We start from the raw sequence: 115,748 nt of genomic DNA, 5'->3' as shown, positions 1-115,748 counted from the left end.
AGATTGGCACTACCGTCTAGGTCACCCAGCTTTCAATGTTTTACAAAATATTTCTTCTCTGTTTTCTCTTGGTTTTTCTTGTCATAATTCTCAGACTTTACACTGCAATTCGTGTTCCATTAATAAGAGTCATAAGTTGCCTTTTCATGATACCTCTATCTCTTCATCTCAACCTCTCTAAATTGTTTTCTCAGATGTCTGGTCATCACCAGTACATTCCTTTGATAGATACAAATATTACTTACTTCTTGTTGATCACTTTACTCAGTATATGTGGTTCTTTTCACTAAAACTTAAGTCGCAGGGCGCATCCACGTTTGTCAAGTTCAAACAAGTTGTGGAAAATCAGTTCAACACCAAAATCAAAACATTGTATTTAGACAATGGAAGAGAATTCATTGCACTTCACTCTTTTCTTGCGGATCAAGGAATCTCGCATATAACAACTCCACCACACATACATCGGAGCACAATGGCTTGGCACAACGGAGACATCATCATATTGTGGAGACTGGTCTGTCACTACTCACACGCCTTAGGTCCAACTCAATACTGGACATACGGATTTGTTGGAGCAGACTATTTGATCAATCCCATGCCGATAAATATTCTCTCCATGGACTCATTGTACTTGCTTCTATTTGGAGCCTCACCAAACTACTCCAAGCTTCGTGTCTTCGGCTGTCTATGTTACATGTGGTTGCGACTCTATACGACTAATAAGCTTCAACCGAGATCAACTCCTTGTGTTTTCTTTGGTTATTCCCTCACACAAAGTGCTTTTCTCTGTTTTGATCCATCTTCTTCTTGTATATTTGTTTCACGTCATGTTAACTTTGTCAAAACACAGCTTCCTTTTGCGTCTTTAACATCTATTTATCTTCATCATACGGATAGTCAAGAGGTACCGTGAATGCAGTCAGTAGAACATATTCTTCCTGCTAGCGGTTCACAGTCATATTCAACGACCACCGTACCAGCGTCTCCACCTGTTGATCCTTCACCAGTAGAGGAATCGATTTTACCTCCACCTGTGCAGTCTCCTTCAACACAGGAACAACCAGCAACTGAGAATCGCATGGTGACCAGATCACTGACTCAGATATTGTGGGAACCGAAATTCGCACTGTCGATTTCCATTTAAATAAGGAAACTAGGAAAACCCTAATTTCCCAGAGGTCCCGGATCTCTGCGAGAGCCAACAACAAGTGACCAAATATATGTGGAAATCGTGAAAAGATAACAAACGAGTTTAGAGAAAACAGTAGATCTTATTTCGAATCTGCGTAAGAGCGTTGCGATCATTACAAGAGATCATAAAAGCTTTGGCCGCAAAGGCTATCAGCGAGTTACCTAGTTCTCGCAGCCTAAAAGCTCAAACCTAGTTGAGTCGCAGCTCGATAACAAAAGACGAAAAAGATATATAAAAGGTTTTTGATTGATTTCGGACTGAACCTTGTTAAAGGCTGCCTACGTACCCCTTTCGAGGATCAAGCCGAACGTAGTTCAATTGATAGAGCTGGACAAGAGATCGAACTGCCTGGGCGAGTTCGTCTAGTAATTGAGTGCCAGTCATAGAAACCGAACTTGTCGAGAATAAAGCCTAAAGTTTCTAAGTGCAGAGAATTCCGAGTCTAAAAAGCTCTCCCTCTCTTGCTCCTCGCCTAGGACTCCTGTCCTTAAGCCGTCATAGCATAAAAATGGAGATATTCCATTTTCCCGATCTTCACAATTATCTTCAAAACTTCCGTATTTATCCGCGGAAACTTGACATTTATCCTTCCTTGTGGACCAAGCGTAAACCAGGCTGTGGTTTACGGGCTTTTGGTTAGGAAAATCATAGGATGGGCCTCGAGTCGTGTTTTAGGTCCCTTTGGGCCGTCTTCCGACTCGACACTTTTACTACGAGTTTTCCGCGGTTTCTAATCCGCGAAGTTTGATCGATGAATTAGAATGGCGGGAAACATGGACTGAGCTTGCTACGGTCTTCGGGAGATAGCATTCGAAGGTTTTGACGAGAATGCAAGAACTGGTGTCGTATTGACGTTCGGAAAGGCTCAATCGCTACACAGCGACCGAACTTTGGCTCGAGCCCGGTCGCTTCGTAGCGACCGAGCGGGACGAGCCCTCGGTCGCTACGTAGCGACCGAGCGGGACGATCGCTCGGTCGCTATGTAGCGACCGAGCTTTGGCTCGAGCTCGGTCGCTACATAGCGACCGAGCGGGACGATCGCTCGGTCGCTACGTAGCGACCAAGCGGGACGATCGCTCGGTCGCTACGTAGCGACCGAGCTTGGCTGAGCTCGGTCGCTATGTAGCGACCGAGCGGGACGATCGCTCGGTCGCTATGTAGCGACCGAGCTTTGGCTCGAGCTCGGTCGGTACGTCGCGACCGAGCTTTGGCTCGAGCTCGGTCGCTACGTAGCGACCGAGCTGTGTGCATGCTTGGTCGCCGCGTATCGATCGAGCTTGGCTTGTCCGCGGTCTGATTTCCATACTCGAACTTGTCCGCGGCCGATTTGGATACATGTCCGTTGCCTTCGGACAATCGGTATTTAGTCGTTCGATTGAGATTTGGACGATATTTTACTGCGAGGCTGTTCGTAAAGATATCTTTACGAAGATTACTTTTCGTAAAAATGGTTATGCTGACTTTTACGGACTTTCAGGCATTGATTCCGTCGTGACCGATTTTGACCCCAACAGATATTTAAACCCAATCCACGTTATTGTCTCAGCGCAAAACTAGCACCTAACATCGAGCCACACACAATTCAGCAAGCTTTGGCTGATGAAAAATGGCGCAAATCAGCGAGTGCAGAGTTTGATGCTGCGTTGAGGAATCATATTTGGGACTTAGTTCCAGCAGAAGAAGCAACTAATGTCAATTGAAATATGTGGCTCTTCAAAACTAAGTTCAATCCTAATGACATAGTTGATAAGCAAAAATCACGTCTAGTTGCAAAAGGCAATCACCAACAACCAGACATTGACTATCATGAGACATTCAGCCAAGTGATTAAGTCTCCTACAATCCGACTTCTTCTTGGTCAAGCATCTAAATGCAATTGGCCAGTGAAGTAACTAGACGTCAATAATTCTTTTCTACAGGGAACTCTCACAGAAACCGTGTATATGAAGCAACTTAGTGGTTTGTAGATCGTGACAAACCTAATCATGTCTGCAAACTCAAAAAGGCGTTATACAGGTTAAAATAGACTCCACGTGCTTGGTACACAAAATTGAACACTTATCTGCTTGGTATTGGCTTTCGAAACTCAGTAGTTGATGCCTCTTTGTTCTTTTTCTTCAACAATGGTCAATATTTATTTGTGTTGATCTACGTTGATGATATTATTATTACTGGCAACTCTGAATCGGCTATTGCAGACCTCATTGCGAATCTGTCCAGAAGGTTCTCACTCAAAGACGTCGGTGATTTATCATATTTTCTTGGCAGTGAGGTTCTTCGTACGTAGCAAGGATTTCAATTGTCTCAGCGGAAATATATTGGTGATCTCTTGTACCGTACAAACATGACCAACGCAAAGCCAGTTCCTACGCCAATGTGTGTGTCTACATCTCTCCCTGTTTGTGATGGTGAAGAACTTTATGATCCATCGGAGTATCGTAATGTTGTGGGCAGTCTTCAATATTTACTTCTGACGTGTTCAGATGTAGCCTTTGCAGTTAATAAACTTTCACAGTTTATGCACAAACCATCGACTATATGTTGGCTTGAAGCAAAGAGAGTCTTAAGGTATCTTGCGGGAACATACATGTCTGGCATCTTCTTATCTCGTCACATCAATTTTCTCTTCATGCCTATTGTGATGCGGATTGGGCTGGAAATAAAGATGACTACAACTCTACAGGGGCTTATGTTGTGTTTCTTGGACAACATCCTATTTCATGGTCGGCCAAAAAGCAGACATGAGTCACTCTCCTCGACGGAGGCAGAACATTGGGCGGTTTCAGCTGCAGCTTCTGAAGTTTTTTGGCTCTACTCTTTACTCTGTGAGGTTGGTGTCAAGCTCGATAATATTCACACTATATACTATGACAATATTGGTGCTACATATCTAAGTGCCAATCCGGTATTTCATTCGAGAATGAAACATTTAGCTCTTGACTACCACTTCATACGAAAACAAGTTCAGAATCGTACATTGCGTGTTTCACATGTCTCTTCCAAGGATCAGTTGGCTGATGGACTTACCAAACCGCTTACAAGAAACCGGTTTGGAATGCTCTTTACCAGGATCGGTATTACTACTCGTGCACCGTCTTGAGGGAGATATTAGGATAAGTACAATATTAAAGATAATCCTTATCTTAGTAGATTAATTTTGTATATAATTCGTTGTTATCTATTGCAAAGATTTCACGTACCTTGTATCTCTATATAAAGAGAACTCTTCTCAATAATAAAGATAAGCAATCAAGCATTCTATCTTATAAGGTTCATGGGGCAGAATTCGAATGGGAAAACATGCAAGTGTCTAACTCCTACGTAAGTGCAGTGTCTACTCGATCATATTTAAAATAACTGACTTGAGAGTTAATTTGTCATATTATCATCTCTTTTGTTTTGCCAGATCTGTGTTAGAAGGCGAGTGCAGGTTTTTGTCAGCTAACTTATAAGCCAAGAGTGTGTTTGAGGAAGACGCGTTGGTGTGAGTTTGGAGAAACAAACAAATGAAAAACTAAGTGGTTACATAAGGATCCGAAGCAAGAGGAAAGGGATTGCTCTTAGTCTTGGAGACAGAATCACTCTTAAACAAAAAGGAAAAAGTAGTTGAAACTGAAGTTACTCATTTCACTACTCTCTCGTAAGTCTAGGTACTCTTTATATTTATCGCCTAATAATCGTGAATAGTGAAACTGGTTATGTTAGTAATTTTTGTTGCAATAATTGCGAACTCGAGTCATTTTGTTTTTCTTTGATCTGCTAGTAATTTTATGACAGGAAATTTCGGTTTATTTATAATATAATATTGAAGAATAATATAAGAGGTATGGACAAGAAACTTAGACTTAAAATGTGATTTTTTTTTTTTCCTTTACAGAGATACTACTAATTAGTTAAACATCGACAGGTGTTATATTGATGGAGCATGGAAGGAAAATGATCTTTACACGGGACAAGGGTGGGTTTATAGGAAAAATGAATCCACTGATATTATGATGGGTGCAATGTCTATTCGCAGGAGTCTATCACCTTTACATGCTGAATGTGAAGCTTTGATATGGGCGATGGAGTGCATGAAGACCCTACAAGTTACAGAGGTGGTGTTTGCAACTGACTGCTCTCAATTGGTGAAGATGGTGTCTACACCAACAGAATGGCCGGCGTTCACTACACATATGGAGGGGTTTCTGCGATGTAAGGATTTCTTCCTCAACTTCTCTATCCAACATATTCCAAGGGCACAAAATACTCTGGCGGATAAGTTAGCACGAGGTGCTACGACTTCGCCATCTGCTATGGTTTATGTTGATTCAGTCCCCCGAGTTGGTTCTCGAATCAGAGATCCTCTTAGTTTCTTAGCCTTTTGTTGTAAAAAAGAAAAAAAAAAGTTAAACAAACCTATGCATCAATTGAACTATAACGAGTAACGACCAGTTAACGAGTGAACGGCTCCGCAAGTAAATTTTCTTACGTTTGAAAACGCCCTATTATATAACATGCTCTTGCATGATCATATCAAATTAAAAAAGTATGAACATTGATCATACAATAAGACTTATGAAACCCATTTTGAAGGAAAGAAAGAAGTAAATTGAGCGACATTATAATAATAAGTTGCATAGAGAGACAAGATCTGTCACTGAGAAGATGTTTGTCTCCTACTCAATGCACAAATTAAAACTTCAAAAACATTGTAAATACTGAACTCTAGGTTGTTCTATGAATACTGTTATTATTCTCATACGCATTTTAATATGTTACGCGTAAGAATTAAAAGATGTATTGTCTAAGTCAGGACACATATTTGGTAAGAAAAGAATTGGTTACTGAATTTCCATGTCTTGTTGTTCGTTCAGTGTAACGTTCTAAATTCTAATTAGAGAGAGAGCCAGTCCCAACATTTGTCGCTTCGTTTTGAATAATATACTCACTCCCACGTGATCGTTTTCACGTTATACAAGTCAACGCCACCAGAGAAGCAAACAATAGCATTTCTTCTTTTCTAACATTTATAAATCTTTCAAACTATCAAACAGAATTAGTAAAACAAACACGTTGATGAATGAGCTAAATCGTTAGCTTAAACTAGACATACTGCTCCGACATGGCTATGAGCAGGTTCACTCAATCCGCCTCGAACATGAAATAGGTTTGGCATCTGTCTTCGTATACAACCGACTACAACCGAATATTCCGTTATGCGAATACAGTATACAGACAAAAATAAGATAAAAGAAATGAAATAAAAAAGGATGAATTTGGAAGGATTAGTGCATTTGATCCACAATAAAACAATACAAATTTTATAGATATTTCCAAACGGACAAGATCTCATCTAACACACACACATTTGTGCGATCTAAGAATATGACATGAACCATTATCACGATTAATAGCATGCTTCACGACCGCCTATAAACAAATAATAAATATATTTAGTGAACGCACACTCCCAATTTTTTTATAAATGTATATGCTATTTTTTTTTGGAACACAATAAATGTATATGCTATTATTTTTTGGAACAAATAATTATGTATTTTTTTGGAGTATAAATTATGCAAAACTAACTAAAATCTCTACTATCATATTCATATGCTATAAATTAATTTAATGAGACACTGAATGGTCCATCTACCTAAGAGCCACCTGGAGGGATTAATATTTTTCCATAGTATATATTTTAGTTACCTTCGGTGGTATCGACCGTCTTTCATTGCCACTGCGTTTCAGTATTGCTTAAATGCCCAAAAGAACGTAGTAGAGTACTGTTACAGGCAAAGAAACCAGCATTCCGAATATAACCCTGCAAAACAATTTACATATGTTAACATTTAGAATACAAAAATTTTGCTTCGATATATAATTTTCAAGGAAATAGGATATCTTATAATTTGACTACAAAAAAAGCAATTTAGAGTTTTGAAATGACTTTTAAGATTTTTTGGATATGAGATATTTCAGACGAATAAAGGAAACGTAAAATAAAAACTGACTGATCGAATTATTTTCTACAGAAACTGTATTAGTATCATCAAATGTGATATAGTAATGTCGAAAGTTAACTCACGCAGTGCTTAGGATATCAGGATGGACGTTATATTCCTTGGCGAAAACAAAAGGGACGATTCCTTGAGGAAGAGCAGCCTACAAAATATTAATTTTCTTATCAATAATTGTGTTTATATATGCATATTATACTTAAGAAACGATTTTTTTGTCAAACTATTTAAGAAAAGTTTTTTTTTTAACTATTTAAGAAAAGTTGAATATCACTAAATCATAATTGTAAGTTAAACTGAATGATACATAAATACAAGATTAACCTGAACGATGGCGATATGGAGGAGATTGCCTCGAAGACCAATTGCAGTCGAGGTGGCTGCGATTACGGCTGGTCCGGACAAGAACCTCACGGCCATCGCGAAGACTGCTACTGATTTTCCGCATGAAATTATCTTTGGTTGCAATGCCATAAATAAACCTATTTATTAACAATCAATAAACACGATAGTTAATAAAACTCAACAACACAAGAAGTAATTATTTATGTAGCCTTAACTAGCCCATGCAAGTATGCAACGTAGGAAGAGGAACGAACAATACCAAGACTGAACATAGCCATGCCAAGACCCGCATCAGATAATATCGAAATCGATCCACTCATTATTGTTGGCATCTTTATATTCCACCTGTCCATGAAATCATAATAGATATCAACAAGAAGCACACAAAATCATATAAATATATGCAAAATGGCTAAAATATGTATCTATTTTACCCTCTTTGTATTCTTTTTGGTACATGTATGTATGTTAAAGATGTTATTATTTTATACAATTTTGATGTATGTATAGTAAAATTAGTAAGAAAACAAAAATAAAATAGTAACATTAGTAAGTACTTACTTGAAGGAGACAAGGGACCACGCAAGGCCAAAGAGACTAGAATAAGTGTTAGGGTTTCGAATGAGTTTTCTCCAAACCATTATCAGTATTAGTCTCGTCATCACGCTGGCCGGCGGCATTTGCTGTTTCGTCGGACCGCCGACACCACCGTCTTCTACGTCATTGCCTTTCTTACCCTCTTGGTCCATCTCCACATGCCTTTTTCTTCCGGGTGTCTTGTTCTGTATCAGACTCTTCATTGCTGTCATCATCAGATTTTTAGGAATTAATGTTATTATTCTTTGTTTATGATCATTATTCGAAGGTTTTAGTATATTGACTATTTTTTATTATTGGATGACATGTACTTATAATAGAAGACAAAAAAATAGTAATATGATAAATTAATAATTAGTGGTTGCATGGAATACTAATTAACCTTTGGAAGCGAGGTTGTCGTTAGGAGGAAGAGAAGCTCTGAGGTCGATGAATGAATCGGTGGAGGCACCTCTGGTAATAGCGTTCCTAGCGATGGCTTCCGAAACAGGAGAAGCACTCGAACTCCATACACACATGTCCATCTCCTTGTTCTGTCCTCCTCCGCCACCAATTTCATTTTTCTTGACTCCACTTGCTCCGCTCATTGACCCCGTGAACATCGGGTTCGGTGGTGGGTAGGGAACTGATATATACAAATTATATTTTAAAATTTCAGTATAACATGATTATCACAGAAAACATGAACTTTTATTTTTTTCTGTAAATTTGCTGCTGAATATTTAAAATACTAAATTTTAGGTTTATAAGATGATACTAAATCTTTATAAAAACAAAAAGCAAAAACAAAAGACATACCACTCATACTTCTCCCTCCTTTCTTCGTCTTAAAAACTTCCTCATTAAAGCTCGAAGCTCTCGGTGCCACTCCTATAGACGACTGAAGCGAGTAAACATCTCCGCCGCGACCTGATCCTGCGCCACCGTAACTCTTGCTGTAGCCGTGACGACGGCTAGGAGATTTGCTTGCATTAAACATATTGTAAAAATCTGTCTGGTTAAAGCTAACGGAATAAATCTCGACGTCACTGAGATTTGAGGCTCGCGGCGTGTTCATGGATGAGTTAATTCCTCCGCCGGGAGACTTATTGAATGAGATCATTGATGAGGCGGCGTTTGATCTCCTGACCACTACATGGAGCTTTCCGTCGACACCTATCTCCTCATCGGTCTGATTTATATAAAAAAACATGTAATTTGAGTCAACGTGAAATTAACTGGATATAATCAAAGTAACAGAACTCAACCAAACCCTCTATAAAGTATGTGACAAAAAGGTACTAGATATAATAATATGACATATATACCTAAAAAGAAACCCAAAACAACATAGATTAAGTAGTATATATTATTACCACGTTGTAATTACTCGATTTCTAGTTTACTTGAGTTCATCCGGCGGTTAACTTGAACCAACATTTAAAGGACCACTATTTTAAATAACTTTACCTCGAGGGAATCATGGCTAGTGAGAGAGATAACATCAGAATCAACTCGGAAAGAAGTGATGGAACCGGCGGTTTTTGGGAACTGCTCGGAGATAAGAAGCTTAGCGCCACGATACTCGAACAAGAAGAGCATTAATGTATACCATATGATACTTTGAAGCACAACTATTTGCACCATTAAATTGCTTGAATAGTCTCCATACATCGCCCGGAGCAATGGGATTCCCATAACCAACGTGTTCGGTAGTGTCGATAGCGAAAATAGCGTTATCGTCCAATCTAGACTTCCTCTGCGACTAAGCGCCTGAGAATAATACACATCAACATAATTAGAAAAAAATACACACCAACATATATTCTTAGGTACCAAAACAAAAACATATCAACCAAATGAGTTTGTGTACATATTACCAAGCTTCATGTCTTTGATGAGTTTATAACAAAACATTATATAGATGAAAAAAGTATGTATATATATATATATTCATTGTGTTTTCAAAATCTTGAGATACGCATACAATAAAACATTGCAAAGGTATCTCAAAATTTAATATATATACTTCCTATTTAATGTTTTGTCGAGAGCTTCCTCATACAAGGGATAGAGATGCTCTTAGATAGAACGTTTTATCAGTTAATCATTCGGGTTGAAACACTAGATATTTTCATAGTATATACCATCTATCCTGGTGGTGAATTTATAAAGACTATAGACTAAAAACAAGAACATAATAATATATATGGTGAGGTCACTATAAGAGACGGGCCTGCCAAAGAAAGAGTGCAGCGAGGATGACGACTTTCTGAAGAGAATCGGCGGCGAGGAATTGGTAATCCATAGCATAAGGATCATTGGAGGATATGAAATGGAAAGAGAGAAGAGGAACCGCGAAAACCGCAACGAACCGGTTAATACCGGAACATTGGTCCGGTGTAAATATTCCCCACCACCGTACCGAACCGTAGGCTAATATCATAGCTACGTATAGCGGCACCATCGCCGCTAGTACGTCGTATATATCTTTGCCGGTGATCATTTTGATTTAATTATTTTCCGGTGAGAAGAGAGAAGATATTAAAGATGGTGATAGAAAGAGAAGTTTGTGGGGTGGTATAAGTATTTTATTATGAGGAAGTGAAGTTCCTCGAGACGATATTAATTAATGTTGTTTCTGTTAATTATATAGTTTTATAGTATAATAATGGGATTCGCGATCAGACAAAGTGTTATATATAGCAACAACAAATCATTTTACATTTGAATATGATTAAGCAAAACATACGTGTTTTCCGTTTTTTATTTATATATTTGTCAAGTTGTTAAAAGTTGTAAAATGATCATATTAAATCACAAATTCAAGTGCTACATGCAATATGCTCTTTTGATGTTCTAATAAATACTCCACCTGTTTCTAAATAATGCATGTTTCAGATTTCTTACAAATATTAAAAAAAAAAAATATTTAACTGTCAATGCATTAATTTTTAAAATTATAACAATTTCCTATAAATTTAAACCAATAGCAATTTAATAAATCAAAAATTGTCAATTAACATTTTTGAAGTTTACAAATCATTATTAAAAATACATACAAAATTTAAAATATTGATTTTTTAGAAATATGTAAAAAGTGTTAGAACATGCATTATTTAAAAATGGAGATAGTAAAAATTTATACCTAGAAAAATAATCCAAATATATCCAATTAGATCACACAATATCATTAACACTGATATGCATGTTACTTTAAAAAAGACAGTAATTAGTAGTTTTAATATAATTTTATTTTAATTACCAGTTTGTTTTATACCTAGTTTACCCATATTTCATTTGTTAACAAAAACAATAATCACGAAAATGCTATTATTAATTTTTTTGAATATTATGATTTTACCAACGACATGTTTATTTTGTTCACGTGTTATGTAGGCACTATTTTTCTTTGACGACTAACTTATTTTTAAAATTTTTAGAATCAATAAAAATAATTACAGATTTCTTATAACAAATTTGTCACGTTTGACCATAGGTTTATTAAATTTTTATAGATTTAATTAGGAATTGGTAGATTTATTTTTTAGCCAAAATTTTACTTAATTTAGATTTATATAAGATTTAATAGATTTGTTATTGTTTTGGCCACAGATTTACTTGTTTTTTAAACATATTTAATTAAGTTTTGACTGATTTATTATTCTTTAATTATAAATTTACTTAATTTGAACAGATTTAGTTAGGATTTGATCGATATGTTAAGTTTTTTACCACAGATTTAGTTACAATTTGACAGATTTGTTTAAACATTAGTCACAAATTTAATTATGAACATATTTGTTGCTGTAAAAAACATATTTGTTTATTCTTTGGCCACAAATATTTTAAATTCCACTTAACCAGAATGGTTATTGCAAACTGGATTAAATAATTTAATTTTGAAATTATTTTGTATACCAGTGATTTAAATTGATTTAAACCAAAACCTTTAAAACTAACAAATAATTTGAATAAAAATCATGCAAACCAAATTTAATTAATTAATCCAAATCCGAATTTAATTTAAACAAAAACAAAACTTTTACAAAACCATCCATCAAGCGATCATCTTGTTCTACATTACGTTCTCTCCTTAACATAAACTCTGCTTCTTTTTCACTCATGGTGCAAATAAAAATTGTTGGCGATCAAGGATATTTGAGAAAAGAAAAACAAATGGTTATTTGGTGTTCATAATGGATATCCCTTTAACATAAATTAATTTCCTCTTGCATTATGTTCGTCTTTTACTCCTAACTTGGCTTATTGAGAATTCAGTAATCGATACTTTCTTCTGAACCAAAATTATATAGAAAAGCTGATTCGATGTTTAATGGTTTCCAATAAACGAAAAGAGCATTGTACCATATGTATTTATGAATGTGTGATAGTGACACTGTTATGCTCAAAGGAATAAGCATGGAAACACGAACATGACACTGGGGAAGAGGATTTAATCCCCGGCGAAATCGAATCCGACAGCTTTTCGATGGAACCCTAGCTTTTGATTTTGTTGAAGTGTTCTTTGTATTTTTAACAACTATTTATTTATATAAAATGTGACATTGCAAATAGGATAATAAATATGCAACCAAGTGAAAATTTGAAAGAAACAAAAATACAATACAATACATAAAATATAATAAAATTCAAAGAAGTTTTCTTCTGAACTATCTTCATCGAGAATAGAGAACTTCAATGCGGTTACATTCATCAATCATACATTCGATGAAATTCTTGAAACCTTAAATTCTAAATAAAATCCAATTCCTATAATATTATATACCCTAAAACATAAAAATTAAAGTTCATAGTTTAATCCAATAATATTCGAATTCCAAGCTTTTCTTTGCAACTTCTTTTGTTATATAACATTGGCCAAACTCCAATTTAGATAAATAGTTATCCATCGATTAACAATCCAATATAATGATTCTCTTAAAATAAATAAAGATTGGACCTGGCAGTTTTAATGATTCGAAAAACATCACCAAACAACAACAAAATTATTCCTCAAATCTTGTTTACTGCACATTCTATGCATGACGGTTTCAATTACAATTGTTTCCAAAGCAAAGTGGTCAGAATAAGTTCTTTACCATTTGAATCTGGTTTCACCATAGATATATTGATTGTTTTGTTGTAGATCATGGCCACAAATTCCATGCCGGAAATAACAACAATGAATTGGGAGATGAAGTGGTCAATATCCAAAATAATGTGAGTGATTCTAAAACACTGTGAGTGATTCTGTACTTTTCTCAGCTGGAGAGAAAATAAAAACACAAAGAAAGAGTTTCAAAAGAAAATCTAGAGATGCCATTATGAAACCAAACTCGTCTTTAGAAGACAAAGTCAACACTCTTTGATAAAAATTACAGAAAAAGAAATAGATGAAAGACTGAAAGTTATATTTATCTTTTTACAGTGTTCTTTGTTTTCATCGATATATCACGAAAGAAATATACTGTTTTTTTTGTTTTTAAAGGTTTTTTATTTTATTAATAAATTGAAACTATTCTATAATTATTTGGTCTTTATCTACCTAAACTAAGATGCAATGATTGCATATAATTAAACTACTAATTATCCAAAAAATATGAGTTAATCTGAGTAATTTTCTCTTAACATAACTATCTAGACAATACAGTGACATCTATAGAAGGGACGGTTTACCAAGAACATTTTCCTTCTTATTAGAAATATGAGAGAAAAACTTCAGAAATATCAAATTTAGTAACAACAATAACTATATCCAACTGAATATTATGAAATTTTGTATTTGGAGTTCCGGCTAAGCTTGAAAAGAGCATGATTGAATTGTTATTCTTTGAATCTAACTTTGAATGTTTTAAGAAAAAACAGTTTGGATGACAAAAACTTCAATTGATAATGTCCACTGAGCAAAGAAGATCGTTCAAAAAAATTGAGAGTTTTGATTACTCTTTTGAATTTAATTGTGAATGCTTTATGAAAAGCATATTGGATGGCAAAAACTTCAGCTGATAGTGTCGATTAAACAAAGAAGATAATCCAAGAAGGTTGGTAGGTCTGATTACTCTTTTGTATCCAATCGTGAATGATTTAAGAAAGCTAGATTAAATGACAAAAATTTCAACTAACAATATCAATTGAAAAAAGGGTATCGTCGAAGAGAACTGAGATTTCCAGTTATCAAAGATATTGTGACAAAGATTCTATGTAATGAAATCCAAAACATTTGTACATCAAGTGTCACTGTTTTTTAGTCTTTACTCTAGTCTTGTTCCAAACCAAGTGATAAGTCCATCTTCAAGATACTTATGCCCCCTTGCCCCTTTACCAACAAAAGTTCGAGTCCAATTGTTTTGTCCACAAACTTGACTATACAACTCACCGGCTGTGGTTGTTCACCATGTCTACGAGCGTTCCTCTCTCTCCAAATAGTATGGATATTGGCTGATATCTTTACAAAGCCTATTCTTCAACATCCATAGTTTACTACAATCTGTGCTTTAAACTCAATGAGCTTTCGTTCGACACGAGTTTAAAAAATGTATCAATGATATATATATATATATATATATATATATATATATATATATATGCAGTTAGTAGCTTCCCTTGGACTTCACTCTAGGATAATATTTCTTTTATACTCTCTTTTATTAGAAATCTTAGTGATTTTTAAAAAAATTGTGTCAAGCACATTGGCTATTGGATCGGGTGAATATCAATTTTCAATATTTTGTATCGTACCTTTTTATCATCGACGTAGTCAACACTTTATTACTTGGGCCCTAATGGACCTTTCAAACAATAACTTTATATGGATAAGATTTAAATAGGTTTGTATTGTGTAGAGCCCAAATTAAGACTTCAATGTACTACTTTTATTATGGATTTCTACAAGAACTGTTTAGGGAAGCTCATTTGTCCAACTGTGTCGTTCCATGATGATTTTAAGGTAAATTGCGCGAGTCCGAACTAGAATTCCCCAACTCAAAACTTGATAAATAGTGAAAAATGTTGGTTCTTGAAAAATAACTTAAAACAATACTCAAAAAAGCATTTTCAATGTAAACGGGGCAAATGTCACAAGAGGCAGGCCCAAAAATATTAAGGGCCCACAACTATATTTCCAAATCACTGGGACATACATTACATACATCATCATAACAACTACCAACATTTCTAACACCACCAAGTTTTCTCTAACTTTGTATCGGAAACTCCAAACCGACATTTAAAATCAAACACACCAAAACAAAAGGCCCACCATCGGTTAAACTCAAAAAACCACCCGGTTCTAGGCTATATACTTTACCGGTAAATACCAACATTACCCGAGTGATGATTGTCTCTACCATATGAACCAATCTCCGACCATATCTCTTTAACCATTTACTTTGCTTGAAGATGTTTTGTTGTATGATCGTGTACTTGTGCGTTGCTTGCAGGGCAGGCAAACTCTGAAGAAGAGAAAACTACGTCGTTTCATTATGGTCCTTACACACAGCCCATGTTCCTTTTCCCCTTGACAGAGTTCATCTTATCAAGCCTCCACTCATCTCTTAGCCTGGCGATGAAGTTGTCGGCTTTCGTGTTAACGTCCGGGCTTGGACAGAACCCCGTCCCGGCGGCACCACCACTATTTACGGCGGCGTTGTTTCCCTCTCCGCCCTCAGATTGTGTGAGTTCTAGACCCCAGCCAACATCAATCACTTCTCGTTCAGGGGAGCTACATCTTGAGCTCTGATTGCTCCGTATCTTCGCGAAGTCACCACTCACCACAAATTTTAGCGGCGGAACGCGGAACGGAGGCGGCGGAGGTGGAGGTGGGGTGGTTTGGATTAACGGAGATCCTTGGTAGCTCTCTTCGTTGAAACTCGTCGGTTTCGTCGGACGTGGAGGTCTACCGGATTTCACTCTCCGCGGTGGTGTCTGAGGAGCCAACTTTGTCATCCTCGGCGGCGGAGGTGGCGGCGGCGCCGGGATGGAGTGAATCTTTTTGCTCTTAGCTCCCTTCTTGAACAATCCGTAAAACACTGACTGTGACGATCGTGGCGGAGGAGGAGGAGGTGGTGGAGGTGGCGGCGGAGACGGTGGTGGAATTGACGATCGGTATTGCGGTGGTTCCGTCTCCACCACCGCCGGAGATTCAGTTCCTTCTTTTCTCTTATGTTTCTGAAGCTTCTTCTTCCTCTTTCCTTGGTTATACAGTGAAGCAAACACCATTTTAATCTCTTTCGCCGCATTGCTTTTTCTCCGCTGAAGAGTCCTCGGTGGCGTGGCGGTTACAAGCGGAGGCGGGGGAGGAGGTGGAGGCGGAGGTGGTGACGGCGGAGGCCGTAACGTTCGTTTAAATCTTGAATCAGAAGTAGTGTCACTGCGTCTTGGCTTTTCGTGCGTATCTCTGTTTCTAACGGAACGATGAGTCCTTCTCGGTTTCTGTACAACTTCAACCGGAGGTGGAGGATTAGGTGGTGGTTCCGGTAGTTGTTGCGGCGGAGAAGACGGTCTTACCACGAACTTATCAACATGAATCTCCTTAGGTTCAGATTCTTCGATTTCAGTTTTTAAGCGACTCTGAGGTTGTTTTTCAATCACCACCGTTGATTGCGATCGGTACTTGTCGATTTCGAAATCATCGTAGAACCGGAACGGTCGGTCATCACTTCTTCTGAGAACTCCGTTTCTCAGGTCAGGATACGACGTGCTGCTACGCCTCAACGGTACGGTTCCGGTAACCGGTAAACTATGCGAGAAACTCCGGGTACTAAAGCTCTCGTAGATCTTTAGCCTATCAGCGTCATACACGTCATCAAACCACTCGTGCGAAACCGCCGGCGAGGAAGAGATTGTAGTCTCTTCACCGGCGATCACTTCGCCGCTCGTGACGGTTTCTACTTCTTCTTGGCCGAGTGAAGACGGAGAAGATCCGTCGTCGTTTCGTCTGGCGAGCACGCCGCAGAGAATCGCGAAAACTACTAAAACCACGTTGATCGAGTCCCATCCTCTCTTCACCGTAGCTGGCTGAAGAATCTGAGATGTGACCGAGAGGAACGGAGGGACGACAAAGGTCGTAAACAGAAGAAACATAGCTGCTGAAATCACTCCGATCATCGCTGGAACTATAATCGTCGGAATTTGAGATCGTCGGCGAGTGTATCCAGTAGATTCGAACTGTGGCCAGATCAGCGGCGGTTGATCGCCGTTCATCTCCATAGTTTGAATATTGAGGAAGAGAGAGAGAAGAGAGAGGCTTGTCGATTCTATTACAGAACATTAATGAGTAAGCAGCGTATATATATATTGTCTTAATATGTGGCGGAGAGATTAACAACAATAGTAACAGTATTAATTAAGTACGTTATTAAACTCAATTATAGGGGAAAATACAACTATGATTAAAGATTATAATCATACGGACACGGAAAGGAATTGTTGTCATTGTATTGAACAATGTCGCGCCAAAGAACCTGTTAAAAAAATTATTAGGCTCAGTTTAAATCATTGAGTTGGAAGTTTCCTCGAATTACTTCACTTAAATTCATAATCAATCACTTTTTCAACTATACAAAAAAGCCCCGAAAAACTTTTAAAACTATTATATAAAAATTAGAATTCTCTTGTGATAAATTTAAGAGAAATTTAGACCTAAAAAATAAAGATAGATATGTTATTTTCTTGTAGCCTATTACATTTTCAACAGTTTTTTGTATGTTAACCGGAGTTGTATTATGGTTTAATAATAGTTAGTCAAATGATTTATTTTTAATGATTGATAAATTATCTCCATTTAAAAACTGTTGAGGATGTTGCCATTAAGGCCCGTCTTGGATAACCCTTGATTACAAGCAACGTTGAGTCGTCGAAAAAAAAACATTATTGCTTACCAAACGGTACATCAATCATGCAAGTAATGCATAATCGAACATATGTTTTTGGGTAAAAGATCGAACATATGTTGACATAACATATTAAATATTGTTAAGCAAGATAGCATTTCAACACACGATTTCTACCATATGCCACGAGATTTACTTTAGCTACTAAAAAGTTCCAGATTAACACGGCCTAACATTCTTAAATGAGGCCTTTTCTCAAAAACAAATTACATTCTTAAATGATACCTTTCGAGATACTAAGAACATCTTCATTTACGCTTTATAATTTACTCTATTTTTGAGATAAATTGCAGAGTGATAATGAATATGTTCTAAAACCATATACATTGGAGGTATTGAATTTGTTTTTCAACTGTTGAATGCTTTCAATGAAACTCTACATTAAGTGGATTGTTTGTAGTTGAATTTTTCCAACTAGTCGAAACACAAAAAAATGAGACCCATAGAGATATATGTTGTTTGATGATTGGTTATTAAATTATTGAAGATTTTATTTCACCCAATTATTTTTATATCATTTATGTTATAGTAAATTTATTTATTTTTCAAATTAATTTATATCAAAATTTACAATTTGTTGTGTTCTACAAATAGAGACTTATTTTATTTGATTTGGACAAAAATCAATATTTTTATAATTTTCAACTGTTTTAATAAAGTTTTGCTTATAATTTCGGTACTATTTTGTAAAATAACTATTAAAATATTTAACACTTAATTTTAGATTTTAAATTTAATCAATAATTATTTTATTTTATCTTTTAATATTCTTTTAACCATTAATTGGTAATTACAAAACTAAAACACAAAACATGAAATTAAAATAAATGAATTGAGTGTTAAATTTTTTAACAAATGATAAAAAAAATGTGTTTTAAATAATTATGTGGAAGAGAGAAGATGATGTGGAGAGTCTCCACATAATTATTTAAAACACATTTTTTTTATCATTTGTTAAAAAAATTTAACACTCAATTCATTTATTTTAATTTCATGTTTTGTGTTTTAGTTTTGTAATTACCAATTAATGGTTAAAAGAATATTAAAAGATAAAATAAAATAATTATTGATTAAATTTAAAATCTAAAAAATTAAGTGTTAAATATTTTAATAGTTATTTTACAAAATAGTATCGAAATTAACTGGAGAGGTTAAAGGGTAAAAGTAAGAGGTTTATGTTTCGGAATCGGATCTCTTGGATTTGTATTTAATGTGATGAAAAAAATATCCAAATCTCGGGTTTCTATTTACAAAATTACAAAGCTGATTTGTTCTAAGTCGTGTTTTTGTTATTTTTTAACCATTGACCAATATTTTATTTTTATCCTAAAAATGTCACGGCACAGATCTTATACGACAGTGGTCGGTTCATGAAGACATAAAAAAAGACATAATGTCAAACTTCACATTCAAATCTGGAAGATAGAGGTATTAACTAGGACACAAAAGTTTGTCTAAAGTTATTGGGTCCTCTTTTGGACGTAAATAATGATGTGAAACTGTATAAACCATGATTGCAAATGCACTAGCTACAGTACTAATGTATATGCAAAACATATTTTCATCGCTAGCTTACTAGGAAAATATTAGTCATCCTACGCAGCTTGAAAATTTTATCGCTTCAATTGGTAACATACCATCAAGGCAAAATATATTATCTTTCGACATTACTTATGATTTTTTTGTTTACAATACTGAGCATTTGCTATAGAGATCCTGTGTATTTAATTTTGAAAGTACAATATTTGCTTGTTCTAGAATAGGCCACGAATAGTTATAAACTTTGTACATATAAATTTGGAAAATAACTTTAGAGGATGCTCTGTTGATGGAAATAATTGGAGCGTGGTTATCATCATTGTAAAGTGTTTACTTACCCTTTTCTCGCTACACCCCAACCCAAACCTCCGCAACTTTTGTCAAGCTGTCTCCGTTTAAACATATATTTTTTCGGTTATTTGTTAGTAAAAAGAAGCAAAAATTTACAATTTACACACAAGTTTTCCCTTATTTACACCATGATTAAGCTTTTGCTACATGAGCCACTTACTTCTTAAGAAGTCAAAGAAAAAAATGATGAAAGTTTATTCGTAAGAATTGTTTTAGACTTTCAGCTTTACAAGATCAGGACCTCAATGTGGTTGTTGTACATATTATTTTTCTTCCTTGTCGTCGGTGCGTGATCGCATATGTTATTAATGGTTAATCTTGAACTTAATAAAAACTATGGATACAAAACAACAACTTTATTCACAACAAACAGAAAATCCAAATAAATACGTTGTATATAGCTCTAAGCAAAGTTGTTGATCTGAAAATTCAAGAATTCGATAAAAAAAAATAGCGAGTTTCAACTTTAAACTACATTATTTATATATACTTTCTTTTATATATTTTCATAGATAAATGGTTGTTATACTCATAGCTTTATACTAGTGATAGATCAAGCGATATTGAAAGCAGATGTCCATTGGTAGCGCATTACAGATCTTATATACACCATAGTTTCTTCATTTATTTGCTACAATATTTCCACATTCGATAAGTGGAAGTAGCAATAAAGTTGAAGAAAAACTATAACCAAATAAAAAGTTGAACAAAAAGAAAAGGGGACCAGCATCCAATCCCAGCCCTTTAAACTCATCTTTAATTTGTTATAAACCCTTTTAATGCTTTTGTAGTTTAGTATATGGGCAATTGTCAGTAATAGCACCTTTTGAAGTTTATGTCTCAAAAATAGCACTAGAAGGAGAAAGTCACAAAAATGCTATGTTACATGGAAACGGAAGCGGGTACGTGGAAGCGGAAGCGTAAGGAAGCGCAGAAGCGAGATTTTTTAAAATATTAGGAAGCGGGTACGTATTGGAAGCGTATATCCATATATAAATATATATATATATATGTAAATTTTTTTAATAATTAGGACTAAAATTATATGATTTAAATTTGAAATAAAACATTTATTCATTTATAATAATTTTGAAATGATTTTATATTAAAACTGTAAAAATACACATAAATTATGTTTACAAAAAATATTATATTAATTATTTTTAATACTTCATAAATAATTGACACAATATGTTTCAATATGTGCTATATCTTTAATAAAAAATCTCAATGCATAAAGATAATTTATAGTATTATTTTTGATATTTATATATATTTATAATTCAATATTCATTACTATTAATATTTTTAATTTTATATAGATTAAAACTATGGTTTTATATTTTATTGATATACATTGTATTTTTAGAAAAAATGGAAGCGTGATTCCAAAACGGAATCATAAGCTTCCAACAGGTTTTTAAAGAGAATATTTTAGAAACGTTTTGGAAGCGAGATTCCGCAAGCTTCCACAAGGTTCCGATTCCGATTCCGGTTCCGAAGCGGGAAGCGGACGTCCGATGAAGCTTCCGTGCAACGTAGCAAAAATGACATTCATTAAAGGGTAAAATATCCCTAATACCCTTGGTTTGAAATTAAATAAACAAACAAAAATAAATAAAAATAAATAAAATAAAAATAAAAAAAAAATTTATAGTTTCAGATTATGTGTTTTCAGATTCGAAATTTTTATAATTTTTTTTTGAAATTTTTTTTTTGAATTTTTTTTTTACTTTTTTTCATATTTTCTTTTTATAATTTAAAAATACTTTTTGAAACTGTTTTTTTAAATTTTATTTTTATTTTAGTATTTATTTTTTATAAAATTTTAAACCCTAATTCCAAAACCTCACCCCTTAACTCTAAACCCTAAGATTTGGATTAATTAATCCAAGGGGTATAAGTGTATATTTACCTCTTTAATGAAACCTATTTTTGTGACTTTGAACCTTAAATACTACTTTGGGAACAAAAACTTGGTTTAGTGCTATCTTAGTCTTTTTCTCTTAGTATATTATGAGTACTTCAAAGTAAAAGTGTGTTATAAACAACCTTTTCAGCCTAATATAACACATAAGCGAATTAATAAACTAAACCCTGACTTCGGGTTGTGTAACGTTCCACCTTATCGATAATGTGTTGTACACTCGACCACCACCATTTCCAGGTCTATTTTATAATATTGTTTTGGAACATATAAACGCTTTAAGAAAGCAATCACGTTTTGATACAAAAAAAAACAGAGAGTAATCAAATGTGTGTTCCAAAAACAAAATCAAATGTAATGACTTATACGTAATTTTTTTTTTTTGTAAATTATATACGTAACATTTTGACGTTATCCCAAAACAAAAGTATAACATAAAATGATTATAAGTTAAAAAAAACACATGCACGGAATTTTTAATTTTGGCCATCCTAGAATTATGGACATCGCCACCAGCTTTTGGTCTGTGAAAAAAGAAATGATTTCGATATTTTGAAATTTGGCTCTCATCTTTCTTATTCAGTGTCCCACTAGTAAGCCTAAAGACCAAAGAAAGAAAAGTAAGCATCAACTAAGTACATATAAAACCATTTACCAAAGAAAAGGACGCTATATAGCGATTTACGTAGGAAAAAAAAATACATTACAATATAAGAGAATCGGCTTCGGGAGAATCATATAAGGTTTCTCTAATATCTCATAAATTAATCAACGTGGGTAAAAAAGTTAGTAAAAGAAAAAGTGAATATCAAAAAGTTTGTCGTCCGACCCAAAGATGGTTGAGCCATCATGAATCATGTAACATAAACTACTATCAACATGATTGTCTCAAGAAGAGTTTATCATGTTTCTTTGTATGTTGCTGCGATCCACTTCATTTTGTTATCGCTCGATTAATCACAACGTTTAGTTGTAAAAAGTATTTATATCATTATTTGTCATAACAATTTTTTATTTTTTTATTTTTTATGATTGGCGAAACTAAAATATTATAATAAAAAATATATAGCATATGAACATCGGATTTATAGGTCCGACATTGCAAACTATAGCAGTGTCATTGTTCGTTTGTGGATTCAGTCAACACATGAAATTAAAGGAACCACCTACTATTGCTAATAATCCGAATTCAAAACACAATTTCCGCTTAAAAAGGGTAACATAGACCGAAGAGTTGGAATTTTATGCTTGTGTATTGTGGTTGTTGCTAAATATACGGTAATACATAATTGTTTTTTTCTTGTAATAGAAAACAAAGTGTGAGTAATTAAATAATTGGACACAGATGGACATGAATCTGGAGTTTAGGTACAGAGATATCTGTATTCTGGTCTGGAAACGAGCCACACGAAATTAAATAAAAATATAATTAAAAAGAAAAAAAGGAAAGAAGAGAAAGAGACAGGCTGTGAAAAGGAGTCGCTAGGTGAGTCGGAAGTATCGTTTAAGTTTCTTCAAACAGCTATCTTCCAGGATCAGATACACAGCCTGTCTCTCCACACGTGCGATTTACCACACATCTAATCGTATTACATTACTTAATAGTATACTACTAATTTAACCAAAGCTCTGAATGATTCGTGTTTCAATTATTTACTATTAATAAAATAGAAGAGAGATCCACACGTTTGTCGTGGCATTAACCTGTTGGGAGCTTTTAGCGATGAGAATAATCGAATCAATCAACCTTTGTCGATAAGTACAAAGATAGATCTACCCCGTACCTATCGTTGGAAACATCTCTCCGTTTAACACTCTAATAAAAGCACTTCATGCCGTCTTCTGAGGTTTTGAGTGTGCATGTGAGAAGTGAGAACAGCTTCGAGTTTAGTCCACTAACCACTAGCTTACTACAGGAAAACGTTTCTTTTCGTTAACCGATATTAAAACATTGACGTAGAACTTATTAAATTTTTAAAATTAATAGTATAACTAAACATAGATTCCCAAATTGTTTAAAAAAATTCTATCAAATTCTTGCTAAATTATCTAAAGTTTCTAAAATCTCTTATCCAGCCCGGACTGAGAATCATCACAAAAACAGAATTTTATATAATTTGTTCCTTTGTGTTTCAAAAAAAAAAAATTTTTGTTCCTTTTTTCTTTTCTCTTCTTTGTATACAAACTCTATAAGCTGTGAACAAGAAATGATAGACAACTTAAGAAAACAAAGATTGGGGTAAACTGATGGGTTTGTGTGAATGTACATCAAGTTCCGCCACTATTCCTTTGATGAGCATGGAACTTATAAGAATGTGCACTTACATAGTTATCTCAAAGATAGTAAAACCAACGGAGAGCAAAAATCACGAGTAACACAAAAGAGAATCCCATTGCCTGTATCAATAAAACATCAAATATTCAGTCTTCTTCAGACTATAGATTATCTCTAACCAAAATTAACACACACGAGTACTTACAGTGATTGCGGAAGCAGCAAGACCAGCTCTTTCTCTAGGATCTCTGCGGTAATAGTTCCCGAAGTAAAGAAAGGTAGCATAGTACCACAAAGGTGGGAACACAAAACCTAGTAGAAAGCTGTCAATTATCAAAGAGAAGAAATCAGCATTGGTCTTAAGACCGATAATATACAAGAGGACGGATACTCACGAGAACCATCCGATTCCACAACCAAAGCAAGGAAGAGGTTTGTCATATACTCCTGTTTCCATGCCGTCTGCAACTTTTACTGCCGTATATCTTCTTTTCCCACAACCTATAGCATCTATCGAAACAGAGATATATAGTATCTCTTAGTTCATATCAATAACGGTGAACATAATAAACTAGCAGGACCTCTACAACATGACAAGACCAGGTACCAAGACCGCAATAATACTTGTAAAGTGGTTGTGGTAGTAACCTTTAAGTGTATAGTAATAACGAGCAGCTGGTTTCATGAGCTTGGCATGGCTATCAGCAATGAATTTTACCAGCTCGGTTCTACCATTTCCTGATACAGATTTAGTATCTGCAACAATGAAGACGCAATATTTACTTGCACATCTATGGGTGAACTCGTAATAAATCGAAAAAAAAATTAAAACACTAAAGCAATCTGTATAAATCTCCTCCAACCAATATATGAGAAATGAGAATTCATTCAGACAACATCATAGACAGGGCAAAAACAACGTTGTCTCATGATCTCATTTCAGTCATCTCAATCTCTACTTATTTCACATACCAATTCACAGCTCAAAATGCACCAAAATTATCAAAGCAAATCTACTCTGTTCCTAACCACACATGGTGGTCTAGTGGTGGTAGGCGAATTCAGGTGAAATAAGCGACTCGGGTTGGTCAGGAGAAAAATTACTTTCGTCCATGATTTATAGCTATCTTGTTTGAGACCAGATCTTCGATTTTCACCGGCGTTGACAAAGAAACCGCCTGAAATTCACAAGCAGCTAGATATCAGTTTCTAGATATAGACTTCACAAGACCAAGTATGCAACAAATATCTCGCGCTATAACTTTGAAATCAATCACCCCTCGCAAACAAACAAACTTGTCGATACACAGTTCATCAGATACCGGAAAAATTGCTCCGGGAATGAAAAAATGAAACAGTAGATCAAAATATAACTCACCAAGGAGAATCTCGTGAGAAATTTTTCGAGATGAATATTGTAATTAAACCAATCTGAAACCGATTAGTCAGAGGAGAATCGTGTCTCTTCCGCTTCTACTCCTGTCTTGTTCAACTTTGTCGGCGCTTTAAATGCGTACAAAGTTAGCTGAAAGAAGAAGAGACTGAAAAATACTTTCAAAGTAAATACTCTTTAACCAATCAATCAGCTTTTTCTTTTTAAACACACAACATAAAATGATGTTTTTTTATCTTAGATTAAAGTTTTTTTTTTTTTTTTTTTTTTTTTTTTTTTTAGAAAAAGGACATTACCAAGTCGTCGAGAGAAGAGAGAAGAGAGAAGAGAGAGAGGGTTCCCGGCCGACGGCGTGGCTCCTTAAGCCACCGTCGGTCCGGTCATGTTTTTCAAGTTTCTTTTAAACGGGGGTTTAGGTGTTTAGGTTTTTAGTTTGTGGATCTGGTTGGGTTTAGTCTCGGCGGCGCACCTTTCTACGGTGGCCGTCCGATTTTGTCCCGGGAAGTGATGGCTTTCTCAGCATCTTCTTCGCCGGTTTCTGTTTACGGGAGTCGGTGGCTTCTTCAGCACCGAGATCGTCGGCTTTGGTTCCGGGAGGCGGTGGCTCTCTTAGCACCGCTAGCGCCGGCTAGTTTCTCGAGTTACCTCACCGCGATCTACGAATCCGACCCTCTCTTCTTCATCTGCCTCTCGTTTCTGAATCTGGTTCCGCATGTATGTATGTCGGAGATGATGAGCGATTGTAGGCGGGTTTATTCTCTATTAAATTCGTAGATCCGGTTAGTTATGAGTCTCGGTGTGCGTTGGTTGTATTCGAGTTGTGGTGGAATGGTGGGTTTGAATGGTTTCGGCTCAATTCCGATGACGGCGTAGTGTTTAGGCGTCGTATCGCGGAATCCGGAGCCGAAGGAAGAAGATAGGGAGGCGCGCGCTTCGCGCGGATCGAGCGGCGTTGCCCTAGCTAGGGTTTTCGGAATTTGGGTCTGTTGCCCCATAATGGTTGTTGTGCTTTTGTTTAATGTATTTGGGCTTTTCTAGTTGTTCCTTGTAAGGTTTGGATTCTGCCCTTTTGGGTTGTTTAACCCCTTTAATTAATAAATTCAGATGGAAAAAAAAAAGTTATTTTTTTTTCTCAACAGATTAAAGTTGTTTTAAGAGATGATTTTTAGAAAGTTAAGACTAAATATCAAATTTATGGTTATTATTATTATGATGCAAGATTTTGCTTACTTTTTTGTTTTTGTTTGCAGTGAAGCATTTTCACTTTTTTCAGTTTAATTGTTAATGCAATGAAAAATGACAAAATTGGTTTAAAAGCTGCCTTACACAACACTCTACAATCAAACGTCTTGTGTAAGTAACCAAGTAAATTACTAGATGGTCTGCATCCCCTACAATGTCTCTAATGAATTGTGCAACATTTTCTTCTCACACATTGAAAGATTTTCCTCAAACTGCGTGGGATTCAAAAACATATACATAAATCTTAAACAAGACCATGTTTGGAATACACCATTGCATATACCCTACTCCAAAGATAATTAACCCCGATAAATAAAACTAGCTCTTAACATATGAGTGTAGTCATATACTCATATTACAATTAACCCCGATAACAAGGGATTTTTGTTTGGAAGCTACATGATCTCATATATACACATTCATGTCAGTTAAAAAAAATTAAATAATGGTGGGAAGATAGCAAAGTAAATAAATAAAACTAACCAGAAAATTAATATTACAAACAATTAATAATATTGTTATTACCTGTTTTTGTTTTATTTTTAAGGAAATTTTACCCACCATCAAAACTTTTTTTCTTTTATTACTTCCAAACCTTCTTACTCAATTCAAGGCTTTGCTCTTGAATTTTCTTATTCCCTTCAAATCAACCACTATTACACTTATGTTGTCTTTGCTTCCTCTTTGCAGAGCCATCTTCGACAAATACTCTGCCGCCGACATTGCCGCCGGATCTTTTCCTTCTCCTCTTTTCTCCGCCGGCAGCAAAGCATCCCCCGCCATGGCATTCTTCTTGTGCCATAACAAAATCCGTTTCCGAGCCATATCACACACTTCTTCGTTGGTCATCACGTCCCAAAGACCGTCACTTGCTAAGATGAGACAGTCGTCTTCTTTGACTCGCCGGATTGAAGTCACGTCCGGATCAGGGATCACCGATGGTTTTAGGTATTTATCGCCTGTTATGCAAACGGTTTATAACGTAAGTAAACTATCAAAATAAAAACCATTTTAATGTTTCCCAGCCTTACCAATAGATCTTGACATGGCGAGCACACCGAAAACACGAGCCCCGTTCCACTGGATTACTTTTCCACCAGCTGCTTCTATCCTAGCCGCTTCATCTTCTCTATCCGGCTACACATAAAAATGTAGAGCCAAACGCTAATAAGAACATTGAACCAAATCTATAGGCATGTAACATCTGTTTGGTAACACAACATAACAAAAGAACATAATTTATCTAAGTGAAGTTTTGTTATTAGCTTCAGAACCGAGTAATGACATATGACCCAATTGATTATTGTCACAAAATATTGAATACGCCATAGTGTATTTACTTACTTTGTGATCGACGGATAACGCGAGAGGCGTTTTGCCGCGGCACAGAACCGCTCTGGAGTCGCCGCAGTTAGAGACGAAGATATGCGTCGGAAAGACAACGGCGACCACCGAAGTGGACCCCACAGTTTCGGGGACAAAGTCAAGCTCAAAGTCAACTCTCATAAAAGAGTTGAACAAAGCTCTCTTCCACTTCTCTTGCCACGTGTCACCGTCGCAGAACTCCGGCTTCTCCTTCAATATCTCCTCCGTCAACGCCAAATGCATCCTCTCACGGCAATAATCCGCCACCTGTACACAAAAGAACCGATCAGAACCAAAGAATAAACCAAGATCTAATTGCAATCCGGTTTACCTGAGAACCGCCGTGTCCGTCGTAAACACCGAAGAAGTGAGCACTCGAGTGAGGATTAAGCCCGTTGGCGACTCGACCACAATCGAGCAGCGACACTTGAAGGAATCTAGGAATCGCCGAGACGGAATCTTCCATCTCCGGCCGTCTTCCGCAGATCGAAGTCACTCCGTACAAAGGCACGCTCTTGAACTCGAACAAGCTCCTACTCTCTGTTCTGCTCAATACTCTCTTCTCGCTCTGAGCCGTCGATCTCGGAGCAAACTCATCCGAGCCGTTGATTTCTTCTCCGGCGGAGATATCCACGGTAACGTCAGCTAAACGAGATGATGATGAAGTAGAGCCCTGCCTCATGTTGTTGATCTTAATAAAGGACGAATCTTTCGTTGATTCCTCACCGGAGGAGCACGTACTTTCCGGCAGCGAAGGGCTGCAGTAGCCTCTGATTCCGGCGAATTCTAGCTGAGGATCAGGGAACGGTCTGAATGGTACAGCAGCTACTGCAGGAGAAGCTTTGTCCATTGACGGAGGGAACACACCGTGATAGCTTTGCACCGTCAAGTTATGGTTTTGAGTTATAAGAAGGGTAACTGAAAATTGAAGAGACAAGGAGCTTTATTAAGAGAAAGATGAAGACAAGAAACTCATGACTCATAAGAGGAAAGTGAGACAACCTTAGCTAGCACATGAAATAGATTGAGATTTTCCAAAAATAAAGCACAATTAAAAATTTTAAATTTTACTTTTTTTTCCACCGAGAAATTACTACCCAAGTTTTTTTTTTTCATTCAGGGTTTCCTGGATTCTGGGCAATTTGTTTCAACCATTTACAGATTCTGTTATCTCTCTTTCTCTCTCCTCAATTAATTTACAATTTACCGATATTTGTGTGCTCTCTTCAGTACAAAAAGATGAAAACAAAAAAAAAGTTTATACAGAGAGATCGGTTCTAAATCTGCCACATATTACGTTTTAGAGATAGGGAGAGGTCTTTGTTTATTACACAGTACAGAAGAGAGATGCTTCAGTCAAGAACAACTAATTTAGAAAGACATTTTTACTTTGAACTTTGCCTATATGCAAATTGCAAACAAAATAACATATTTGCTCTCGTGTCACCCCTCCATTATTGCTTATCTTTACCGTGATGTTTGAAATATAATGTTTCTATCAGTTCTCTATAAAAAATATCCCACATCCTAAGCAAAAAAAGTTTTGGAAATTAAATTTGGATATATCTAAAACTACACATGCCTTATTTTTATATACATAAACAACTTCACTACATTTTTGTAATACAGACATGATGACACATGTCGACAAAAACTTAGAAAGTTGATTTTCTTTAAAAAAAAATTAGAAAGTTGATCACCAGAAAACTAATTTAGTTATATTTAAGTAATTATTGAATTTATTTCATTATTTTGAAGATTTTTTGGTTTTGGATTATACTCTATCCGTTTTATAAAGATAAATTTTTTTAATGTTTTAATACATACTAAAAACACATTAAATCACTAAATAAATATATCGTTTTTGTAATTTTCAATTTTTAATAATTTTTAATTAATAAATTTAATTATTTTTTAAAATCATAATTTTTCTATAGAAAATATTAAAAGTCTATCTTAGTGAAATAATTTTTTTTTAAACATTTAACTTAACAAAACAGAGGAAGTAAAAGAGTTTTGAAATACTCTGTAGCTAATAAATTATTCTTCGTAACACATAAAGAGAAAGGCGTACAACAACAAAATATCTAATTTATGATAAAATATTAGTAATATTTAAGTAATTGTTGAATGATTAGCATCGTAAGTTTCGGTTAATTATCAGATATTCGTTTATAGCATGACATGATCTCACGCAAAGCAGTATCTCGTATCAATCAAATATGGCAAACTCCCAAAATAAATCAAACGCGAAAGCAACCAGCTCACCTTGCACCAAATAATAATAACACGCATCACATATCGCACACGTTTTAAGAGAACCGAAAACTTAAAACATCATTACGCATATTTAATCAAAGCCGTAATTCATCTATTTAATCATTACGCTATGTAGAATTAACAGTCTATTATACCATGTTTATGCATAATTACAAATATACCAACTTAATCAGAATATGTATATCTGCCAATCCATTATGTAATCTGCTAAACAAATTTGATTATGCGATTCCAAATAAAAAATGGAAATTACATTCATGGATAGAGTTCAAAACATAATGGCGTTAGTGTGGAACTAAAAACAGAAGAGAATCAACAAAAGAAGTGTGTTGTGTTGTCAACAGATGATGATTCTTTATCCAATAATAGTAATTAAAATTCTTTTGAAAATTATATGAATAACAATCAAGTGGGTACCACTTTTTGTCGGGAAACAGATGGATTGTTGCCACGTGGGTAAACAAAAAGTCGTAGATTTGGTGAACCAAAAGAGGATGACGTGGACGGTGAGAGATCTGTTGGTTGGGGTGGCGGGAAAGATGAGGAAGAGGTTCATTGCACTGACAAAGACAGTCTCTTTTTTTTTTTTTTTTGATCAAAACAAAGACAGCCTCTTTAACTTCCGTAAATATCTTGTGTTTCTTTTCATTTTTGGTGCTGTGTTTTGTGGTTTTTATTTCACATGTTACGTCATCACTGGACCATGTAATGATATATGAATCGAAGTATCTTTTGGATGGGCAGCAAACAAATATCCAGTTTAAATCGAATTTAGTGAACCAGTCATAAATATAATGTTTTGTATGCTGTGACGAAACATTGTAATGGACATGTCTTGGGAGGAGGAGGGGTATCTACGTATATAGGCATGCAACTTTAAAATAGTTCATTCATAATATTATATGGTAGTTCGCAGCTGGCACATAAAATACAATATCATATTGTATAATTAATAGGGTGAAAATAGAACAAAATCAATTCATATTGTATATGTGTCACAAATCTATAGATAACCAATTGACACACGGATCTGCAAAAAGATGCTGTGTAAAGTAGTGGTCACATAACAGTTTAAAGTATGTAAAAACGTTTTGTTGAAAAAAACTTACAAGACTAATAATAAGGAAAATTATTTGAACACAAAATTCAATTATTTTTCTTGAAAAGTAAAGTACTGGCAAATTTGAATTCTATGTTTATCACAGAGTCTTAATATCATGTTTTCAGTAAAAAAGGGTAAATTTTAGCGAAGACTATATTGTCACTTGAGAAAGCTAGTAAAATAGCAAGATGAATGACCAAATTTCTTTACTATATGGACTGGGCTTGGCCCATCGACATATCTGATAACCTTTCAACCTTTTTCATTTTATTAAAACATGACTATATGACACTACATCACATGTTCTACTTTATTGATTTCACAAAAAGTATAGATATTTTTCTGTGGTCGCTGAAATAAATAAATTTCAAAACACCATACGAAATAGATTTTATTTTCCCATGTGATGTGATGATGGACAGACTTTTGTGTAAACAGGTACGAAATCATTTCACATACAGACTTAAGATCAACGAAATAAAAATCGAGAATCTTATTCCTTTCTTTTAAGTTTTAGTAGGGGTTATTGATCGTTGAATTTTATTGGATTTGAAAATCTTAACTAAATTTAGTGTTATTGATTCTGTGATTTTCAAATCTGTATTAAAATCATGTGTTATTAGTTTAATGATTTATAAATTATATATTAAATTAAGTGTTATTCAATCGTACGGATTTACTAATATATTTGATTTTATAATGGATTTGTTTGATTTTTTAGTTAAAAATACAAAGACTCAAATCCAAGGAAAAACCTCCATATTTGCATATTTTATTTAGATTTATAAATATTATATGAATTTCTAAATCAATCAAAATATATAAACTAATAACACCTAATTTAAAAAAAAACAGAACAAACAAATAAACACAGATGTCAAAACTCTTCTCACTTAACTTTACCTTTAATCTGTGGTTCAGGTTTTTTTGTTGGGCTCTCTTTAGTAATCTTGACCCGATAATAATAAACCAAATCAAGAAGATGATTCTTACTCATGTGTTGATGAGAGCGTAAAAGAAACAGACATCGAAGCTTCTCTTACAACGATGGCGTCTATTTTCAGACCTTCAGTTTCACTTGATCTACGACCAAAGGTAACAGTTACGTTTCTTCAGTCACTTAATAGATTATTACGTTACCAGATTTCCAGAAATAAATAGCTCTTTCATGGTTATTCTTACCTCTCTCGAGTTGGTCGTCGACGCTAGTTCTGTAAACTTTAAGGGTCTTCCTTTAATTTAAAGATACTGAGTTTGAGAAGTTAAGATTGTGTGTTATCATTTAAAATCGATTGTATGTGTTGGACTAATGATGAAGAGTTTTGGTAATTGGCAAAGGTGTCTTGCACGAATCATCTCCCTGCGATAGAACGATTCGAGTTTCAGAAGAACAAGAATCTGAGAAAAGATAGGCTCAATGGTATCTTGAAGGCTAATCAAGCACACGGGTCAGCTGAAGGGATCAGTGTGGTACAAGAGAAAGAGATTAACAATCAAACCGGTAACTAAACCGATTTCGCCTTTACGATTAAAGTTATAGTTGAGATAATAAGACTTGTTGATGCTATAGATTATGGAGTTGTTGGGGTTCACCACGTTGGTTTGCTCTGCGAGAACTTAGAACGGTCACTGGAGTTTTACCAGAACATTTTAGGACTTGAGATCAACGAGGCGAGACCACATGATAAGCTTCCGTATAGAGGAGCATGGTTATGGGTAGGCTCGGAGATGATTCATTTAATGGAGCTTCCAAATCCTGATCCGTTAACAGGCAGACCCGAGCACGGAGGCCGGGATCGACACGCTTGTATCGCAATCCGTGATGTTTCATATCTTAAAGAGATTTTGGACAAAGCTGGTAATATATATAAACATTTTGCTTCATTTCCTTCCTTCTTGTTTTTGCTTTAAGGATGTGTTTGTTTGTTTGTGTTGTAGGGATTGAGTATACTATGAGTAGGTCGGGGAGGCCAGCGATATTCACTCGTGATCCAGACGCAAACGCTCTTGAGTTTACTCAAGTTTGATTCTCGAGTCTCTCGTTCTTTAATGTAATATAAGTTGTACATACTTGATACTGTTCAAGTCTCACCTTCAAATTTGTGTGTGTTTGATCACTTCCATTAAGCATCCTACCTTTGTGTTACACCCATTCAACATCGGATTAAAAAAAAGAAGCAAATCATATATTTACTAGCGTTAAAATGTAAAAGCCTATGCTCATCGAACCAATTTGTTAAGTTCACAACCACTTAAACCCACATACACTCAAACACAAACAAATAGAACAATCCACAACCTAAATGAAATTCCACTCCCATAACGGAAACAGAAGATCCATAACAAAAATGATGCTTAAAGAATCATGATCTACTCTTGATTCAAACAAGTTCAGGGTATTGAGTATACACACATTTTATCAAATGTTTGTGATCAAAAGGAGCCAAAAGTAGTGGGGAGGTCTAAAAGCCTGAACGAGATCGCCACTCTTGTATAGCCGATTTGAGAGTATGGTTAGGTGTGAGATCGCAATGTCTGAGCCGGTTTTTAGTCACAGGAGACACATTTTGATTGTTTTGTATCCAAGCTTTTATAGCTTTTCCTTCGTACGTGAATCCATCAGCTGCTATTTGTGGATCTTCCATTATTTCCTGCAATAAAAAAAAACATTGTGTTAAAACCAGAACCATTAAGTAATGTGTTTCTTGTGTGAGAGAGAGAGAGAGAAAGTCTACTATTTGTTTTACCTTAAGAATTGGACAGTAATAGTGACTTGGTGGTCGTGCTTTAGCTTGTTCAGTCTTGAGTCTACTATTAGCAGATTCAAGAATCCGTTTGAGAGCAGGCAAGACTTGTGTATCAAGATCCGGTCTGTCTCTACATTTAAGCTGCGAACACTGTATTGCGATACGAGCTAGTTCTTCAGCTTCAGCCATGGGCCATTCTCTCACTGATCCATCTAACATTTCACCAAAACAGCCTCTCTTCACTGCGTCCTCCACGCAGAAAAGAAGACCGTTGGGATGCCTAGCGGTTAAAAGCTGAAAAATTATGATTCCAAAAGCGTAAAGATCTGACTTCGGTCTGAATGTGCCGGTTCTTTGGTACTCAGGGTCCAAGTAGTATAGTGTACCGGCGATTGTCGAGTTTCTGTAAACCGTGACACTCTCTGGTGCCTCCTCTGATATGAGTTTGGCGAGTCCAACGTCGCCTATTTTGCTAACGAAGTTTTTGTCTAAGAGAATGTTGCCTGGTTTGAGATCACGGTGGACTATGGGCTCTGGTTTTGAGTTGTGGAGGAATGCTAACCCACAAGCAGTTTCGTAGATGATTTTGAATCTGATGAACCATGGGAGAGATGGTTTGCCTTTCTTGCGAGAGATGTGAGCATCTAAGCTACCGTTGTCCATGTACTCATAGACAAGGCAACCGTTATCAGGACAAGCACCGAGGAGAAGAACCACATGAGGATGTCTAAGCTGGCTTAAGACAGAGATCTGCAAAGTATATAACTGGAGAGTTAGAAAAACTCATGTTGTTATTACAACATTTGTTAAATTATAATTTATCATGGGGTTCCAACTAAAAATCAATGTGGAATAAGTGGATTGACCATAACCGTTATACACATTAGTTAATTAGTTATCCAACTACTGACTTGGGACTTTTATTTATTAACAACATTAATTAGTAGATTTTACCTCTCTTAAGAATTCCTGTTTCTTCTCGATTGTGTCAGGTCTGCGAACCTTAAGTGCTACTGGAGTGTGATCAAGGCTGCATTTGTATACTTTCCCGTATCCTCCTTCGCCTATTATTTTACTCAAAGAGAAGTTATCTGTAGCTGCAACTATCTCTTCTTTCGTGTACTTTCTATATCGACTGTCACTCAATAAGAGCTGGTCCATGACTTGCTGTTTCTTTAAGGCCTGCTGGAGTGCATTTAGTTCGGCTAGTTTCCTATCGCAGAACTCTTTTGCTAGCATTGATTTCGCATCTTCGATCTCTTTCACGGCTTTTAGATGCTTTTGTTTCTCTTCTTCTGCCTCTTTTCTCAGCATTTCTTCCTTTTCCAGAGCTGATATGACCCTTTTGGTGTCTTTGATACATTCATAGGAAAGAGACTGCACCTGAGATCACCAATGTGGTTTTGGTTTAGTCTTAATAATCCAAATAAAGACAAAACACAAGTTTTATTTACAGTAACACTAGTGAACCTGTGTTTGTTTATGAACTAGCTCTTCACAAGCTTGCTTGTACATGCAAAGAGTGGTTTGTACTTGTTTCCTTAGCTGCTCTATCTCATACATAACATTTGACTGCCACTACAGGTATTTGAGATCAAAATCATAACATTTTTACATAAAATAAACCAACGGAAAAAAGTTGGTGGAATTAGCTAAAGATCAAATGCTTTAGTACTTTACCTTGGGTGTATTCATGTTTGCTCCAGGATTCAACTGCATGTTACTAGTGGAAACAATATTATGTCCAAGTATAGAGCGGACTTGTTCGTCATGGCCCAAACGGATACCAGTTGAAGCCTGTGCAGGAGAAAACACTCGAGATGCTTGATGACTAGGCGGCAAAGAAACGGGCCTTCGAATCTGATTCCTGGCTGGTGATGGTGACATGTATCATGTATGAAGCAGCTAAGCTTGTCTTATCCGAGCATGTACGGTTGAATGGATCTGTATGAGCTTCTGCTCTTTTGGGTGTACGGAATCTATATGATGAATCTGATGAGAGTTTCACTGCAGAAACAAGATTTATCATATTTTAAATTCACATTATATATCACTAAAAGTGAAATTATTATATATACCTGGAGATAACTGATTGGTTGATTTGGTCAGTACTCGATCTTTGGCAATAACATATACTTCACAAGTCTCTGGAGCTTCTCCTTGTACCATTAATGGCATTTCTTGTCCTTTTTTCCTGCCAAAACGTCTTGTCTTTATTACAGGAGATTATTCTCATTATGAACAAGGAGGAGTTGATCTATACCCAAAACTGTCTGGATCATATAATAATAGTTTAATACTCCATTTGTCTTTTAAAAATGTCATTTTACAAATTTTTTTGTTACGTATCGTTTCACAATTTCAATGCAATTTATATTTAGTTTCAGCTGATATTAATTGTAAAATGCATTGATTTAATAAATAAATTTATTTATCTCAAATATTATTAGTTAAACTGATGTAATTAATAAATACATAAATGCATTTCAATCATTTTTTAATATGTACAAAAATTGACAAAATGACAATCTTTATGAAACACATGGAGTAGTAGGTCATATAGGTTTAGAAAATGGTCTCCATTATGGCATTATGGAAACAATACCTTGTGAGGAAACTTGGAGAGCATGAGCCAATCACTAAGCACTCAACCTCACTATCTGATATGTACTTCAAAAGCGCCTTTGCAGGATCATCATGTTCCAGCAACAGAGTCTCAACCTAACCAGTAAAAATAAAAATTCATGAGACTCAAAATGCTAAAAGAACTCGAATGAATATTCTGGAGAAACTCACTTTGATTGATCCGCAGATCTTATTAAACGGCACAAAGACCTCTTCGAATTCTTTTCTCAAATCTTGTTTGTACATGGACACAACACTCTCTTCCAAGTCCTCCACTGGAATCTTTGATCCAGCTTCCAACCAAACAAAAAAAAAACAAAAAAAGAATTACGTCGAATGTTACGGTGAAAGTAAAGTCAACGAGATGAACTTACAAGGAGATGGAATAGTGGTGACGGTAGGCATGACGTGAACTAGAACTAACCGATCGATATGGGGAAGGAGATTGTCGACGGCCCAACGAACAGCGCGACGGCTAGCAGCTCCTCCAACGGTGTCGCCGGTGGATCCTTTAACGGCGACAGATATGGACGAATAATCCGGAGGAGCTCCATCGAACACGTTCGACATCATCACCAAGAAACTTCTTTCTCGATCAAGAAGACCATTTGGTTTGGTCTTGTATTTATTGACTCGTGATAGTTGAAACAAATAATCCTTAAAACTATACAACAATACTCAGTTGACAACTGTTATTGTGTCTTTTGCCCCTCCTTTCTCTTAATTTTAAATTATAATTTGTATATACATTTTAATATCAATACTATTAAAAGAGAAGGAGTTTTAATAAATCTACTTAAAAATGTTGTTTTGACTATTTCATTAGACTTAACTTTTATTTTGGTCTTACCTTATATGTATGTAACAATATGTTACTCAATAACATTCATACCATATATTTACCCAATTTTTACTCCTTTTGTTAGTTAACGACTATAACAATCGCATATGTTTTCATTTTTAATTTAAAAGTGCGAATGCAATCAAATATATTACAACGTAATATACCTATTCTCTCAGAGATATTCCTTTCCTTTTCTACTCATATTAAATTCTTCTTAATTCTTTGATAACAAAATCTATCAACAATGTATTGTTTTTAACTTCCCGTAACATCCTCGCTAATATTTTCCAGCATTGCAAGGTATTTTAATGAGTATGTCCCACGTAGTCCTTTTTAAAATATGTTACATGCGATTTAGAAATTAAAATCCTTTTGGTTTTGGTGTTTTGGTTCTACATTTTAGGAACTATTCAGGTATTTACAAAGTTTGATTTCGTTTCAGTTGAGTTATTTTGGTTTTTGGTTCGGTTCAGTAGTGAAGTTGGAAACCAGTTAATATGCAAAACAAATTGGGTCTAATTCAGTTTCGTTTGATTTTGGTTTTCGGATAATTACCGATTTATAGATAAAAATATCAGATATTTTGAGTTCTCAGTTTAAAAATCGAGTAACTCGAGTTGTTTGAATAAAAATTTCTGATACTTCGGATAATTTTTAATATTTTAATACAAAATATTTGGATAATTCGGTTTATAAATAGTATGTTTAGGATATTTGGTTATTTAGAAATTAAATATAATTAATAGTTTAATCATATAATTTGTATTTTAAAAATTCAGATATCCATTTGGTTTTCAGTTCGGTTTTATTTTTTTTTTGTTTCAAAGATATATGATATGTTCGGTTATTTATGCAATTCAGTTTAGTTTTGATTTTGTATTTTCCATTTTGGTATGGTTTGATTCAGCGTTCTGGATAAATATACTCAAATCTATATTGTATCTTATATGAAAATTTATTTAATTTTGAAACAAATCCGCGCTTTTTAAGCGCGGGTCAAAATCTAGTATGATTTTTAAAATTATAACTTTCTTAGAAATTATTTTAGTTGCTCAAGGAAGCAAAAATTATAGTAACAAATAAACCGATGGGCGGTCTATCATACACGAATCACGCCGTCACGCCCGCCCTTTCACGATTCTTCTAATCAAAAGAGACGGTGAGGGATTGAAATCCAAGGAAATGTTTTATAAAGAGTTGAGTATATTGCTTGTTATTAAGATTATGTTATGTGATGCTACCGAATATATTCTTGCTCTCAGAGTCTCAGTTCGTGACTTGTTGCAAATTGTGTATAAATAAATGATTTAAGACGGCACACACACACACACCACTTGCAATATTTCACTATGCAATAGTCCCGGTGTTTCCGATTATACTTTTGCACAAAAGTTGAAGTGAAAGTGTATAGATTAACGAGTATTTGCACTAATGTAACAACGAGAATGGATTGTACTTAAATAAAATGGCAAAGACTATCCTTCTCTCAATCTTTTTAGGCACATACCTTGTGAATAATAGATTCTATACACGTTTGTTACAAATTTTCCTAGTAACCCACATGCCATTCGTCGATGGATTATTCATTTATATACAAACCCAAGAGTGGAGGAGAGAATCATACTCTGAGATAGGTTTTAATCATGGTTGCTCCGGTTGGATCAGAGATAAGATGATTAATGAGACCTTTCCTCAAGTTGTTTGGTGCAATGATGAACATGTAGAAAGCAAATAGAACGAGGTCTCCTGATGTTAATGTTGATCCTAGAAACCCTCTCCACATCCTGAGCAAAAGAAAACAAAAACATCACTTTCTTGATTTTTCCATACATTGTTTGTTAACTGAATCAAGAATCAGTGGATGGATGGCTTACCATTTTGGAAGGCGGAAGAAAGTGTGGAAGAAGCATCTAATGCCTTGGATATCGAGTTGAACTATGAGCGCAAGACCAAAGAGAAAGAATGCTCTTTGTCGTTTCCTTTCTGGTGGCCATAAAGTATCCCAAGCTGGCACAGAATAACAAGCTCACAAGTTTTTATAAATTGTCTAAAAGATGTAAACTCAGTGGTGGTTTATATAGAGCCTCACCTTGTCTTGAAATATTGGTGTTGATGTGTCTGGTGAAGGAAGTCGTAGACTCTTGTTTTAGTATATCCGAGATGACTGATGCGTATTTTGGAGCTTCAGACAAAGATCTCACAACTGAATAGCCTGTTGCAGGATGTACCATGCTAGCTGCAGCGCCAAAGGCGAGATTCTTTTGTTCCGTGTTCGGCAAGGAACCACCTACTGGGATGTAAGACCATTCCTGTTTTTTTTATGCACCAACCAAAGAAGTTTATACTGTTTGCTCAACAAGCGAAGGTATACTTTTGTTCGTTTATATAGGTTTACCTCTTCATAAGTCTTTAGTATTCGGATACCGAGTGTCTCTAATCTCAACAAGAGCTTCTTTTTAAGCAAATCAAAGGGCATGACATCTTTTGAAGCAAGACATGTCTCCTGCAAAGAAACTCCAGCTAATAAATAAGCAAATAGACTTTTAGTGATAAAATGATTAAAACAGAAGAAGAGAGAAGGAACCTCAAAGAAGACTCTTGTCTTTGTCATAGGCATGGCGTAGAGAAACGTTGGATACTCAGCTTCTAAGCTCCGGATTTTCTCGTTTGTATAATCTCTGTAATCCATGAACACCATCTGCTCTGGATCATATGGACTGTTTTCCACCTACAAAGAGTTTTCAAACAGAGATTAATACAAATTTCTTACAGGAGTATCATAATTTGATTACTATACCTCAACCTCCAAGCCGTAAGCAGTTTGGACACAGACTCTAGGCCCCCCAACTTCGTATTGCAAGAGCTTCCCTGAAGCTGCTCCAGAAGCAACAGTGGCAAGCCTGCATTTGTCTAGAATGTCAGAACCATTGACACTGTACCCAAACACGTTTTTGTTACAACTTACCTGCAGGGAACAAGGGTGTTTTGTTCACAGGAAACAAGCCTAAGGCCATCAGGAGCTTCTGTTATGCTCTCAACTTTGGAGCTAAGATACGAGACACCTGACTCCACACACCTATCAGAAAATTAATTGTCAGGAGATGAACTATTAATAACTAGTGAAATGTCTCTCTTAAGAGTGGAAGCATTTTTTTAATTACCTCCTCAAGAGCTCCTCGTGAAGTAAACGTCGACTAACTCTTCCATAAGCACGACCAATGGTAATAGGATTGTCATCGTCCAGATACACAAGGGTATCTCTCCAAACATGCTCAATACATTTTTGCAAGCCAAGATCTGCAAAGAGTAAAACAATAAACACACAAAATAGTTTTATTATAATATGACCATGGAGATAGTAACTGCTAGATCATTACCGTTGAACTCATCTTCCCAAACACCGTAGTTGTTAGTGAAAGGAAGATCAGGACCAATGAGTCCAACTTTGAGACCTAACCTTGCTGATTCTGCAGCCAAGGCTAAACCAGCAGGACCACAACCAATAACCACTAGGTCCAAAGCACCACCACCTTCACCACCAGTTGATATAGGAGGTAACTGTTATATTTAAAAAAACACACACACACACACAATCAATAAGACAAAAGCTTCAAAAACTCAGACATGACCTGTCTGAAGCAAATGCAAGATCAAAGGAGTCAACGGCAAAACGTTGACCTACCTTATCAACAAGCTTAGACTGTTCATCCATGTCTTTGTTTTGCTGCATTTGAACGTATAGAATCTCCGAACCACCAGCCTTCACGAAGTCTTCCTCGTCGGCGTAATCCTCTCTCACCGCCACGCAACCGGAACCTGCTCCGCCGCCGCTAGCTCTGACTTTAACAAAACCGCACCGGAGATTACTAAAGCTGTATCTATTAACCACCGGATAGTTTTTACGCGAAGAACTCCAAGACGGAAAAGCTATGACCGCCGTTGCAGCGAAATTACGAGCACCAACACACTCCATTGTAGTATAATTCTACTCAGAAGTAAAAACCGAAATATAAATAAATAAAAATCTTCTGCGCGGAGACGAAAACCTCTCACACCATTGTTCCTTGGTAAATATTTTCTTTTTTTTTGTTTTGTAATCAATAAATGTTTCACGATGATGACTGAGGAAGAGAGCGTTGAAGACGAGAGGACGATAAGGAAGGAGGATAGAATTAGAACCGCTGCTTATGACCTGACTCTTTTCTCCACGTGTAATTCTTTGATTGGTGTTAAGTAATGAAGAGTAGAACGTTCTTCGTTTACCAAAGACACGTGTAAGTTTTTGATTGGCTATTACAATTCAAAGTACAACAACGTCGTGTATGGTTTTGCGTCCGTTACTTATGGGCTGTACGAACGGGCCTTGTGTTTAAAGCATGAATCGAGTTAAATCTCACTTCTCTGTTTGTTTTTTGAGCTTTTAGTTCAAAATGTTACAGATATTCGAGCTGTAACGATTTCCATTCAATATTTAATATCTTCAATAAGACATGTGATTCACTTACAAGCCACGATAGTCATGAAAAAAAAAACAAAAAGAAGAAACAGAATTTTCAGATCAACAATGTACTTGAAGAAACATAGAGTTCACATCAACAACGTACCTACTCAAAGACAAATCCGAAACAAAGATGACATAATGTTCATTGTTTCGTAGATTACTTAAGCTTAATGTGAGTTTCTTAAGGATTGTTGACTTCTCTAAACTGTAACTCACCAGTTTCAGTTCACATCCACTGCCACGAGCATTAAAATCTTAACATAATCTACAATTATCTAGTCACACTGCCCACTGATAATCACGAGATATAGAGGTATATCTACGTTGACTTTACTGTCAGGGCCAAGTCTCTTTTTTTATCTGTCACACAAGTGAAATGCACACACAGCTACTACACAAGTAACACTAATCAGACTTCTGGAAAACTCCAATTCGCATTGCCAAAAGAATTCAACCGCAGTTTCAGTAACCCCATGAGATAAATAGTTCAGACAAAGAAGAACAAAAGAGAAACACGAAATTTTAAGTTTGTTGACACCAAACCAATGACATCAAAAACAAGTTATGGAGGAGAGAGTTTATAAGAGAACAAGCCCAAGTTCCGATGGCTTCAACGCACTTCTCAAACGGTAATTATAGAGATAGTAGTGAAGCTGACCATCTCCCGGACCAAACTTCAACTCTTTCAAGAAGCTCTCATTGTGCATCACATCCAGCGCGTTGAACACGTCAAACCCCTTCTGCTTAGACACGATCAGCGCATCATTCATCAGCTGGAGGAACGACGTCTGTGTGGCCACGTTGTAGTAGGAATAAGCAGCCTTCAGCGTCGTGTAGTTCGGGTTGCCAAGGATAGTCGACGGGAGGGTGTAGAAGCTGCAGAAGTCAGTGACATCATGAGTCTCAGGGCTCTCAACCAAGTAACTGTCAACCACATCTTCCCTCGGGAGTAGCCAATGCTCAACATCGTTCTCATCAAAGTCAGTCGCCACTCCAAACTGGCTAAGGTAGTTCCTCAGCAACCGCGTGACAGCAGGGACATCAAGCAGTTCCATTTTCCTGAACCCAGGAGTGACCGGCGCCTCAGGTAACTTGTAAAGCTTGATGGTTCTGCTCATCGTCATCCTCGCACCAAGCCTCGAAAACCCAACATCGATCAGCTTCTTCGGGTTCAACGACCTGTGCCAGTACTGACACGTGGTGATCGGCGTGGGAAGCACAACACCTGCAGTGTACGCAGCCTGCCAGATATTCTCCAAGTGCACCCTTCTAGTCACCTCCTTGATCATCACAGGAGCAAGCCTCTTCGACCTAAGCTTCTTATGAACGCACAAGAAATTGATCTCAGCCATCTTAACAACCTCATCACGCACCCTGATCCTCGCGGGCACACCGCTGATGAAAGCCACAAGCTTCTTGTTAGTCTTGGCGCGGACTCCAATATGCCAGCTCTGGTAATAGCCAGGGGGGCGCAAGGCCCACCTGAGAAACTCCTTGGAGTAGTTGAACCTGAACATGTTCTCGTCGTCTTCGACGTAGTTGCTCCTGAGGAGGTTGTAGACCTCGGAGCAGATGTCGTCGGAGGCCATGTCGCAGGTGGTCCATTCGTAGACGGAAGGGAGGTTGTAGGGCTCTTGCTTGACCTCGGATAAGGGCGTAGCGAGCTCGATTGGGCCTTCGGGAAGGCTAGTGTCGCCGATGTCTTTGAACTGGCCCACGGGCTGAGTCTCCCAGAACTTGTGGGTTTTAGAGTCTGACATTGACTCTTGGAAGCGTCGGACTATGGTTTCGAGTGACGTGTCGTCCTTTGTGGTGGAGGATTCGACGATTTGGTTCTCTTCTGGTGGTGGATTGTTGTCTGCCATTTCCTACAGCTAAGTTCTTCTACAAAATCAAAAATGTATTTCTATAAAACTGTTTCAATTTGTCATATCGATGTGTCTAACATGCGAATCGCGCCGAGATCGAACTTAAGATAATGAATCTAGCGAGATCGAGCTCAGATCTTACGATATTAAGATCAAGAAGACTCACCGATTTTGCTCGAAGAGGAAGACTCAGCAGATTCTCGCCGATCCTCCGAGAAAGAGCTATCAGATCTCTCTGGGATGATTAGGGTTCGATGAGGGAGTAAACTCTTGTGAGAGGAGGAAAGAATAAAGGAAGGACGAAGGCGTGAGGTTTGAGGTTATGGCCAATGGGGGCCGGATAGAATCTTATAATTCTCAGTTTATTGCATTTTGCACCCTCTTAATTCCTTTTTATTTCCATTTACCCACCTTCTTTATCAATGGTCTTGTTATTTGTCTTCAATTAATACAATCAAGTCTCATTCGTATTGTTTGTTGTATTTTAATGGATTTAAAAAATTTAACTAAATCTAGTATTATTGGTTCTATAATTTTCAAATATATATTAAAATCATGTGTTATTGGTTTAATGATTCATAAATTCTATATCAAATCAAGTATTATTCAATCTACGGATTTACTAATATATTTAATTTTATAATGGATTTGAATGGATTTGTTTGGATTTTTTAGTTAAAAATACAAAGATTCAAATCCGAGGAAAAACCTCCAGATTTGCATGTTTTACTTGAATTTATAAATACTATATGGATTTCTAAATCAATCAAAATATATAAACCAATAACACCTATGAACGAACATTTAAAAGGTATTAAAACTTCAGACTAATAGTTAAAAATTGATTAGATGCTCATCCCACTTGATAATTTATATATGGATTAAATACATAGTCAAGTTTAGCAAATACTGCAATTGTTTTTTTTTTTTTGTCGGGGATTTATTTAGATATTACAATTATGAGAAATATTACAAAGACGATTCGATCACCGACAATACTACCTGCGTTATGAGGATCTACGCCTAACTGCCTCATTTGAGCCGTCCTATGAAGATCACGCCTGACCGGATTTACTTGCACCATGTTGAGAAACTCTTGTAAGCCTTTCTTCCGTAATCGCATAATTGTTGAATAAATCGCTTGCTCCGGGAATTGAAACCTGGATTTCCTGTGCAATCTGCAAGAAATTGCATAGTCTGAGATTTGAACCCTAGACCTGGGTGTAGAAACCTTTAAACCATAACCACTAGGCTACGGTGCTTCTACTTACTGTCTGCAATTGTTATTCAAGCATCTTTAAAACAAACAATATAAATATAGAGAATATAAGTTGCTTGATTAATTAGTTCTCCATGTTAATGGGTCTTTTACTCTTATTGATGGAAATTTCAGCTAGACAAAACACAAATAATATATGCTGAAAAGTACATTTTCACATCGCTAAAAGCTATAACTCGATGGTTTCAAATCTCCTTCGTAGTAAAACAAAACAAATCCCAACAAAATGAATTTAGAAAAGATCAAAATCAAAAATTATAAAGAAACAAACAAAATGTAACAAATTTTCTAGTTTCTCCAATATAGAGCCGAAAACTATTTATAAATAATAACTTCTGAGTTAACAAACAAACACGACATGTTTATCTCTAACAGATGAATCATCATCAATGGTGGTGAAACCTTTCGCTGGAGACTTGAAGAGTCTCGATGCCTTTGATCGCAGAGTCGTAATGTTTTCGGGTGGAAGAAGACCTCTTCCCTTCCGACGTTGTAACCACCGCTGTGTTTCTTAATCCGCTGCCCGTACGGGACCTCTGTAGCTCCTCCGATGTTAATCTCCTTGATGATCCTGCTGATTGCGCGAACACCGACGAGCTATGCATCTATTAATATGTAATGAAAAATTAAATTATTTACTGGTCTTCAAAAGTAAGGAGTCCCTATTTATTTTCATACAAGAATTATGATAATTTTCAAAAACAAAATCTCATCCAAAAAAATAAAAATAATGCATCAAATATGAAAAAGAACAAATCAATTTTATACAAATTTTTGAAGTCCCCACTTACAGAAGTGTCATTTACACTAAAAATGAGATCTTATAAGGTGGTTTGTGGTTTGGTGCTAAAGAAAAAAAAAGAGTAGTTTGTGGTTTTTTATCGATTTTCTCATTTGAAATCAGGTAATTGATTTGGTTAATTAGCTGAAATAAACCAATTCAGATGCATACTAAACCGGAATTTGATTTGGAATGCTGACAAATTTTGAAGTTTTTAAAATATGCTACAATAAACCAATTCAGATGCATACTAAAATATGCTATAAAATATTCTAGACCCTAAAATGTCAATTTTCCAATAAAAAATGTTTTTTTATATATTTATGTGGTTCTCTCAGTAACTTGAGATTCCAAATGTTAAGAAACTGTTTTACAACTTGGATCAGTGAAGAGCTATTAGATTGCTAAAACTCTTAAGCTTTTGGGGTGTCTAGAGAAAATAACAGAGCAATTGTTTTCATACCATTGGGGCTCTCAAGTTGCCAGAGTTGTCAAGAGCACCAGACGTTCTCCTTCTTGATGAATCCATCGGTGGCCTTCCTCCTTCATCCTCCCCTTCGAGTAAACACATAAACAATCAAACAAAAGCTTTACAACTTTCCAAGTTTTATAAAAGCTTCAAACACTCAAACTGAAGGTCACACCTGCGTATCTATCCATGGTGGTCAATCCTGGAGGCAAAGCCGCACTTGTTCCAGCTGCAGGAGTTCCGAGGCCACGGGTTGGAGGAGCTGTCAGTTGTGACTGTTGGTACTTCAGTATGGTCCAGTCAAAGACATAATCGAACTGAAACCCTGCGATAAAGAAAATATGTAAGAAAGTCTGGATTTGGGAAGAAGAGGGAAAGAAAGAGATCTTAAAAAACCTTCACGGATAAAGAGATCTCTGAATATTCTTTTGAGATAACCGTAGTCCGGTTTGTCATCAAACCGAAGTGAGCGGCAGTAATGGAAGTAAGATGCAAACTCTGATGGGTAGCCACGGCATAAAGACTGGAGGAAGATGAAGCAAGTTGTGTTAATGACAAGAAGTTTGAAGTAAATGGAATGTGAATGAGAAGTTTTACCTCAATGGAAGTAGAGACTTTCTTTTCGCTGATTCTCTCGTACTTTTGTTTCTTGGTTCCAGCTTTAAGTCCTTGCCATGGAAGACTAAACAAAAAATACATTCTATTAAGGAATGTGAAGAACGATGTGTAACAAGGAGGCATGTAGGTGGGGAATTATACACACCTTCCTTTAAGGAAGTACATGAGAATGTAACCAAGAGATTCTAGGTCATCCCTTCGGCTTTGTTCTGTATGATAAGAAGGAAGGGTGTTAATATAAGGAACACGAAGTATCAATCTACAGCAGTTGGTTGTTGGTCAAGCTTACCAATTCCCAAGTGAGTATTCATACTAGCATATCTTGCAGTTCCAGTGAGATTCTTATTTTCTCTAAAAGTTAGAAAACGGAAGCAGAGGTTAGAGAATTGTGCAGTACGAAGAAGAAAGATTACAATACAATCATATGTCACCTGTAAGGAATGTGCTGATGAGTAGTGTTATCCCTGTACTTCTTAGCAAGACCAAAGTCGATGATGTATACCTTTTAGACATAAAGTTCAGTAAGGAGTCACTTCCAGAGGTAATAACTTCAAAAGTAAAATAAGAACATGTACCGTGTTCAAAAAAAAAAAATAAGAACATGTATATGTGAAAAGGAAACCTGGTTTGCGCGTCTTCCTAGCCCCATGAGAAAATTGTCTGGTTTGAGATCTCGGTGAAGGAAAGATTTCGAATGGAAATACTCAACACGGTTTATCTGAATATAAGAGAATCAATCACTAAACAAGTCTCTAAAAGAAAAAGAGAGAGATGGTACCATTTGATCAGCAAGCATGAGGACGGACTTGAGAGAAAGTTTCCTGCTACAGAAATTGAACAAGTCTTCAAGACTAGGGCCAAGTAAATCCATGACCAGCACATTGTAGTCACCTTCTACACCAAACCACTTGATATTTGGAACACCAGCTGCCATTATTAAAGAAGGTTCACCAGTAACTAAGGACATGTGTATGAGAGAACAAAAACAGAGATGGTTTGATCAGAGACGAAATGTTTACTTCCTCCCTGTAGAAGTTTGTATAACTTGGATTCATAGAGCAGCTGTGGATGTTTTGTCTTGGCATTTTCCTGCAATAAAATTAAAAGATAAACAAGATTACACTTATATAGCAGTAACGAATCAGTAAAGCAAAGCAAAGAAAAGAACTCACAAGCTTGATGGCGACTTCTTCGTTGGTTTGAATATGAGTACCTAAAAGAAACACCAACAATAACGTTAGCAAGAAGGTTCGAGAAAATCTAAAATGAGGGTACGAACCGAGATGGATCTCTCCAAAAGAACCGCTTCCAATTTTCCTTCCCAGCCGAAACTTTTTCCCCACAAGATGCTCCATCGATGCCTCCTAAGCCCTAACTAGGATGATTCTCTCTCTCTCTCTCTTCCAAGGAACAAACTTTTAACACACCAGAATCAGCGCAAATCCGAAACAAATAAGGAAAGATCCCATTTTTTTCTGGGAAACTTAGGGCTGAGAACAGAGAAACCCAGTTGGCATATATCTTCCTTCTCGCGATCTGGGAACAAAAGGAATGTCTCTCTCTCTCTCTCTTTCTTCACGCGAATTGGAAACACGAGGAGAAAAGGAAGCTTTTCTTGATTTTTTTTTGTTTCTCAAAGTTTGGGTCTTTTCCTTTTCTTCTCTTTCCTTATTCTCAGCTCCCACGGTTCCAAATATCCCGGTTCTATTTAACCGGATATCCGGTTAACAATGCTACATTTAATCATTTCCTTTTTCAAACAATACGTTACGCTGACACCCCCCTCTTATACTTCAATGAAAGGATATTACCAATTTGAGTTTCCAAATCGGTTCTTTCGTTTTGGTTTCGGTTTTACTTTGGGTAGCTGCTGAACGTACACATCACGCGTGTTTAAAACTAATTAAATATTTTTTTAAATTAATTTGGACTGGCTACGAGAGAGAAATGGGTTACCAAGGGTGAGGGCTACGCGTGCCGTTGGTGACCGGTAAAAAGTCGTTTCTCACATGACCTCACATCCTCCTAGGTAATACAGTCAATGCTCGACACCAGACGTAATCGGCACGTGATTCGTCTCTTCTCTCCGTATATCGACTTTACTGGTCTATATTCTAATCATACGTTGTACGAGGAAGATATCTAAATAATTGTACTCAGTCGTCGAGTAGCAAAATAAATAAACCATTAATAATCGCATAACTGACTTACTGTTGCTTTACAAGAGAAAATTGTTGATTAAAAAATCTTTGAAATTTTTTCATTCTGCATACAGGTACGGGTTGATCTAGAAACAATTTTTATCCGGCTGAAGAAAAAAAAATTACTTATATTTTTTTTTTACTGGCATTATCAAAATTTTGTATAAAATTCTGCTAACTAAAAAAATTCATGGTGGGCAGCTGAGCATACTATATTTTATGACTATATAATTAACATATTATATGTGATTACATTATATGAATTTGAACAAAAAATATGATCTTGAAGCAGATGTTACAAGTTAAATAATTGTCCATTTCATTCTCAACTTACAGAGAAAACCAAAATAATCTTCAACTTCCGTGAAACCATTTTAATCACTAACTTTTTAAAATTTTCCATTTTAAACCTCAACTTTTGTTGATCAAAGCCATTTCAAATATACGAAAAGTCAACCGTTAAATTTTTTGTTTCGTTTTGAATATCTGACTTTTATCGGCTTTCATTTTTTGAATCAGAAAATCTTATTACTTTTTACTTAGTTACTCCTTCATAATGAGATCTTCGATCCTATTCTAACAAATATTAATCAGTAAACACTGTTTTGAAGTGTGTGGATATGTCTCATAATGAGACATCAACAAAGTTCAAAGAGATAAAAATAGTCAATTATATCGTCATCTTTAGCGACTCGTATGTTACCGACACAAGACAATGATGATATACCAAGATTTTTGGTCCAACGAAAGTTTATGTTATCGGATGTTGTTACGGTTGTCCACACGTATAAGTGAAAATCTTAATTTAGATTTTGAAGTAACTCTGACCTTTGGTTTTGCAGCTACAACATTGGTTTTAAAAAATATAGGATTGTCTTGGACAGGAACTTGACCGCCAAGTTTTCCGATTTCTCAATGTCCATAACTCTCCCAGAGGGAAAATCAAGAATAGAAGTTGATTTGGTGATAGGATCATTAGGATACCTTGATCCATCATACGCTTACACAAAAGTAGTGACAGAATATACAGATGTGTACAGCTTTGGAGTCTTGTTGATGGTTTTCCTCACTGGCAAACCAGCTCTCGTCTCCACTAGCTCTGATGGTGACCCCACTAGCTATTAGCTATGTGAAAGGTTTGTATGAGAAAAAAAACTAATTGATCCAATGTTAATGAAGGACATCACATGTGCCCAGAAATTGACACTTGAATCGTGTATTGCACTTGCTCTGAGCTGCTGCCAGGAGAGTAATGAAGACAGACCGAGAATGATGCAAGTAGCTAAAGAACTCAAACGGATCCACACATCATTTTAGAGATCCTCGGATCTTTGCACCATAAAAAAAGTTTGAAAATCATTTCCGTTTGCATATAGTATGGAACTCAGATTAATAAAACAAATCTGGTAAAGATTAGATAGAATATTGTATTTGTATCGTACAAATGGATTCATTTCAACAGCAAACACAAAGCTATTGTCAATAAATGTGTTATATTATTAATTCTGTAAATAAAATAATGATATTGAAGCGGTGTTACAAAGTAAATAAAGGTTACTATAACCTTAAAAATTATGGAAAATTAAATTATTTGAAATGTGTAAAAGTTGTAACCCTGTTAAAGAATCACCCCAGATCAGAGAGGTGACAAAAAGAACATGTATGATCAGATCAGGAAAAAAACGAGAAATTAGTTTCTCGGACTTGGAAGACCCATGCAAAATAGTCTAGGGGAGACTCGAATCTTTGGACTAGGCCTTGGCGAAGGTATTGGACCAAATAATCCCATCTTTCCATTGACCACACGAGGAGAAAGGTTGACTTGTTCAAGCGCTCGGATCTGCAAATCCATAGGGTAGTCCCGCACACACCCGATCCTAGGTCCATTTCCGGTACTCCACTTGCACATGAAACGTTTTTGTTCTCCGGAATCCTCTACCGGCGGTTCAACCGGAATAACCGTGGTTTCATCTCTACCTTCGGATTTCAGCGGTTTAGTGCTTCCCTCATTATTAGAGACAATATACTTATCATCGTCAATCGGATTCAACTAAACAAACAAAATTTAATCATCAATATTATGTACTTGAGTTAAATTTAATGAAACTTAATATCCTTTCATTTTTATAATCACCTTAACGTTGGTAAGATCCACACTGTTTTCTTTTAAGAACCCGATAAATTCTTGGAAATTCTCTTCCGTCGGGCGATAATGACCACTGTATGACCACACAGCTTCTACAACTCCGCCGTGTGAAACAATTCTACCGGCAGCAGTAATGGCGGCACCGGAGAGAAAACTCGAATGTTGAAACCGACCTTTTTCCTTTTGACCAATGTATAGTTTTCTTGTCGTGCTTAACACGAAGATCCACTTTGTTCCTTCGATGGTCTCAACGAGGTTCTTGTTTTGTCGGTTGACTAGTTTCCCTCCTTCCACTACGACTTCGTATGCTTGTCTCTCTTTCTGTTAATATAACCAAACCGAACCATAAATTAAATTTAGGTATAGTTATTTGATAACCGGAATTAACCGAATTACTATGAATACATACCGGACCAAGGTAAGTGATGCATTGTCGTTGAAGAAGCGTTCTTGGACATTTGGTAAGATTCACTTGCCTGCCCTCTCCAATGTCTAACCTTTGGTATCATTCAAAATGTTTGCCATCGAATCAGCTAAACTAACTGCGGAAAATTGAAATAATATTTTGACCAACTTTGTGTGAAATTTACCAGAAGAAAAATGGCTGACTACTCTCGCTTACTGACCAAACATCGTAGTATAAGTGTAAGTTATGCCCGTACCGATGACGTGGATCAATCTATATATAAAAAAAAACATTATTATATATCAAAGTATAATATCCATATCAGACTAAAGTAAACTAAATAAAGCATAAACTTACAGCTTCTAACCAATGTCGCAAAGCTAGTTTCTGGGCTTTATCATCTTTCAACAAACCTTTCCCTACCTATAAAACATACAATCAAATTATGATGATGTATGAGATTAAGTGATTAACTATGTTAGAAAAAAAACTATATAATAAATTATAAAAATGTTAGTCTACGTGACCAATTTCATAGTAAATTACCTTTGCTGCTTTTGTTCCAGCTCTTGCCCACCTCGACACAGCCGTCTGGTTGGTTCGGTTCGGTTCTGATGCTGCCAATTTCAATTCTTTCCACCTAAACCAAACATAATTTCATATGACATATTCGGTTTTTGTAAATTTAACTTTGTAAAAATTATAACTTGACGTACCATAATTCTTCAACGACTACTGCACAGTCAGCGAGATTTCGACGCGTTCGGTAACTCTTGTAAACCTTTTGTAAGGTAACAGCGGCAGCGTCAAGCTCCGTTGATGGTCTCGGAGACCAAAACGGCGGAGGTTGTGGTAGACTTAACGCCGTTAAACTCCCCGAGATTCCCATTTTGCCCCTGTTCCTACGTTTTGGAGACGAGCCTTCTTCTTCTTCCTTGTGCTCTACCTGGACTAGACTTGTGAACGAGAGACTCCTCTCAAGAAGAACCATGTTATCTGGTTTAGGACCCTTCAAGTTTACACTTTTTCTCGTTTTGACCCCTAAATTTTCATCTTTGTATTTGTTCCCCTTCTCGACCAAATCTTTGAACGATAAAGTCTTCTCCAGATACATTTTTACTGGGCTTTTCAGAAGTCTCGGTGTTTCGCACTCTTGTGAATCTTTCTTGAAACTGTTGCCTCTTTGTAAGCACCCAAAAGATAAAGCCATGAAAGCTACCTGTAAGAACTAAAAGTAGGGTTGAACAAAAAAAAAAGAACTAAAATTAGTGATTCAGACAAGAGACGAGAAAGGAAACTAGTTTCAGTTGAAATCCGAAGATTGAGGAAGATACATACACTGTTACGATGTAAAGAAGTTTGTCGAACGCTGTATCTTTTTCTGGCGGCAAAAAGAGAGACCAATTAAATACAAAAGAAGAACTCTGTTTCTGTTAATGTCTCTTCTTTGCCCGTCTTCTATATATATATATATATATATATATAAGCAGTGTTATTATATATTAACTGATAAATAAATATGACGTAATTATTAGATTTTCTTCAGAAAAGTTTGTGACTGAACCTTTAGGATACGCAGTGAAGATTTTTCTGAGTCTTTATTCAAAGCTTTAACATTTTCCTCTGATTTATAAAACATACTAGCGTGTGGGACATCTTTGAATACGTCCGCGTATCGGTTAGATAATCGTACTCACGACTTATCTTCTACATTTTTATAGCACTACTAGAAGTATACATATATTATTGTATAAACATAACTGAACCAATATTTGAGTGTGTGTTATATACGTACGGCGTGTAACATGTGTGGATCATCTTTGCATACGTCGTCAAATTATTGTATAATCTTACAACCTATATACATTATTTTGAGAAAAGGGTTTATATATTTTTGTTGACATTGTTAGAAGTATACATTCTCTATATATTACATATTTACATACTCACTTACAATTCAATGTGATATACGCACGGCGTTACGTATGAATCGTGGCATCTTTGAATATGTCCTCGTTCTTGGTTATACAATGTTTTCGTCTTTCCAGTTTATGTGCATTTCAGAATTTTATGTCCCACTCGAGGACAATCGTTCCAGAAAAAAAACCTCTCTTCTCTCTCCTGACCACAAAGCCATCGATTCAACCTCCCTCTCCAATTTCTACCGTGAGATTGTGAGAGGCATCTTTCTTTTTATTTCTTTTTGCCTGGGTTTGCATCCGTGATTTAACAGATCTAGAAGAGGACTTGGTGGCGATTCAGATTTGAAGTTGTGAGTGGTTCGGTTTCTGTCAGATCGATGGCGGCGGCTCTTTGCGTTTCCTAGTTCTTGAGGACGGAGTTAGGTCATCGCTTCCTCAGGGGTTTTCGGTGGAGATTTGGTCAGAGCTCGCTTCTTGGAGTCGAGTGGAGCAGATCTGTGAAGGGGGGTGGTGGCTCTCGGTGAGGAGATGGTTTTCAAGGCGGAACTGGGATATGGTAGCATGAACTTCCGGTGCCTCAAGTAAGCTTTCCGTTTTGAGGGCAGCGGAGAGGCGTGAAAGAGATCACCGGAGGCGGCTGATTACGGCAACGGTCTTTGGACTGGATCTGCTTGGCTCTCGGATTCTTGGGTTCTCTGTTCTTTTCTCCGGCGTTCACCTAGTCCCTACATAGTCCTTCCGGTGAGGTTCTTCTCTATCCAGGCGGTAGCACTTATGGCGGAGGTCGGTTTCTGGTCTTGGCGTCAGCGGTCTCCTGATCTCCGACGTGGCGGCTTCATCGTGAGAGGGTGAGGCTCGGAGCTAGGGTTTTCGCCAGCTTTTGGGCTATTTTGGGCTTGTTACTCTTCTAGGTTTTGTCTAATTGGGCCCATTTGGGATTGTAGTTGGGCTTTATTTAATTTCTGTTGGAAAAAAAACAAAAAAATATTAATGAAAACCCTTTTTCAAAAAAAAAGAATTTTATGTCCCGATCATGATAACTATCCACTAGTTATTTTTGTTTCAGTCAACGTACTGTTCTACTTCTGTTTATGCTAATCAGTATATATTATTTTTTAACCTAGGCACTGTGGACTTATGAAAATGCTCAACTAATTCCTAAAAAAATATGCAGTCTACAAATGGATCATTTATTTGAATATTTAAATGAGCCGTAAGCAATGGTTTTAACTTTATATTTGTGTACCAACACAATAAAATATAGTGAAGTGCTTTTATCAACCCAAATATTACCTGTTATTAGAACATCATTACGTGGTTATAAATATTTGTGTGCATTTTATCTAACTTACAAAAATTCACACCTAAATATATCATCTGAGCGCCATATGAAATCTACGTTTGACGGTACTCTTTGCCAAGTGGTGGAACCAACTTATAGTCAAGGGGGGTCATATAACCCATATCAAATCTACAAATCTTAGCTATAGGCCTAATATTATACTAATTGTTGTGGTCTATTGGGGTAAATATCTTTTTTTTATGATCCCCATGAGTTCAACAATGTAATTTTTTCTTGTAACTTATCTTAATACTGTGTTAAGAATACACATGAAGACATAATCGTGAAATAAAATAATCATGTTGAACTCTTCTCCTGTGAGCTACTGAGCTGGTATCTTACTAGCGACATGATACAAAATAGTGCTCTATACAGTAGCTTAATATATATAACAACACCATTTTTGTTTCATATAATATCGTGAAACCATTAGATCATAACGTTGTAACTAGTAAACGAAACCGTGTAATTAAGGAAGTTCCTGTCCTCGTCGTAGCCTCGTGGGACTAATTTTCTCGTTCTTTTGGTTACAGAATTCCACACTAGTCGAATCAATTCTATAACATTCGAGTTTGGTGAGAAAACGCGGTGTGCATGTTGCTGCATATCAAAACTTTAAATAATATGATTGCGAATTTACGATTACGATAGTGCAAAGCCAATCTTATAAGTGAAAATACATTCCTTAATTGATCTCAGTTGTCCAGCCAATTAATAACACTAATATGTTAGTAAAATAAATATGAGTATAATTTATGACGGTCAAAGAAAGCAACCATAAATGAATGTGATAAAGACAACAAGAGAGGACCAAAACCTGTTCGGGGTGGAAAGGTGTAAAATGTAGAGTCAACCAATTTGGGTCAAGTCCCTTTACATTTGGGGCTTTCCAAAAGGAGCTTCTTATTGTTTATAGTCAACTACGCAGCGTACGTGTTCATTAGTTCAGACTTCAAGATATTTGGTTTATTAATGCAAACAAAATCGCAGCCTTAAACTAACCAAAATCGCAGCCTTAATCTTTATCGTATCAATACTATCAAATGTTTTTAGTTATAAAACAGTATCTTAAAACTATATGTGCAAATATTGAATATTTTAATCGACAAACCAATTTCTCAATTTTGAATAGAATATTCTAGTTTTGAATAACAATATTTTGTAAACGTAAGAATTGACTTCATCATGTGCACTGGGAGGCGTAATAAAAGGGTTTTAACTTTATGCTTATTTACCAAGTAAAACACCACCCCAAGCAACGGACATTGTTCAACAAGTAAGACCGTAAGTACGTGTATTTTAATCTGAATATTCTTTTTACTTTTTTTTTTTCTGTTGTTCAGACAAAAAGGTCTCGCATGGGTGAGAAATAAAAACACATTACGTATTAGCGTTAAGTCCAAAATGTTACAAGTGTAAAACTTTAGCTAATTAAAAGTTCAAGAAAAGCAAGCCACATTTTTCGATATCGATTTGGTATTATGACTTTACGAGTTGTTCTATTACACATTCTTCTCTTTTGTCAACGTGCTGCCACATATCTCAATGGAATAAATGCCCTAAAAAGAGATGCTGCTAAGATACCACAATCCTCAATTCATATGGTAAGAACACGATTAAAGAGGGTTCTTACAAAGATTCTCAAAATGAATTAAACTATGTATGTTATTAATATATTGTTTTAAGTTTTTTTTTTTGATTAACTTCGAAGTCAGATCTATGTAAAGACCCAGATTAATCTCTAAATGGAGGTGTATCCCATAGATAAACTATCTCTCCAGATATTCAAATGAGCCGAAAGAAATAGTTCATATCCATGTTAGGTTTCCACAAAAAATGTGACTTAGTTTTGCATATCAGGTGGATCGAACTTAAAATGTATTGGCGTCCCAAACCTTTCCCCTTATCACTTAACCACAAGTTTTCGAACTGTTTTAAAAAGAAATTTTAGCGTCCCAAACCCTTTCCTTTAAGTATCTTAAAATCATGAATAATATGAGATATTTTAAAAAGAGGTTCTCATTATTTTTTAAATACTCCAACTAAAACATATATATATATATATATATATATATATTTGTACATATATTTCAGATTTTTCTTCGAGAACTCTCCATTGGACTTATTCTAAGTTAAATTATATTGTATGATCATTCCTTTCTTATTGTCTTGGCTTGACCCGAGACCAGGATATCAAAGTTTGAATTGAATTAGATCTTTGGAATTGCGCACCTATAAGTCCAGATAAAACACTTTGCCTCAGACGTAGTGTGTGACAATATAACTATTTGAGTAAAAGTTTGGAGTAAAACATTTTGTTACTTCAGCTTAGTTTTACCATTCATGCGAAAAGATTTTTTTTTTCTTTTAAATTACTCTTTTTCTCGCTAACATGTGTTTCTCTTTTTCTTTTTTTCTTTTATCACAATTTTGTTCCCTTTTTCCTCTTCTTTATCTAGAAAAATGCAAAGCAACACTAATAATTTTTTTTATGATCTTGTTATCCGGAACCTCGAAAAAATTTGACTATCGTCAATGACCGTCCACCGGAGCTTAGCCGGGAAACCCGCCGAGGCATCTAGGAGGGCTGGTGACAATCCCATGTAAATCCCACCAGTGACCACAGGTTAGCAGGGTTTTCCGTATTGAGCCCGAAAGTTCGTCAAGATAATCACCTCCCAACTGCACTCGAACCCATGAATTCCTAGATTAAATTTAGAGAAAAAGACCAAAATAGCACTAAATCAAGTTTTTGTTCCCAAACTAGCACTCAAGGCCAAAAGTTACAAAAATAGCATTCAAGAGGTGAGATTTAGGGTTTAGAATTTAGGGTTTAGGGTTTAGAGTTTAGGTTTTAGGGTTTATAGTTAAAAAGTGAGGTTTTGGTGATAAGATTTCAAATTTTGAAAAATAAAAAAATTTAAATTTTTCAAAAGATAAAATGCTATTTTGGTCATTTTATTTTTGAGTGCTATTTTTGTGATATAAACTTAGAAATGTGCTATTTTGGAGATTTGTCCTTAATTACAACACTAATAATTTATTTTTCTTTTCTCTCAATTACTCTGTTTTATTCTATTTAGATTACTCTACATTTTACCACTCAGACCCGTGGAGTGTAAACAGATTAGGGCTAATAGCTCGGTCAAGAAACAAGCTACTAATAAAGATTTTTTATTTTTAGTATTATCGTCGAAATGTTGAGTAATCTAAATAGTGTATTTTTCAAAATACAAAGTATTTTGAAAGTCAGACCAGACACTCTCCTGCGCATTAGCTTTGGATGGTTGTTGGGAACGCACCAACTGGTCGGATTAAAATTTTAAATTTTGTTTGGACTTCTGTCCGAAAATGTGTAAATATAAAGGAAACACACAAAATTGATGAAGGCCCAAGCCCGTTATAAATAAAGGCCCATCAGAAGATGGTTATGTGGTAATAATGATTGATTAAATACTTTATAATTAGCTTAAAACATTGAAAGTGTGGGACCCAATATTTTGGTAATCCAGTCTGGTTCGTTTTCAAAGAGAGACCAGACCAGTCCTGCCGATGATACAAATTCCTTCTTCAACGAAAATTGTCTCTCTGAGCAAAAACCCTAGAAAATCCCATTCTCCGTCGATCAAAGCAAGACGATGACTGGTCCCAACACTGTTTCTGGTAAATTGATCATGAGATTCTCTGTTTGCTTGTTTTATTTTGAGATTTTTCAAGCCAATTTGGTTATTGTTGTCGCAGATTTATTTTTCTGGGGTTTAGTGGTGTGAGTTAGCGAGGTTGATCAACGTTATTACCGATGTTTTATGTTTATGTTCGATTTGGTCATCAACAGTAGTGTGGTTAAGTTGTGGATCTCATGTTATATAGGTGATGAACATCGTTCGGACATTGACGAGAGCAAAGTCAAAGCACCGAACATGTTTGAACGAGCCAAAGAGGAGATCGATGCTGTTATTGGTGCTATTCATCAACGCAAGAGTTCCAGGTTTTTTTTTTTTTTTTTCTCTCTCTCTCTGTCTAATTCTATGATGATGAATCAGAGTTTCAATCTTTTTGATTTTGCAATGCTTTATGTTGTTAGGGACGAATCTGACAAGATGGAAATCAAATCCGAGGAGAAACCGAATATGATGAGAAAGGCCAAGGAAGAAATCAAATCTCTCTTCCATTCCAAGGAGAAACCTCATCGCCATCATCACCACAAAGAAACTCATGGAAGGAGTGATGATATCGACGAGAACACGCCTGTTAACGAAGTGAAGGCTCCCAATGTTTTCGAGAGAGCCAAGGAAGAGATCGAGGCCGTCGTTGAAACCATTCATCCCAGGAAGAATGAGGCTGACGGTTCTGATTCTCAAAAGCGTTCTCACTCTGTCTCACCTGAGAAGGAAAGAGCTGGACTCGGATGCTCTCTTGGGAAGGGGCTTGAAAAGATTTGTTCTCCTTGGGGTAGTAATAAGAAAGACTGAATCATTCGTACGATTGATGATGATCATGAACTTGTTTGCTAGCTGTTGTGATAAGAGATTTGGTTTGAGTTTTCAGTGAGTTTGTTGATTTTTTAGGTACTCTGAATTGTTACCTTAACAGACCAAATCTTGTTTTGTAGATGAGATGTTACGCGTATAACTCTGTTCCTACAAAATCTTAATATTTCGAAAGTTGCAAGAGGTAATATAAATCATAGTTTAGAGGGTTTAGGATGTAACCACAGAGATGGAATATGAAAGATCTTATATATATTAGCAAACCTTTTTTTTTTTGAACTTTCTGATGTCATCTTTTTTTTCAAAATATCGATGAGAAGTTCGTTAGCTGAGAAGAACAGAGAGTGAAGAGAATGCTGTCTTTAAACGAAGTGATACGGTTTACGTATCGGAACTGGTAACACAGTGATGATCAAGAGAAATATGATACACGTTATGGTATCACGTACCAGAGAAAGAAGACTAGAAACTAGTATTTTCCTTAAAGCATTATAGACGTTTTGGTATTTTTCCTATTTTAGATATTAAGTAGTTTTTCCTTTCTTACTTAGGGTTATGATTTGTAATAGCCCTATATAAACATATCTAATTATCAATAAAGGATCATCTTCCAGCATTAACCTTATTCTCAAGAGAGACTAGGGTTAAAGGAAGCTTTGCAATCAAGTTATCTCTACTCTTACCTGTAATCACGGCACCAGTTACGCGAGCACAAGCGGCTCGTATCAATTTGGTATCAGAGCCGAACGATTCGATGGGGGACACTGAGGCGCTTTCGAAACAGATCGCAAAGATGATGGAGATGATGCAATCGATGAATGCAAAGATAGATGATAATATGAAAACTCTACAAGAGAGAATGGTGCATCACGAAACTACTAACGGGGATCGCGGTAAGACGATCAAATTCTCACCCGAAGATCTTTCTGAAGTTGAAATATTAAGTGGAAGTAAGGGGAGCAAGGGGGCAATATCATTCGATACCAGAGCTGGTACGAGTTTTACACCATCCAAAGCTGATAAAGACATTCCGGTGAGGAGTTGTGGTTTGGCAAACGAGTCCAATTATGGGTTCTCTGGGGGACCGTGGCCAAACCGAGCTGTAGGAAGAGAACGAGGGCATAGGAGGACAGATGGAGGAGGAGACTGGAATGTAAGACCAATTGGAGCGGCACCACACGACTCACATCCAAATGTTGGAGATTATCGAAACTCGGAAGGGTTGATGGAAGGAGGATATTACGAAACTCGTGAGGACAGAAGCAACAATTTCGACAGAAGATGTGTGAAAGCAGCCAAAATAGAGTTTCCACCATTTGATGGGACAACTGATGCTATGGAGTGGCTACAAAAGTGTGATGACTTCTTTGTGGACCAAAGAATTTTCAGTGATGATACGAAAGTTAGACAAGCGACTTTTGTTTTAACAGGCCAAGCATACCACTGGATCATCAACTTGCGACGATTGGTAACACATAGGCTTGGATGGGGGGAGTTTAAAAGGATCTGCAAAAGTCGATTTGGAAAGGCAGATGCAGTGAACCCAGTGGGAGAATTGTCAAATCTTAGACACACGAGAACAGTGGATGAGTACTGCAGTCAGTTTGAAGAATGTCTAAGCCGACAAACTAGACTCTCGGATGATCAACAACTATGGCAATTCTGTGCCGGGTTGACAGATAGCTTACGGAAAGAAGTTGAATATCTGCGTCCTGAAACAATTTTTGAAGCCATAGAGTATGCTAGAGATAACGAGTACAAGATTGACAATGATAAACGCACCAGGATGTTTGGTGGTCATCTAGCGCCTATCACTAAGACCCTTGGTGTCTCAGCTCGGCAAGAGAATCGAGGATCAGAAGTTAAAACTCCAAAACCAGGACCTCAAAAGCAAACGGGCCAGAAGAAATTTTGGAAAAAACTAACGCCAGCAGAGATGGCGGATCGAAGAGCGAAAGGGCTTTGTTTCAATTGTGATGACTTATACACACCTGGCCATGTTTGTACTCCGGTTCTCTTTCATATTATGCCAGTCATGGAGGGAGATAATCAAGACGATGAGTGGATTGAGGAAGACGAGTTAGAAATCTCCATAAACGCCATGAATGGGGAACAAAACGAGCGAACCTTTCAAGTACAAGCTAATATCATGACAGGAAAAGGTTGGGTATTACTTGATACAGGGAGCACTCACAACTTTATCAAGAGCAGTTTGGTAGAGAAGTTGGGCATCCCGATGCATCGGAAACCTGGCCGGTTCGTAGCTCTTCCCAACGGAGGGCGATGTCCAATAGAAGGATTTTGTCAAAACATGTCAATGACGGTACAAGGGCACCAATTCAAAACTGACTGCTTTGCAATTCCTTTGAAAGGTTTCGATGTGGTTCTTGGAATCAGATGGTTGAATGCATTAGGAAGAGTGATATGGGATGGACCAAATAAAACTGTCGAGTTCAATCATGGCTCCACCCCAGTTATATGGCACGGAGAAGCGGAAGAACGTGGCAAGACAAATATATCTCTTCATGCTTTAGGTGCTGACTCGAAGGGATTGGAACACTGGTTCTCCGAGGAAGAAGAAGTGTTTACGACTCCAGGAACTAGTATACAACGCATACCACAGGCGCCAAAGCAGAGGATTTGTACTCTCAACCCGGTGCCCACGTCGGACTTGCTAGATATGGTTCTAGAGAAATACCGTTCGGTGTTTGCGATACCAGTTGGTCTGCCACCAAAACGGGATTGCGATCATAGGATTCGTTTGCTTCAAGGGTCAAATCCGGTGGCAGTACGTCCATACCGTTATCCGCACCTCCTTAAAGATGAAATAGAAAAACAGTGCACTGAGATGCTTCGCAACGGGGTGATTCGACCAAGTAGTTCTCCATTCTCTTCACCGGTGCTACTAGTGAGGAAAGCAGATAATACTTGGCGCTTCTGCATTGATTATCGAGATCTTAATAAGATCACTGTGAAAGACAAGTTTCCAATTCCAGTCGTGGATGAGTTTCTTGATGAGCTACATGGATCTCGGTTCTTTACAAAACTTGATTTAACATCAGGCTACCATCAAGTCCGCATGTCTGACGAAGACATTGAGAAAACGGCATTCCGCACACACCATGGCCATTATGAATTCTTGGTAATGCCGTTTGGCCTTGTGAATGCCCCATCCACCTTTCAGAGCTTGATGAATGCGTTGTTTACAAAAGTCCTTCGAAAATTCGTCTTGGTCTTTTTTGACGATATTTTGATCTATAGCAAGACATGGGCAGAGCATGTGCGACATGTTGAGTATGTGTTGCAAGTATTACAGGAACACCAGTTACTGATAAAAAGAGTTAAGTGTTCCTTTGGGAAGCAGGAAGTGGGCTATCTTGGACATGTTATTTCTCATGAAGGAGTCCAAGTTGATCGGAAAAAAATTGAGGCTATCACGGAGTGGCCTCAACCGGCTACAGTTCGTGCATTAAGGGGATTTTTGGGCCTGTCTGGATATTACCGTAAATTCATTCAAGATTATGGCATCATTGCTGCACCATTGACTCAACTCTTAAAGAAAACGGGATTCGGTTGGAACGAGACTGCAACACAGGCTTTTCTCGCCTTGAAAAAGTCTCTTTCTGAATCTCCAGTATTGGCACTACCCGATTTTACTAAAGAATTTGTTGTGGAATGTGATGCTTCTGGGAGTGGTATTGGAGCAGTTCTACAACAAGATGGACATCCTATCGCTTTTTTTAGCAGAACGTTAGCAGTTCGTCATGTCAAGCTCGCAGCGTATGAGAGGGAGTTAATTGGGTTGTCAAAGGCAGTGCTTCATTGGAGACCATATTTGTGGGGCCGCCGGTTTCTCATACGAACAGATCATTACAGTCTTAAGTATCTACTAGAACAACGGCTCTCGACATCTCCTCAAGTTCATTGGATTAGTAAACTACTTGGTTTTGACTTTTCAGTCGAGTTTCGTTCTGGAATGACCAATAAGGTCGCTGATGCTCTATCTAGGCGTGATGACAATGGACCAGAAGAGGTTAGTCAACTTCATGCCCTACACAGCTCTACAAGCGGTATTTTGTCCCGAATCCGTCAAGAGATTAAGACCAACAAGAGACTTGGAGAACTCAGAGATAGAATTATTCGTGGAGAAGAATCAGAACTGTGGGAAGCAAAGGATGGTCTTATCTTTCGCAAAGGAGTTGTTTATTTGGATCCCAATTCAGAATTGGTGCGAGAAGTAATGATTGGTTTTCATAACTTTGGCCATGAAGGTGTCCAAAAGACTATGGAACGTATTCGCAGGGATTTTTATTGGAAAGGGTGGAAGAAGAGTATTCAAGAGTTTGTGAGTACTTGTCAGGTTTGTCAGAAAAATAAATGGGAAACACTTCAACCCGCAGGATTGATGCAACCACTGACGATTCCAACTAAAATATGGGCTGATATCTCTATGGATTTTGTGGAAGCATTGCCAAAAGTTTCAGGAAAAATAGTTATTCTGGTGGTGGTCGGTCGCTTCTCTAAATACGCACATTTCATTGCCTTAAGTCATCCTTATACTGCTGTTTCTGTAGCTCAAGCTTTCTTCCGAGACATTGTAAGATTGCATGGGATTCCAGAAACAATTGTATCAGACAGAGACAAGGTCTTTCGTAGCATTTTTTGGCGTGAATTGTTCAGACTTATGGGTACTAACCTGTGTTTCACGACTGCCTATCGACCGCAATCTGATGGACAAACGGAGGTGGTTAATAGGACGTTAGAGATGTATCTTCGGTGTGTTACAGGAGATGAGCCACGGCAATGGCTTGCTTGGCTTCCTTGGATTGAGTATTGCTACAACACATCCTACCACACTAGTCTCAAAGATACGCCGTTTAGGATGGTTTATGGGAGAGAACCACCTCGACTTTTAGACTATGCTATAGGAAGTTCCAAAGTTGAAGCTGTTGATGTTGAGTTGGAAAGAAGAGATGAGTTCTTAACAGTGGCACGGGAACGTTTGATGGAAGCTCAGAACAGAATGAAAGCTGTATATGATAAACATCATCGCGCAGCTGAATTCAATATTGGAGACTGGGTTTGGTTGAAGTTACATCCTTACAGACAGCTCACCGTCGCAAAGAGAGCGTTCACAAAGCTATCTCCCAAGTTTTATGGACCATTTGAAGTACTAGCTCGTGTGGGAACAATTTCCTATCGTCTCCGTCTTCCGGCTGGGTCTCAAATTCATGATGTTTTCCACATCTCACTACTTAAAGCGCACAAAGGAGACCGACCCAATACAGAGCCTCTGCTACCACCGGTTTTACAGGGACGAGTGTTACCGGCTACACCAATCAAGTTTCTTCGAGCTCGCATTCATGGAGGTGTTCGACAAATTCTTGTCAAGTGGAATGAAGAATCGGAGACTGCGACATGGGAAGATGCAGAGAAGTTATGTGAAGCATTTCCAGAGATAGAGCTTGAGGACAAGCTCCTTGTCGAGGAGGAGAGTAATGATACACGTTATGGTATCACGTACCAGAGAAAGAAGACTAGAAACTAGTATTTTCTTTAAAGCATTATAGACGTTTTGGTATTTTTCCTATTTTAGATATTAAGTAGTTTTTCCTTTCTTACTTAGGGTTATGATTTGTAATAGCCCTATATAAACATATCTAATTATCAATAAAGGATCATCTTCCAGCATTAACCTTATTCTCAAGAGAGACTAGGGTTAAAGGAAGCTTTGCAATCAAGTTATCTCTACTCTTACCTGTAATCACGGCACCAGTTACGCGAGCACAAGCGGCTCGTATCAAAATACTGATTATAGATTGATAATAAAAAGTGTTTACAAAGTAACTTTGAGAGAATTGCTAGAGAGTACTCTCACCTCTCCATGAACATGAGTGATCTAATCTCTAGATAACTCTCTCACTCCTTCTTACACTTCATTATATACTAGTTACTACTAGATTAGGGTAAAGGTTTATGACCCAGTCCACATGCTCAAGCACACCAGCCTAATAGCCTCTCTCATATATGGGCCTCGTAACATTACCCGGCCCTTTAAAATAACCTTGTCCTCAAGGTTGTTGATGATGCTCTAGCTGTGTCCACATATAGGAAATGTGCATCTTTAGAGGGCAGTTTTGAGTCAGTCTGATCAGTGCCTCGCTCACGTCTGATGGCAAGCTCGGGAGGTTGCTCTAGTTGTCCTGCCTTAGACCTTCTTTCGCATTATCCTATCACTGCACCACTTACAGTATATACCAAGCAAGATTCCCAAAGCTGTGGTTGACTTAACCTCTTTCACCTGAAAAGTATCTCCGGGATCATGTGGGAAGTTGATCTCCACAAGGGTGAAGAAGCCACACATTCTCTTAACTCGAACTAGCTCCTGTCGACATCCACCACAACAAACTTCCTTTTGATTCACCTCATGTGGCCTTGGAGAATGTAACGTTCCCTGATTGAAGTAGAAAGCCTCGACTACAAACTCCACCATGGAACTATCTTTCAAAACAGGCTGATATAAAGACTTGAGCTCTTCTTCAAGTAAGCTGTTTGATAAGTGTAGTTTCCCCAGCTGCTTTAGCTCCAGCTTTGTCTGATCGTATGATCTACTCACCACTCTTCTGCCGCAATTAAACTACTGTTTTCTTTCTAAATATCAAATTTGAAACAACCTACTTCATTTCACTTATTGGTTATGTAACTTTTTAAGCCCGAATCTATTAAATGTGTCTTAAATTTTAGATATATATATATATATTTATTTAAAATGTTCATTTTATGTATCATCTATTTTTGTTCTGAATACTATATAGTACTTTTTTTAATAAAAAGAAATATAAGAGTTAATATAGTTTGGGTCCGAATACTAGTACGGGTAAAAGCATAGAACATCACCACCTGTTTTTCTATCTTGTGTTTTAATCTCTTAACTAGATTTCCACCCGCACAACCGTACGAGTATATATTTTCACATTTATATATATAAATATTTGTTTTACATAATTATTATATATTTTTAATATTACTCACATATTTAAATGTTTGTATAATTATGCCAAATATAATAATTTTATAGTTTTTATACTGTAAATTAAAATCATCATAAATATATATATGTTGCTTATTATATATTTGTCTTATTGAATTTGCGTTTGATTACTAAACTAAAATTTTTAATGCATGAAACAACATATATGAAAACAATTTTGTATTTAATTTATTATAATCATGATCCGTAATTCATCGCTAGATTTTTTTAGTAATTTTTTAATGTTTATTAATTTTATATAATAAATTACTGTATATTAAAAAGTTTAAGATAAGTTAAATTTTTATACATGTATTATATAGTTTACTAATATTAACCCGTTCTACTAATATATTATATTTTTAGCATAAATATTATATATTTATGAAAGTAAAATATGCTAACTTATCAATTTAAATAATTTTATCATATTTTCTTCAATATAACATTTTTATTTTAAAATGATAGATATTGTTATAAAATTGATAAAATAGGATATAATTTTATTCTTTTAGTAACATTTCATTACTAATTACAAAATTAGTTGAAAATATTTATATTCAATTTATGACAATTAAGATCGTATTATAATCTTTTTCAAGAGATTTGTTAGAATTTTAATTATTTTTTAAAAAAATTAAAAGATATAAATGATATTATGATTAAAGTAGTTAAAAATATTATGTATATTAGCATTAGTGATATACATTTAATATAAAATTTAAATGATGGTCCAAATAAAAATATCACTCATCAAAAAATCATGATTTTTATTTTATTAGAAAACAAATTTGAAAAAATTAAAATAAAAATAAATATTTATTTCTAACAAAATCTATAAAAAATATTAGTAAATGTATTTGTGAAATTAATTAATTTCATTTTATTTAAATTTTCGTTTATAAACGAAAACTATATTCAATTTTAATTTCTAATTATATTTTATGATAATTTAAATTAAAACTAACTAATTTTTGAAAGTAAATTTAAAAAGATTCTAAGAAGATTTTGAAAAGATTTTGTTAGAACATTTTAAATATATTCATTTGTATTTCAAATAAAATAATAAAGATACTAAAATATATAATAATGAACTTATGTAAAATATGATATTTTTTAGGAATGGTCCAAACTAAAAAAATCACACATGAAAAGAAATCATGACTTCTGTTTTAATATATAAGATTAGGTGATCATATGATCAGTGGAAAAAAAAAGAGTCTCTTTTATGTGAAAAATCCAATATAAAAACAAAAAATATAAGAACAAAAAAAAAAACGAATAGATAATAAAAGTCTATTTTGTGGAAAACACAAGGTGAAGTGTTGACTCCTTTTGGATGTTATAATCAGAAAGCCTGTAATCATCCTCCAGTTGTCTACCAGCAAATATCAGTCTCTGGTGGTCTGGTGCGATCCCTTCCTTGTCTTGAATCATTGTCTTTAAATTGTAAATGGTGTCTGAGCGCCCAACTTCTAAGGCGGTGACTTTACCAGAGAGTGTTTTCACAAATATTTGCATTCCACCACTTAAACGATGGACGTGAAGGACTGACTCCTTCCAGATTTTGTTCTCCACCAAAAGGCCATCCTTGAGCTGTTTACCTGCAAAGAACAAGATCTGCTGGTGCGGAGGGATTCCCTCTCTCTCTTGGATCTTCGCCTTGACCATGTCAATTGTGTCTATGCCTCTGACCTCAAGGGCTATGGTTTTGCCTGTTAGAGTCTTAACAAAGATTTTCATAATTCCTCCTAGATTGAAAATCATTACAAGAGCATTCTCTTTTTGGATATTGTAATCAGCCACGGTACAATCATCCTTCGTAACACGTCCGCAAAAGTACAATTTCTGATATTGGATAGGTATTCCTTCCTTATCTTGTATCTTTGCCTTGACGTTGCCAATGGTGTCTGAGCTTTCGACCTCAAGGGTTATGGTCTTGTTCAAGATTAATACGAAGATTCGCATACCTCTAAATTTGAGAATCAAGTGGAGAGTTGACTCTCTCTGGATATTGTAACTAGCCAACGTACGGTCATCCTCAAGGCTTTTCCCGGCAAAAATAAGCCTCTGCTGGTAGTTAGGGATACCTTCCTTATCTTGTATCTTTGCCTTGAGGTTGTCAATGGTGTCTGAGCTTTTGACCTCAAGCATTATGGCATTGCCTTCAAGAATATTTACAAAGATTCTCATACCTGTAAACCTGAGAATCATGTGGAGAGTTGAATTATTTTGGATATTGTAAATAGCCAAGGTACAGCAATTCTCAAGCGTTTTTTCTCCAAAGACAAGCATCTGCTGGTATGTAGGGATTCCTTCCTTATCTTGTATCTTTTCTTTGACTTTGCAAGTGGTGTCTGAGCTTTCGACCTCAAGAGTTAAGGTCTTGCCTGTAAAAATCTTAATAAAGATTTGCATCGACATCTGGAAACAATAAAAAGTACAATTCTCGTTAGCACACACGAATCAAAAGTAAGTGCAGAAAATTACAAAGATTCTAACGAATATTACTCAACAAGAAAGTCACCAAAGCAGAAAACAAAGAAAAATTAACGGATGAGTCAAAGATCCACGAAAAAAAGATATACTTTGAGAGAAGAATTCACGAAAGTTTTTCTGAGGTGTTAGGGTTTGTAAGATAGAAGACTTCAATACAACAGGGGATGTGAGGTTCCTTATATAGGATTTACTTCTTTGATCCAAAACTAAAAAGCAAAAGGAAGAAAAACTTTTTGAGATAAATATGAATCTTAAAATATAAACAATTTATTTAAAATACAATTGTACATATTTTTTTTCTTTTAAAACATAATCGTATATATCGTCTTTTATTATATTGCAGACATGTAATAATCTACTAAAGTTAAAAGAAATAAGACAAAACAATGTCAGCTCTAATTTGTTATACGTGTTTCTTGCAATATTTAGTTGCACCGCATCTTATTGTTACGCGATTTTAATTACGACAATTTTGCTAAACCGTTTTATATTTTTATCAAGCGTAAACGAAATTTATATTAAATTTACTTTCTTGTAAAGATGATTATGAATCTTTTTAGAATAGGATTGGGAGAGACAATTACACTGTGGCGGACCCAGGATTTTGTTAAACCTGGGTCAAGTTCAACTTTTGTATTTTTTTCTTATTTATTATAGTTATATGATAACTATTCTTTTGTTTTGCTTCACAATTGAAGAGGATAGATACTATGTAGATATGCTTCCCAGATATCAAGATCATTCATATTCTACAAGCGCAAAATCAGATTTCGGATTCTTTAGCTAGGACTTTGAGAGCTTTCTATAGAGAATTTTGTTTTGTTGGTTATTCTATTCCAGTCTAGTTAGCCAGACCACCTCAAGTTTGAATAATAGAATAGGCGTTCATTGCAAAAAAAAACTATTTTTTTGTTATATAAATAATCCGAATTGTATCAAAAGTGATATGAGTTTTAATATATTTAAAAGATGTTATGGTTCGTTGAATTCATATATTCAGCAATAGTATCCAATACCCGAAGCTAAACCTGAACTCGATCCGAAAAATCCGAAGTCAAACCCGGTCCGATCTATAAAATATCTGAACAATATTAAATTAGAAGAAATTGAATACTCGAATCCAATTGGGTAAAACCCAAAACATGAATGGATAGCCGAAATATCCAAAAATATATATTAACCATAAATCTCTAATAGTGTCGACTCCCTCATTTCTTCTTTATAGTTCACGCTAAACCTAACCCGTCTTCACCGTAGATTTAGTGGTTCTGTTTTTAAATTTTCTACACCTTTCAATTTTACTGAATGACACACTCTTTTCTAAGGTTGCTTTGGTGAAATAGTGCTTTTCATCTTTGAGTGCTTGATGTCTTACTCTTTGGTTAACAACATATTTTGTTGTTGTTTGCTTAATATTATATTGTTTTTTATCATACAACGTACACATTGCTATTAGATTCAGATTTTTTTTATCTTGATTCATGAGTTATTTCATCCCAAACTACCTTGTTTTTTTTTAACATGTAACTTTAAATAACCGAACCGAACTACTCGAACTACAAAAAAAACCGACCCAAAATGTAAAAATAGCCAAACATATTACATAACTCTATACCGAAATACCCAAAAACTCAAAATATACTGCCCGAACCCGAACGAATATCCGAATACTCACCCCTATTCATCAATATAGAAAACTAAAAAGTGTCCTCTGCAACCCTAGCGACAAAGTAGCAGCGGCCACTTTTTATGCTACTCCGGCCGTCGGCGTTACTCACTGCCGCCCAAAAACGTCCCCATCTCATCTTTCTTTTGGTATCTAAGGTGTTAATCGAGAAAGCACGACGTTTTTGATAGAATGGCTCCGGATCTGGTTCAGAGTGAGGATCTGGTGATTCTTTGGGTCAGCTCTTGGTCATGTCTGCTTGGATGGAGAAGCTTTGGGTGCAGGGTCGTCGGCTCTCATGTGGTGATCGCGAGTTTATCCGTCGGATTCCGACACCGATGTATGGAAGTTAGGCTACCTCTGTTACTCTCTAGAAACTCATGTTTACGGCCATTCTTAGGGTTTTTTTATGCTGCTGATGATTTAGTTTGTAGTTCTAATAATATTTAAAAGAAAAACAGGGTTTTCTCTGTTTTAGTGCAAAAGAAGTCTGAAACTGTTCGGGTTTTCAGCAAGAGATGTCCATAGCAACTTAGTAAATTGTCCCAAACTTGGTTGAGTCTGGGAGCAACGATAGTTTCTGACTTGTTTTGGTTGTAAACCAGATATGAGTAAACAACGTTTCTTCGTTCTCATTTTAATGCTAACAACTATGTGGAGCTTTGGTTGTAAACTACAATTGTTGATCAATTAAAACGAATGTGGAAGCACATAGTAAATAAAAAAACAAATAAAAATATGTAAAAGAACTACTCCCTTCGTTTTAAATTATTTATGGTTTTAGAGTTAAAATTTTGTTTTATTTTGAGTGTTGTTTTATGTTTTCAATGTAAAACTTAATACAATATTAGGTGTATTATATTATTTTTCTCTTGATTATAATATAGTTAGGTGTATAGGTAATGATATTTTTATTTTGAAAATATGCAAAATTAAATATTTTTTTAATTTGTATGCATAAACGTAAAACGACAAATAAAGTGAAACAGAAGGAATAACTAAAATCGATGCAAAATGCCACAAATTACGGTGAAAATTGGGTTTAAGGCAAATTCCATTTTGCAGGAGAAAGAAAAGTTAAAAAACAAGATAAGGATAAGAGTTCATCAAATGGGAGAGCATGCAAGAAGAATACAACAATTCCGAAAACCAAGAGAAAACTTGAATCTTTTTATGAAGATCCCTCCAGTGAAGCCCTTTGTAAAAAAAAAAAAAGGAAAAATCCAACGGATTGTTTAGAAGAAAATGAAAAGGAAAAACAAGTTTCACTCCATATCAATGCATATTCTATATTTTTATTGGTTAAGCCCTGAACCACTATTTCTTTTGATTTGGTGATACATCTGTCCGAAACCACCAAATCTCCATATTTCCAACATGAGAGTTATGGACGATCCAGTGTGATTTACCATGATCATCCAATTCATATCCAACAATAACTACTTGGTAAAATTAACTATCTTTCAGACGAGTAAGTGATTTGTAAATTCACTGCAAAAGTTGAATCATTAATTTACACATATGCAAAATAATAACAATTTGTATAATCTTGTGTTTATTGATGATACTCACTGATCCAATGTTAGTGAATTCGAGAAACAAATCGTCAGAATCTCTCTTAATTTCTCTTCCTTCTCTCTAGGTCTCTTACAAGTTGCAACCGTTTACGGTGGTGATGGAGACGATTGAATCCGTTTCAATCTTAGAAATTCTGTTTGAATTTGGTAGACAAGCTCCACTTCTTCATTGAGATAGGAATCAACCTTCGCTCCTTTGACAAGTGAAGTATCCTTAAAGATGGAGGACATAGACGATTGCTGAAGCGATGATGAGTTAGCGCGGATTTAGAATAGTCGGAGTTTTGAAGGCAGAGTTTCGATGAATTGACAGCGATTAAGAGACGAAGAAGCAAGCAAGCGGTTCAAGCTTATTGGACGACGAAGCCGGTGCTGATCTGTCCGTCATGTCGCGAGAGACGACATCGGTTTCTCTCGCCATTTCCATAATTTTCGATAGCCTGCTAGTGCTAGCACAAAACGTGACTATCATGCACTATCTTTTAGGATTATGTGGCAATGTTTTGGGCTTCGACTTGGATTTTATGTCTATTTTTGTACAGAATGGGAAGCTGAACTTCCTTGTATGACGCCCATTGGGCTTTTCATTTCAATGAAATGAATTATTTGACAAAAAAGTGATTTCCAGAACAACATGGCAAAATCCTAACAACGATTCCCTCATCAATTTTTTTTTTAATTTTCTAAATTAACTAGCATCAATTTATGTTAAAATAACTGGTTGAGGTTTATCTTGGTAGTATGTGAATATATTAGCTTGAAAGATTTGGATATTTATATCTAGATGATGATAATGATGCTTTTAGAGTTTAGTTGATGTGGGCTCGGTTAAAATAAATATACTATCAAATGTCTGACACTGTAACAACGATGACATACAAGGCGGTCCAAACACTATAATAATTAATTTAAATCAGGCTTTGTAGTCTGGTGGTGATTAACTTGAGTGAAAAGAGTTCAATACGGTAAAGCTACCAGGATCCAAATTCCGGTCACTGAAAAATTAACATTTCGACATTATCAGGGACATAGACCAACATGTGACAACACATGACTAGTCTGTACCATTTTTATAGGGCTAGGATATCCATGTATAATTAAAAAATAAAATAAAATAATTAATGTATATGTATTATACCCGTGTTTATCTTACTGGTGATATAATATATACTGTATATCTTAGTGGTGATATTAGTTTACTATATGTACACTTTTATCTTTTAATTTATACACTACAAAAAAACAGGGGGATTTTGATGGCCGAAATCGTCAGAAATTCGTCGGAATAGGCCTATTTCGACGAATTTCTGACGAATTTCGTCGGTATCAATTTCAAACGGCTATAAAACGGTCATATATATTTGTCGGCAACGGTCACTTGGTTCGTCGAAAATTTATCGGAAAATACCGACGGAATACCGACGACCATAACGGTTATATCTGTTAATCGGAATGTCGTCGGAATTTCGTCGGTATATTCCGACGAATTTCCGACGACTACAACGGTTATATATTTTTATCGGAATGTCGTCGAAAAGTTGTCGGAAGTCGGAAAATTCCGACGAGCCATGTTTTTTGGGAAATTCGTCGGAATTGGCCGACGGAATTCCGACGACTTCAATTTTTTTGTTTTCGTCGGAAATCGGTCGGAAATCCGTCAAAAACTTCCGACGACATTGGATTCCGTCGGAAGCTCTGTCGGTATTCGGCGTGTTTTCTTGTAGTGATATGTGTTGTATCCTTTGAAACCTTCTAAGGGTCAATGTCACATGTATATAAAATGAAATCGTTTCCAAAATAAAATATTTATATGTTACACATATACTCAATAATATATAGTCATATTGGTAAATGTATTGTGTAACAAAAATGACAATGATCGAAGAATAAATTTTGGTATAGTCTTATAGATAACCCTACAAATATTGTAATATGATGAGACAAAATAGTGACTCCAACTCCAAGCGAGACAAAATTTAAAAACAAAAAAAAACTTCAAGCGAGACCTACACACAATCCACGTACGGATTCTCAACTAAACATTACTAATTTAAGAAGAAAAAAAAAAGAATAATTTTATGCATATGATGATATAACGATGCGTATATACTAGTTTTTCCAATCTGTGATGCTTGTAGACTAGCTAGTAGCCAAAGCCAGTAAATCTTAACTAGAAAAAACTTAACGACACACACACACACACACACACACACACACACATATATATATATATATATATATATATATATATATATATATATATCTTTTTTTACTTCGAAAAACTATTTTGTTTCTCAAACAAAAGGTTGTATGAGAATCTACACCATAATGTAAAAACCAACAAAACATAAATCTCTATAAATAAACATGTGCAATCTTAGCTAATAGATCATTAATTTGTCTAATTTTACGTCTGTAGATGGTAAATAATCTTGAAAGAGTCATTCTTGGGTTCACTCCCTAGGGTGAATCTCTAGGTTCACCAACCAATAGGATTTCATAATTTTAAATTCGATATCTTTTAAAAAAGGAAACAAAATATTCTCAAATTATATTATGTTTTTAAAATAAAAAAGTAAAAAAAATAATAGTTACAGAAAAAAGAATTAAAAAAAATATATTTTTAATGTTCTCAACAAAACACTAAACCCTAAATCCTAATCCCTAAATCCTAAACCCTAAACCCTTGGATAAATCCTAAACCCTTGGGTAAACCCTAAACCCTTGGGTAAACCCTAAACCCTTGGATAAATCCTAAAATCTAAATAAAAAACACTAAAACTCTAAACCCTAAACGCTTGAATGTTTTAGTATATAGTGATTTTGATTTAGAGTTTAGGATTTATCTTAGAGTTTAGGGTTTATCCAAGGGTTTAGGGTTTAGGATTAAGCGTTTAGGGATTAGAATTTAGGGTTTAATGTTATGCTAACGACGTAAAATATTATTTTTTTGTAATTATTATTATTATTTTTTTACCTTTTAATTTTAAAAACATAATATAATTTGACAATATTTTGTTTACTTTTTTAAAAGATATCGAATATAAAATAAAACAATCTTATTGGTTGGTGAACTTAAGAATAAATCATCTTGAAATCTTACTTGCAGAGAAGCTAATTCCTTCTAAAAGGTAAGCCACGCTGTCAATTCTTGAACCATCAAAAGTAAATGCTTAGACCATCAGCAATGGATCTGTTGAATAATTTATTCAACTGATTAAACCATTATAAAGAAGGTGTTGAATTAAAAAAGAGCATACCTGGATTCACACCAGTTGAATAATTTCAACTAGTTGAAAGAACATAAAATGGGCTCCACTCTTCCACATCTTCTATTGTGATTTGTGCTTCAGGTTTGTCTCATTTTATTTCCACCCAATATTTCAAACTTAATTATTTTATATTTAAATATTTTGCTACAAAATAAAAATTATATCAAAATTCATCATTTTTAATAATCTATAAATAGAAACTAATTTCATTTCATTTGGATATATATAATAAAAATGTCATTTTTATTGTAATTTCTATATTTTCACCAATATTAAACTTTAGGACCTCAACTATATAGTATATTTGTTTTAATAATATTAATTTTAGGGTTTTTTTCTAAAAAAAAAGTAAAGAATAAAATAAAATAAACTTAAAATTATTAAGTTATGTCATTTTAATTATTTAATTTAGACACAATCAATTTTTTTATTTAACTATCAAAATTATAGAAATAAAAATATGAATTAAAATTTATAGGGTAGTGTGTTGAATTTTATTAAACAAAACCATTGTAGTGAAAAAGTTTGTATAGGTGTTGAATTAATAGGTGGAAGAAAAAGATGATGATGTGGAATGTAAAAATGTGTAAATTAGGGTGTTGAATTCATACACCATTGTACATAGTTATAGGCTGTCCCAAAAACATGGTATGTTAGAGTGATGAACCATAATTTTCATACTCCAAATAAGTGATTCTAGCTCTTTGTGCAAAGGTGACAAACGTCTATTTTGGTTCTTTAAGCCTAAAAGTTACTCATTTCTTGATTTGTCTCTCCAAACTCAACCATATCCAATGTATAGAGAGGCAAAAGTCCATGATCCATCCACTAAACAAATACTCTGAACTGAAAGACAAGGCCATCGTTGGCTGGTATGGCGATTGAACATCTTCTTGTTTTTTGTATTCCATTCTAACTACGCTCAACAGTATGTCAGAATAGTTATAGAAGATTTGTGGTGACATCACTAAATAATTTATCATTACAAGCTTTTCAAAAATAACTGATTATCAATAGAAAAATATTCTATCTAATTCCGAGTTTTCTACATTTTTTTCTCGAGAACATTTAAACTGGAATATATACTTATAATGGAAAAAATTAATAGGCATGAAAGAGTTGATGATAATACCCAAGTTTGTAGAGGAGGTTTACATTAGAAATGACACAATTAATAGTTTCATCAGTGTTTCCACATCGAAGATAATGATTATCACACCGTATGTAAAGTTCCTTGTAACCACTAAATACTCTGTTAAAATCTACCATATACGATGATATATCTTCTGTGGAACATTACTTCTTCGAACAAAAGCTTGAAATTCATTTACCGTAGTTTTGGTCAGGACAATGAATATTTTTTTGCTACCACCAAATCCATTTTACTGTATATTGTTCACTTTTATGTAATTCTAACAAAATTTGTCATCTATATTAGATTAACTAATGATCAAACTCTGAAGAAATAAATATCTTTTAGAATAACGAGGTTCTCCAGCATTTCTGTATCCCACTTTCTAAATTTCCCATGTTTAAAATCATTCACTATATGTGACCACCTTCTGTAGACATTGAAATCGAACCGGATGTATCAACTGGGCCGATCTACTCTATACTAAAAGGAACAAATAGAGTGTTTTAAGCCTGTCCACGTTGGACTAAAAAATCATCCAATAAGATATTTCTATTTTGCCATGTCATACCTTACACTCGGGCGCGTTAAGTTTGTTGCGGTGAAGTGATGTAGGCTCAGTTTGGGCTTCACTTCTATTTTTATTGAGCCTGTTTCTTATTTGAGGCCCATATGTATTAGTTTCTTCTTCCTCCTTCTTGCGGCTGATTCTTCTCTGACGAAACGACACAGAGTTTCCTTTGATAACCGTAACATCTCACAAATCCTTTAATCCATCATTAAATTTGGATTTTCCCTTCATTAGTCCACAACTCCCACATTAAAATTTCTATGTACCTTTTCGTTTCCACTGTAACCCCTAAATCTACATCTATAAATATCGGATCTTCCTAGCATGCAAAGTCCAAACTCACACAAACTCGAAAGGCAAACAAATAGACCCACACACTCTTTTTCTCGAAGACTCTGCAGCCTTGATCGGAGCTTCTCACCGTCAAAGCTCTGTTTCTTTTCATCTTACCGGCCACCAAAATTGGAGACTACAGAACGAGGATCAATCGAAACAATGTCTTAAATGCTGTCGTTAAAAATATCTCCACCATTACTTCCTTTTTGTGAATCCTCAACTATGGAAGGTATGTTCTATCCGATCAAATTTATCTGTGTATTTTTTTTTCCATTTTTAGTGTTATTGTTCTTCATGAGAAGAGAGATCAATTTTTTTTTTTGTTATTAGCTTCTTCTGTTTCTCAATTTTTAATTTTAAAATTAAATTAATTTGACGGTAATGAGAGTTTGATCTTATCCAAAGTCTCAATTTTTTTTTTAACTTTGTCATCTTCTTCTTCTTGAACCAGAACTTTATTTTTTTTTTCCTTTTTACTTAGCTTTCTTATGTTTATGTTTTAAAAGTTCTTGGCTGATCTGTTCGATTGGGTTTGTTGTTCTATGATACTGAATGTTTCTATCAACCAGCAGGAGCCAAAAGAGAACTGGCCTCCATGAAGAAGCTTTGGCACTATATTGTCTACGGGAGATGACAATAGTGAGTCTCTTAACTGTTAAGTTTTTAATAAGTTCTCTTAAATGAATTTTTTTACTAAAGATACATGAAGCTAAGCGTTCAGTTACAAGCCAAATACCCAAAACCGAATCAATAGGACATTCTGTATTTCTCTGTTTTTAACCTTTAAGCATATACAAAACTTAACCAAAAAAAGGTCGAACTTATTTTGCAACGCACTATGATCTGTGCAGCTCATTCAAGGCACCTTTTCCTATCTACAGATACACTACATCAAAGTCTTCGATTGATATTTATATAGCTAGCTTTTGGAAACAAATGATATTGATGTACAAAATGATATTGGAAAAGATTAAGGAGAACTTATAGTTTGCTTTAGTAAATTCATTGGTATACATTAATTGGTGGTGCAAAATGGTTCATATTATGGTCTTATAGCAAATGAGTATTAGAGTAAGTGATAAAATTTTAAGCAAATGGTCCCAGCATTAAGTTTTTTTTTTTGCAGGGGAATCGCTGTAATACATTTCACGTGGTGAGTTTCTTCATTGAACCAAAGCTGCTCCACTGAAATCTCGCCTCAAGAAGCTGGGAACACCATTTCCTCCCATCTATGTTTCAGATTGGAATAGAAGAAGAGTAAGATGAAGAAATGACTATCAGGAAAACGAGTTATGTTCAACATTAAACTCGGTGACGGTTGAAGAAGAATGGAAGAGAAGGGAGTTTCAGACTCTCAACTTACGCTGCTCATGCTTTTATCTAACAGGTCACATGGAACTTTTTAACCGTTCAAAAGGGCAGCATCAAAACCTAGACAGATGTTTATTTTTTTCTTTTTTTCTCTTTGAACATCAATTACTGATAAAAACATTTTATGCTTGACATATTCTTCAATGTCGAATTTCAACAACTCTAAATGACTAATTGTGAACAACATTACAACACTAAATAATTAGTTCTGAACAATATTTATATAACAAATATTGTGGTCTTATAAGACAAATGAGCTTGCTTATAAGGAGGCCTGTATTGGTTAGATGAATATGGAAGCGTTATGTTGTCATGTTGCTGTGGTTTATTTATCAGTCATTGCATTTCTATTTTGTTATTCAAACTATTACGTATGTTGGTTAAATTAAGCGCACTATTAATATAAGCATATTTCGAGACTTCGAGTCATTGTTATGCCAATAGTCCATAACACACTTACGAAGGCAGTCTGTCTGATTTGGGTTTAAGTCGTGGTATTTTCTAACAAGTATTCATACCCATAATTAAATTTGCCATGATATCGTAATCAGTAACTAAGAAAATATGAATACGCTTTTAGACTTTTACACCCAATAATTAGGGCCTCACTATTATGACTCTTCTCACCATGTTTAGAGTGAGAATTGAGTGTTTCGAGTTGTTCTTATTATACTTTGTCTGAACAATAATCATTCATCGCTATTACATAAAATATCAAAACACATACAACCCCACATTAACGACACATACATACTTTTAAATTTTAATATTTCTATTTTTCTTGCATTGATCAGGTGGCTTCCTACAAAAATAAATTGTTCGGTATGTAGAGAAAATAATTTATGATGCCAACTTAATAAAAAAATAAAAAAGTTTATTGGGTTCTAATTTCCAATATCACTTATGTCACTTTTGTCCTCATTTAGATATTTTTCTTTTTGATATTTTTCTTTTTCTTTCTCACCTTTTAGATATTTTTATTTCTCGCCATTATAAATTTCTAGATTTATGTTGATCTTGACTTTGTAGCTCTATGCTTTGTTTCCTGCTCTCCTTTTTTTTTTTCTAAATATCCGTTCCTTCTAAAGTGCTAAAAAAACTTCAATTTATCAATAATATTATATACTTATTAACCCTTCTCTTTGCGTTCCCATGCAATCTCCTCCAATCCCACATCTTTTTACAAGAATAACTTGCAGCCCAAACTCCTGCAAATCCAACCTAAACAAACACTCACTTTCACGCAACGCTTATGAGTGGTATTGTTAAAGTTATATTTAAATAAATTAAATTAGACCACGGAAGAAGCACAGCTTAAATATGTGTTGGTTGGGAAATATATCTCTAAGAAGTATGTGTCGATTAGAGGTGTCCTTGATTCAATACATAAAGCCTTCACTTGATATATGTAAAGATACACACTCATTTTATTATCCAAATTATATTTACTTTGGTGTAACTGGCACCTATATAATATTATAGTTTACTGCTCCTATCATTTACGATACTCATTTTTTGCGTGAACAACTACAAAACATACAAATATATTACTATCACTAACCAATACCAAAATGGATCAACAAATCTTTTACAACTTATTAGACAACAAAACGTACGAAACCGGCGCGTAGCGCCGGAAAACCCCTAGTTTTTGTAATAAAAAGCCATTCAGTTCTATCAAAAATTGGACTTATTCGAAGACATAGTTCTCAAACTAAATATAGAATTCGGAATTATTATTTTTTACTCACAGAATTCGGAATAGTTAATCAAACTTTTGTATTTTTTTTTCACCTTTCGTCATCAATCAAACTTTTGTATAAATCCATAGTATAAATCATTCATCCATAACATATTTAGTCTTGACCATCCCTCGCTATAATGTTACCTCAAAAAGTCACGATCTTACTGAATGATAATATAAAGCCATATTTTTGACTAATAAGGCCATATTGTTTTGACTAATAAAGCCATATATTTGTTCGCCTGTCCATCATTATTATGAAATTAAAATCTATTAGAAAGTTTGACATTTTGATGAATAGTATTACTATTATTCGATGTTATAGTTATGTTAAAAAAAATTAGTTACATATTACAAACTTAAATCATCCGATGGTTTAAAAAAATATTTTGTCTCACTAATTATAGATGAATATACAAATATACTAATACGGAAAATTTCTTAAATGATCATTTTAAAATAATTCACCAAAAGAGTTCACAAAGAGTAAAATGACCAAAAGAAGTTTCATTAAAGAGACAAAATACTCTTCTACTTTACTTTATAGATATTTAAACTTAAATATACATAATTATTTAAATAAATAATAAATTAAAATAATTTTTAACTGTTTTCAAATAATAAGTTTTTGAATTCAATTTTATCAAATTTATTTTGAAATCTAAAAAATCTTATTGACATTATTTTCAAATTTTCATTTTAAATCTTTAATAATTATTTATTTATTTATTTTAAAAAATTAAATCCACTCCCAAAATCCACTCTTCATATCTAAATCTTTTAGATATGTTAACCCTAAGGACATAAATGTTTATTTACCCTTTAGTGAAATCTTTTTTAATCATATTGATCTATGAAAACTATATTTGTGATAAAAAAAAATTCAGGATCCAAATTTCTCTATATAATATATATATGCTCATCATATATTGTTATTATGCTGAAACGGCGACCCATGTGGATAGCAAAATGCATGCAAGTAGGGGCAGGCATGAAGCAGATATCTAAAATTTTAAGGATTTGTGATATGCTCCGCTCCACACTGATAATAGATTTTTGATTCAATCTGTGATCTTCCGGATATTCGGTGTTACGGATATATGAAAAATCAGTATTTTTTTCCGGATATCCGTTTCGATCCAAAAAAATAATTTTTTTTTATTTTTGAAAAATATTGAAAGAAAAATAATAATTAGGTATACAATAACAATGTATCATTACAATTTGTTTAAAAACATACTTTTAAAATTTTAATAACTAAATAACTGATTTAGTGAATAAAAATATTATAAAATTTATATATAGATATACAATTATATATTATATATAATTTTATATACATATATATGTATATAACAGATCGGATCAGATATCTATTTTTTAAAATATGAGTATTTGTGATTTATTTTGTCTTTGACGGATATTATTTTTTAGTATTTGCTTTGATTAATAAAATTACGGATATCCTAATTTTTTGGGTTGAATTGAAATGTATAACGGATCGAATCAAATTTTACGGAGATTTTGATCACCCCTATATGCAAGTATGCAATAACTTTGAATATTGCATAATATAAAAGCCGGAGACACGTGTAAATGTAACTATTGATGGACTTTTATAATAATATATTTTGAAATTATTTTCGAGGGAAATCAAAAGTCAATCGTAAAGGTCAGCGTTCAGCTAGCATCAACGTGATATCGTCGAGTCTTTTTTTTTTGACGCTGGTTGTATTCAAATTATAAAGAGAGCAAACCTCCAAAAATGTAACACACACCTCACATAAGAGGATTGGGAGGAAGAACAAAGAAACAATAGAGAGTAGAGACATAAAATAAAAACAGCAAAGGGGGAAAGACACCAATAGGTGCTTAAAAGGCGATAGTTCACACACCCGTAGAGATCACAAAACCACCTGTTAGGGGCTATAGATCATGAGGCAGGGCCTCTCTTCGAATGGTGTGATCCAACCAAGCAGGACATCCTTGAGCCACATACGATTGATATCGCTGATCCTTGGTAACACTCACTGCAATGAGTTTTGCCACTCTGTTCTTCTCCAGTTCAACATGATTCAATGTATAGGTTGAGAATCGATGGAGAGATTGCAAAATTTCTCGAATTAAGTACTGGACCTCAGGAGATATCGTCGAGTCTACATTTTGAGTAATTTTGTCATCTTTGGTACATTAATTTGAAGACGATAAAATAAATTTAGAAACTAGGTTTTAGACATTGCGTTTCAAGTTACCCCTCTACATCTCTCTATTGTCCATATCCCCACGCTCGCTTATAAGTTCAAAGAAATCTAATTAAAAAAAAATGAAAATACGATTTATACCAACTGAATTCGAAAAAAGAATTTCTAAAAGTTGGTGTGTACCGCGTGATCACCATATGCAATTTACATTATATATCTCTAACATAATTTTAACCTTTGCTTACCTACATCAATCATTATGAAATCAAGCAAGAATTGGCGCGCATGATTCATCGTATTGTGAATTTGGGAACACAAATTCATAAATTTATAGGTCTCCCTCCGTTTCAAAATAATACATGTTTTAAGATTTTACACTTACTAAAAAAACATAATAAAACTTAGATATTAATGCATAGTTTTTTGTAATTTTATATTTCATATATTTCTAAACTAATAAAACTTCAAGAAATGCAATTAATATTTTTGAAGTTTACAATTTTTCATTATTAGTCGACAAAAATGCATTATAAATATAAAAAATATTTTTTTTTGAAACAAATTTTTTTTTCTAGAATATAAATCTTTTTGAAACGGATGGAGTATTTAAATTCTCGTAACTCTTAAGTATACATTCGTTATTACTTATTAACAACATTTGAAATAATTAATCCATATTTTTTGTATGTAAACATGCCGACAGTATATTGTATCATGCAAGTATTGACTAATTGTTATACCATCATCAGGTTAGAGTTTTTAAATAATCCGAATTGCACTGAATTATTAGTATATAAATTGTAAAATCGACCATTATCTCAACAAACATTAACAATCATTCACATAATATAAGTTCGTTAATTTCCATTAACTGAACTTGAATAGTACAAGTAGATTTAGTTGAAGGCCAAGGTAAATACATACATGATACATACATGTAAAAATAACCGTAAATGATAGAGTTGATTAGTTGTAACCTTGAGATATAAAAAAACGTGTTGAAATTGGTCTAAACATTTATGTTATTATAAATTTCAGTTTAATTGTCGTTGTAAGGTAAAATTTCCGTTTCAAACTAAGTGTTGATTTAGAATTTTAATGCAAATATGATATTTTTAGTTTTTTTTGGGTTAAACATGGTTAGGTATATAGGTAATAATATTTTATTTTGAAAATGTGTAAAATTAAATGTTATTTTTAATATATGTGCATAAACTTAAAACGACAACTAAAATGAAATAGATCGAATAATGTTTAGATGGGTCCCTCTTGTGACAATAATTTTGGAACTTTAAATGATTTAGCAATAAGAGGAGCCCAACACATTAAGTTTCTCCCGTCAAAAACCTGTATTTTACTTGTTTCCAGCTCTTTCCATTACATTTCCCAATAGCCTTTTCAATATTGTTAGTCTACCGCATTTGATGATGTTTTGACTATTAATAGTAAAAGTACTGTGTTTTATCATGCATGACAATACAGGAGTAGCATATGTGCTTTGAAAAGTGATTCTATGTCGAGAATTTTGAATTTCAAGCGCAATACAAATGTCAAAAAACTTTTTTTTTTTTTTTTTGGTCTAAATGTTAAGATTTATACTATTTTTAAGAGTTTACAATGTTGTGTAAACACAACTTATTACAAAGAAGGAAAAAGAGGAAGAGGGAACAAAGAGAGAGCAATAAAAGGAGAGTAGCATTAACTATAAGGGGAAAGGAACCAAAAGTACAACTCCAGCAAAGATGGTGGGGGAGCGGAGACAGTGGGTCTTGAAAGAGCCAGCAACCTATCTCTCACAGTACGATCCACCACTCAGAACACAGCCTCTTGAGTTGAAGACACACCGGTGAAGATCCTGGCATTACGCTCACGCCAGATGTTGTAAATGATCACTTGATTAATGAGCTTCATCACCGCAACCGCTCGCCGAGCATGAGGTCCAGGAAAATGCTGGCAAAGGACCACGACCGCATCAAGTGTAGCCGGAGGAGTCGCCAAAAACCTGCCACAAAAACGAGTCCAAGTAGCAACTGCAAAAGGACAATCAAAGAACAAATGGCTAATAGACTCATCCGCTACAGAGCAGAGAACACAACCTAGTTGAACGTTCAAACCCCAAGATATCAACCAATCACGCGTTGGGAGCCTACGAAGGAAGGCTGTCCAAGCGATAAACGAACAGCGAGGAATTTCCTCTCTAAACCAAGCCACTGAATGCCACTGAACTAAGGGACTTGGTACACGCATCCTCTCCCAAGTTACCTTAGATGAGAATGTGTTTCCAAAAGCGCCAGAACTCGTTCTCCACAAGTATGTATCACAGCCATCGGTTGCAGAACTCGATCTGAGTATGCAATGTCAAAAAACTTGGTCACACGACTCACACCTCCCGCATCTAAAGAAAACAAAGATGGAAAGTTTGCATTAACGTCTAGTGGTTTTCACGGAATCCTCAAAAATATAACTATTACTTCAAATGAATTAAGCCTTGACTATCAATAAGCCGTTCTTGTAAAATTATACACAGTTATAGACTTATAGTGTTGTTGGGTTAAGAGTATCACTTAAAAAAAGAACATCACTTTTAAATAAAATAACATGGACGAAATATGAATAGAAGAAAAGAAGAGAAGAAAAATAAAAGAGGAATAAAAAAATCACTCGTGTCTAATGTGAACACATTCGTTAAAAAAGTTCCCGACGTTCGAAACAAAAACAATTAAAAACGACTGAAGAAATAACAGTCACAAAGCTGTAAATCAGGAAAAAAATACAATAAAAGCAAAAAAAAAGGGAAAAAGAAGAAAGATATCCAAATATAAATATAACTCATTGTGTTCAGTTCTTCTTCCGACAATAACATAAACACAACACAGAAATAAAAAGATGGAGTTAATATCGACTGTGGCTAGCTGGTTCACTCCGACGACACTCTTCCTCCTTCTCAATCTTATGATCGGCACAATCGTTATGACTTCTCGATTTGCTTCAGGATCACGGAAACATCACCCGCATCACGATTGGTTCGGGTCGGGTCATGCTCCGTCTCCGTTAACCAGAGCTCCGTCGCTTATCGACCGAGTCAAGTCCATCAATTTCCATCTCTACAAGTTTCCCCATCCAGAAACCGAACTTTTCTCAGCTATGACCCAACACGACGTAATCGGGTCGGATCTTCACGTGTATCCTGACCCGAATCCGGCTCCGCTACAACGCGTTCCTTCTCTCTTGGATCGTGTTAAATCCATCAACATGTCATATTTCAAATTCCCTCACGACGTAACCGGGTCGGACCCTCACGATCACTCTAACCCGGATCCAAACCCGAATCCGGCTCCTTTACAACGTGCCCCATCTCTCCTGGATCGAGTCAGATCCATCAACATGTCACACTTCAGATTCCAGCAGTATAACCCGGGGGAAAGTGATTCTGGTAATCACACTGAACCGACCCGCTTCGAAAATATTACGACCCGTATGGGTCGGGTTGACCCGATCGATAATTCAAAATTCATCATCCCGGAAGAAGATAAACCGAGTGGAACCGGATTTGATAATCCAATCAACCTGCCCGGTCTAGCTCGGGCTCCGTCTATCTTGGAACGGGTCAAATCCATTAAGCTTTCTTCTTTCTACAGATCCGACCCGGAACCTCACTCCGATCAAAATCCTGACCCGAATTCGGCTATCCACGAAGACCACAGGCACGTCAGGAGCAAATCGGAATCCAAGAAACCGGTTAAGAAGAAGAAGAAAGCGACGGGGAAGATGACGAAATCAGCGAGCGAGAAGTCGGGCTTCGGTTTCCATGAGGAGGCGGAGACGGTGGAATCCGTTGAACGGAGAAGACCAGATACGACGAGGGTCGAAGGATCAACGTCGTTCGGAGACGGAGAAGATGGCGTCGACGAGAAAGCTTCCGACTTCATCAACAAGTTCAAACAGCAACTGAAGCTACAGAGACTCGATTCGATTCTGAGGTACAAGGAGATGCTGAAGGGAAAATGAGAGCAAAGTTCCTTAATTACCCCTCGGCGGAGATTGTATTTATCCCATGTTAAAACCTCATCGCCTCCGTCTCCGCCTTTTTCACCGACAAGATTCAGGGACTTGACAGTGTATGAACTACCTTTAGTACCCATGTATGCAGTTTGGGTATGTTTAAGTAATTCAGGGACTTGACAATGTATTTTTGGAACTGGGACGTTGTTCTGCACCAAGTTCTATTGTTCATCCAGTTGGCAGATTCCAGATGTTTAGTACGTTTCCTAGATTCTGCTAATTATTATTTTTGTTTGTCAGGTTGGTTACTTAGCGAAATTTTAATATTAATAATACGTGATTACGTGAACAGAGGAGGTTATGAGGGAAATAACATAGATTTTTTGTATGGCACCACACACACACTCCCAAAAAGTCTGAAGATGTTTATTTATTTATACATGAGAATGCATTAAACAGTGATTAAGAAACAGACTACAAACACGAGAAACATCAACAGCCTATCTCGATCTCTCACTCTATTTTTTTCTTTGTGAGGAGACAGCTCAATCAAAAGGTAGATGATCTAAGAATCAGATTCTTGTATGATCTGAATTTGTTCAAGGTGAATTTGTTTGAAACACGTTTACTGATGATTGAAATTTGAGCAAAGTTGCGCCGTGAAGAAGAACTCAGATCATCTCCAACCAAACTTTGCAAAACATTATTTTAGTGTAATTTTTACACATCTTTAATCCAACTGCAAAAATTACACTATTTTAGTGTTATACTAATAATCACCACACTAAAGCATTATTTAGTTTTATTAATAAAATATACAACTAAATAAATGACAAATAAAAAGTTAAATACATCTAATATTCTAAAATCATTTTTAGTGTCAAGTTTAGTGTCGTGGTTGGAGAAGAACATTTTTTTAGTGATGAAACTACACCAAAATATTGTAGTTTTGTCACTAAAATAATGTTATGGGTTAGAGATGCTCTTAACAAGACCAATAACAATTATGTAAATCCTATCTTTTGTACCTTATCTCTTATGGCATCTTCATCTCTACTCTATTTTTTCTTCTAAAATATAGTAAAAGTGAATATGAAGTAAGGAATGCTCTAACTCAACTCCATATCTCACTCTATAATAAAATTTACTCTATAAATAGAGTAATCTATTTGTTCGTTCATCACTCCATTATGAAATGGAAAATATAGTAAGATTAAAGCAAATTTTACTCCATTTTTATTTTTACTCTATTTTAAAAGAAAAAGTAAAGTTTTATATCGGAGATGCACTTATACGTTACGTTTTGAGTTCACCGACTATAAGATTACGTAGTCATGAGATTGGTCCAGCAAAAAAAAACTCTTAAAATGAGGCGTTGTAATAATTAGGGCTTACAATTCAAGTAATCCGAACCAAAACCACCCAACCATTCTTCGCCACGAAATTAAGACCCGGTATACCACGAAATTAAAAAATCTTATAAATTATAACTTTAATCTAAATTATATATATAATTTTATAATTATGCTTTGTTCAGCAAAATAATTTCAAACTCCAATGCAATTCGATTTCGTCTCTCGTTTTCTTTACAAAAAATTATTTATTTTATTTTTCAGCTATGTGCTGCTCTCAACAGTTTCCCCTATCAAAATAGCCTTTTCATAGAAACTTCACAAATAATCTAACAGAAAACAATCTATTGTTTCGTTTTTATTGCTAGCTATTATTTTTTCTTCACGTTATTTCAATATAACGTTTATCCATCGTTCAAATTGGAAAACAAAAAGGGAAAAACTCACGACAGAACAGATATTAGTATTACCTTGTCGAGGTAGATCATCAGCGTCTGGGTGGTGTAGTCGGTTATCACGCTAGTCTCACACACTAGAGGTCCCCGGTTCGAACCCGGGCTCAGACATCATATTTTCTTTTGAACTATGTTTCTTTTGAACTATGTTTTTTTTATTCGGCCTAATCATAGTTTCTTAGATAATGATATATGGACAGCAATCTATGGCCCATATATATAGACAGATCGGCCTTAGCCCATTTCATTCACGTACTCCGGCAAAACGCGGGAAAATGCAATCCGGCTACTTCTCTCTAGTTTCGTAACTTCATAAATATGTATACGACGTTACTCTGGAAGTAGTGTTTGATTCTTTTTCTTTCTTTTTTTTTTGTTACAGAAAACCTTTGTAGTAAATTGTTTCACAATTTTAAGAGTCATTGGTTTACTGGTATGTGATTTTATGCCATACATACCAAACTTGTACCTATCTTTTTGATTTTTGTTTATATGTTCTGTTAAGTGTATGAACATTTGAAAATTAATACCAATAACATGAATGGCATATGTTTATTAGATATTATATTTTCATTTTTGCTAAGAAGATTTTTTTTTATATGAAGATTTTATATTTTACGTTTGGTTTCATTTCAAATATGAAATATCTACCACGTTCCTCGAAATAATCATTATGGTCTGTCAATAGTCGTGTTGGATCGATAATACATACCCATCATCCAATATTTTTTGGTGCAACCCATCATCCAATATACTCATATCATTATCAACTATACTCTTTGATATCATTCTTAAGAATCACGAACTTCTGACTTAAATATAGTAACTAGATCTTGACCCGCACAACGGTGCAGATGTTTATTTTCACGTGTATATATATATATATATTTGTTTACATCATTAGTATTTTTTTTAATGTTATTCATACATTCAAATGACTCTTTCAAATAAAATAATTTAATAGTTTCCATGCTGCAATTTAATTAATTGTTCCAAATCATCACATATATTTGTTGTTTCTTGTTATATATTTACTCTATTGAATTATTAAAACAATTTATATATGCACGAAACAACATATTTAAAAATTAGTTTGTATTTAATTTATTATGATTATGATCCGTAATTCAAAACTATAGATTAACTTTAGTAATTTTTATGTTTATTCATTTTAGATAATAAAGTATTGTATATATAAAGTTTAAGACTAGGTGATTTTCCCGTGCTCATGCACGGATACAAATATTTACAAAGTAATAAAATCCTTATAATTGATTAAATTTTTATTTCTATTTATTGATAAGTTTAAATTATTTTGTAGTTTATATATTAGAAAGACATATATAATATTGTTTTAAATTACATTATTTTGTTATCTTAATTAGATATATGAATTTGGGTTTAATTATTTGGATCAGTTAAGTTATTTTTGGTATGTTGAGTTGTATCTATTTTCCAGTTGAATTTTAATTATACAAATTCAGATTATATATAAAACATATTTTCTCAAATTCCTAAATATGTATTTATAAATTGATATATTTTGTTTTGGCTTAAATTTATGAGAAAAGTTGAAATGTTGATCAGAAGTTCTGTATGTGAATCAAATTTGCAATATTTTAAAAAACATGTTGATCATTAGAGTTTTAGAACGTAATATTAACCTATTCAATTTTATTAAATACTGTATTCATAGGAAAACAATTTGCGTATATAATTAGATTAGAGATAATTACTTGTTTATTTTATAGATATTGAAACTTTCACATAGTATTAGGCTTGAGAATTTGTAATAAAGAAAAGAAAATTGTATGAAATTGTGAGAGAATTTGTTTAAAATAAGAGATTGAATAATTATTCAAAATTAATATTATTTTAGAAAATTTATAACTAAAACTTTTTATTTTAGTTTAGTGCATTGGAGTAAATACTGATTTGGTAACTAAATTGACTTTTTAAAAAGGGTTATTATGTTTTAAATGAAAAATATTTAACTAAAGGTTATTAAAAATCGTAGAAAAATGTTATTAAACAAAAAGTATCACAAATGTTTTATGAAAGTAAGATTTTTATAAAAGGAAATACCTTTTTTAAATCACATCTTTTAGATATCAAAATATTATTTTTAAGATATTATTTTTGATACTAAATTCCTTTATGATATTGATATGAGTTTATTAAGAAAGTATTAAGAAAAACAAAAATATAAATAGATTATATTAGTAATGGCAATTATAAAATAGTTAATGAAATTGAGATTTATATAAAAAGAAATTTCTTATTGTGAAATTACATGTTTTAAATATAAAAAATTGCTATGTATTTTTTGTTTTAAGATATTGCCTTTTTGATACTAAATCTATATATATACATACGAGGTGATTTTCCCGTGCTCATGCACGGCTATAATATTTAGAAAGTAAATACATTATAATAATTTATTAATATTTTATTTTTAATTTTGGTTATTCTGTTATTTATATTGTAATTAACATGCATAGTTTATTTATATAACTTTCTGTTATTTTAATTAGACATATAATTTTGGATATAAAATATCTCGATTGTTTGGTTATTATTTGGATATATTAGATAACATTTATTGTTTTTTACTCAACTATAATATTTTTGCTATACATATTTAAATTTTGATTTTTTTTTCTATTTTTCATGTAGTTTGATTCTTGTCTTAAATTTGTAAATATGTTTTACTAAGATTATGTATAATTTAATATATGTTGTTTTGAAAATCAGATAGTAAAAGTGAACTAAAGTGTTGATCGATTTAAAATTACATAAATAAATATAACAATGATAGTCTTTTAAAACCTTATGCATATATAGATGTTATACAAAATAAATAATTCCAATATTTGGTTAATATATTTATATTATTAGTTGATAATTTCGTATTTATTTAGTAATATGTTAATTTGTTCAATAATTTATATGTATAAAATATTACAATTTTATTGGTCTAGTTAATCATTTTGTGGGTATATTGTGTTACATAAACTCTGTCAAATTATAATAAAACTATTTTTAATTTAATTCAACCAAATCGTATTAACTATATTCATTGTATAAGTTTGGTTTTACATTATAGATGTGTAACTATATTTTTTGATTTTTTTTATTAATTTGGTATATGTTAATTTTTGAAAAATAAAATTATAAAAATAAAGTAATGATATGTACAAAGTTGCATAAAAACATAATCTATATATTTTAAAAGGGAAGATTACTTCTTTACTTTAATATCAAATTTATTTTTCTAAGCTGTCTTTTTTATGAAATCACATCATATTTATAAACTATTTTCGTTTTAAACTTTATAAATGTTTACTTTATCATATATGTTATTTGAAAAATATAAAAAGGGAACTTAAATAGAAAAAAGTAAATTAAATTTTATTAATTAAAGATATCTTAGTTTATGTTATTTAAATTATATTGTATTAATTTGAAAAATAATTTGATTTAAATAAAATGCTTAATACGTTTAAAATATATATTATGTTGTTTAAGATTATCTTTTAAGAGAAAAGATTATTTCTTTACTTTAAAATTAAAATTATTTTGTAAACTTTACTTTTTATGAATTACACTATGTATAAAAAGATATTTTCGTTTTAAAAATTTTTAAATTTTCTTTATTACATTGGATATTTGAAAAAAAGGAAAAATAAGTTAAAAAGGAAAAAATAAAAAAATAAATTTAATAATGATAATTAGATAGATTTATTTCATTAAAGTATCATCGTAATCAACTACTGTGAAGTTACTGTGAGTGCGACACATAAGAAACTTACTTCTCAAATAATATTATAGAGAGGGAGATATATATATATTAAAAACGAAAATAAACATAGTTTATAGATATTTTGAAAAGATATAGACATTTTCCTTTTTTTTATTTAAGAAAAAATATTAATAAAAACTAAACTTGAATTTTGATAATGGAAATTACAAAATAATATTAATTCATTAAGGTTAACAATGTAATAAACTATTGTGAAAATTATTATGAGCGCGATACATAGGAAACTCACTTCTCAAATAATATTATTGAGACAAGTTAATTTTTGTATATATGTATTATATAATTTACTAATGTAACCACTTCTACCAACATATTATATATTTAACATAAATGTTTTATATTTATAAAAATAAAAATATACTAACTTACCAATTTAATATAATTTATCATATTAAATTAGAGAAATTTTTTTAGATAGCTTTTTTTAGTTTATATTCACAAAAATAGCTTTCAAAGAGAAATATGACCAAAAGAAGGTTTATTAAAGGATCAAACTATATTTATATCCTAGGGTCACTACAAGAAAACGTAAGTTTAACGAGGATAATTAACGAGGAAAAATAATCCTCGTAAAAGTACGTTGATTTTGCGAGGAAAGTACGTGGAAAAAGAGAAGCATTGTTATTTCGTCGTAAGGTAACGACAAAACAATTTCGTCGTAAAGACGATGTAAATTGACGTGGCTTTTACGAGGAAATACTATTTCCTCGTAAATACCACGTAAACTTCACGAGTTCTTTACGACGAAATACTTTACGTGTACTTAACGAGGAAATTTTGAATCCACCAACTTGGTAGGTAGCTCACGTTTTTTTGGCCATCCAATTAATTTTCGTCGTAATTTCACACGAGGCTATACTTTTCACACATATGAGTATGGTAGACAGCGGGCGACCAGTAACTATGGAATATGTGTGAAAGGGGAAATAGATTTCTACGGGATCTTGACGGAGATTATTGAAGTCAAATTTCCAGGGATATTGAAGCTGAAATGCGTCCTCTTCAAATGTGAATGGTTCGATCCCGTCGTCAACAGAGATGTTCGGTCTAACAAATTCAGTGTAGTTGATGTCAACGGTGGACGAAGGTACAACAAATTCGAGCCTTTCATCTTAGCTTCACAAGCAGACCAAGTTAGCTTCCTTCCATACCCTCGAATGAGAGATTCGGGTATAAATTGGTTAGCTGTGATCAAAGTTACACCTCAAGGACGAATTATCAGTGGAGAAGAACCACCATTGCAAGAAGAACAGATAAATGAAGTCGAGGAACCTGAACAAGAAATTGATGACATCCTTCTCATTGATCCGCATAATCACGAGTACGAAGATCTTACCGACGATGCCACAGACGAAGCTGTTGAAGAAGAGTTTAATGAAAATGATGATGTTTCTAGTGATGACGAGAATGTTGATGTATCCGATTGATGTATTTGATTTTATGTAGTTTGTTTTATGAATAAGATAATGTGGGAGTTTGATTTATGAATAAGGTAATGTGAAAGTTTATTTTAATTATTAATAAGGACTTGTGGTTTGGGGTTTGGAATATATTATAAATAAGGTTTGAGGTGAAAGAATAGATTGAGGTTCAAGGGTAGATGGGTTTGGGGTTTGGAATATATGAAGTAGAAGATAAGGAAGATGGGGTTTGGGGTTTCGGATTTTAGGGATTTAAACGTTATACTCGTTAATTCCTCGTAAGCCAAAATCGTCGTAAGGTTGTCGTAAGGCCACGAGGAGTTTACGACGAAATTAAAAAAAATAAAGAAAGCAGGACACGCTAATTCCACGCAAGCCAAAATCGTCGTAAGGTTGACGTAAGGCCACGAGGAGTTTACGACGAAATTAAAAAAATAAAGAAAGCGGGACACACTAATTCCACGTAAGACTCTCTGAGTGAATGAAAATAAGGAATTGTGGTTTGGAATGAAAATAAAGATAGGGTTTGGAATATATGAAGTAGAAGATAAGGAATATGGGGTTTGGGGTTTGGGGTTTCGGATTTTAGGTATTTAAACGGAAAACTCGTTAATTCCTCGTATGTTAACGTCGAACTTACGACGAATTCCTCGTAAATACCACGTAGGACAGATTCGTCGTAAATACCACGTAGGAGAGATTCGTCGTAAATACCACGTAAAGTAAATGATGAACGCGGCCCACTTTAATTCCACGTAGGACGGAATCGTCGTAAACACCTCGTAACCAAAATCGTCGTAAACACCTCGTACCGTAAAAACTAGAAAAAAAAAGAAAAAGAAGAAATATACTGGATTTACATGTGGCAAGACTTCCAGCAATTATATTACTTAGTCTCACCAACATAAATTCCAATATCTTCTTCTCTTCCTTTTTCTCAAATTTTTATAATTTGAATATGATTGGATTTAAGAGTATGAAGTGAGATAGGGTGTGATTTGGGAGTTTGGGTGTGGGTTGAGAAGGAGAGTTACGGGTATATTTATAGGGAAGCTTTCTTCGGTAATTCCACGTAAGCAAAATCGTCGTAACGTCCTCGTACCTAAAAAACACGGGCCTTTGTAATTCCTCGTAACTTCCTCGTATAATAAAACGCGGGCCTTTGTAATCTCTCGCTGTTTCGTCGTAAAAAAACACGGGCCTCTGTAATCATCGTAAAATTACGAGGAATTTGCGACGGAATGTAATCTTATATATACATCCCGAGCGCTCACTCTTTCTTTCCTCTCTACTTCCTCTCCACTTCCTCCCTGTTTCGTTGCAATGGTAAGCCTCTCTAATTCCTCTCTAATTTGGTTAGTTTAGGCAGATTAGGTGGTTAGTATAGGGAATTTAGATAAGTTTACGGATCTTATGTTATTTAGTGTTGATTAGGTGGATAATGTTGGAAAATATACTGTTGACGGAAATTTAAAAAATTAAATTTTTTTCTCAGGTTCAAAAATGTAGACTTACTGCCCATTACAGAGAGATGTTCGGTGAGCCGGGTAGTCACCAACCGACGACTCACATTCCGAGGTGGATGTAACGGCGAGGAGTGATGAATTCTACCGGGCGATTAACGATCCTTAGTTTTTTTTAATTTCGGTTCTTGTATTATGAATTCAAAACTTATTTATATATAAAATATTTTGGTTTTGATTTTTTTAGAATTTTAATTTTATTAATAATTTAAATAATTTAAATTATTTTTTAATTATAATTTTTTTTTATTTCTGTAAAATAACGAAACGAATTAAATTCGTAGCTATTTTGCGACTTCTTTACGTGGAAGCTTAACGAGGTTTTTACGAGGAAATGTTTACAAGGAAATGACGTGGAAAATTCACGTGGTCTTTACGAGGAAAGCTATCAAGGTATTTACGTTTACTTTACGAATATTTACTTTCGAGTTATTTACGTGGCTTTAACGAGGAATGGCTTTCGAGGTATTTACGAGGAAATTTAGCGACGTCCTTACGTGGAAGCTTTACGTGGTCTTTACGACGAAATATTCTTCTTCGCTTTTACGACGAAATTATTTCCTCGCTACGTTACGACGAATTAGCGAGGATATATGCGTTACGACAAACGTATAACGACGAAACGGGTTTCCTCGCTAATTCCTCGTAACACTGCTTTTACGACGAAGTCACGAGGAAAACTGCCCTCGTAAAACTTGTGTTTTCTTGTAGTGGGTTAACTAATATAGACTTAGGGTTTAGAGTTAAGGGGTAGAGTTTTGAAGATAGAGTTTCAAATTTTAAAAAATAAATAATAAATATTAAAAATTTCAAATAAAAATGGACTATTTTAGTCATTTTTCTTCTTGAGAGATATTTTGTGACAAAGCCTTAAAAATGCTATTTAAGAGAACTACCCTATAGATGATTGAATACTTTTTTAGAAAATTATATTCTGGTTACAGTTTTAGATATCATATAAAGAAAACTTAAACTCATTTAGCAGACTAAAATATAATCTGGTTGGAATTGATTTACCTAAACTGCATTGTCTAGGTAATTTTATTTGGTAAAATAAAAAGTGGTTTCACCTGTTTACCGGGAACCCAAACATTGTAAATAGTTCATCCCAACTTGAATTAAAACCATATGGCGATAGTTACAGTCGCAACTCTTTTACTACTAAACCAACTCAACGTTGGTGTTTTTTTCTTTTTTTTTTTGTAAAAAAGCTTTCAAATTAAAAGATAAAAAACATACAATGTACCATAAAATTTGAGAAAGTATGATGAGACATGCACCCACGGGCACGACGATCTCACCATTTTCCATTCCATAACTTGATATTTTTGAAGTGGTTTTATTGGTCTTCCACCTCGTGACATGTTGAAATTTGCCATAGCATCACTCACAAACCCATTTGGTATGTATTACAAGTAAACACTGAAAATGATCTCTTAGTGACAATAAACAAAAAAAGACGTTAGAAAGTAAGGCTAGGAAAATAAACCGAACCCAAAAATCCGAACCAAACCTGATCCGAACCAAACCTGATCCGAACCCAACACAAATACATAATATATTTTGTTTTATGGTATTTTAAGTTATGGATATTATCCGAACCAAACCCGAACCTAAATGGATACCTGATAGAATCTGTAACATTCAAAATCTTAAAAAGAACTTGTACCAAACATGATCCCAATTATTAATATATATCCAAAATACACTAAGATATTATCGAACATTTAAATTAATTATCTATTACATGAAGGTTGATGGTTGAAGGTGGCGATTGAAGGTTGAAGTTTTTAGATTTTGGTTTTGTTTTCATTGAAAAATGTATCTCATGTCATGAGAACTTGGTTTTCGTTTTATGCTTTCATTTATTTGGTTTTTTTTTTCTGTCAATGACTATGTTTACCTTTAATTAGTTTGATTTTGAATGATTACGTTTGATGTTTTTTTCTTATTTTTAAATCGAGTTAACTTATGTTTTGGTTACAAAATATGTACAAATCAGTCATTTTAAAACGAAGAACCTATTTTACTTATGTTTTGGTTACAAAGTAGATACAAATTATGTATTTTTAACCGAAGAACCGACTGGGATCCGAATCCGAAAGTATAACGGGTTGTACCGGTCCTGAACCGAACTTTCGTATAATCCGAATGAGGTTGAATGACTGATTTTGATAAACTCGAAAAACCGAGATCTGATTAGACAAATCCGAAGCCCGATTAGGATCCCGATGCCATCCCTATTAGAAAGTTATAAGATTCGAAAACGTACGCGTGGTTACGTTATATATAATTCCGGTTCGGGTGCTTGTTAGATATAATGGGCCCACAGATTGAAAGCTGAGATGATATTAGATTCGATCGGACCTTCAATAAGCCGATTGCGTACAACTCTCCCACTTGACTTGAACCAAGTAAGCTTACTTCCAAAAAAAAGGGAAGAAAATACATAATTTAAGTTTCACAAAACATAAATACTATAGAACGTAAAATGTAGGATTTCAACTATATTAATGAGATAATGCAGAAAAAACGTGTGAATATGAATGGATTTCAATTATATGTTTCAAAACACGTTTTCATAAATAAAACTAACTTTTTTTCATAAACAAGAAACAGTAATTGATACCTGTGTCCCGATTTTTACGATAAAACTAACTTTTTGGCCAATCTATACCGAAATCTAGAGGAAAAAATAGTATTACAAAATTATTTTCCATAGTTTTTTTTTATCAATTGTTTTCCATAGTCAAAATTTGATTCTTCCTTGTTGTTTTTTACGATATGATTCTAGTTTAAACATTTATAGTACTATAAACAATATATCAGTGATTATCAACAAAAAACAGTGATTGATAGCATACGTCGCAATTTTATGATAAATCCAAACGTATTTTTTTAATAAGAATAAAAATAATTTTTCACAATCAAATTTGGATTGTTTCATTGTTTTTAACGATAAGATCTTAGACTGTGAGAAAGTTTATCGTACCAAATCAATCACGTCCGTCAACAGAGAAAATAAAAAGAAAGAGATCGAGAGATATGAATAATGGCAGAGAATCGGAGTGAAATATTTTGGTTCCATGGAAAAGAGCTGGCAAGAAATTTCCAAGATTTTGGACCCACTTACAAGATTCCCTTATAAACCATTTTTGTCAAAATCTTACCTGTTTTTTCCTCTAAGAGACTTTGATTTTGTTGAAGATCAAGTTGATTTTGCCGTAGGATCCTGCCAATCTCTAATTAATGTCCCATTCTCTTCCGACACATTTCACAATCGTATAAAGCATGCCCAACGTGTCTCGTTTTTCATGTCCATGCCTGTTTTATTGTATACGTATACAAAGACGCACATATGTCTTTTAATGCGTAATGTGTATATTTTCGTAGCTATGTAGATCAAACACACCATGTTGTATAATAATCGCCAGTGTTGTTTATTTGTAGACTGAAATATATATATGAAACCATACTCTTTCCGACACCGTGAGTATTAGCGTTTCAATAGCGGTTCAGTTCGATATTTGTTTCTTGCTAATCGAGGAGGTTTGTTTCTCCACGATGTAATGATTCAGAATCAATGGTTTAGGCTTAGCATTATCAAACTTGACCATAGTTATGCAAGGCTTTGAAATAAGACATCATGCGATCCCAAACAGTAGCACTAATTTGTTTGATACAGACTTACAATGTAGTGATGATCCTACAGTTAGAAGAGAGTACAAATTTTACTACGTGTGTTTTAAAAGACTAATAACTTATATTTTTAGAGACTAAAGTCTTTACGAATAAATATAAGTTAGTCTTTTACGAACAGTACAGAGTAAAATACGGAAGACTAACTTATACTACTAGAAGAGAGCATTTTTTCGAAAAACCCATAGGTAAGAATATCCAAAATTCATTCGTATAATATAACTGGTTCTCATGGATAGTAATTAATAGTTATATACATATAAAAACAAACATAATTTAGTCTCTATACTATATAGTCAATTAATTTTCTAAGGTACGATTTTGATTCGTGACCAACTGCTGAACAATAAGTTAAGAGAACATAGAAGAAATATGTAGAAATAGAGAACAAATTGTTAAATAAATTATGAGCAGCTCCATCAGTTAGAACTAAAAGAGTTTCTAACAGCAAAATATATTAGTAAGATAATTATTAATTTATATTTCAATTCTTAAATTTGTTAATATACTGAGTGAATGACACCTATCTTTTGAGGTTCTTAAGAGTTCTACAAAGTTGTTATATTTTTTTTATTATTTCTCCTAATTTTGTTAATTTATTTTTCTTTTAATGATAAGAACTCTATTTAGCTTTGATGGAATTTCTCTAACTGCGAATCCTCTCACCTTTTGGAAGCTAACAACTACACGATGATCTTTGTTTATTTATAGTAGTTATTGTTTTTTGTTTATACGTTGTTTCTAGTGAAAATATTTTTTTTTCTCTAATTCTTTCTTTTTTTATTTAGGAGTATTGTAGGCATATGAAAGAGTTCAAACTAATTTGTAAGGAAAAGTGCAATCCACATATAAATATTTTTCTTGATATTTAAATAAGATCTAAAATATGACCTTATATCTGCATGATGACACAAATTTAGTATCATAAAGTAGTTATTTCAAATCCAAATCATTTAAATTTCCAAAGTCCGTATACCAGTAGACTACCTCTGATTCTTCATTGGAAAAGGGAAGAAAATAAACTATAGTAGAACCTCTATAAATTAATAATGATGGGAATTTAAATTTTATTAATTTATAGAGTATTAATTTGTAAAAACTTTCTTATTTAGATTTTTTATTTTAAGATATATCTATTCTAAGATAAGAAAAATATTTGATTTTAGTGAATAAAAAATAATTGTTAGTATTTAAAATTTGACATTTATATTAATTTTATTACATTATATGGTGTGTATAATATATATTATAATATATATTACATAGAACTTAAATAAGGTTTTAGATATAATATTACTAAATCTCATCAAAGATATAATAAGTGTTAATAAAATATAAAGATAATTTTATTGTGAATATAAAACAAACAATATAATAATAGGTTCTTACTTATATAAAATATGTATACATTAATTTATAATTTTAATGAGACCATATCTTTACATAGAATTTTATAAAAAAATATTATCTTGTTATTTTATCAATTTGTGTCAAATTTTGAACCGACCCAAGTTAGGACCGGCATAATTTCTTAATTTATAGAAATTATTAACTTATCGAGTATTAATTATAGAGGTTCTAATGTATGTTGTCCTTATAATACATGTTGTGATCGGTAAAAATACGAGGAAAACAGAGTAAATGAAAAAGTGAAAATGAGTGAAAAAAGACAAATGGGAAGAGGAAATAAAAAAAAAAGATAAAATCAGAGTAAATATATTTCTCTAGAAAATTTCGGAGTAAAAATTCGAGAGTGTTTTCTATTTTTATACAGTAAATGGCTGAATTGGTAAATGTTTTCTTTCACCTGATTAGTAAATTTGTAGCTAAATTTGGAGTAAACTTAATTTCATAGTAAATATTTAATCTATCAATACCATATAGTCAACGCCAAAATCGGAAAAAATTTCTGATTTTTCATTGTTTATAAGGCTACATAGTTCAATTCCTTCCCTTTTTCAATGAAGCATAAATAAGAGAAATTAGACAAATAAAGTTGAAAGAGATATCAATTGATGCGATATAAATAACAAGGAATTGCTACATTCGTTCCATCCATTATTCTGCAATCTAATAAAAAAATTATTTAAGGCATCTCCAACCTATAACACTATTCCATGTCAAAATCAAACTATTTTAGTGTGATTTACACTAAAAAGATATTTTATCTCTATCCTAATTTTAAAATATTATTTTAGTGTAATTTTTACATTAATCTCTCTAACTCAACACTAAAAATTACACTATTTTAATGCAACACCGTAGTCTTACACCAAATTTAGTGTTAAATTAGTGTTGCACTAAACTAATGTAATTTTTAGTGTTGATCAGTTGGAGAAATTTAGTGTACAAATTACACTAAAATATTGTTTTAGAGTTTGGTTAGAGATGATCTTATTTTTATCAATGCATATGGTAAAAATTTAATTATCAACAAATAGAAATAAAAATTATCTCAGTACATACGTATCTTATTCCAATTGTATTCTTATTGAATCACATCCAGAGCCTGTACGACATAACAAGCATTTCATGTTTATAATTATAAAAATAATTACAAAATCTGGATATTATCTGTTGATTTATATATAAATATATAATATTATCATCAGTTAATACTTAACAGATATCTCGACTTTTAAATGGAAATTTTGTTATCAACCATTTCAATGTAAACTATGTACAACGAAAAAGTGGTCCACTATACTTAGAATCCCTACGAAGATCTGCATGGATTTCCTTAGACACCCCACCTTCACTTTCCTTTCCCTTTTATTACCAAATCAAATTATTGTTATAATCATATGTGCTAACAAATTTCCACCTCCATATCTCAGTTTGTTTTTGTTGCTTGAAACTGGTTTTTAATGATTTACTCTCACCAGTTAAAGAAGTTCAAATCAACTAATGACTTTCACCAATATGTCGATCACATGCTCGGTGTACCGTGTACCATGAAACTCATAGCATTTTTCATTTTTTCTGTTGTATCTTGATCAAAATCTGTTTTTTTTTTCTCAAATAAAAATGTGAACTGTATGGATAGAAATTCATAGAAAATTAAACAAGGAAAATTCTTAAATCATTGGAGAATAGAACGCGAAAACCCAGGGTTCTGTGTTGAGTTGATTGCTTTTACTACAAATATTGCTTTTAACAATCGGGGTATCCTAAACGCAACTCCAACGTAGTTGGATGTAAACTATTGTAAATATATAATCCCCTATATAATAAATGACTTTGATGACAGTATCAAATAAATGGTCGTCAATGCTTATAACTTATAACAGTGTTCAAGCTTTGTATACGAATATTGTAGTTTTATGAAAATAATTGAGGTTAATACAAGAAAGAATATAAAAAACACACGAATGTTTGAAATAATTGTTTTCAAAATAAATCGTAAATAGCTGACCAAAAACGTAAATACAGTAATATGAATTTTGATAAAACACATAAAATTTTAACATATAACTGAAAACGTATAGGGTACGTACCACTCCCGATCACTCTGAATATTTAACTCTCTGTTTAGTTACATTTCGCTATCCAAACATAAAAATTTGTGTACCCAAAATTGTTTAAGAAAAGAGAATATGCGTATGCCTTTGTCATGAGTTCTGCCAAACGTATAACGTTTTGGTACGTGAGTTGATACTTTCTTTTGCTTGTATAAATCGTCAAATTTTGGCCGGCTGTGAAAATTCGTTGTTGTAATTAATATCGAAATGTGGCGGGATGACTTATTTAGTTAAAATCTTTTTTTTATAGGGTGAATTGGTGAAAAAATGAAAAACAAAACTAAAATTAATTTGTTAGAAAGAAGATAAAGAGAGATAGGAAGAAAAAGGAAGAGAGAAGAAGAAAATTTGGTTATTTTATGATTTATTATTTATAGGGTGCAATTATCTTTATTTATACTCTACAATTCAGTTACTCTGCAATTTTGTTTACTAACGGTCACTCTTTAGTGGAAGCCCCTTAATCTAGTGGTTTGACCAATGGTTTGTTAATGATTCTACACCAAGAAGTTTGGGTTTCAATTCCTGGAAAAAGCAGAATTATGTGAATTAATGGAGAAACAACTTACAAGAAATTTGCAGCATGGCAGAAAAAGTACCGTCAATGGTGGATCCGATAAGGCGGCTTAGGTGATGCAGTCAGACGTGAATTTTCATAAGGCAGAAAGAATTGTCGGCCGTAAAATCGTCTGTAATATTTCTCCGAATTTGTAATATCAGAATATATCCATCGTTAAAAAAACAGTAACTCTTTACCCACGTGACAGGTTTAAACAATTTTTGTTCAGAATATACTCTTCATGATAAAAAAAAAAGGTAGGCTTCATGATGTTTCTGATCTTATCTACACTAATTAACTTACATAGTTCATGAGAACACAATTTTGCATCTCTTTCCTAGTTTTTTATTTTAAAAAAATTATTCATTAAACATGATCTAAAAAACTAGTGCTCTGATCTATAATATGTATTCATTTGCATGACAACATCACTCAACTTAATGATGTTATGTAGTTAACATCACAAGTTTAATTTTATTAATCTAAAAAGTGATGTAAGCGTCAGAGATCAATTAAATTCAGACCCATCCGAGTGCAATTTAATTAAAATTTGATCCAAACCATCCCGATAAAGTAAAATAAAATTTGGCCACAAATTTTAAAAATTGGCCAGAAAGTTAAATATCGGAGACGTCGTCTCTCAGGTGCGCAGGAAAAAAATTAAGAAGTTAGGATTTCGATTTAAATCAGTGAGAGAGAAAGGAAGCTGGTGAAACCATGTTGGGGTTATTGATCAAAATTGAGAGAGAAAGAAGTTAATCAATATTGGGGTCGATTAACTCCGCTCTCTTCATTTTGGTCAATAATCCCACAATTTCAAAAACTTCCTCTCTCTCAGCGATTTGAATCGAAATCCTTATTTCTCTGATTTTTTCCTTTCGTGATGAGTCAACTTTTTGTTAAATTAGGATCGGGTTGGTCGGATATTAGTTGATCAAACGGATAACTAAACAGAATTAAGGAATCCACGTCAATGTTTGGATTAATGAAATTAAGCTTATAATGTTAATTACATAACATCATTAAGTTGAGGGACGTTGACATGCATAACATATGTTTTCTATAGCTATACATTAGTTTAGACTGCATGACTAGCCATGTGATGGTTAATACTTCACGTACGCGGCAATCATTTTCCTATAATTAAACAAAATAAATCCAGACCACTAGGCATGGGGGAGGTAGATGACTAAGTACTCTCTCATGGGGATGGATTCGATGCTAATTTTCTATAAAAATCAGAGTAAGAAGCCAATTAGGCCCGTTTTTGGCTATGTAAGACTAGTATATTTGGTCTGCAGTGACACTCTCTGCAATCTTCAGAGATAGATTATTCATGTTCGACTATAGATATACTGTACAGACCAGATTTTTAGTCTGTGGATAGTATCTAAGATTTGGTGAACCAAACCACATGTTTCCGAAGTATGGCAAGAATCTAGTAATCTATCTTTAGCCAGCACGAAAGAGGATTAGAAGATGATGTTATCCATGCGCATTAAACACATACAATAGACCGCCGAAAGAGTCGTCCATAACTCTGCCATTTCTTGGTTTCTCACTGAAGAATAGGAGAGACGACTATTCATTAAAACTTTACCTCTATTATCCCTAACAATCCACGAAGCTTATGCTGACCAAGAAGCTCCTATATTACATTTCTGAAGCTGCAGAGGAGGCGCAATCTATGTTTCCCCATTGGACTGACTCTCCTGTACAGACTGTGATGACTAGATTCAGGAAAGTTAGCCTCATACCAGATCTTTGTTTCTTCCTAAGCTTTTAACAAAATAGAAGTTGGATCCAATCTGTCTTTTTCGAAAACAAGAGCATTACGAGCCTTCCATATATTCCATAGGATCCAAAGAATGCTACGTTTGAGGTATGTAGGAAAGTCTTTACTTTTGATACACAACAGGAGATGATGAATGTTTAGGAAAACAGATTTTTGAGACAGATCTTTGGACAGTTTAATAACATACATCGCATTGACCGGGGAGAGCTAATGCAATTAACTTTGACAATATCTCTTTGCCTCCTTGAGAGAGTGCCTTCATAAACCAGCCTTGGAGTCGCCCCTGCAGTGTTCCCCGTATGAAATTCAACAAATCCTTTTTAGAACCTTGGAAACATTCATGAAGACCTAAAAATGTTCCATCTCCACCTTCTTTATTGATTTCAAGGGTACATTTATCTCATATTTTGTTGTACCATGAACTTTTGTGCCAAAAATTATCGAGGATTTGGGCTTATTAATCACTTGGCCAAATGCCTCACCATACTGTCGCAGGCACTCGATGATCGTTTCATTTTCATTGGCTTCGGCTCTGCACATCTACATGTTTTCACTGATATCTTGTGTTTGTCATTGATTTAACTATCCAATTTTTATGCAGATTGATCATTTAGATTATCATTTAGACATCACTAGATTCATTTTCATGTATATGTCCTTATTAGGTGCTTGAGTATCCTTTGGAGTTTTTGGAGGTATTCGAAACACGTTTGAGAAAGAAGAGGCTTGATTAAAGTTTTAGGCGAAAAAAGCTCAGTAACAGCTTTTCATAGCGGGATGGCATGGCTGTTATGATATTAACGGTCATGGCAGGGGTATCTGGTAGCGGGATGGCATGGCCGATGTTGATGTATACAAGACACCATCGCCTAAGTCCCACGAAGCCACAAGTGTCCTAGAGGGTTTTGGTAGAGAGTTGAGGTAGCCGCTATGTTCATAACATATTTTATAGCAAAGAAGCATAGTGGTTCAATGATGCCGCTATGAAGATGAAGATTTGCTCATGAAGACCAAGCAACCCATCGAACTTACCAAGCGACCAAGAGAAGTTGTTGTAGAAGCAACATTGTACGTAGGGGAGAACGTAGCGGTTTGGTGATGCCGCTAGTGACAGGACAAGCGCATCGACCAGACATAGCGGGTTTGAGAGGCCACTATCAATTAAAAACTTGAGTTTTTATTTGGCCTGACCTTGAATTTTTGGGTGCACTCAGTTCGTTTTTAAGTGCCTATATATACTCTTTTAGGCCAAAAACTCTAATTATTTTGTTTTCTCTTTAAGAAATTCATTTTTTGGTGAAAGCTTAAATCTTTATTAATCTTAATATTTCTTTCATGAGTAATATGAGTTTATATTATCTTCTTGATTTGTCTTGAATCTATCATGGATTTAAGCTTTATCATTAAGATTAGTGAGCAAACTCTCTTTTAACTTATGGGTTAAGGTGATTTAGTGCTGATTTAGAGCGTGTAATGTTAGATTCATTTTTTTCTATGCTTATCTCTTGTTCTTAACAATACATAAAACTGAGTTAAGGTCACTGATGTAGAAACTAAAAAAAGGAATGCTGACTTGTAAATTTGCAGGTTCCAATTACGGGGTTACCTAATTGGGTGGTCCTAACTAATTCTTAAACAAGCACCGATAATCACTTGTCGTTTTGGTCGTCATTCATAAGATTCTTTTTGTTTTTTTTTTCTGTAACAATCGTCATTTATAAGAAATTTTCTTATAGATCATCGTTGATAAATTGTTTTCGCGACGCGAAGTTGTAGAAGGTAGGAAAATGACAACTACACGTGTGCCTAGCACGGTTTTGCTGTCCGGTTACAGTGTCTTCATGTTTTTCTTATTAATACAAATATACAAGTCATTAATTTGTATTAATAAAGAATTAAACACATGGTTTGTCCAAAAAAGAAGAATTAAACATATGATCAAGAAAGAGGATATGTATGGATAAAGATTAGTCCTGGGAAGAGCAAATAATTTGAGGTCTATTGATATCCAATGCGGTTAAATAAAGAAGTCATTTATATTATACTTCCATAATTGGCTTGGACAAAAATATTTAGCGAGAACTAAAAATCAAGATAATGTAGTTAAATTATGAAACTATGTGGATAACGATTTCAAAAGAAGAAACATACCCTTTTAAATATTTAATAGTGAATTAATGAACTATGAAGCTTAAGTATGTTTATTAAATATTATCCATTTTCTAAACAACAGAAAATATCATTTTGAATGAAAGAACATAAAAGTAATTAAGGACAAAATATAATTGCTTAATGTCTAATAAAATGACATATAAGAAATGAACATTATAGCCGGAATACAAAAATATAGTGATGAGAACCTAATGGCATTTGTTAATTAGGTGTCAATAAAAATGACATGTAAGAATAAAATGTGTGATAAAATTGTACTTAAAATCTGTATTTCACTTCCCACTGAACTCATCTATTGTGTATCACTCCTAATTGTACCCGTCTTTTTTTTAATATTATATTGCTTAAGATATTTCAATTCACTATAAAATCACAAATTAATAATAATAGACGTTGACAAAGTAATAAATAAAATATCTGTAGCGACAACAAGTTAACATGTCTGGCAAACGAAGCAAACAGAGCGAAATCTTTAGGATATTCCATGTCTTGCTTTTTATTGTTTATTACGGCAAAATGATTTAACCACGAATCTACGAAGTTTCCCCTACAGTTTTTTTATTATGAAATTAAAGATAATTTTCATTAGTATTATTATAATTAACGACACTTTTCGATAGCCGCGAGGAAGAAAAGTTTATAAATTATTCAGACAGAAAGAAGATCTTGTAGATTCTTTAGATGATAACCTAATTGTGACAGAAACATCTAGTAGGGATATTAATGAGAAATATTCTCTAAAAAGAACATCCATTTATCCAAAATATAAAACATTTGATTGGTAATACGGTAAGGATATGTTTTAACGATTATAAATATGTTATAATATAACAATAAAAAACAAGGCATACTATTAATTTGTTGAAACATGGGACTGAGTCATGGTTATTATTAGTGACAAGCTGTAAAATATTCGTACATGGTGATCTAAGGCCAATCTCCAATCCCAATGATGATAATGCTATATGTCCACTGATTCTTTTGTACTCTCTCCTGATGTTTTTAAAAAATTTATTGTTTTAATATATAAGATGTTTTTTTTAGATGGGAGGGACTATTTACAATGTTGAGTTGGCCTAGTGGTAAAGGGGTTGCGGCTGTAACTTCCGCCACTTGGGTTCAACTCACGGTGGGAGGGACTATTTACAATGTTTGGGTTCCCGGCAAAGAGGTGAAAACACCTTTTTTTTTTTTTAGGTAATTTTTACTTTATTAAAAATTGTGCAACCAATTATATTTAATAATCTATTTTGTAAGTGGTTGAATATCATTAGTTTATAGTTTTCAGTTGTTTTCTAGGCAGAAGTTAATTTTTCTTAATATGCATGTTTTTAACTAAACATCATATATTTAAGAAAGTATTTACAAAATTACAACTTAATCAATTATGATGGTTTTTTTTTGTCAACAGTTATGATGTTGATTATGGTGGTAGTGGTGATGATGACAAATTACAATATTATGTTAATTTAATCTAATCTCACTAACATTTTTACCAAAAAAAAAAAAAAAAAATCTAATCTCACTCAATAAATTAACTAGTTGAATTTACAATAATAGTAGTTAGTTGAGGCTATCTATTGATTCTTGATAGATACATACATAATTTCACACACACACATATATATATGTATATAATTTTTTTGGAACACTATTTCACATATATATAATATAGGGATATAGGATTACTCTTTTTCTGTCGTGAACCCTAAAAATTCTGGATATCTTCATGGCATCCAAATTGCATATAACCCAATATCAAAAGAAAGTGCATTTTATTTTGAGATGTGAATACTATTTCTTTGTCTCACATGTATGAGATTAGTATATAAATTATCGATATAGTAATGTATAAAATGGACTGTGGAATATTTTTTCAAAACCATTTGATTAGGGAGCGACAGTGCGTGTTCAAGAATCCAATACTATTGAAGCGAGTGGTTTTCTAAGATTCTCACGTGACTGCGATAATTTATTGTAGATCTTCCTTTTAAAAGAATAGCATATTGAATATATATCCATTTCGGAACTTATTTTTTTTGCTAAATGGTAAATATCATTGATGACAATGAAAGTCTGGTTACAACGTAATTGAAAACCACATTCTGCTAATAGCCAATTTGATCCTAGTGACCGCAAAAAAATTAAAAAACCACTAGGATACAGAGTGATTAATTCTAAGCCTCTAACAAATATCATTAATCCATTTCGGAACTTATATCATTAACGTTCTATATTTTAAATTTTAATACATAATTATATAGTTATGTAAGAATTTTAATCGAGTCAGGTGAACTGATTAGTTATAGAAATATACCTTTGAAAAATTTACCTTAAAAGAACAAAATTAGTAAGTTAATACACACAAACATTTTTGTTTTCAAATAAATGAAAATGGGTTAGCAGAATGATTAGTTAGTTAATAATAGACCGAGGATACTTGCTCATTAATTTTTAATTATTTCGACGAAATAACTTACAGAAACATGTGTGCTCCATGGGTGGCTATATATATACACATCTACTTCTCTTCATTGATTGTATCAAGCTAAAGTGTTAAAAAAAAAGTTTCTCTGAAAGAAAGTTATGGTGAGCTATAATTTTCCATCACAAATTCATCTTCTAATGATAACGATATTAGTTATCATCACAACTCTTTTAACTCCGATCACAACCAACACATCATCACTACCGTGGAATATCCTTTCCAATGACAACTTCGCCGGAAAACTCACTACCGCATCATCCTCCGTCGAATCAGCTGCCACTGATTTCGGCCACATCACCAAAATCTTTCCCTCCGCCGTCTTAAACCCTTCCTCCGTCCAAGACATCACCGATCTTATAAAACTTTCTTTCGATTCTCAATCCTCTTTTCCTCTAGCCGCTCGTGGCCACGGACACAGCCACCGTGGTCAAGCCGCGGCTAAAGACGGAGTCGTGGTCAACATGCGGTCAATGGTAAACAGGGACCGAGGCATCAAGGTGTCTAGGACCGGTTTATATGCTGACGTGGACAGCGCGTGGCTATGGATCGAGGTGTTGAATAAAACGTTGGAGTTAGGGCTGACGCCGGTTTCTTGGACGGATTATTTGTATTTAACGGTCGGTGGAACGTTATCTAACGGCGGTATAAGCGGACAAACGTTTCGGTATGGTCCACAGATCAGTAATGTTTTAGAGATGGATGTTATTACTGGTACGTACCATGATGATTTTTTACATGCATTCTAAATATATGAAACAGTAATGACTTTTACTTCGTACATTTGGCAATAAAAAAAATATCGTACGTTTTTCGTCTTTTCTTTAAGATCTGTGCGCTCACTTATGTTTATGCTCTTGTTTTTTTTTTTTGGTAAAAAGTTTATGCTCTTGTTTGTTTGTACCGTTTGTCTCTTGTTCTATTTATTTCTAAAACTTGTTGATAGCTGTTCTTCTTTTCACACATCTAGCTAATCACATTATTGAGTAGAAAAACACACGAGCTATGTGATTTTATGTTTTTTTTTCTAATTTGATACTGAATTCTGTTAACAAATTATATATATTTTTTTTTTTGACAACGTTAACAAATTATATTATAAGTTAAGAACCAAATGTTTGAAAATTATTTCTATAATTTCTTACATATTATGAACGTTTCGCTGAATCTACTGCGATTTTTACATTATGGTAATAAATGAGATTAGATTACGTAACTGTTCATAAAACCCGGTGACCAAACAAAAAAAAAAGACAAATGAAAATCAACCAAAAATGGTCCCACGCTTGATTTTTCACGAGGTTTCTTGTTGGCATAAGGACACAAGTCACAAGTTTATAAATTTTGGTCCTAACCAGGTGTAATGGATTTAAGTAACAGTCAGTTTTCTTATTATAGCTGTATCCATTATGTCCACACATGCATCATTCCACATACACCTTTTTGACAACATATATATATATACATACATTAATACAACTGTTGCTCTCAAATGTAGTTAGTTAACGATGACTTTCTAGTTCCATTGTGTGGTTAAGAGATAAGATAAATTAATGAGACCGACTTCAACACTTTAGGCTCAAAACAGCGATAGTCTTATCTGAAACTCGTTGCATTAGTTGAAAAAGTTTTAAGAGTAACTTTCTAACTTGGTCAGTTTTGTTTTACCCGGAATTTTATAGGAAAAGGAGAGATTGCAACTTGTTCCAAAGACATGAACTCAGATCTTTTCTATGCCGCGTTAGGAGGTTTAGGTCAATTCGGAATTATAACGAGAGCAAGAATCAAACTCGAATTAGCTCCGAAAAAGGTATGTTATATATGTAAATTATACAATAATATTTATGTTATGTAAGCTATTTAAATCTATATAAAATAATAAATAAACTTATCTGCAAATTTTGGAAAAAATTCAGGCTAAATGGTTAAGGTTTCTATACACTGATTTCTCTGAGTTTACAAGAGATCAAGAACGATTGATATCAGAAACGAACGGGCCACATTTCCTGGAAGGTTCTGTTATGTTAGACCATGGCCCACCTGATAACTGGCGGTCCACTTACTATCCACCGTCCGAGCACATGAGGATCGTCTCAATGGTCAAACAACATCGTGTCATCTACTGCCTTGAAGTCGTCAAGTATTACGACGAAACTTCCCAACACTCAGTCAACGAGGTCCGTACACATTATACATAATTGTACAAGTATAGTCACGATCTTTACTCATAACGAAGCCACTCTTCCATAATCATAATTTTATTGATTGCTCAATCATTTAGACAATGCAGGAAATGGAGGAGTTAAGCGACAGTTTAAACTATGAACGAGGGTTTGTGTACGAGAAAGATGTGACGTATATGGATTTCTTAAACCGGGTTCGAACCGGAGAGCTAAAACTGAAATCCAAAGGCAAGTGGGATGTTCCACATCCATGGCTTAATCTTTTCGTACCAAAATCTCAGATTTCAAGATTCGAGTATGGCGTTTTTAAGGGTATTATCCTTAGAAATAACATCACTACCGGTCCCCTTCTTGTTTATCCCATGAACCGCAACAAGTAAGTTATAATCAATATAGCCACATTATCTACAGTTTCAAAATTTTCAAATGCGAAATACTTAAATCTCGAGGTTTTAATTCAGGTGGAATGATCGAATGTCGACCGTTATACCCGAGGAAGATGTATTTTATGCTGTAGGATTTTTAAGATCGGCGAGTTTTGACAATTGGGATGATTATGAAAAAGAAAACATGGAAGTATTAAAGTTTTGTGAGGATGCTAATATGAGGGTCATACAATATCTTCCTTACTATGCATCACAAGAAGGATGGGTTGGCCATTTTGGTCCGAGGTGGAATATTTTTCTCGAAAGAAAATATAGATATGATCCTAGAATGATATTGTCCCCTGGACAAAATATATTTCCATAAATAAACTTGTGTTAGCTGTGATAGTTAGATATATTGTTAGTCTTTTTTTTTTTTTTTTTTTTTTTTTTTTGAACACTGATATATTGTTAGTCTAGGAAGTGTCTTTCTTTAGTTAAGTGATTCAATGTCCACATCTGTAGCTTTTTCCACCAGAATATGATTCTACTAAATCGCGTTTCTCTGCGTTGTAAGACCGTCTATGGATCGGGTTTAGCCGATCTTGATAGAAAAAAATAATATATTGTTAGTTGCTCTGACTTCTGTTTGGCCATGTTTTCTTATTGATTCTGATTGTTATGTTTATTAAATTCGGGCTTATCTTAGTCGTCCAGTTTTAAATTAGTTGGTATTAAGCCATGTTCGAAATTACGCTAGTGTCGGTGTGAGCCTAGTGAACTAGCCAAAATTCGGAGAGTAAACGGAGATTATTTTTAAGAAAATTTTATAGTTTTCATATAATTATATATCTATTATAAACTTGTGTTCGAAAGGATTGTTCAAGAATCTACGTGGTCTGTTGTATTCTAAAATCATTATTCAAGTTGATGTCATGACTTCGAGCACACCCTGCGCTCTTTTATGTTTTCTTTTTCCTGTTTTTTTCTCAATAATGGCAAATATGTAAATATATTGCTTCTACTTTTTAGGGTTCCACTTCCTCTGTAATATTTTTCACGACGCCGCCTACCATTTCAACATAATCAATTCATTTTTCTGTTGTTTTCTTATCATTTATTCATCAAAAATCGAAGATCTGTTACTTAACATCCCATTTTAAAAACTTAAACGTACAAAAACTTGAATTTCTTGATGAACCGAATTATTTTGGCCGAGTTTAACGAAATCGCTACGGTGACCAACCGCCGAGCGTTCTAACGCCGTGTAATCGGCCAATTTGCTTGCGTTTTTGAACATGGGTATTAAGTGGATTTGCAATATCCATTTTATAAATTAATTAATTATTTCTTCAACTATCAATATATCGATGTAGGATTTTATTTATTCATTAACACTCATTTTTACGCTTATGCGTAGACAACTGTGGGAACAAAATCTACGAAGTGGCTAAACATCGGGTGCCTCTAACACTATGTTAAATTCAGATTTATCACATACTTCATATTTAAAGTTAATTGATAGTAAGTAGATTGACCTTATCCCTTTTATATATTCTCTCCGTTTTTGTAATATAAGTCGTTTTAGAAAAAAATTTATGTCCTAAATTATATGACGTTTTAGGCTTTCTATGTAAAATTTATTAACACTTAATATTATATGACCAATGATAATATTCTTTCTATTTTATTATTGGTTGATTTGTGGTTATGTAAATAATTAATGATGTTTTTGTCTATAAAATATAAAAAATTAATGATTTCTTCATTTCTGAGCACAATCTAAAACGACTTATATGGAGTATTAGTTAATTATTTTTCTAACTACATACGTGAGATTTTATTCATTCATTAACAATGTTAACTTCTTACAAAATATATTAAAACTGTGAACAATATACTACTTGAATAGTATTAAGAATAATATATATTTCGGTGGGAGATTTTTGGTAGTAAGAAAACAAAATAGAAGCATAATTATAGTAAGAAAGTGGAAGTTGATAGGAAAGTGAAGGACATGATCATAAGATTCGAAAGTAAGTCTAAATGTGAAACTTTTATTTTGCTTTGTAAGAAAAATTTTATCATTACACATTAAACATTTAGAAAAGCGAAAATAAAAATGTTCCTAGACCTTTTTTTATTACAGTCTGCGGAAAAATAGGAGACATCCAAACTTCTTGTCTCCTTTAATATTGTTTCTTCTGTACTTCGAAGATCTTGGTCGAACAAAATCCAAGAATAATCGGATGGACTATTATCGAGTTTCATTATCGGCCAATAGTATCGATCATTTTCACGATTGTTTTATGTTAATCATATTGCCAAAGTATTTATAAAAATCGACACTCGGTAATAGTTTTCACATCGATTTTATTAGATTCACCCTTTTCTAATATAATAAAAATAAGAATCATAGTTTGATAATAATCAAAGAATAATAGTTAGAACATTTAGTCTACATTGCTTTTGATCAGTTGTATAAGTTCAATTGTTTCTCTGAATTACATTTTATGTGTTTGTAAAAGGGAATTGCCGGCATTAATTTATTATGCAAAATCAAGTAAAACGACAAAAAAACATAGTGAAAAGTGGAAAACAAGGCTGCAGCCGTAGCTTTGTGATCCAAAGGAATCTCCAACCTAAACTTTCATAGAAAGTGCCAAATATTTATTATATAGTATAAATTGTATAAACTAATATAATTAACACAGTATGTATGCAATATCTATCATGTGAAAAAGCCGAAACGTTAGATTGCTAATCGAAATATTTTATAACGTAAAATCTTATTGCATCATTGCTAAAAATATAATCATGAGATTCCCCTGCATAGAGCATAGTTAATACCTTTTTGGTCTAATTATCATCAAACTTTTATTATATTATAATTTTATTTAAAAATAATTTAAAATAAATTTTAGGGAAATTGCCACAAATAGCACATTCATAATACCACTTTTCATGTTTTTATGAAAATTAATATTTAAAAATAAATTAATCACTTCTTTTTATGAAAGTAAATATTTTAATTTTTATTATCTTCCAAAACTAATGTTTTATTCTATTTTCTACAACAAACTATTATTTTAATTTTATTTTACTCAAAACAGTAAATTTTAATTAAAACGATAATTGAAATAAGTGGTGAGCATTGATTTGGTACACGGCTAACTAAAAATAAATAAAACACACAGTGAAAAATTGAACATAGAAAAGTAGAAAGTGCACTAGATGATTCAAACTGTTGTATTTTAGTGTCAAAACCTTAGC

The 115,748-nt window shown here is 34.2% G+C and overlaps 13 protein-coding genes, 1 long non-coding RNA gene, 1 other non-coding gene and 1 pseudogene across 21 annotated transcripts; 6 read left to right on the top strand and 10 right to left on the bottom strand.

Annotated features, from left to right (window-relative positions):
- Positions 1–4,826: 4,826 nt before the first annotated feature.
- On the bottom strand, positions 4,827–14,915 carry LOC103845145 (auxin efflux carrier component 2). Its single transcript, XM_033282206.1, has 9 exons — positions 10,352–14,915; positions 9,586–9,888; positions 8,911–9,307; positions 8,519–8,761; positions 8,101–8,341; positions 7,799–7,884; positions 7,519–7,676; positions 7,263–7,339; positions 4,827–6,998 (listed from the first exon to the last, which is right to left on the bottom strand). The coding sequence occupies exons 1-9, from the start codon at positions 10,619–10,621 to the stop codon at positions 6,932–6,934; spliced, it is 1,842 nt and encodes a 613-aa protein (XP_033138097.1). The 5' UTR covers positions 10,622–14,915; the 3' UTR covers positions 4,827–6,931.
- A 275-nt stretch (positions 14,916–15,190) lies between these two features.
- Positions 15,191–18,809, bottom strand: LOC103845144 (pollen-specific leucine-rich repeat extensin-like protein 2). Its single transcript, XM_009121978.3, has one exon. The coding sequence runs from the start codon at positions 17,323–17,325 to the stop codon at positions 15,607–15,609; it is 1,719 nt and encodes a 572-aa protein (XP_009120226.1). The 5' UTR covers positions 17,326–18,809; the 3' UTR covers positions 15,191–15,606.
- Positions 18,810–23,914: 5,105 nt separating this feature from the next.
- On the bottom strand, positions 23,915–25,703 carry LOC103845143 (60S ribosomal protein L18a-like protein). 2 transcript variants are annotated; one of them, XM_018655264.2, is made up of 7 exons: positions 25,479–25,703; positions 25,205–25,278; positions 24,749–24,856; positions 24,496–24,610; positions 24,306–24,423; positions 23,981–24,222; positions 23,915–23,948 (listed from the first exon to the last, which is right to left on the bottom strand). In XM_018655264.2, exons 2-6 carry the CDS (start codon positions 25,212–25,214, stop codon positions 24,160–24,162), a joined length of 414 nt encoding a protein of 137 aa, XP_018510780.1. In that variant the 5' UTR covers positions 25,215–25,278; positions 25,479–25,703; the 3' UTR covers positions 23,915–23,948; positions 23,981–24,159. The 2 variants fall into 2 exon arrangements, with proteins under 2 accessions (XP_018510780.1, XP_018510781.1); XM_018655265.2 differs by lacking the exons at positions 25,205–25,278; positions 25,479–25,703 and adding an exon at positions 25,073–25,193.
- Positions 25,704–27,029: 1,326 nt separating this feature from the next.
- Positions 27,030–29,757, bottom strand: LOC103845142 (protein phosphatase 2C 77). The gene is made up of 5 exons (XM_009121976.3): positions 29,103–29,757; positions 28,432–29,018; positions 28,080–28,367; positions 27,767–27,872; positions 27,030–27,694 (listed from the first exon to the last, which is right to left on the bottom strand). Exons 2-5 carry the CDS (start codon positions 28,948–28,950, stop codon positions 27,339–27,341), a joined length of 1,269 nt encoding a protein of 422 aa, XP_009120224.1. The 5' UTR covers positions 28,951–29,018; positions 29,103–29,757; the 3' UTR covers positions 27,030–27,338.
- Positions 29,758–32,383: 2,626 nt separating this feature from the next.
- LOC103845141 lies at positions 32,384–33,636 on the top strand. The gene is made up of 4 exons (XM_009121974.3): positions 32,384–32,577; positions 32,821–32,983; positions 33,053–33,340; positions 33,421–33,636. Exons 1-4 carry the CDS (start codon positions 32,530–32,532, stop codon positions 33,507–33,509), a joined length of 588 nt encoding a protein of 195 aa, XP_009120222.1. The 5' UTR covers positions 32,384–32,529; the 3' UTR covers positions 33,510–33,636.
- A 51-nt stretch (positions 33,637–33,687) lies between these two features.
- On the bottom strand, positions 33,688–38,853 carry LOC103845140 (annotated as a pseudogene).
- A 237-nt stretch (positions 38,854–39,090) lies between these two features.
- On the bottom strand, positions 39,091–41,866 carry LOC103845139 (lycopene epsilon cyclase, chloroplastic). The gene is made up of 10 exons (XM_009121973.3): positions 41,381–41,866; positions 41,076–41,256; positions 40,860–40,995; positions 40,664–40,774; positions 40,496–40,598; positions 40,283–40,426; positions 40,094–40,201; positions 39,788–40,007; positions 39,573–39,705; positions 39,091–39,482 (listed from the first exon to the last, which is right to left on the bottom strand). Exons 1-10 carry the CDS (start codon positions 41,669–41,671, stop codon positions 39,317–39,319), a joined length of 1,593 nt encoding a protein of 530 aa, XP_009120221.1. The 5' UTR covers positions 41,672–41,866; the 3' UTR covers positions 39,091–39,316.
- Positions 41,867–42,614: 748 nt separating this feature from the next.
- On the bottom strand, positions 42,615–44,435 carry LOC103854516 (glycylpeptide N-tetradecanoyltransferase 1). Of its 2 annotated transcripts, none has more exons than XM_009131457.3 (2): positions 44,234–44,435; positions 42,615–44,083 (listed from the first exon to the last, which is right to left on the bottom strand). In XM_009131457.3, exon 2 carries the CDS (start codon positions 44,062–44,064, stop codon positions 42,778–42,780), a length of 1,287 nt encoding a protein of 428 aa, XP_009129705.2. In that variant the 5' UTR covers positions 44,065–44,083; positions 44,234–44,435; the 3' UTR covers positions 42,615–42,777. The 2 variants fall into 2 exon arrangements, with proteins under 2 accessions (XP_009129705.2, XP_009129706.2); XM_009131458.3 differs by having other exon boundaries at positions 42,615–44,067; positions 44,234–44,400.
- A 1,051-nt stretch (positions 44,436–45,486) lies between these two features.
- LOC103845137 (casein kinase 1-like protein 12) lies at positions 45,487–48,851 on the bottom strand. The gene is made up of 13 exons (XM_009121969.3): positions 48,494–48,851; positions 48,387–48,427; positions 48,234–48,303; positions 47,993–48,141; positions 47,837–47,932; positions 47,646–47,716; positions 47,504–47,565; positions 47,360–47,423; positions 47,194–47,278; positions 46,993–47,119; positions 46,772–46,921; positions 46,591–46,682; positions 45,487–45,951 (listed from the first exon to the last, which is right to left on the bottom strand). The coding sequence occupies exons 1-13, from the start codon at positions 48,567–48,569 to the stop codon at positions 45,733–45,735; spliced, it is 1,302 nt and encodes a 433-aa protein (XP_009120217.1). The 5' UTR covers positions 48,570–48,851; the 3' UTR covers positions 45,487–45,732.
- A 1,026-nt stretch (positions 48,852–49,877) lies between these two features.
- LOC103845136 (IQ domain-containing protein IQM5) lies at positions 49,878–56,769 on the bottom strand. Its single transcript, XM_009121968.3, has 8 exons — positions 53,306–56,769; positions 52,684–53,195; positions 52,514–52,607; positions 52,325–52,390; positions 52,152–52,240; positions 51,971–52,058; positions 51,550–51,882; positions 49,878–51,465 (listed from the first exon to the last, which is right to left on the bottom strand). Exons 2-8 carry the CDS (start codon positions 53,175–53,177, stop codon positions 51,106–51,108), a joined length of 1,524 nt encoding a protein of 507 aa, XP_009120216.1. The 5' UTR covers positions 53,178–53,195; positions 53,306–56,769; the 3' UTR covers positions 49,878–51,105.
- Positions 56,770–58,705: 1,936 nt separating this feature from the next.
- On the top strand, positions 58,706–59,887 carry LOC103845134. Of its 2 annotated transcripts, XM_009121967.3 has the most exons (4): positions 58,729–58,894; positions 58,973–59,010; positions 59,102–59,219; positions 59,316–59,887. In XM_009121967.3, the coding sequence occupies exons 3-4, from the start codon at positions 59,152–59,154 to the stop codon at positions 59,701–59,703; spliced, it is 456 nt and encodes a 151-aa protein (XP_009120215.1). In that variant the 5' UTR covers positions 58,729–58,894; positions 58,973–59,010; positions 59,102–59,151; the 3' UTR covers positions 59,704–59,887. The 2 variants fall into 2 exon arrangements, with proteins under 2 accessions (XP_009120214.1, XP_009120215.1); XM_009121966.3 differs by lacking the exon at positions 58,973–59,010 and having other exon boundaries at positions 58,706–58,894.
- Positions 59,888–67,952: 8,065 nt separating this feature from the next.
- Positions 67,953–75,098, bottom strand: LOC103845133 (polyubiquitin). The gene has a single exon (XM_033282749.1). It carries the CDS (start codon positions 69,173–69,175, stop codon positions 68,048–68,050), a length of 1,128 nt encoding a protein of 375 aa, XP_033138640.1. The 5' UTR covers positions 69,176–75,098; the 3' UTR covers positions 67,953–68,047.
- Positions 75,099–75,417: 319 nt separating this feature from the next.
- Positions 75,418–92,105, top strand: LOC103845132 (pathogen-associated molecular patterns-induced protein A70-like). 3 transcript variants are annotated; one of them, XM_033282751.1, is made up of 3 exons: positions 75,418–78,033; positions 78,377–78,443; positions 78,931–92,105. In XM_033282751.1, the coding sequence occupies exon 3, from the start codon at positions 86,007–86,009 to the stop codon at positions 87,126–87,128; it is 1,122 nt and encodes a 373-aa protein (XP_033138642.1). In that variant the 5' UTR covers positions 75,418–78,033; positions 78,377–78,443; positions 78,931–86,006; the 3' UTR covers positions 87,129–92,105. The 3 variants fall into 3 exon arrangements, with proteins under 3 accessions (XP_033138642.1, XP_033138641.1, XP_033138643.1); XM_033282750.1 differs by having other exon boundaries at positions 78,656–92,105; XM_033282752.1 differs by lacking the exon at positions 75,418–78,033 and adding an exon at positions 78,040–78,334 and having other exon boundaries at positions 78,656–92,105.
- TRNAV-CAC lies at positions 88,967–89,040 on the top strand. The gene has a single exon. It is a non-coding gene; the product is annotated as a tRNA-Val (tRNA).
- Positions 92,106–95,443: 3,338 nt separating the features above from the next.
- LOC117129210 lies at positions 95,444–96,360 on the top strand. Its single transcript, XR_004452849.1, has 2 exons — positions 95,444–95,499; positions 95,669–96,360. It is a non-coding gene; the product is annotated as an uncharacterized LOC117129210 (long non-coding RNA).
- A 4,349-nt stretch (positions 96,361–100,709) lies between these two features.
- Positions 100,710–113,119, top strand: LOC103845129 (cytokinin dehydrogenase 3). 2 transcript variants are annotated; one of them, XM_009121961.3, is made up of 6 exons: positions 100,710–110,641; positions 111,610–111,737; positions 111,844–112,104; positions 112,209–112,486; positions 112,572–112,890; positions 112,941–113,119. In XM_009121961.3, exons 1-5 carry the CDS (start codon positions 110,029–110,031, stop codon positions 112,858–112,860), a joined length of 1,569 nt encoding a protein of 522 aa, XP_009120209.1. In that variant the 5' UTR covers positions 100,710–110,028; the 3' UTR covers positions 112,861–112,890; positions 112,941–113,119. The 2 variants fall into 2 exon arrangements, with proteins under 2 accessions (XP_009120209.1, XP_009120210.1); XM_009121962.3 differs by having other exon boundaries at positions 110,029–110,641; positions 112,218–112,486.
- The last annotated feature ends 2,629 nt before the right edge of the window (positions 113,120–115,748 follow it).

The sequence above is a fragment of the Brassica rapa genome, chromosome A10, assembly GCF_000309985.2.
Source record: "Brassica rapa cultivar Chiifu-401-42 chromosome A10, CAAS_Brap_v3.01, whole genome shotgun sequence".
NCBI classification, from domain to species: Eukaryota; Viridiplantae; Streptophyta; class Magnoliopsida; order Brassicales; family Brassicaceae; genus Brassica; species Brassica rapa.
Note: the sequence above shows the minus strand (reverse complement) of the source record. Positions and strands in the feature narration are given on the sequence as shown.

Excerpts from the sequence above, each read along its gene's own strand:
- LOC103845145 (XM_033282206.1), bottom strand. The coding sequence starts at position 10,621 with ATGATCACCGGCAAAGATATATACGACGTACTAGCGGCGATGGTGCCG. Across the intron at positions 7,677-7,798 it reads CATGGCTATGTTCAGTCTTG|GTTTATTTATGGCATTGCAA; the intron begins GTATTGTTCGTT and ends GTTAATAAATAG. Across the intron at positions 6,999-7,262 it reads CCTGATATCCTAAGCACTGC|GGTTATATTCGGAATGCTGG; the intron begins GTGAGTTAACTT and ends ATTGTTTTGCAG.
- LOC103845129 (XM_009121961.3), top strand. The coding sequence starts at position 110,029 with ATGGTGAGCTATAATTTTCCATCACAAATTCATCTTCTAATGATAACG. Across the intron at positions 110,642-111,609 it reads AGAGATGGATGTTATTACTG|GAAAAGGAGAGATTGCAACT; the intron begins GTACGTACCATG and ends GGAATTTTATAG. Across the intron at positions 112,105-112,208 it reads CCCAACACTCAGTCAACGAG|ACAATGCAGGAAATGGAGGA; the intron begins GTCCGTACACAT and ends TCAATCATTTAG.
- LOC103845141 (XM_009121974.3), top strand. The coding sequence starts at position 32,530 with ATGGCGTCTATTTTCAGACCTTCAGTTTCACTTGATCTACGACCAAAG. Across the intron at positions 32,578-32,820 it reads CACTTGATCTACGACCAAAG|GTGTCTTGCACGAATCATCT; the intron begins GTAACAGTTACG and ends TAATTGGCAAAG. Across the intron at positions 33,341-33,420 it reads AGAGATTTTGGACAAAGCTG|GGATTGAGTATACTATGAGT; the intron begins GTAATATATATA and ends TTTGTGTTGTAG.
- LOC103845139 (XM_009121973.3), bottom strand. The coding sequence starts at position 41,671 with ATGGAGTGTGTTGGTGCTCGTAATTTCGCTGCAACGGCGGTCATAGCT. Across the intron at positions 40,202-40,282 it reads AGACAAGAGTCTTCTTTGAG|GAGACATGTCTTGCTTCAAA; the intron begins GTTCCTTCTCTC and ends GTTTCTTTGCAG. Across the intron at positions 39,483-39,572 it reads TTCTTCCGCCTTCCAAAATG|GATGTGGAGAGGGTTTCTAG; the intron begins GTAAGCCATCCA and ends TCTTTTGCTCAG.
- LOC103845134 (XM_009121966.3), top strand. The coding sequence starts at position 58,870 with ATGACTGGTCCCAACACTGTTTCTG. Across the intron at positions 58,895-59,101 it reads TGGTCCCAACACTGTTTCTG|GTGATGAACATCGTTCGGAC; the intron begins GTAAATTGATCA and ends CATGTTATATAG. Across the intron at positions 59,220-59,315 it reads CATCAACGCAAGAGTTCCAG|GGACGAATCTGACAAGATGG; the intron begins GTTTTTTTTTTT and ends TTATGTTGTTAG.
- LOC103845136 (XM_009121968.3), bottom strand. The coding sequence starts at position 53,177 with ATGGCTTTATCTTTTGGGTGCTTACAAAGAGGCAACAGTTTCAAGAAA. Across the intron at positions 52,241-52,324 it reads TGCGACATTGGTTAGAAGCT|ATTGATCCACGTCATCGGTA; the intron begins GTAAGTTTATGC and ends TTTTATATATAG. Across the intron at positions 51,466-51,549 it reads TGGATCTTACCAACGTTAAG|TTGAATCCGATTGACGATGA; the intron begins GTGATTATAAAA and ends TTGTTTGTTTAG.
- LOC103845137 (XM_009121969.3), bottom strand. The coding sequence starts at position 48,569 with ATGGAGCATCTTGTGGGGAAAAAGTTTCGGCTGGGAAGGAAAATTGGA. Across the intron at positions 47,717-47,836 it reads TAGGAAGACGCGCAAACCAG|GTATACATCATCGACTTTGG; the intron begins GTTTCCTTTTCA and ends TATGTCTAAAAG. Across the intron at positions 46,683-46,771 it reads CACCATGGATAGATACGCAG|GGGAGGATGAAGGAGGAAGG; the intron begins GTGTGACCTTCA and ends GTTTACTCGAAG.
- LOC103845132 (XM_033282751.1), top strand. The coding sequence starts at position 86,007 with ATGGAGTTAATATCGACTGTGGCTAGCTGGTTCACTCCGACGACACTC.
- LOC103845133 (XM_033282749.1), bottom strand. The coding sequence starts at position 69,175 with ATGTCGATGCAAATCTTTATTAAGATTTTTACAGGCAAGACCTTAACT.
- LOC103845142 (XM_009121976.3), bottom strand. The coding sequence starts at position 28,950 with ATGGACAAAGCTTCTCCTGCAGTAGCTGCTGTACCATTCAGACCGTTC. Across the intron at positions 28,368-28,431 it reads ACGGACACGGCGGTTCTCAG|GTGGCGGATTATTGCCGTGA; the intron begins GTAAACCGGATT and ends TTTTGTGTACAG. Across the intron at positions 27,873-28,079 it reads CGTTATCCGTCGATCACAAA|CCGGATAGAGAAGATGAAGC; the intron begins GTAAGTAAATAC and ends TTTTATGTGTAG.
- LOC103845144 (XM_009121978.3), bottom strand. The coding sequence starts at position 17,325 with ATGGAGATGAACGGCGATCAACCGCCGCTGATCTGGCCACAGTTCGAA.
- LOC103854516 (XM_009131457.3), bottom strand. The coding sequence starts at position 44,064 with ATGGCAGACAACAATCCACCACCAGAAGAGAACCAAATCGTCGAATCC.
- LOC103845143 (XM_018655264.2), bottom strand. Across the intron at positions 24,611-24,748 it reads TTATTACTATACACTTAAAG|ATGCTATAGGTTGTGGGAAA; the intron begins GTTACTACCACA and ends CTGTTTCGATAG. Across the intron at positions 24,223-24,305 it reads TTGCTGCTTCCGCAATCACT|GCAATGGGATTCTCTTTTGT; the intron begins GTAAGTACTCGT and ends TTATTGATACAG.